Source organism: Anguilla anguilla, chromosome 9 (assembly GCF_013347855.1).
Source record: "Anguilla anguilla isolate fAngAng1 chromosome 9, fAngAng1.pri, whole genome shotgun sequence".
In the NCBI taxonomy this organism is placed as follows: Eukaryota; Metazoa; Chordata; class Actinopteri; order Anguilliformes; family Anguillidae; genus Anguilla; species Anguilla anguilla.
This window is the reverse complement of record NC_049209.1, coordinates 31,025,467-31,151,022: the sequence shown is the minus strand read 5'-3', so window position 1 is coordinate 31,151,022 and position 125,556 is coordinate 31,025,467. Positions and strand designations below refer to the sequence as shown.

At 45.1% G+C, this 125,556-nt stretch overlaps 6 protein-coding genes across 13 annotated transcripts in view; 4 read left to right on the top strand and 2 right to left on the bottom strand.

The window, feature by feature from the left end:
• The first annotated feature begins 15,399 nt into the window (after nucleotides 1–15,399).
• On the top strand, nucleotides 15,400–36,923 carry LOC118235502 (reticulon-3-like). 4 transcript variants are annotated; one of them, XM_035432915.1, is made up of 9 exons: nucleotides 15,400–15,742; nucleotides 20,014–20,061; nucleotides 24,793–27,060; nucleotides 34,036–34,243; nucleotides 34,795–34,933; nucleotides 35,455–35,524; nucleotides 35,903–35,949; nucleotides 36,447–36,505; nucleotides 36,838–36,923. In XM_035432915.1, exons 1-9 carry the CDS (start codon nucleotides 15,637–15,639, stop codon nucleotides 36,884–36,886), a joined length of 2,994 nt encoding a protein of 997 aa, XP_035288806.1. In that variant the 5' UTR covers nucleotides 15,400–15,636; the 3' UTR covers nucleotides 36,887–36,923. The 4 variants fall into 4 exon arrangements, with proteins under 4 accessions (XP_035288806.1, XP_035288807.1, XP_035288808.1 ...); XM_035432916.1 differs by lacking the exon at nucleotides 24,793–27,060 and having other exon boundaries at nucleotides 15,410–15,742; XM_035432917.1 differs by lacking the exons at nucleotides 20,014–20,061; nucleotides 24,793–27,060 and having other exon boundaries at nucleotides 15,414–15,742.
• A 5,182-nt stretch (nucleotides 36,924–42,105) lies between these two features.
• Nucleotides 42,106–48,375, bottom strand: LOC118235285 (uncharacterized protein C11orf95-like). Its single transcript, XM_035432481.1, has 5 exons — nucleotides 47,902–48,375; nucleotides 46,149–46,673; nucleotides 44,600–44,962; nucleotides 43,828–44,205; nucleotides 42,106–42,645 (listed from the first exon to the last, which is right to left on the bottom strand). The coding sequence occupies exons 1-5, from the start codon at nucleotides 48,035–48,037 to the stop codon at nucleotides 42,248–42,250; spliced, it is 1,800 nt and encodes a 599-aa protein (XP_035288372.1). The 5' UTR covers nucleotides 48,038–48,375; the 3' UTR covers nucleotides 42,106–42,247.
• Nucleotides 48,376–57,223: 8,848 nt separating this feature from the next.
• On the top strand, nucleotides 57,224–66,753 carry oatx (organic anion transporter X). Its single transcript, XM_035432582.1, has 10 exons — nucleotides 57,224–57,849; nucleotides 59,075–59,178; nucleotides 60,647–60,801; nucleotides 61,153–61,321; nucleotides 61,455–61,578; nucleotides 61,790–61,905; nucleotides 62,581–62,795; nucleotides 63,292–63,400; nucleotides 64,042–64,248; nucleotides 64,938–66,753. The coding sequence occupies exons 1-10, from the start codon at nucleotides 57,433–57,435 to the stop codon at nucleotides 65,047–65,049; spliced, it is 1,728 nt and encodes a 575-aa protein (XP_035288473.1). The 5' UTR covers nucleotides 57,224–57,432; the 3' UTR covers nucleotides 65,050–66,753.
• A 5,584-nt stretch (nucleotides 66,754–72,337) lies between these two features.
• Nucleotides 72,338–76,685, bottom strand: ecsit (ECSIT signaling integrator). Its single transcript, XM_035433017.1, has 8 exons — nucleotides 76,431–76,685; nucleotides 75,730–75,913; nucleotides 75,033–75,441; nucleotides 74,329–74,552; nucleotides 74,064–74,121; nucleotides 73,822–73,970; nucleotides 73,427–73,532; nucleotides 72,338–73,098 (listed from the first exon to the last, which is right to left on the bottom strand). The coding sequence occupies exons 2-8, from the start codon at nucleotides 75,865–75,867 to the stop codon at nucleotides 72,851–72,853; spliced, it is 1,332 nt and encodes a 443-aa protein (XP_035288908.1). The 5' UTR covers nucleotides 75,868–75,913; nucleotides 76,431–76,685; the 3' UTR covers nucleotides 72,338–72,850.
• Nucleotides 76,686–77,095: 410 nt separating this feature from the next.
• Nucleotides 77,096–119,888, top strand: eml3 (EMAP like 3). 3 transcript variants are annotated; one of them, XM_035433014.1, is made up of 24 exons: nucleotides 77,096–77,410; nucleotides 93,420–93,596; nucleotides 94,559–94,673; nucleotides 95,765–96,271; nucleotides 97,932–98,057; nucleotides 98,760–98,788; nucleotides 100,622–100,657; nucleotides 101,036–101,156; nucleotides 103,469–103,618; nucleotides 104,506–104,575; nucleotides 105,241–105,351; nucleotides 105,768–105,863; nucleotides 107,781–107,915; nucleotides 108,176–108,314; nucleotides 108,694–108,845; nucleotides 113,952–114,077; nucleotides 114,855–114,986; nucleotides 115,155–115,222; nucleotides 115,568–115,656; nucleotides 116,059–116,156; nucleotides 116,589–116,676; nucleotides 117,360–117,458; nucleotides 117,865–117,995; nucleotides 118,163–119,888. In XM_035433014.1, exons 1-24 carry the CDS (start codon nucleotides 77,386–77,388, stop codon nucleotides 118,364–118,366), a joined length of 3,024 nt encoding a protein of 1,007 aa, XP_035288905.1. In that variant the 5' UTR covers nucleotides 77,096–77,385; the 3' UTR covers nucleotides 118,367–119,888. The 3 variants fall into 3 exon arrangements, with proteins under 3 accessions (XP_035288905.1, XP_035288906.1, XP_035288907.1); XM_035433015.1 differs by having other exon boundaries at nucleotides 77,097–77,410; nucleotides 105,250–105,351; XM_035433016.1 differs by lacking the exon at nucleotides 95,765–96,271 and having other exon boundaries at nucleotides 77,103–77,410.
• A 1,245-nt stretch (nucleotides 119,889–121,133) lies between these two features.
• LOC118236547 (metastasis-associated protein MTA2-like) overlaps nucleotides 121,134–125,556 on the top strand; it is a 19,843-nt gene continuing 15,420 nt past the window's right edge. Inside the window, exons 1-3 of one of the 3 annotated variants that reach the window (XM_035435023.1) lie at nucleotides 121,134–121,245; nucleotides 121,469–121,601; nucleotides 123,396–123,463. In XM_035435023.1, the coding sequence (XP_035290914.1) occupies nucleotides 121,574–121,601; nucleotides 123,396–123,463 (96 nt within the window). In that variant the 5' untranslated portion in view covers nucleotides 121,134–121,245; nucleotides 121,469–121,573. Of the gene's footprint in view, nucleotides 121,313–121,468; nucleotides 121,602–123,395; nucleotides 123,464–125,556 lie in introns of all 3 variants that reach the window. The other 2 variants (XM_035435024.1, XM_035435025.1) reach the window with 2 other exon arrangements.

The following is a 125,556-nucleotide window of genomic DNA, read 5'->3' as shown; positions in this document are numbered from 1 at the left end:
CGACACTTGCATTGCAGAGGGAGCACCTCTTTCACATGATGGGATCGCCATCCTGTAATCACATCACAGCGATTCTACCTCTATTCAGAAAACTCGAAAGCTGTGAAGATCTCAAAAAAGGATCCACAATGTTCCGAAAGGAAGCTGCATCTTTAATCAAACAAGCACTTTATCTTTACAGTGGGAGGACGTACCTTCTGTTGATCACTAGCGTGGGGTAAATCTTTCATCTCATAAAAAAACACATTTTCAACGTACAAAAATGCCAAGTTACTCACACGTACAAGACACCGTCTATAACTCATTCATTCAGACCGCAAAAATCCACGCCTGCCATTAAAAGTATTGATATCAAAATGACACCAAGTTGCGGTACTACAAACAATATAGGCTATCTTGCCTCACCGAAACTAAATAAGATGTATTCCAGCAATGCTACCCAATATTTCCTCAATTCTTTCAAGTCACTTGGCCGTTTCGTTTTGCTATATATGTAAAACAGTGGCTGTGACAAAGGGTGCGGTGGCGTAAGTGTAAACGCATCAGAAACGGAGGTGAAATATGGCCAGTGTATGTATTCATGGATTTGACGGCCATCCAACGAGCCTTGATTGACAAAAGAATCAGCAAGCCCGTAGAATTAGAGCTCCCTAGATCGCAACTTGTGTAACCTTCTGTCCTGCTCCGTTGTCTGTTATTTCGTGGAGATGCACGTTTAGTGTTTGTAAGGTTTATAAGGCATTTTGATAGGCTTATCTGCAGGTAGGAATCCTCTTCGCTGTTTTGCTCAGCTAGAACCGGAAAACTTGATAGTGGAGAATAGGAGCAGACGCATATGTCCCAGCAGGCTTTGCATATGAGAAAATAACAACAGTGTGAGAGAAATTAGGAGACATGATGAAATTGCGTAGTTGAAACAATATGTTTTAAGTAGAATGGGCATGTAGGTGAAGGTTGACATGATCACAGACTATAGTGCAAAGAAAATGAAGTGACCATGAGCGAGCTTAGTTTCCTTATCGAATGGTATATATAACAGTCTGTATAAGCTTATAGTTATTAAAGTGGAGCGTTAAGTAATGTATGAGATTCATTGCAGTGATGTGCTTTTTTCATGTTTAGTAGTAGTTATAATTATGAGTGAGTCATGATGTTAAATGTAATGTTTTAATGGGGAGTTGCAGAACGTACAATTGTTTGTATGTGTCATGGTTCTGTGTTTTCCCTCTGTCTTTCCTTGTTGGGCCGCCAGATGGCGGCACTTCTGTTTTGTGTCCTGCTCCCCCTGTTTAATTGTATTATTGTTTTCAATTGTTCAATTATTGTTTTTTGGTTGTCTCGTTTTCCCTTCCCTCTCTGTGGCCTGATTGTTCATTGTGCCCTCCTGTGTCTCGTCAGTGTCATGTCTATTTAAGTTCCCTTCTCCCTGACTCAGGTGCTGGATCCTTGTTGGTTGTTTGTTAGTGCGTGCCTCTGATCGTGTTCCTGCCCCGTGTGTTCCTGCCCATGTTCTGTTTTCAATGTGCTTTTGGACTTTTGTATTTTCTTGTTTCCTGTGTTTTTTGAAGTTTTTCTTTGTGTTTTGTGAGTTGCCCTGCGAGGCTTTTTGTTCCTTTTTTTCCTGGAGTTGTTGGTAAAGTCTTTGTTCATCCTATTTTGGAGTTTTGTGTTTTTTCCCCTCACTCTGCGTTTGGGTCCATTCCCTCGCCCACCCTGACAGTATGTGGCTAGATAGAGAACAGGGCGAGGTAGCATGAATGTAGAAACGTGGCGTTTGCTGGTAAGGTTTTGTAAGGTAGCCAAGTGAAGAAGTATAGTTAGTAGAAATGGCAGAGTGGTGAACTGGTGTAACTTTTTAATAAAAGGAATACATTTGCCGTCATGAAATGCATATGGGTGGCAGTGAGTGAGATTTGGTAAAGCAAATATAAGCGTAAGAAAACGTTAGTGTAAAAGAGGAAATTATCTGCCTGAGGACGAGGCGGGATTCACTCCTTCAACCGGAGGTTTATCAGTCTGTTACTTTGTTAGTGCAGCACCATGACATAGCTATGCAATGCGTGAAATATCAGTAGCAAACCTGTCCGTGGTTTTAAAGAAGAACACAGGCCAGTAAGCACAGAAGAGCTCCCGTTGAATCTACATGGCTTTGCAATATTGTAGCTGGTTAATAACTGGACGGTACGTCATAATGCAGTGTATACGTTCGGTGAACGGCGGGTAGATATGGTGCAAAAGCAATCATTGAGAAGTAGTAGACAATTATTAGTGAGGGAAAAGCAGGTTAACCCTCCTGTTATGTTGCGGGTCAAATTGACCCTTTTTAAAGTTTGAAAATCTAGGAAAAATACTTAAAAGTATTTTTTCAGTATGAAACTTCTTCTACTGGCCTTAATTAGTGTAATCAACATTTGAAATGAAAATGGTTAATTTCATGTATTTGCAAACCCCCCCTGCATGTTTATATCACAGAGATACTGTTCGGGTCCATTTGACCCGACAGTGAAAGTGGAGGCTAAAAGGGGTCAGAAGTGTCAAATTTAGACCATTTCTTTCTTTGCAGATGTGAGACATAAGGTATTTCCTACTCCCTCCCACTATATTTCACCCCAATCACACACGCATGCACACACGCACACACAGACACACACATACATGTTTGTATTGCTATACTTGTGAGGACTTCCCATTGACTTACATTCATTCCGTAACCTCTAACCCTAACCCTAACCCCAACCAATACATGCCTTACCCTAAGTCCTAACCCTAAAACAGCCTCTTGAACTTGTGGGGACCAGCAAAAGGTCCCCACCATGTGTAATTTTCCTCATCCTTCTATCCTTGTGGGGACATTTGGTTCTCACAAAGATAGAAATACATGCCAATACACACACACACACACACACACATTTCACCCCAATCTAACACACGCAAATACACACATACATACAAACACTCTTTCTCCTTATTATCCATTATCCCTACCTCACCTGTAAAGTGTGAGAAAGTGCAGATATGCCGAACTGTTGGTGATCAAGTATAGGGCCCTTCAATTGTCCAAGTTCGTCTTCACAGACACCACAGCCCTAGTGTCTCATGAGCACTCTCCATAAAAATGCCGAAATCAGCACCAGAGAGGACCAGAAACCAAGCATGATCCTAGATTACAATGCCACCGAAGGGGGGTTGGAACAACTTGGAAAAAGTAACGGGGTCCTACAGCACCAAGCGAATGACTGTGCGCTGGCCTTTAGACATTTTTTATAACATAATTGATGTATCGGCCTACAATGCGTTCATCATCTGGACGGAGATTTTTCCTGAGTGGAATGTGTCAAAGCTGTACAAGAGGCGCATCTTCCACGAGAAGCTGGGGAAGGCACTCATGGTACCGCATATACAACGGAGGCAGCACAAGGACCCCAGCCACTGCAGCCACAGTGAGGGAGATCCAGGAGAGGGCTGCACCTAGTACACCAGTGCCTGAGGTAAGTAAGTGTGTTTGTGTGTGTGTGTGTGTGTGCGCTCGCATGCATGTGTGCGTGTCAGGGGATCGGGATCAGCAAAAAGACATAATAATCATCTCCCTCATCTTTCTAGGTTGCTGCTGGGGGAAGAAGGAAGTGGAAAAGGTGCCAAGTCTGCATGACGTCAAGATGAGCACGACATGTGCGACGTGCAAAATTCATTTACACAAAGCATACCGTGACGACTTGTCCCTCATGTGCTGTGTAGATACACAGATACACACGCACACACACACACACGCCTCGTTCATATTGCTCGTCTCTTGTTCATTTTTGTTAATTTCTGGTTCTAAACATTCTAAACATTGCATAAATAAAGATTACTTTCAATAAATGACTCATTTGGCTTGATTTTAAGTGAACGGGGCAATTTGACCCTGAACAGAAGAGGTGTCTCATCTCTATTTAGCAACATCACCCCATGAAAAAAAAAAAATGTTTAAAAATGTAAAACAAATTTAAAATTCAATGTTATATAAAACTAGTGTATTTTATATCTAGGTTTTTCCAATATACAGAAAAAAGAGTTTGAACATGTATTTATTATGAAAAACAAGTGAATTATCCTAATGAAACCATGATCTGTGAGAGGTGAATAACACCATTGCACTAAATTTTGATGGAATTGTTAGTAATTAGGTACCCAAACAATGTCTATTAATAATCAAGGAAATGTCGCATACTAATTATTTGGTATTTTTTTATTTTCATCAAGGGGGTACTTTACGAAACATGATTAAAGAGTTATCGCACTGACGTTCGTAAATACTTTGGGGGAAAACACTCTCGATATCATTGTGGCAAACACGCCTGCCACAGGCCACCGAAGTGGCTTTCTTTAGGGCCCTCCAGCACAGAGACACAGGGAGAAGATGTTCCAACAGTCCAGATTTTATTAACGAGGGTTTGGCAAGATGTTACAGCCAAAGTGAGCAGATATAACCCAGTCATGACCGAAGCTCTCCTGTGTGGGTGGGGATGGCAGATTTAACCTGTGCGCAGTGATTACCTCACTACGCACAGGTGCAGCCACTCCTGTTCCTGGGTCCAATTAGCCTGGCCAATTCTCTCATTCTCAACCAATCATCCAATTGGCCAGGTCTAATTAGCTTGACCCAGGGCAGGTGTGGCTGCTTAAACCAGCCATCCCCACACCACATACCCCCAACGCCAAACTGAGGCCAGGGAGAATCCCTGGCCGAAGCCTACTCCCCCCCCCCCAGCACTCCAACCAAGCACCAAAAAAACCAAAAACACAAAAAAAAAATCCAAGCGCCCTTAACACTTTAAGGGCCCCGGAACAGTCCAGTACAGTCGTGACCCTCCCCCCTCTCGGAGCGCGGGGAGTCCTGGGCTGCTTGGCTGGCTGGTGGGGGTGTCACCGGCTTGGGCTGTTCCAGGGGCTGTGGTGGGGTGGCTGGGCTGGTGGGCTGGCCTTCTTGTGGCGCTGGGGACCAGGAACCCTCGTGGCTGTGGTGGCCGCCAGTCGGCTCCCAACGTGGGGCTTCTCCGGCACAAGAAAGAGGCACAGGAGGGCCAGCCAGGAAGCACACTGGAGGAGGGACAGTGGAGGTGTTCCTGACAGGGCTTCGGGCGGATCCTACAGGCCAAAAACGGGGAGCGGGAGATGACCATGGAGGGGAAGGAAGCGATCCTCAGCTGGGACGCTGGGGAGCTGGACCTGGCCGTGAAGGCAGGTCAGCTACGGGCGGTGCACGAGAGGTGGTCGCGCCGTGAGCTGGACTTGGCCGGGAAGGCGGGTCAGCTACGGGCGGCGCACAAGCAGTGGCCGCACCGTATTACTTCCTTTCTTGTCTTGTTGGTTGTTTTAGTTCGTTGTTTTGGCCTGGTTGGGTTGCCCGGAGCCCGTGAAGGGGAAAGCCTGCACCAGCCTTCCAGCAGAGCCGACTGGCGGCCACCACACCTGCAAGGGTTCCTGGTCCCCAGCGCCACAAGGAAGCCAGCCCACCAGCCCAGCCAGCCCAGCCAGCCCAGCCACCCCACCACAGCCCCTGGAACAGCCCAAGCCGGTGACATCCCCACCAACCAGCTGAGCAGCCCAGGAATCCCCGCGCTCCGAGAGGGAGGAGGGGGGAGGGCTGCCTCATCATCCGGGGGAGGGTCACGGCTGTGTACTGGACTGTTCCGGGGCCCTTAAAGTGTTAAGGGCGCTTGGTTTTTTTTTTCTTCACTTGGTTGGAGTGCTGGGGGGGGAGAGTAGGCTTCGGCCAGGGATTCTCCCTGGCCTCAGTTTGGCGTTGGGGGTATGTGGTGTGGGGATGGCTGGTTTAAGCAGCCACACCTGCCCTGGGTCAAGCTAATTAGACCTGGCCAATTGGATGATTGGTTGAGAATGAGAGAATTGGCCAGGCTAATTGGACCCAGGAACAGGAGTGGCTGCACCTGTGCGTAGTGAGGTAATCACTGCGCACAGGTTAAATCTGCCATCCCCACCCACACAGTGGAGCCTCTCTGTCATGACAGTGGTTTAACATCTGCTCCTCGGCTATAACATCTTGCTGACCCTTGCAAATAAATGTGGACTGTTTTAACATCATCTCCCTGTGTCTCTGTGCTGGAGGGCCCCAAAGAAAGCCACTTCGGTGGCCTGTGGCAGGCGTGTTTGCCACAATCATCAAACTGAATATTCTAGAATTAGCCATCTGTGAAGTGGGCAGTTAAATTAATTAATGAATGAAACTATACGGCAGTGGTTCTCAGCTCGGGCCAGAAAGGGTGTGGGTGCAGGCTTCTGTTCCAACCAAGCAGTTACACACCTGATTCTACTAATCAACCTTTGGAGTCTTTACTAAGGACCTTGATTAGTGGAATCAGGCGTGTAACTGCTTGGTTGGAAGAAAAGTCTGCACCCACACCGGCCCTTTCTGGCCCGAGTTGAGAACTACTGCTATACGGTGTCGCTACCATGCCCATGGGCACTCATTCTGGACTGTTGATTGCCTCAGCAATTAATTGAATAACGAGACATACACAGGCAGACCAAACTAAGGGACACGAGACAGGACAAAAACTATGGCGAGGCGGGAATCGAGGAGGCACAGGCGGGAACAGAGGGGGCACAACCGTGATACAGATGCTTTCATTTCATTCGTGAGTGTATTTTATCCGAATTGTGTAGGCTTAGTCCAAAGTCCATAACATCCAAATTCGCTATAAGTTATGTCTTACATCTTTCATATTCAAGTTAATGATTCTCACTCTTTCAGCGTTGTGCTTATGAGGCACTCAATATAAATAACTTCCTAACCCGAGGGTAGAATTGGCTGTTTGCAGTAACATCAAATTGGAGTTCAGTCTATTCGAACTTCACCATTTTAATAAATGTGCTGACTGGTTGATGACAAAACCACAGAAGGAACTTGAACCTGTGACTCTGTGGCCCAACTTTTCATCCAGCCCAAATGGGTAATTGTGTCGTCCTTTCCGTGAATTGGTACAGGCAACGATTATCTTTGCTTATTTAAATGTTATTTTTTCTGCTACAGGAGGAAGTTACATTTACATTACATTTACATTACATTTATTAGGCAGACACTTTTATCCAAAGCGACGTACAAAAAGTGCATTTCATGGTCATAGACAACTACTAAACACAGGTTCAGTAAGATACCATACTTATTTTGTACAGCTATTTCTAGCCAAGAAGATAGTTTAGTTCACACAGTGAACACTATTCAGACGTAACCTATGCAAAGCCAACTAGGCAGAAGAATAAGCTACAGTATTAGGACAAATACAAATGACCAAAAAGTGCTGGGATGGGGCAACATGTAACAAGTGTCATGAAAAAGGGGGGGGGGGGGTTGGCCTGGTGAGGTTTTTTGTCGATAATGATGGACTCATCTGCACTCTACGGGAGTCCCACAGGGATCTGTACTGGGCCCTCTGCTGTTCTCCTTACACACCAAATCTCTGGGTTCAGTTATTAATTCACATGGCTTCTCCTATCATTGTTTTGCAGATAACACGCAACTCTTCTTTTCTTTCCCCCCCTCGGCCACACAGGTCGATGATAAGATATCTTCCTGCCTGGCTGACATCTCCACCTGGATGGCCAGCCACCATCTGATGCTCAACCTCAACAAAACTGAGCTGCTCTTCTTCCCATGCAAGTCCTTACTACGTGAGCTCTCAATCACGGTTGATGGCACCACAGTGACTGCCTCTCACTCTGCCAAGAGCTTGGGGGTGGTCCTGGATAACCAACTGGACCTCAAGGAGCACATCAAGGCAACATCACGGTCCTGCAGATTCCTTCTGTACAACATCAGAAGGATTCGACCATACCTGACGATGCACTCCACCCAGCTGCTCGTCCAGGCTGCAGTGACCTCTCGCCTTGATTACTGCAACTCTCTCCTTGCAAGCCTGCCAGCTTGTGCCATACAGCCACTACAGATGATTCAGAATGCCGCTGCCCGACTCATCTGCAACCTTCCCAAATTCTCCCACGTCACTCCTCTGCTGCGATCACTCCACTGGCTACCGGTTGCTGCCAGGATCCGGTTCAAAGCCCTGACCCTTGCCTACACTGCAGCCAACAGGACAGCCCCCATCTACTTGCAGGACATGATTCGATCCTATGTCCCTGCTCGACCACTCCGCTCTGCGGCAGCAGGGCGCCTTGTAACCCCTCCCACCCGACCAAAGGGATCACAGAGCTTCTCCACCCTAGCTCCCCAGTGGTGCAACGAACTCCCCGTCCCTCTCCGAATCGCCCCCTCACTACCCATCTTCCGCCGTGGCCTGAAGACTCATCTCTTCAGACTATACCTAGACTAACCACCACCACGCTGTATATTTCACTCTAAACCCCCCCCCCCCCCTCACCCTTTTCATGACACTTGTTACATGTTGCCCCATCCCAGCACTTTTTGGTCATTTGTTTTTGTCCTAATACTGTAGCTTATTCTTCTGCCTAGTTGGCTTTGCAGAGGTTAGGTCTGAATAGTGTTCACTGTGTGAACTAAACTGTGTTATTGGCTAGAAATAGCTGTACAAAATAAGTATGGTATCTTACTGAACCTGTGTTTAGTAGTTGTCTATGACCATGAAATGCACTTTTTGTACGTCGCTTTGGATAAAAGCGTCTGCCAAATAAATGTAATGTAATGTAATGTAATGTCTGCTTGCCTCACCATAGTTCTACCACTAGAGGCCAGCAAAGTTCATGCAACTAATATAGCAGTATGCCCTGTCTCCCTTGTTCTTGTTCCAGCAGTAATGCAGACAGCCACAATAATAATAAAGATAGCCCCACTTCCCAATGTGTACAAACTGAAACACTGGGCCCCTGGGGGGTCCTTGAAGGTACTGTAGGGGGTCCTTGGCCAGCTGCACAAAATTAAGGCCTGAAACCCCCCAATCCACAATCGCAACATGAAAAGATATCAAAGTGCTACAGACACTCACAGTGACCTCCCTATTTGTCAGGCAGGGGTGCCTCTGGTGTTTGGTTATGTCAGTGCCATCATGCTAATCCCCATACAGCCCACTGAAGCCCCATTGTCACTTTCGTCTGCACAGAGCAACAGAATAATCAGAACAGCAATGTGTAATTAATGGCAGCATGCACACAGCGCAGTGAGGACATTGCATTAAAGGACACTGTAGCATAGATACAGTGCAGTACAAAAACAGCACAGTGGGGACCCTGAAACACAGAGGCGCAGAATAGGGAGAGCATACTGCCAGTAGTGTGATAATACACAAGGGAAGTGCACAACTCTATACATGGTGTAAAATGACACACCCTCTGCAGCAGAGAGAGGTAGTGACTGTTTCTGTCATGCAAATATCATTGAGTACAGTCTGAGTGCCAAATATGCTATGCAATATATTTTCAGCCAAGCCTTTTTAAAATATATTTGAAACCATGTACGGGTCTCTTTCTTTGTCTTGCAACATACAGCAATTTAAAATAAATGTCAATTATTTCAAAATATTTGCAAAATTGAAGGGTAGCCCTATGCCTTATTAGTTAGTTGATATTCATATATTGGTAGGTGTTTCCATTATTTTTCCAACCTATATATATGTATATAATGAATTAAAATTTATAATTATTGAAATACTGAAATAACTGAAATAAAGCTGAAATGCTCCAAATATGTACATGAGGCAGTTGAACATTGGGCCTCATTCACCAACCGTTCTTAAGAAGAATTTTCTTCTTAAAACCCACTCACGCAGTTTTCACAAAGACTCTGACATTCACTAATTTTTTCTTATTTGGGATTTGTTCTTAGGTAAGAACAGAATCTACGCACACTCAAGAGCACACTTACGCACATTTGAGTGCTGACATGTCTGTGCAAAATAATTGGCAATTGCATTTTCTTCAATTCTACAGTTGTATAATATTATAGGATTTAAATGACAATAATTATTTTCATTATTTTAAGGTGCATTAGCATTAAGGTGCCAGGTTCTGCCTCAGAGGGTGGTCGCCTCAGCGGGAGTTCATCTGTAAATAAATGATAAAAATCAAACCATTGTAGGGACCTTTTATTTTTGGGGGTTTCAATTATGCAATGTTTGGTCAATACTGCAAAAGCAAATGTTTAAATTTTGAATATAAACTAAGCACTTAGGTAGGCCTAAAGCCGGACACCCACCGCACGCGTAGCGACCGCGAGCGCACTACGCCTGTACTACGCGCGTAACTGAAGCGTAGTTGAAGTACTGTTATTACAACGGCAGCGGGCGACGTCCTCAATAGCCGCGTTTCCACCGCAGGAACTATACCCCGGAACTAGGAACCTTTTGAGGAACTCAGTGCGTTTCCACCGCAGGAACTATGGTCTAAATTTAGTTCTGGGGGCTTTGTTTTACCCCCCAAAAGGTTCCTGCTCGGGGGGTAGTACTTTCCGAAAGTACAGGAACCTTTTGGGTGGAGCTTGCAGCGCTGAACATTTCTGATTGGTTGAGTACTCACTGGATTTTTTTGTGTCTATTTTCAGGCGCCATGTTTGAAAATATGCAGGCGCAAACCAATTTATTTTCATAATAACTTCAAATCAAACTTGTATGTTATGCCGCGCAGTAGCCTACTTTTGGTTATAGCCTGCCAACGTCTTGGAATTATAACGTGTGCTCTTCTGTTCTTTTCTTGCTTTACTATTCGTTTTATAAAATGCTAAGCATTCGTGCTGGGACAGCATATTACGTACTAAAACATTCAAACGGATTAATTCGGTTGCTGAATATTTTCTTCCGGATTTTCTTAGCCCGTTGTAATTGACTCAAAACGTTTGATACAGTTATGTGAGGTATGCGGTAGTTCTGCGTAATTCACATTGGTGATACAGTAAAAGCAAACTGGAAATCACCTTCCGCACTTTTTGTCAGGGTAAAATAACAGGTTAATTCTAGTAATCGTACCTTTAGCTTTTTCAGACTGCCGTAATTTTACTCTGCCATTCTTCAATTCCACAAAAAGACCAGGAAGACTATGGACTAATTTATGGTGCATGGTTCGCATCTGGAGGGCACACTTCGCTGCTCGGCTAGCAGTAACTTCAAAGGAAAACAAACGGTGGCTGTACCACTACTAATTTAAATTTTCACGCAAGTCCGAGTTTTCGTTCTATTCTTGTCATTTTGCGATTAGCCTATATGGAATTGACGATGAGAAAGTAATCAAACAGCAAATTGTTTACAACCTGTGCATGTTTTCTGCTGTTGTTGCCAGTTAGCCTATATTGGAAATGTGAATGCATTCTGTCGCTTCGGATGTCAAGACATGAAAGCGAATGTTCGCATAAAAACATAATGAATGTGTTTGAGAGGATATATAAAACAGTTACAATCTGACTATTGGCCTGTTATATCCTATTTGTTGCATAACGGTCCAAGTTCAACTACCAACGACAGTTTTGCTTGACAGCGGTAAAATATGCCCAAACGGCTGCAGAAGAATATTTCAATTCCATGTGATTAAATCGATAAAAATCAATAAATACAAAAGTAACCATATATAGTCATTGTTGGTAACCCGTTGTAGCCTATATAAGTGGAATAAACCCCTCCGGGCTGTCCCGGTTATTAGAAAATAATGTAGGCTACTTCGGTGGTAGTATGGGGTTACAGAAGAAATCATATGACAGATGGACCGACGACAACGCCGCTTTTTCATACGTCAGTGGGCTAATTTGCCTAATCTTCGCGGGACTTTAGACCCCGGTGGAAACGCAGACAACCATTGGCTGAAGGAACCTTTTAGTTCCTGGTAAAGTAGTTCCTGGGACTGAAAGTTCCGGGTAATTTTGGTGGAAACGCGGCTTATGCGAACCAGATGCGAACGGGTCGCGAACCGGCTGCGAAGCTTGTGCGACACAAGCGAACTGAAAGCAGGCCTTTGCGCGACACAAACGGAACCCGTGTAGACAGGCTACGCGCCGCGCCGTGCTGCTTCGCCGTGCTGCTTACGCGCCGCTTACGCTATGCGTGCGGTGGGTGCCCGGCGTAACACTTTTTAAACACATGGACATGTTGAAGAAGAGAACACCTATTCAGGGGCGTCACTAGGGGGGTGCGGACCGCACCGGGTGACACCATAGACATACATACATAGACGCCGCATTGACTGCTTCGTTAACGTCGCCGTCATATTGGACCAGACAAGACTGGCCTGAAAACAAATAGAAGTAAACGGGGGAGCTGCGGTTTTTCTGGATAAAAAAGCACTATAACGTTTACATTTCTCAACCGATTTCAATGAGTCATTTTTATATTCAAGGGTTTATGATCTACGTGGTGTACAAAAAAAGTTTTATCTCCAGTTACTTAGAATCTCGATAGTTAGGCTATAATCGCTACTAGACGTTCAAAGGAGGAGTGTGTATCAACGTTAGGTTTACATGAACTGAATTACTTACGTGGTGGAAAATAATTAATTGGCATAAGGAATTGCAGTTAATTTTAACCTGGCAAGCTGGCTAGGAAGTAATAAATGCATTGTTAGCTAACTTGAGTAGGATTGTAAGCATAAAATAACCTTGATTGTAAGGCTAGCTTTGTTTGTTACCTACCAATGTTTTCTTGCAAGTCGTGTTTTGATTTTGAACGAATTAAACTGAACATTTTCCTTTTGTGGTAGAAGGGAGATATGTGGTGGCACAATGACTCCACCAGAGGGAGCCAAAGAATCCTCCAGACCAGGAAGTCACCTGGAAGTGGTCACTGTTCACACCTGCATCAGATGATCCTCAGTGCCCTGCCCCCCATCTGTGAAGTGCATTCACAGAAAAGCATGCAGAGTAAATTGTTTTTTGGTGACAATCAACTGCGTATGACTTGTATTTGAACGAGGAACCCTTTGTAGAATTGGGCTGTATTTGAAAGAAGAACCATTTTTGGAATTGTCCGAGCATGACTGAGGACATGGCCTGGATTTGTGGAACACTGGACTGGATTAATGACTCTGAGAAATAGATGCCCTGGGAAATTGCTTAGCGATTTAAATGTAGAGAGGGATCGAAACAAACATCAAGGTAGTCTCCAAAATTGAGTTGGGTTTATTTTATGCAGACATTAATTTATGTCTTATTATAGCACCAGTAAAGCCCTGTGTTTGAACTGAATCCTGGTTGGTGTTCCAGATATTCTTGCAAACGTTCATCGACGCACTGTTGTCTGCCCCTTGTCCTGTCAAACATAGCTTATTTATGGTTACGTTTCTTTTTAAATTGTGAAGTGCACAGCTGCTGTTCTCTCATTTTAAATGCATTGTTGTGCTGGGGTGTAGCGCTGAGTCTTACCGTAGCAGGCTGGCTCAACCCCAGTCCACTCCCCGCTCTCCTGGCACACATGCTCCTTGGAGCCCACCAGAGTCAGACCCTGGTCACAGCGATAGGTCACCTTGTTGTCAATTCCAAAATAAAGCAAATTTAGCTGAGAACAGTGATCAGCTTTTTTTGAGTGAGGGGCAAATAACTGAAAAAGAACTAGAGGGACAGAAAAAGTTAAACTTTTTTTCATTCATGTAATGTAATATATCATTGCAGGCAGCATTTAGTAGACACACTTATCCAGAGTGACCTACATAGCTTTTACATTGCATCCAATTATACAGCTGGATATACACTGAAGCAATGCAGGTTAAGTACCTTGCTCAAAGGTACAAAGGCAGTGTCCTACAGAGCAATCGAACCTGCAACCTTTAGGTTACAAGACCAGCCCCTTACCCATTATACTACACTGCCAAATTTTATTATTCATGACATAATAAAATTAATTAACAAAAATTAACAGCATGTTAAAATTCTGAGATGCCAATTGCGATTGGAAAGAAAACCAGCATACACAGGGGTCCCCTGAGGCTATGTTTGAAAACTACTGGTACACAGTACAGTATTCTGGGTCCATGTCCCATTTTTTCTTGATGTTTGTGTTAGTATATATATTGTATGTAACGGAGGTCAAACCTCTTGTACTTGTAGCTCTATTATTTTATTAGTTCACCTTAATTATTTGTAAGACCAATTTTTTCATGTGGTAGAGGAACCCCCCGCCCTCGACTGTGGGAAAAGTGCTTGCAGCTAAAAAAAATATTTACTTAGGTTTCTGGCAGTTATTTGCATATTCATGAATAACTTCAAACAAACATTATTAAAATAACACTATATACACTAACCACCTCTTTCATTTTATTTGAATACACTTTTCCCACACAGGGTGTGAGGAAAAAACTATTTTCCACAACACACATAGTAACCTGTATTGTACCTTAGTGGACCTGTGTTTTGTAGTTGTTCCATTGACCTTTGGTATGCACTTATTGTACGTCACTTTGGATAAAAGCATCTGCCAAATAAATGTAATGTAATGTAACCTCCAACCCAAACTGAAATTACATCCCTGAGATGTGAGCTCATTCTGGACAAAAAAAAAACTAATGGAGGGAATGACCAACAAAGTCTGATCAATACTGTGTAGGAAAAAAATGTAGGGTACAGTTATGTTCACTTCAGTCAGTGGTAGAATACCTTGCAGTAATCCAAAAAATTTGACAATGGGTTCATTCCAATCGCTTATTTTTTTATTTCCTTCCCTTGTGTCCTTTTCTAGCTCCTAGCTCCACCCATCGGAGGACGCAAGGAAAGGAAGCAAGCAAAGGACATGAGGACAGGAGGAATCATGGAAACATGTATTAGGCAAATGGGTTATCCTTGGTCTTTCAAGCATCAGTGTGAAGCCACATCAATCACAGACATGGCAGATGAGGAGAGGTGGCTCTACAGGTTGATCCACCACCGAAAAATATATTTTTGCAAAGGATGCACTCGCGTTTTCTTGCTCAAGCATCCTTTGGGAGCCTCCGAGTACCATGCTCCTAGCTGCTTCAATGAAAATTTAATTGGTTGGAATGTCCTATGGGCTCATTCCAATCACTTATTTTATCCGTCCAAGTCTCATCGGGCCTTGCCTGACCTGGTTATTGATGGAGGTCCACCATCTTCAATGCTGAACCTCGCTCAGCTGAATGCCAGGATTCAACAACGATGTAAGGGTCAATGCAGTCACCCAAAGATTGCTCAGCCCAGTAAAAACTGCATGCTTTGAACATGTTTGGCATTCTTCGGCATTTTGAACTTATCACGTTCCCTATTAGACTTGTATGCTATGTCCCAACATATTGGTAACAAAAAAACTAAAAAATAATCTCTGGCTAGCAAGCTACTGACAACTAAGGTCCATGCGCACTACGGGCCGTTTTCAGCACATCCTGTTCTTCACACCCTCACCCCGCCTATATACAGCTTATTGGCCTCGCCTGCAGCTCTGGCCTCGCCCACTGAACCTCGCCCCTCCCACCCACCCGGTGTTCAGTCCATGGTTCAGTCGCGCAGGACGGCAGTGACATTTGGCCACTCCCATTCATGTGCACGTCCCTCTCTTCGCTTTGATGGGAGCGCGCCGCGCGTACACCATTTTTAGAGCTTGGTCTGACTCTCTTAAGTTCGGAGTCGCGCTGCAATTTAGGGGACTGTAGGCAAATCTAGAAATAGCGGTTGGCCCAAATAAAAAGCTTTTGAAAGCTACATTACTGTTTTCCCCCTCCATCAGACATTTTCCAGTTTTGAAAATGGCAGATTCGACTCAGTCCTCTCAGATATCTTCGTCACAGGGTTTTGGCGATTCCGCCGCCGGACAGAACTCTGCAGCTTCGGGCAAAGCTTCCAAAATTTCCGGTAAGACTAGAAGGTTGGACTAACGGAATACAGTCCAGACATCCTAGTCAGTTGGCACAGACCAGCTCCATTAAAAAACATTTAAAAATGTTGATTATGCTTGATAATTGACGGTAGCTAGCAATTCTAGCTAGGCAGTTTAGCTGTTTATGTCGTTGGATAGCTCATTTGCTTGGTCTTTTTTTTAATTCATATTTTTTTATATAGAAGTGGCAGAGTTAGCTAGCCAGTTATCTAATTAGCTAGCCAACGTTAGCTGGATTGTATACTGCAATGGAGCGTTTTTTGACGTTAACGTTACTATGGAAATTATTTCATTTCCTTGCTGTTGTTAACGAAACTATTTCACAGCTAATCGAGTTAACGTTAGCTATTGATTTGAAGAAATAAAGTGGGTTAGTCGTGTAATGTTTGCTATATATATTTACTGACCGTGACGTTGTTTCCTGTCCAACGTGCACAGGTGCGCTAAATTCGTACAGTCAGGACCCAACAAAAAATATTGCTTAGCAAGCTAATCTTTAAAGATGTTATACGAAGCCTAATTTTAAAGTGAGGTGTTATTAATGCGATAAGATGACACCGGGCCAAAACAAAGAGGCCAGGTAGTCACTGCGAGTTAAGTAGCTAGTTAAACTATGTGTGTTTGTAACGTTAGTCTAATCCCACGGAGTTGGTAACGTTGCGAGCTGCTAATATTACATCAGTATATCGGAATTATTTTCTATATCGTGCCAATACAACTGATATTTCGGTTCTTCTCTGTAAATGTTGCGGTCATCTGCATTGCAAGGCAACACCAAATGGTGACCGTGGTTTTTTTTTAAGGCGTCGCGGTTTGTTCAGCGTCGTCAAAACTGTCCAGGCACGTTGTAAACAAACCCCACCTAAATAGAAAATTCGGGAACAATTATACCATTTCGTTTGCGGTTTAAAGTGCATCCGTTTTTAAATGCCAAATTTGTCATTTGCAATGCAATTTTAATTGCAGCTGTGCCCAGTGTATTCCGAAAGGGAGAATTGTACCTAGCTACTTATACTTTGCGATTGTGCAATGTATGCTGATACTTTGTAAGTAACCTCATTTGGCGTGACTTTATATAATACATTACTTTGTACCTTAAAGGTATAATTTTTTTCTCCCCCCCCCCCCCCCCCCCAAAAAAAAATAATTGTATATGGAACCGTCTGAACAATTTACCTATTTATATCACGACTGATTGAGCATTCTAAAAATTGAAAGTTTTTCATAGCTTTTCTGTAGTGCCCATAATAAGTAAACTATTTGATCTGAAGATTCTAGAAAGGTCTCTCAGTCTAACAAAGTGGTTGATTGAGGACCATTGGCAGTGTTCAGTCATAATGAAAATAGGCTAATTTATTTATTTATTTATTTATTTATTTATATATATATAAAACCAAGAACTGGCTGACAAAACACCGAAAATGAGCACCTGCTCTGAAATGCATATGCATTGCATATATATATATATATATATATTGCATTTCAGAGCAGGTGCTCATTTTCGGTGTTTTGTCGGCCAGTTCTTGGTTATTGGCGCCAGCCCAGAATTTCACCATTATGCATCCCTACTCATTAAAATTCTTATTCTGGTCTGGTCATTGTACCTCCTAGTAGTTATTAGTCTTCCGCCACCTTGATTCTGTTATTATTCTGTTATTTTCTCAGACCGTCCGGATTCCTACTGTTGGAAACTAAGTCGCCTGTTTTCTCCTGGTTTGAGATAAATTAATGAATACAGGCATTACCAACTGAATTGATACACAGAGGGCAGATGTACCTCCAGTAGCATAGCTCGCTGTCCTCCCAAACCACCTCAAGGCCACAGTCTGTGGTCCCCACCCTCTCTCATATATTAGGCAGCCCTTCATTTCTGCCTGGCTGCAACACCTGTCCTGGTTTTATATAGAATATCAGCAGAAGTGCCTTTGGGTTTTATTCACATTAAATTGCTGCATAATCCTGTAAGGCATGGCAGCCCTTGATGAATTGCTCTTTGCTGTTGATGCATGTTTATTATTAGCATCATTTTAAAAGAGGGGATGATTGTAATGTGTGTTTAAATGGTTTTTCTCCATACCGGTCAAAGTACTTTTTAACAGCAAAAATGGAGGAAGGAAGGTCTTAAGAACATAGGCTGCATTTTAATTCCAATTTATGTTTATTAGTTGAGAGTGAGAAGTCATGGCTATTGTGGCTAGCCTATTTCCTAACAGCGAGAAAGTGTACAGTGCCTCCCACAATACAATATCTCTTGTGTTGGTACATTTTGATTTCACAAAGGGCAGTCTGGACAAAATGTCTGCAGTATGTGTAATACGTAAGGCAGAAAGCTGGCCTGCTAATAGCTAATATGGCGACACACAGGAAGCAATGGCACTGCTTCAGTCTGCAGTAATGTTACATAGGGCTTGGAATGAGTATAGCCTCCCTCTTTTTTCTAGCAAAAATTTGTAAGAAGTTCTAAATGCGCTGAAGAAATGACCGCTGGAGTTTCCCCTTGTTAAATAGCCAGTCTTGTTTGTAATGCAATTAAACACCAATATGCTTGTCCAGATGGGAAAGACAAGCCAAGTCTTCTTTAATCAAATTCACTTTGCTAACATTTGCCAGCTGACTGCTGACATTACCCTGACTCTAAAGCTTTTTTTATTGGGCCTTAATGCACAAATGAGATTTGTAAGTTCAATCTTTTTCGGTTGTCAATACATTAATTTTACAAGCGGTCACATCATATTTCTGTGTTTGAGCAAGGCATACGTTTCTTATTCCTGACGTAAACTGAGGTGAGTCAACACTGTGCTGCATGAGGAGTGATGAAAAAAGCACTTGAGTGTGCAAAATATTAAATTAGATTTTGGATTTAAGACCATATGCTAATTTGCAAATTTGCTCAAAATTGGAATGGGAAACATCAAATTTTGTATTATTATATGCTGTTTAGATTTCAAGGAGAAGGTCAGGTATCGGATTTTTGGTTTTAAAAAAACTAGATGTAGTTCACTTCAAACAGCCTGTCCAACCGAAAGCTATGACTGCCTTCAGGCTATTGCACTGGAGGTGGGGGCTGGAATGATTTGACTTAATTCATGCAGATAGATTGCTTTATTATCTAGCTCGCTATATAGTGTGTAGACATGGATCTCACAGACAGCGACAGAGAGGGATGGTTCATCTAGCTTGCTAGGAGTGGCTAAGAGACTGGTGATACCCAGGCTAAGAAGTCAGTAACATGTCCTAGTCCTACATGGGCTAGTGTTTGCCAGCATTTTCTCACATTTAGGCAATGACATCACTGAGGAAACGGGTTACTGTGTGTAAGCAGTGGAGCTGAGGTACAGTATGCCCAGCAGGCAGCATTTTAGTGTAAAATGTATCTCTGTGCTGGTGCTGGTGAGAACTGTTGCTCTGGCCAGGTCACTGTATCCAGCTGAAGCAGCTGTTTCCCAGGGTGTCGTATCAGGGTTGGCATGACTTTGCACAATGTGCCTAATTTGTCTGGATTTATGCGGTGTCACCAGACTCCAACTGTACACGGCGTTCCCAGGCTCTCTCGCTTTGCAGCCTCCCAGAGACCTTCCGACTCATCGATCACACACGGCGATCTTGAACCGGGACCCCGGGAGAGCTGAAGGACTGTGCTGCTGTGGCTCCTCGGGGTCGAGCTCACTTTGTCTGATGTCATCCTCGGAAGAGAGAAGAGGGCTGCTTTTGAATCACGCCTTGTTTGAACTGTGCTGGCTTACATAACGCACACGATGGGTGAACGTAGCGTGCCAGACACGCATTGTCCAATGGGTAGAGGGCTAGTGAGAGAGCTGCAATGCCCAATAACACGTGGTTGTGTAATCATGTATCTGCAGAGTTTCCTGGCTGACTAGGATAACTGGTTAGAATGAATTTGGTTAGTTAGGGTGGATAGTATGGATTATTCAGGGACTTTATTTAGGTGATTAGTTAGGGGATGCATTTAGTCTGGATAAGGTTATGCAAATTAAGGGGTGTTGGTGCAGATGATGATAACGGGTTGTAGTATGATTAGTAAAGGTAGTTAAGGATGTGTTATGGATAGCATGGGTCATTGTGCTAAGAGCTGTGAGTAGGTTGGTTAGTTTGGGGCACTATTTTGGGTTGCTTGTTGGATTCGATAGGAGCTGTAATTAGGGTGGTCAGCCAAAGCTGTATTTTATAGTTGAGATGGTTGAGGCCTGCCATGGGATTCTCATTTCTCTCTTTTTTATTTTCACAGATTCCTTTCTTTCCTCTTCGCCTGTAACTCTCATTCCGTCTCCTCAAGGCAAGTGTCTGCTTCTCTAACGCTGCTGGCTCTCTGTCTTTCCCCTTCTCTTGCGCTTCTCTGGCTGTTTCTGGCTGTCTGTCCTTTACCTCGCTTTCTCTCTTCTGCTGGGCTGCTGCTTTTATTCACTCCATCCCTCTTTGGTGCTCCCCCACCTCTGAACCCTCAGGCCACAAGGCCAGCAAAATACCTATAACCCCCCCCCCTCCCCCCTTCCCCAGTATTTAAGAGCAGAGGCTCTGTAATGCTGGGGGTTGGTGATATACAGTAATTCTGAAGTAGTAACTACTAAACTAGTAGGGGGGGCGGGGGTGAGATGAAGTGTCACGGCTGTGGCTGCTGACTTCTGGCTTCTGCTGTTGGCTGTGATTGGGCTTTTGCATGACCCCATGTTCTGTTCTCGCTACACAACTCTGTTATATTTGCCCGTCTGTTTCATCTGTTCATGCGTATCACCAGGTCCTAGTGCAGTGCAGTCCTACTGCAGTGGAAGCCAACAAACACACTGTCTGCATTGTCTGAACCTTTTTTGTCTGAATCAGTTTGGGGGGAGCTAGGTGGCTAGAGGAGACCGTTAGTAATTGCCAGCTGCTTTCCCATTGCCGTGATGTCACATGCAACCAGAGAGGGAGCCCTGCAGTTTAATCGCTAATGTAGTTAGCTTAACAAAGATTTCACAGCAGATTGACTATAACTTAGCAATTAGAAACAGCACATTTATTGATGTAAACTTGTATAATAATAATAGTACTTGTATGTGTGGTTCTTTTTAACAGTAACTGTGAGGACAATGATGTGAGATATTGGCCGCCACACAGATGGTAACACATTTCCCATCTGGCATTTCTCAGTTAGGTGGTCTGAGAGTGTCGTAATGGATTCCTCCCAAAAAAATCAGTTGGTTTCTGGGTGTCACTCTGCTTCTTTTTTGCTATTGTAGGTCAGTTTTAGAAGGACATGTCCATATTGCAGTCTTGATTTTGTCCACACCCTCATCACACCATTGGCACCAGCCTGGTGTCCAGATGGTAGTTTTTGGTTTTGTCATGCCACAGAACCATGGTAACTGCACTTAGCAACCATGCTGCATAAAGGCAAGACACAGATGGATCCGAATCCATAATTTCACCTTAGTGATTTATGAAAAATTATGATTTTTCAGTGCATGAGAGGCTGTAGAAAGGTGCAAGTTATGCCGCTGAAGGCAGGCTTCCTGTGGTGATCTCTGGAGGAAAGTAGGAAGTAACAGTACCATAGTTAGGCCTACTCTGCAGATGAAGCATGCTTCCAGAGTACGGCTCTTTGTTGTCCATTTTGTGGGAAAGTCATTGTCGGCATTTTAAGTGAATTCGGCCTGAGACAAAAGACCCCATTGTCCACTGTTCTGAACAAGCGCTTATTGATCAATGCATTGTATTGCCACTAGTGGGAATGTTTTGACTAGATGTCTGCCCTGCTGCACCATGCTGAATACTGTCGGGGCGGAGCGTGGGGTGGCATTTCAGAATCAAGGCTTTCCAGGAGCCATTTCCCACAATGCTTTGTGGTAGAGTGTTTTTCCAAGCTGTTTGCGGGAGCGTCTGTACAGTCAGGGTGGTTGAGATCGTGTTGGCGACGCCGTGAATACGAAGGATCACTGCAGTTGAATTTGACCCTTTTCAGATTTTAGACACTTTAATGAGGCCAGAGGAAGAAAGCTCCATTGTTTGCGGATTTGCGCGGAATGGATTGCCAGTCGTTTTGGAACTGAGTGGCTTATAGAAAGCAAAGTCAAAGGGCCTCAACTGGGCACATGCCAAACATTCCTTTCCCAATCCTTTGATAAGGTGGTTTGGAAATGACAGGAAAGGGACTTTGATTAACTGAGATTAGCTTCCAGTGATTTCCTGAAGGCCAAATGCAAGACCTGCTGCTTCACAGTCTCGGTGGTTCAGGCCTCTACGCTAAAAATTTTTTTTTGAGGAGCACATGTGGTCCTAAGTTGGAAAATTTAGGAACCCATTAATGCATCCCAAATAGTAGATGTGCTAAATAATTTTAGTTAGCGCTCATCAGCGTTCAGGAGTAAATGCTCCTGAAATGGGAGCACTACAGAGGCCTGTGGTTATGAAGCTGCCTGTGTGTAAATTAGACCTATAATCCTGCAAACTGGTGGGTTTCCCTGCCAGTCTGTCTTTGAACCGGACCAGCTGTTCAGTAAATTGAGGTTCTTGTTTGGATAAATTGTTTTGGATCTTGATGCTTCTGAGTGTTGCACTCTCTCTACTGACTTAACTGTGCTGTTTGTTCTTGTGATCAATTGGTCAACAGTTAAAGGGGAGCGAAATGCAATGTATTTTTTATTCAACATTTTACTCAAGAGTAACAGCAATATGTAGCCTAGGCCTACACAAAAGTATCCTTCCTGTCCGAACTCAGTACTTTGTAGGTGGACCTTTGCCAGTAATTGCTACTTCTTTAGAATGTCTTGTGTTTTGATGGATAGAAGTTTTCAGGTCACACCACAGATTTTCATTGGAATTTAAATCTGGGCTTTGGCTGGGCCATTCTTGAGTAAAGACTTTGTTTTTAAGCCATTCATGTGTACTTTTTGCTATGCGCTTTGGGTTTTTGTTGTGTTGGGATATTAATTTTCATCTTAAACGCAGACTTCTTGCAACCCGAAATAGGTCCTTCTTAAGGATTTGCCTGTGTTTGGTTCCATCCTTCTTGCTCTTTATACGAACAAGCTTCTCAGTCCCTCCTGCTGAAAAGCACCCCCATAGCATGATGCTGCCTCCACTATGATTGATGATAAGAGTGCTGTTACCTGCGTGATGGGCTGTGTTTGGTTTGCTTTCAGGCTAATGAGTTCAACTTTTGTCTCATCAAACTACCAAATCTTCTGCCAGAAGGCCTGGTCTGTCACATGGCTTCTGGCAAATTGTTGGCCTTTCTTAGAAGTGGCTTTTATGTAGCCACTCTCCCATAGAGGTCAAAATATGTGACGTGCTGGAGATATTGTTGATTTTTGGACAGTTTCTCCCATTTCTGCCAATGAGCTCTTCAGCTCTGTGTTGTAGCTGGCCTCTTGGTCACTTCCCTGATAATTACCTTCTTGTCTGGGTGCTCAGATTAGCAGGAAGGCTTAATATTGGTCATGCCCGGGTTGTGCTGTGTTTTTTAAAATTTGTATTTTGTCACAGTGGACAGGAAGGGTCAAAGCTTTGCCAATCTTTTAATAATACTCTCCACCTTTTGAGACGTTCGGATGAAGTTGTTAAGAGGAAAAAGGTGGAGAGGGCAGCTCCTTGGTCTTCATGACAACATGACTAATCTGCTCTGCTGTTTCAGTTGTGAGACCTCACAAAGTCAGCAGTGTTTATTTAATCACGAGACTGCAACGCACCATGTTATGTCAGTGTGGAACATTCCAGGCAACATCCTCAGCGTAAGTCTTGCAGAGATGTTGTCATTTTTCCCGCAATCGCGGTGCCCAGTATTGCCTAATTACTCATCAATCTTGCAGCCAGTCATCCCCATTTGTGCCACTACACCGCCTACACAAGGATGCAAGCTTTTTGGGTATCCCAGCTTATTAACCAGACCTAGACATGGACACTTGATGGACAGACAGAATGTCACACCCCATTCAGCCTCTCTCTCAAAACATACACATCTTTTCCTGAGGTGCTTTTGTGAGGTCACTGTGAGTCTGTAAATCTCTCCAGTTGAAAATTTCTGGATGATGTAAAGGTAAAAGAGCTAGTTGATTAGGTGTTACGGTAATTAGAATTTATGAACAAAATTCACGAAGTTACCTTTCAAATTTAATTAGCTAAATGTCTTAACATTGAGGAACATTATTTTGTTTCCTGAAGATAACTAGCTAAGTCCTGCCAAAGTCAGTCTTGGTAGTTGCATGGTTGGTAATTATAGTGGGCGGAGAATGTTTTTAATACATTTTCAGATGAGTTTGTTAAAATATTTTTCAAGGAAAAGAAAGGCTTTGTTGAACAGTGGCTTCAGAGTGCAATTTTGCCATTCATTCAGAACAAGCAAATGCATTCGTTTTTATATGCTTTTTTGCTCTTCCTGAAAATTGGCATCCAAGTCATCAGTGCAATCCAGTGGACAGAGTTTTCTAATTAAGCTGATCTTTAGTTTCATTGGTGTAATATAATTGACACCCTTATTTTGGGGTTTGAAATCACATTAGTTCTGTGTGGCTCTTGAGTTGAGCCAGTTGATTCTGACGGTACATTCACCCAGATCCCCCCTCTCTCTATTTCTCTCTTTTGTTATTGTGAAACACTGCCGCATTCCATGCATGGCTGCTTGGGCTACTCTGACTTTGTGCATGGCTTCACTTTTTCTGCTCTACAGGGAAGGAATTGGATGGCATGTGTTCATTCCTGCTAAATCGGGTGTGTTTGCTCAAGGTTACGATCCTACTTCTGGCTCTGAGGATGCTGGTGATTTTTCTGAACTAATCACCTCCTACCAAGTCTCAATTTCATTGATCTTAAAAAGGCTCAAAGGCCAAATAAATTGGGTTATAATAGAAAGCTTTGCTGATGTTTTTAAATAAAACTTACTCTCTCATAACTTACAATAGTAAAAATACTCATACTACTGTGTGGGGAGCCAGAAGTGTGGACCATTGGCTTATTGTATGTGCGTTGGAGGGAGTGGGTGCACTGATTGTTCTCCCTGCTCCTCCTCTATTTCTTACCACCTGGATTAAATCAGATGAGAGGAGGACAGGGCAGGGTCCCAGCACACCTTCTGAAGGTGCATCCATCTCCCTTCGCTCTTGTGCTCAGCCTGGCTCTTCTCCAGTAGATCTGGGTATCCTTGGTCCCTTAAAAGGTGGACTAATCGAAGGTGGGGACTTGCATCTCAAAGATGAAAATGAGGGGAAAGCGGAAATCCAAAGTATAAATTCCATCCTGAGGGACTCCTCTGTTACATTGTTGAATTTCTCCGGGGACACATTGCCATCCGCTCTCTTTAGCCATGATTCTGCCTTGAGAAAGATCTCCCCAGAGACAGGAAACATCAAAGGACTGGAGGGTCTATCAGACAACCAGGGATCCATTGACACCCTAAGCAGTGATGGGTTCCTTGTTTTTAAGGAGTGCCACTATGGAAGCCCTCTCTCAGATGCACACAACTCCTCCAGGAGCTTCCGTGAGTTTAGATCCCCTGACCAGGACTCCCCTGAGTCTCCGTTTGAGGTTTTGGAAGAATCGGCTCGAGGTAGAGGCCTTGTGAGTGAAATTGTTGACATCACTGACCATTCACAGACTCAAAACCTGCGTCCAGCACCAGACTTGGGACGTGATGTTCCCAATGATGTACTCAAGGGAGGAACAGGACCAAGTGTACCAGGTGCGCTTATGGGCTGTTCAGGCAGACCATCTGAAGTGACCGATTGGAGCAATGGACAAGCAAAGCCACCCACGGTAAAAATCGGGTCTGAATTTCTAACTTCTGCTTCCAAGGTGAATAAGTTAGACCCCTCAGACTGTGGGGTACAGAAGGGCGCATCTGGCTTACGGCCTTGGGAATCTTCTGTCCCACCTCCTCATTTAGAACCCTCGTCTTTCATCCCACCTCATTCCTCTCAGGTGGAAGATGATCCCTGGAAGAGTGACCAGGATGAAGCGGAGATCTTGGACGCGGACAGCTCAGAGGATTCGGACGACACTGTGATCGAGGACACATCTGACCGCCTGAACTTGTCAAAAAATGTTGTTTGCTCCATCTCCTCTCTGCAGCCGAAGGTAGAAGGTCCAACAGAGCCAGATATGCGACCAGTTTCAATGGCTTTAAGTTGCATCAAGGAGACAAATGAGCACAACCTAATTGAGGAAGAGGGTGAGTACGAGATTGTGAAAGAACATGTCAGAGAAGCTTCTTCAAGGCCTGAAGTGGTCCAGATACCAGGATGTGACAAATCTGTGTCAGATCTTGAACCCTCTGAGAGGTTCACCTCTGACTTTAGACATCCCCAGCAGCATTCTGAACCATTGCAAGCTGACTCTGTGACCTCGCATTGGCACCAACGCAGTAAAGGACAGAGTGATACAGCAAATTCAGAAAAGTCCATTTATAGTTCTGTAGCTGTGTCTTCAAAGGAGATTCCATTTGTTCCTTCAAAAGAGCTAGACCTTGACATATCCAGGAAACCCGATGCTAACATTGTTGGTTCTGATTCAGTGAATAAGCGTAGCAGCCACAACCCGCCAAACTACTCCTCACTGACAGAAGAATGGAAACCTGATGAGATGCATGATCTTTCTAAGCCAAAATGTGTTGAGCAGTTTTCTGAGGATCTGTCTAATAAGAGGCCTCCTACTCTCCAGGCTGGTCCACTTGCTGAAAAAATGTCAAGTGTAACCAAAGCACAGCCAGCCAACACTGCAGAGATCCATGCTGCCCCTCCTGGTTTGGATTGGTCTGCAAATCCAAGGGATGAATATACGCCTCAGGCTTTTCCCAAGCCAGCGAAACGTGGTTCTGAAAAGGCAGAGGACTCCCCGGAGACAGCGAGCGACCCTGAGAGCATCGAGCTGGAGTGCTCGGTCTCAGCTGCCACCGATAGCTTTGTGGGATTCATGAGGGAGTGCCTGAATTCGCGCCAGCCCAAGGAGTCTGACGAACGCTACGGATGCCACACAGCCGAGCAAAAACCCCCCCAGTTGGCAGCCCCTTTCTCAGGGTCCCCCCCTGCCGTGCTGCTGAACCTGGAGCAGGAGCGCCTCACCATCTGTGCGTTGAAGGAGCTGGGCAGCAGCCAGGAAGAAGCAGACGACCTGGTACGGACGGCAGCCCCCCAAACAGGCTCCGAGCCCCAAACTGGTCCCATCGCTCCCTTTGCTCCTAAACCTCCCTCCCCTCCTCTTAACACCCCCCCATCGGAGGCCCTGCCGGGCAGAGATGTAGAAGGAGCGGATGCTAATGAGGCGGAGCTTGCAGCACGTTCATTAGAACTCTTACTAACCCACCTTTCAGGTAACATGCCTCTCTCCCAGGCTTTTTGCCTGCTAACCCCACAGTCACCCTGTCATTAGTAGTATCTTAATGCATGTTTAACTGATCAAACTAACATGCACTTTTTATGTTGTCTATTTATACAGAATTTTTTATGAAGTAATTTGCTTATGTAATGGTGGATTGACTTGCTCATACAGCTTTTTGCCCTTTCTGAGAGTGAAACCCAGAGCCATCTGTTTCAGTCTAAACCTCATGACAGCCCATTTTCTTCCCACTGTGTCCCTCCCATGGCTCTGACCCTTTGTCCATCTGTGAGTCAAAAAGCAGCAAAAGTTTGCCTGTAGCCGCACACGTGTGGATTGATGCAAGCTGCAACTGTAATATGTGCATGACTGAATGTGTTCAGACAATTTTGTGTGGAATCTTTCTGGCAAACCACAAATTGAGCTTCAGCATAAGGTTTATCACATGATTGCTGGAGAATTGTGCAGTCTCTCAGATGTTCAGATTAAGGTTTATAAGTGATGAGGTGTACCATAGCAACAAGAACTGAATAAGGGGAGGAGACCGCTCAGTAACACATTTTGGACAATCTTCATTTTGTCACTAACTAAACCAAGGTAACTGATAACTAAAACAAGATAACTGCAGTACTGATAATATAATCATACTTATAGTTGCACCATAACATATTCATGTGAAGAGTTATAATTATGCTATTAGTTGTAGCTGGTAGCTAAATTAACCCTGGCCCAATGTTGGGGAGCACCAAGAACCCTTTTCATGCCAGTGGAACTGTGGAATCAACCCTTGGCTCCCGTTAAATGGTTCCTGCAGGGTTAGGCAGCGATCACAGACGGGCAAAGTTGCATTTGACCCTGGAGGTCTGTCCGTAGTGTTGGATTTCCTCGTCATTGTCCCTGTCCCTCTTGTGTTCACAGAGAAGGACTTCTGCAGGCAGGGTGGTCACTTACAGAAGCAATGTTAACCTCCTTCATTTGTCTTTGTATCACTTCATTATTGTGAAATGAACTTTACACAGCAGGTTAACTGTGAGCTGCTCTATTATCAGTGATGATCTACATAAATAAACTGCAAACTTGAGTTCTGGTTTTTCAGTTTATCATTGTCTGTTAACGTCCTTACGAAGCAGTTTGGCCTCAGGGCCCCCTTCCAGGGTTGGCTGAGCTTTTCCCATAATGCTTTGCTTTGATTGTTCATAGCTGAGCCTGCAGGGCTTGCGGTCAGTCATGCAGCCTGACTCTGCTGCGTTAAGAGGAAGTGATGCGTGAAGCACGTTTAATGGCCTCCTTTTGCCTCAGTGTCCGTCTCAATCTCTGTTCTCAGGGTAAAAGATGAGATGTGCTTCTCTGAGGTGTATACACAGGGTTCCCACTCGTCATGGAAAACACCTGGCAAATGAGAAAATTTACAAAATGTCCTGGAAATATTTGTGAGGTCCTGGAAAATTGTAGGCTAGGCTATAAGTCAAGCTATTAAACAGTATATTTAGAGCTGAGATTCTCTGTCTTTTTTCAGTATTTTTCTCTGCTTTTCTCATTTTTATCAGCTGCTGAGATTACATGGCGGCACAAAGTTTTGAATTGTTATGGTACTTGCCCCCCCCCCCCCCACCCCCCCCCCCCCCTAATGTTATCCTTCTTTTTTTTTCTTGTAATTTCTAAAATTAGCAAAGTAGCCTGGAGGTTCTTGACCTCTGCATTTGCCACGTAGTGACTCGCTGGGTTTGTGGCTTTCTGAGGCTGGTGAGATGTGCTTTTACATAATTGTGTTTCTCCTGTGTCCTGGGGGAATGGGGTTTAGTGACATCAGACAGTTTCTGCCCAGGAGTTTCGTGAGCTCACCAGCACGCACCTCGTGCTCTGCCCTTAGGACCTTAGACTAAGGAAACATCAGGGTACACACACACACACACACACACAAGCACACACTTTGGCACACGGACCAGAGTAATGGTACATGCAGACGTGCATGAAAACACACATGACGCACTCCCCTCTTATCGGCCAATGGGAAATGCAGAACTCGATGAGACAAGTGTGCTGCTGTATGCAGTGGAATGTGGCTAATCAACACTGAATATTTCAGCGCTGAGAAAAATCTGGTTACATCTTTTCTTGCTTAAAAGATGAAATGAACATTGGTGTCTTTTGCATTACCATTATTCCTTTGATACCTATATTAATATTTTCACAGCTGGCTTGGTTCCTGTAAGGAGTCCAAAGGGTTTTATAATGAGCAGTGGGATAGGAAGGTAGGAATGCTTGTACATGCCAGACTTATCATGTTACATCAAAATCTCAGTCACCCAGGCAGATGCACGACCAGCACATCACTGTGTTTACCCCAGAACTTTTTAAAAACCTGGTGGTAGGTTTAAAGTTTGTCAAAACTGGGCACCATGCACATACACATGGAAGAACTTTGCGTTTGTTGAATGGGGGTGAGGTGAAGGTTGAAGTTTATGTGGATTGAATCTGGACTCTCTGTGAGTAAAGCCTTGTTTCCATGGGAACATCATCACGTGACTGTGGATGTTATGCTATGGACTGTGTGCGCCATTACTGTACTCTTTGTGGCATTGGTGTTCAGCAGAGATCCTGCGCCTCAACACAGGATCTCACTGTTCGGTGAGACTGTCACATCTGGAAAAGTATTGGCCGGATTGCCACAAAATTTGGTGTGCTCATTCTTGTTCCCAAGAGGAAGAAACCATCAGGCCAAACGTTCAATTTGTGAGCAAAATATCTTGAATGGTAATGGTCGGATTGCCATGAAATTTGCTGTTCACATTCAAGTAAGGGGAGGTTGTTGTGCCTTGGTGGCGGTCTGCACACTTCTCAGTGCATTCTTTCTAGTTTTATGTCAGTGGTGAAACCTGCAAAGATATTAGTTATAGACATCAGCCTAAATAAGGCAACAATGGAAAAAGGCGCTGTCCACCATGTATGGCTTTTTATTTATTTTAAATGTATTAAGCTATTTTTATTGTTGATTTCTTAGAGGCCACCAGCTCTGCACTAGTGGTGCAGACATAATCATAATCACAAGATTTGCAGGCCTGGCTGGGAGGAGAGCAGCTGCACGGTTAAAGGGTCACAGACTGACGTGGAGCCCGTCTAGGCATCGGCACCAGAGTCCGGCGCAGCCCCATGCCCTGGATTAGCGCTGATTGCGCCATTCTTTCTGCTCCAGCGAGCTAATCGCCTGTGCGTTGTAGGAGGAGGGCCTCTGATTTGCACTTTGTCCCAGTATCGTGTTATCATGTGAGGAGTTGCACCAGGCTAGCCGCCACCCTTTGTGGCACGGTGGACTGCTCGTTTCTGCACCGAGGGGGGCGACGGGGTTTGGGGACGGTGTCTGACCCAAGTAGGGTGCCGCCGTGTGGCCGACTCTGCCAAACACGGCCTGTGTCTGCGCGCGCCACCTGGCTGGCACACGGCAGGAGATTGAGCCAAGTGCAGAGAGGGAAAACTAATGAGGGAGGACTGGCACAGAGGCATACTGGGATAGATCCAGACCCCTGCAGTCATGGGTATGAAACCCCCATATATACCCAGCCCTCCCCCATATCTAGAGCTGGCACACACACACACACGCAGACACACGTTTATTTTCAGAATTTCTCTGACTCTGGCAGTTTTAAAAGGTTACACCCTTGTTTAATGTTCGGCAGTCTGAATACCAAACACAAGTGCAAGCTAAAACTTCTCACTTATCCAACATATAAAATGTATTTATTTAATGTATTTTGTTAATTACTATCAAAGATATCAGTTAGGCCTATCAGTTAAATTGCCAAATTTGTTGATAGGCAGAGCAACCTGTTGGATCAACCTTTATCAAAATGTGCTCACAACCAATGAAGAAATGTATAAAATTACAACAAATTTTCAATGTCTAATCTAAAGATGGGGGTCATGATCTTAGCAAAATTAGTAATGTTACAGGCAAGGACAGGTTACAGTCACAGAAGAAATTAATAGAAGGAAATACCCAAACACAGCTTGTTTTCCCCCAAGTACAAGTAGTCCTAAGAAAGTCAAGATCAAAGTTCAAAAACTGGCCGGTGATAGCCCTCAACATAAAGAAAGGCTCGCATTTTATTTAGGTGAAAGAGGGGGGAGGGACACCCCCTCTCCTCCTGGTCTATGCATATTTAATGAAGGATGATCAGGGAAGGATGGTTGTGTTGATCGGTGAGCTCTGGCAGGGGGGTCGGACAAAGACTGGCTTATCTAGAAGCTATTAAATTTGCCTTATGTTGTTTGAAGCAGGGCTAAACACAATGATATTGTTATTGAAAGATTCATGGTTTTGGCTGCTTTTTAACAAGACCAAACATGAATGTTAGGAGGTAATCTAGCCTGCTATTGAATACCTCTACAAAAATGGTATTTTACTTCTACTTCAACAACAGAGGTAATACTGCTTGTTAAATCCAGCCAGTAGTAATCTCTGCCTTCAGGCAAAATATTCTCCATATAACAAAACCAAATTGCACTGTGTTGGTGTCCGCTTGAAACTGGAACTGCTTCTAAAAAAAAGCTCAGCCACCATTATCTGTATAGACATTTCGATTTTCAAGAAATGATTCCAATTAAATGTCACAGATTGCGTTCAAACTCGGAATCATAAAGGAAACCGTGATCCTTGCGGCCTTTGACCCCCAATTAGTTCGCTGTTCTGCGTTTCCCCAGAAAGCAGAGAACTCCTGAGCACCCTGGGCTTGTGTACAGAGAAGACCTGCAGTGCGACTTTTAATTACCCCAAGGATGCTTCCATTGATGTTTGTGCCGGGTAGAACAAGGATAGAGAGCATTCCTGTGGTTAAACAGAGCAAACTACTCCATCACAATTCACACTGCATGGACTATGGGCACGTTCGCCAGATGAAATCATATTTGTCTCTCGAAGGCAATAATCAAGACTAGATATTCTAAAATATATAATTTCCCTTAAATGTTGGAACTGTTTATGAAAGGGCTGTAATTCCTACACGGTACACTCGGTATGGATGTACATGCCCTCAAATGAGTCTGCATTTTAGCCTCTTATTCATGGTGTCATTTTAAATCCAGTTTGCTGAGTACAGAGCTAAAACAACACAAATTTAAAAGTTGTGCCACTGCCCTTACAGTGAAATACTTACGGACTGCACTGCATATAATGTAGCATTTGTGTCAAGTATTTCAAGTCAAGTACAGCTTTCATGAAGTATTTCTTTACAGCTCAGCATAGCAGCACTCACAGTGATTATTACTGTTTCTGAAAGGAGATGCTTGACTTTTTAGGCCTGATTTTATTATTGGGAAATTGGAGAGGGTCTTTATTCACAAACACCGTTTCATTTGTCAAGGAAAGAAGAATTTAGTGTGGAGTGTTGACGGGTTTTTACAGTTCCAAAGATTAAAAAAATGTGACCGATTTTAGCTGGCTGGATGTACAGCGGCTGTGTTTGAGTCTTAAGCCATGTCAAGCGCCACAGGGAAGGAAAGTTTCCTTAGACTCCGCGGGGCCCCTCTGTACATCCTGTGCAGGGGTCTTGCTGAATGGGCCAGGGCTCTCTTAGGAGAGCCTCTTCCCTCCACGCTCCAGGAGTCTTTTCAAACCTTATTCTACTGCGTTGTGTAACCCACCATACCTGGAGGAGGCCCAATTCTGTGCATGTGCTGTAGAGTCTCTTTCTTTGCAGTGCAGGTGTGCGTGTGTGTGTGTGTGCGAGCATGCGCGCTTGCATGTGTTTGTCTGTGTGTGTGCGAATGTGAGCGTGTGTGGTCAGGTGTGTGTGTGTGTGTGTGTAAGGCTGTCAAAAGTGCCATGAAATTGAGTTTGAATATTAGCTTTTGTAATTAGTTAGAGTTTGAATATATTCTAATATCATTTGCCTATAATTCACAAAAATAAGCTGCTTATTGTCGGGCGCAGTATGCACGTGACGCTTCCTCTAAACTGGCCTACGCGTTATTTTCCACGAGCGGGCAGTAGAATAGAGGACATCGGTGAACTTTCACACTAAGTTACTACATCTGGGGCCTCATTTACAAAACGTATTTTAGATCAACTGTGTGGCGCGTGCGTAGAAAATCACGTCAAAGTAGTGATTAAAAAAATTTCAACATGACTCGATTTGACCGTGGAAATGGTCGTCGCTCTACGTCAGGTCTTCACTTGACTTATGCACGCAAGTTCATTTTATAAATGAGCCCCCTGCAGTTTCTATAGCCTAATGCGCAAATGAATAAAGCACTTTCTCGTGGATGTAATTTGCCACACATCGGCATTTATTAATCATCGGGAAATGATTGTTTATAGGAAATCCCTGTTTATTTCTTAACACAACAACTATTCAAATGGCTAATACCTGTAGCCTAAAACAACATAAATTACTTAATCTGTTTAGTTTGTTTAACTTCTTTCATCATCCAATTTTATCAAAATCTTCAGAACAGAAAGGAAACATAGCCTGCCATGGGAACATTACTTAGCCTAAATTGTTAGCTGACCAGATCTGTTGAACAAAGTGAAAAAAGAGACTGGCTCACGAGGCTAGCTGACCAGTAACGTTAGGTGTCCATGGAGCTGAAAGTATCACCGGAGGTTATTGGCAAGGAAAACCTGGGTCCAGGGCAGAACGTTTTTTGTTGACAGAGGAAGTAACGTTAGCACAGGAAATGAACTTTGCGTGCATGAACATGATTCGCCGCATGAAATTAAAGCCTGCATGTTAATTACAAAACGCGGGATCCAAAACTAATATTCGAATGCTCAAATTTAGGTTCGAACTTTTAAAAAAGAAAGATTTTTGAATAGTTTTCGAACTTCGAATATTTTTTGACAGCCCTAGTGTGCGCGTATGAGGCAGTGTCCATGCTAGCGTCAGTCCCAGAGAGCGTGCGTATGAGGCAGTGTCCATGCTAGCGTCAGTCCCAGAGAGCGCGTGTGTGGAGGTAAAGTCTCCTCTCCCCGCAGTGCGGGAGCTGCTGTACTGGCGGGATCCGCGGAAGTCGGGCGTGGTGTTCGGCACGTCCCTGCTGGTGCTGCTGTCCCTGGCCACCTTCAGCGTGATCAGCGTGGTGTCCTACCTGCTGCTGGCCCTGCTCTGCGTCACCATCACCTTCAGAGTCTACAAGTCCGTCATCCAGGCCGTGCAGAAGTCCAGCGAGGGACACCCCTTCAAGTGAGCGGAACTGGCTGGAAGGGGAGGGGCTGAGACTGAGGGGGAGGGGCTGGGACTGAGGGGGAGGAGTGGTAAATGGTAAATGGACTGCATTTATATAGCGCTTTTATCCAAAGCGCTTTACAATTGATGCCTCTCATTCACCCATTCAAACACACGCTCACACACCAACGGTGAAAGGCTTCCATGCAAGGTACCAGTCAGCTCATTGGGAGCAATTAGGGGTTAGGTGTCTTGTTCAGGGACACTTTGACACGCCCAGGGCGGGGGATCGAACGGGCAACCCTCCAACTGCCAGACAAAAGCTCTTACCTCCTGAGCTATGTCGCCCCCTAGCGGGACGGAGAGAGCCAGCTGGGGGAAGGGGGGGGGGGGGGGGGGGGGGGTGAAGACAGGGGAGGGGGTGGGGACTTGGGGGTCAGATGGGGTCACATTGGGAAGAGGTGGGGACAGAGAGGGAGGGAAGGATGGAACAAATGGAGCTCAAGTCCTATGCTGCACAAAGAATGTCCCCTGTTCAAAGGGTAGCTAAGGCGCAGGTCTTCCCTCAGGGCCCTGATGGAGAAGGACATCAACATCCCACCCGAAACATTCCGCAAGTACACTGATATGGGCCTGTCCCATCTCAACCAGGCCCTCAAGCAGATTAGGCGCCTGTTCCTGGTGGAGGACCTGGTGGATTCTCTAAAGGTCTGTACTCGTACACCTCCCTGCCTGAGTCAGCCCCACTGCAGTGGTGAGAGGGGAGTGTGTGCGTGCGAGTGAGCGAACATTTTTGTGTGAGCATGTGCATGTAGGTGCGCTCGTGTATATATCCACGTCTGGGAGTATGTTGTGTGTGTGTGTGTGCGCGCGCGTGCGCACATGGGGGAGGAAATCATAAATGCACGTGCTTCACAAATGTCCTCGACTTTTTATTTTCTGTGTGAGTGTGTAAGAATAATAGTGCTTATAGGGCTGTAGGCACTATAAGCACTGGCACTAGAAATAGCTGCTGGCAGTATAAAGTGCTCAGATTGAAACAGTGACACTACAACCTGCAGTCAGGTTTATCAGTAGCGCAGTACAGGCACTAATGAACACAGCGCCTCACAGTGGCCATGTGGGCTTACTGCTGCTGACTCATCTCAGCCTAGCCCTTTAGGGTATGATTTTGCCAGGCGAGGCTGGCTGTGCACCAGGTCATTTCTCTGTCTCCGTCTGTCTCTCAGCTGGCCGTGGTCATGTGGCTGTTGACCTATGTGGGGGCCATCTTCAACGGCATCACTCTGCTGATCCTGGGTAAGAGACCTGCCCCCACCCCACACACACATACTGCCCTCCTTAGCCATTCCCTCACACACACACACACACACAACCAATCTCACATACATACACACACACTGCCCTGCTACCTACCCTAACCACCCCCTCACACACTCCTGCCCATCACATGCACACACACCCACATATACTCAAAATTGTCTTTGTAACTACATTTGTACTGAAAACTATACCTTTCATTTTTCTGACTGATGTTCACACTGTTTTTGGTGTAAGTTAGTAACTTCAGTGCTTTTTTTCAGTGTAAGTCTTTATGGACCTATTCGTTACTGTATTCAGATGAAGGTTATGACAGGGCTTTGACATGCTGTCACTGCTGCTCTGATTCCTCCATAGCGGACATTCTGCTCTTCAGCTCTCCACTGGTGTATGAGAAAAACAAGGTGAGTGTTGCGAGTCACACCGTTTCTTCTGTTATGTTCTCACTGGTCCTCTTGGCGCTGTGGAACTCTAGCTCTGGAGCACACAGGCTGGTCAGCACAGCAGTGTTTGAGTGGCTGGGCAGCACAGCGGTGTTTGAGTGGCTGGGCACTTAACTCTCTAACGTGTGAGATCACATGTATGTGATCAGAACGTTCTTAACTGACGCTGATGTAACCATCACTACTGGTAACTGAAAGCAAAGGAGTTCTAGAACACTGACTTGAAAAAAACATTCCAAAAACCCTACTCTTCAAAGGGTTAAAGAGGGCGGAGGGTTCTGTCTCGGTTCAGACACCGATCCTTTACAGAACGCAAATGGACCTCTGAACACGTTCGGTCCCTCCGAGTGTGCTCAGCAGTACGCTGGCACCGTTCAGGCAGGGGCGTTTTACAGATGAAGCGTTCTCTCTGCTGTCTGAGCACATACCCCTGCGTGACTCTGCTCCTCCCCCCGCAGACCCAGATCGATCACTACGTGGGCATCGTGCGCACTCAGGTGGAAGCCACGCTCGCAAAGTAAGGACCTCGCCGTCTCTGTCCGCTATCTGCAGCACAGCTGCGATCCTGCTCTTTAGAACGTACCGGAAGATCTGAAAGGCCCTGCTGTAGCAAGGCTGTGCTTCTGAGGGGGTTGGGGATGGAAAGAAATCTGCAGCAGTAGTAGTGAATTTAAAAATGCTTCCGATTTCAGTAAATGTTGATAAACCGGCTGTTAGGTTGAGGTATGGCAGGTAGACGAACTGTTACACAAAATGAATTCCAGCGTAATGTGATTATGTAAAGTAGTGTAATGGCAGTGATAGTAATACTGTGTAAATATTATAATAAAGTGCTCTTTTCTCTTCTAGGCTACAAGAGAAGCTTCCTGGAGCTGTGAAACGCAGCAAAGCTGAATAAAGGACTCCTCAGTCCCCTACCCTCCCCCACCTCCCCCAAAAACCCCACCGGCACCCCCTTCCCCCAGGCCCACCGAACGTTCCCTAACTGGGCACCCCCCCCCCCCCCCCAGCACTTACCTCTGTACACGTAAGCAGCTATGAAGGATCTGCTGTTCATTAAGCCGCATACCTTACCAGCCGCTCACGCTAGCAAGAGCCATCGATGAACGGTAGCTGTATGCAGGGAACACCAACGCACACACAATCACATATTCACCTTAGCCAAGGGGGCACACACACAATCACATATTCACCGTTAGCCAAGGGGGCACACACACAATCACATATTCACCTTAGCCAAGGGGGCACACACACAATCACATATTCACCGTTAGCCAAGGGGGCACACACACAATCACATATTCACCTTAGCCAAGGGGGCACACACAAGTATACACAGCAAGCCAAGGAGGCACACCAACATGCGCACACACACATATTCACCTTAGCCAAGGGGGCACACCAACATGCGCACACACACATATTCACCTTAGCCAAGGGGGCACACACAAGTATACACAGCAAGCCAAGGAGGCACACCAACATGCGCACACACACATATTCACCTTAGCCAAGAGGGCACACCAACATGCGCACACACACATATTCACCTTAGCCAAGGGGGCACACACAAGTATACACAGCAAGCCAAGGAGGCACACCAACACACACACACGCACGTATTCACAGCAAGCCAAGGAGGCACACCAACACACACACACGCACACGTATTCACAGCGCACCAAGGGGGTACACTAACACACACACATGCACACACACACGTATTCACAGCGCACCAAGGGGGTACACTAACACAGACACACACACATGTATTCAGTGAGCCAAGGGGATACACTAACACGTGCACACACACACACACACACACACACACATGTATTTAGTGAGCCAAGGGGTTACACTAACACACACACACACGTATTCAGTGAGCCAAGGGGTACACTAACACACACACGCACATGTATTCAGTGAACCAAGGGGTTACACTAACACACACACACACGTATTCAGTGAGCCAAGGGGGTACACTAACACGTACACACACACACACACACACACACACGTATTCAGTGAGCCAGGGGGTACACTAACACGTGCACACACACACGTGCACACACACGTGAATGAGGCTGAATCTAAAACCTCATTGGTGTACTGGGTATGGAAACCGCAGAGAAGGCTCTCTTGTTGCTCTCTCAAAAGCAAATGTCTGTAGTCATTGCTCAGAAAAAAAATTTGGGGAGTGCGGGGGGTCACCTTATAGCCCCCAAAAAAAAAAGCTAATTTCCCTTGACTTCCCAAGGCATATGTTGAAAAATTTCATTTGCAAATGTTTGTTGCTGGAACGCGGTACGAAGAACCATAGTTCCCCTCCCTGAAGCACTTCCCTCTCCTTACTGACCCCTGGCTAGCTGCCACGTACCTCGTCTCACCTGCTAGCCCATAGGAACGCTGTTTAGAAAAGCTAAGCTAATGTAGCATTTAGCCAAACTGAGCCTGCAGTTATGCTCTGGTCTAGTTTAGCCAGGCTTCACTGTTTTTGTCTGCTGTGTTCATGTGTGAAGTGTTAATATGCACAGGAGTGCGTCACTGCTTTCCGCTGTAAAAACAGCACGCTGCGTTTCCCCTTCCCTTCCACCTGCTTGTTTTACTTGCACGTCATCCACACGTAAAACCTTGAATATATTTATTATTATAATTATTATTATTATTGAGCTGTCTGCTATGATTCCCCTGTTCTCTCCAGTACTATAAATGGCTAGTTCTCCAGCAGTGCTCACACACAGACTGGGTAGGACTGGATCATTCCGCTTTTGCGACAGGAAACCACAGCTTTGCATACCCTAGATTACATACAGCCACGTGTTGTCTAACTGCTGACTTGAATTGACCGTTCAAAAAGTTTGCTCTTAATATTGGGAACGCGACGATTGGTCCACATCAGTGAGTCAGTGACAGTGCTTAGCAGCTCCTGGGTTAATAAGATTTGGGACAGGCTGTGATGTGTTCACGCATCGGTGCCAAAGGGGAATGAAATGTGCGGCTCGATCGAACGGAGCTGCTTCGTTCTTGTTTGCCACCGACGCGAGAATGCCTCGTCTGTTTCGAGCGTTTCGTATCGACAGTGGGCAGTCTCCCAGCACTGTTCTCTCATATCCCTGCATGATGTGAACCCCAGAGAAGTTTCAAACGGGCCGGTGGAGTGCTCTTCCTCGTGACTCGTGGTACCCGTGGTAACGGCATCCCCCCCAATTACTTTGCGGCCCCTTCGCGTCCTGTTCCCATGGGCCAGACCTTGCTCTACGCCTCAGAGGCAGTTGCGTTATCCACACAGCGGCTGTAGGGGGCAGCAGCGAGAGACCACGGGAGAGAAGCCAGAAGGTCACGTTCTGTGTCCAGTGGGGGGAGTCACCATGAGTACTGACACCGCTATCATACCAACGGGCCAGGTTCTGATCCAAACCCGCCTTATTAAATATCCACAAGCATAAACGGATAGTGCGTGAAATGTGTTAACTGCCCTCGATTAAAGGCATCTGTTAAGCCTTTAAAGAATAGGTGTTTTTTTGTTTGTTTGTTAGTTATTTAAATGGCCGTATTCCAGCTGTGCTGTTCAGATACTCACTGGATGGTGTGTCTGATCGCCCAGTAAAATCGTCTTGGTACGCAAGTCTGTAACTGCTGTGTATTTATCCCTGCAACGTTGCCAGAACATTCCGAGCATAAGTTCCGTACGCAGGGGGTAAAGGGGTGCAGGCATCTGCTCCTTACCGAGCAGGTTTAGGTCTCTCTTCCATCCTCCTCATTGTATGAACGCACACATACACACACACACACACTATACTCACACACACATATACACACGCACGCACACACACACACACACACACACACACAAACAAACACACATGCACAAACATACTGTCTGTGTCTATGTATTCAAACAGACCTTAACAGAAACTCGCATCTATGAACTTTGGTTTCTGCTCCAGCCACCGGAATATTAGATGTTTCTTGGATGTCTTTGCGTTAGTGTTACAAAGGCAAAAATGTCACCCTTTTTTAAAAGAATTTAAAAACTAATTTGTGCTCTACCCCGATGTGAAGTTCAATAATTTGTTCATCATTTTTCTAATGGGGTGGGGCTTATTTTTGATTGGAAGCATTTGTCTAGCTGTTTTTTTTTTTTCTTTCAAGGCAACTAGGTGTACTAAAATATGTGCCGTTTGTGGCGTCTTCAGTACATGTTGGACAGATTTGGAATAAAGTTTTAGAAGAAATGTGGTTCCTGTGCTGATGTGAAAGTGATATTAATAAAAAAGAAATGAAAGGAATGGGTCGCCTTGGTGCCGTCTGTGTTTATGTAAGGGAGAGAGAATGTGACCTCGATATTTTATGTATATTTGTGTTTAGTTTTTTTTTTGTTTTGTTTTCAATTTAATAAAAGCAAGCCTTTTAAAGGCTGTTTGGTGTGAAAATGCAACGGCTGTATTTAATGTAGGCCTGTGGTAGAAACTTGGGGAGAACTTCTGCAGAAGTAAGCTACAAAGGGGCTACAGTGTGTGGGTAGACCCCACGGCCCATGGTCCACTGCCCAATCTGGGCTGTGTCAGTGCGGACTGTGGCTGGCTGATGCTGCCGTTGCCCAGTCAAGCGAGGCCTTCCGTTTGGCCAGGATGACCGTGGCTCACTGCGCACCAGCGACCCCTGCTGGTCGAGTGAGTGAGCACTAGTACGCCTGTGGAGCTGTACATGGAGATTCTTCTTCCAGCACTAAGACACCCAATTCTATCTATCAAGGCCTTGATTAAAGACTGATTCATTATTTAGTTGAACTTGGTGTCTTGGTGCTGGGCTAAAACAAAAATCTGCACACCCACCATCCCTTTTCGGATAAGATTTGACACCCCTTTCCTAGGCCTTATGATCTTATCGAGTCAAATTATCAGAACTTGCACACTTACTGTGATCATAGATTACATTGATAGCACATTGAACCTAGGGAGCGAGCTTGATGAATCCCTTAAAAAACCACATTCATTTCCACATCTCGTTAAAATTTTGCTCTTCATGCCCGTCTACCACACCTCAACTTTATTTTTTTTAAATCTCTGTGCACTCAGAAACAGAAATGTCTACCAGTGAACTCATCTGAACTAAGTAACCGAGGGGCCTGGTGAGTTCTCGCTCACGCAGATTCATGTTGGTGTAATATGGAGATGAGATCATTCAGACAGTGATGCCAACACACAGGCATATATTTACATGTCCCTGAGGCTCCTTTCCCATCCAGTTTGTCCGGAAAAGCAAATGCTGTGGGAACATCTGCCATGTCCACATGACACTCCTTCCTGAGGTTCAGAGTCCAGATCCAGTACTGCAGTACTGACACTGACACAAATACTACAAGCCCTTGGACTGGCTGAGAGGCATCCCATCATGCTGTGTGCCGCAGGATGTCACATGACCCATCCTAGCCTGACTGCATTGCGGTTGTGTCTAGATGGAGTACAGTAGATTTCAGGAAGTTGTGTCCTATCCGAAGAATTCAGTCGTGCCTCAATCTTAACCTTCAAAGGGGAAAGTTTGACCAAATTTGTTAGCCGAACTAAGGATAAATCGTTTGGATAGAAAGTTAGGCAAGTAAAAGATGGGGAAACTAATAATGCTTGTTAGGTAGCTAGCTACTGAATGTTATTAGTTTCCTCATCTTTTATTTAGCTAACCTTCTGTCCAAACAATTTATCTTTAGTTTGGCTAACAAACAAGGTGAAACTTTCTTTGTTTTAATTCTTCCATTGCGGTGAAACTATCGTATAGGACACCACTTCCCGAAATCTCCTTTATCCCTTCTGGACACGAGCTTGCGTTGTCATCTCCAGCACACATTGCCCTCTGTACCGTGAGTCACTGGAGAAGGGTGTCCGCTGAGCCAGTAGAGCCCGGGGCCCAGTTACACAGCAAATATGCTTTCTGAGGCCCAGCCCTCATTAATATGCAGATTAGCATATGTTCAAATATGGAATTCAAATTTCTTTTAGCATACTTGAAAAACACTGCATGTACAGTGGAGTGTAACAAGTGCTGTGTTTTATTCGTTTGGATGTCGATGGCAAGTGCACAACATTACATACTGTACACCCCCCCCCCCCCCCCCCCCCGAACCCCAATCACAGCTCATCACCGGCTTCTAGCCCACACACTGGGAACCACCAAAGCTACAGCAAATAAATATTAATAGTCTGTGGAGCAGCTATAGGTCGGAGCGGCCAGGTCGAGGTGCAGGGGAATAGAACTCCTGTTACTCCTGCTCCTGGGCGCCCCCTGGTGGCGAGTCATGTGTCCTGGGAGGGGAGGCGGGTGGGACCGGCGCCAGGGCGGGGTGGCTAAAGTTCCGCAGGGCCTCCTCGCGCTGGGCGGGGCTGAAGGCCAGGGTCTGGGGGTGCACGTGCTGGATGTGGCGCTTGATGGTGCTGACCTTGAGGGTGGCGAGGGTGGCGCCACACACCACGCACACCAGCCGGCGCCGCTGGCTGTCGTACTCCATCAGGTACTCGGTGCGCCAGCGCTCCTGGTAGTACCGCTGCTGGTCCCGGCCCGGGTGGGGGCTCTGCCGGGCCGGCGCTGGGCCCCTCCCGGGCGCGGTCCCGCCGGGGGCACCTTCCTCCTGCCGAGCCTCTTCATCCTCCTCCTTTACCCCTGCCAGGAACAGCGGAGCCAGGAGCAGGGGGAGATGTTACGCGATGCTCAGGGTTCGAGTCACTCTGTCATCACCGTGTGTCTTTCTGTGTGTGTGTGTGTGTGCGTGTGTGAGAGACTTGGTGTCTGATGTGTCTTAATGCGTGTGTGCATATGAGTGTGTGTGTGAGTTTGTGTTTGATGTATGTTAATGCGCATGTGTATCTGTGGTTGTGTGTGTGTGTTTGTGTGAAAGTGTCAGTGTGTGAGAGAGTTTGTGTTTGGTGTATGTTAATGTGTGTTTGTGTGTGTGTCTTTGTGGGAAAGTGCTGGTGTGCGTGAGAGAGTTTGCGTCTGGTTCGTGTTCATGTGTGTTTGTGAGTGTGTTAGTGTGTTTGTGTGTGTGTGTCTGTGGTTGTGTGTGTGTGTGTGTGTGTGTGTCTGTGGTCGCGTGTGTGTGTGTGTGTGTGTGTGTGTCTGTGGTTGTGTGTGTGTGTGTGTGTGTGTGTCTGTGCATGTGTGTGTGTGTCTGTGGTCGCGTGTGTGTCTGTGGTTGTGTGTGTGTGTGTGTGTGCATGTGTGTGTTTGTGGTTGTGTGTGTGTGTGTGTGTGTGTGTCTGTGGTTGTGGTTGTGTGTGTGTGTGTGTGTCTGTGGTTGTGGTTGTGTGTGTGTGTGTGTGTGTGTCTGTGGTTGTGTGTGTGTGTGTGTGTGTGTGTCTGTGGTCGCGTGTGTGTCTGTGGTTGTGTGTGTGTGTGTGTGTGTGTGTGTGTGTGCATGTGTGTGTCTGTGGTTGTGTGTGTGTGTGTGTGTGTCTGTGGTTGTGGTTGTGTGTGTGTGTGTGTGTCTGTGGTTGTGGTTGTGTGTGTGTGTGTGTGTGTGTGTCTGGTTGTGTGTGTGTGTGTGTGTCTGTGGTTGTGGTTGTGTGTGTGTGTGTGTGTGTGTCTGTGGTTGTGTGTGTGTGTGTGTGTGTGTGTCTGTGGTTGTGTGTGTGTGTGTGTGTGTCTGTGGTTGTGTGTGTGTGTGTGTCTGTGGTTGTGTGTGTGTGTGTGTGTGTGTGTGTCTGTGGTTGTGTGTGTGTGTGTGTGTGTCTGTGCATGTGTGTGTCTGTCTGTGGTCGCGTGTCTGTGTGTGTGTGTGTGTGTCTGTGGTTGTGTGTGGTTGTGTGTGTGTGTGTGTGCATATTCAGAGCAGTGTGGTTGTACCTGGCAGGGCTTTGCGTGGCGTTCCCGTTGTCTCCGCCCCCCCGGTGCGTTTGCTCCAGGCGTCGGCCAGCGCGCGGCGCTCGGGCCGGCTCAGCGTGGCCGTCTCGGGGTGCTGCTGGCGGATGTGCTGGCGGAAGGTTCCGGCGTTGGCCGTGGGCAGGGCCTGGGAGCACACCATGCACACCACCGCCCGCCGCCTCGGGCACCGCGCCACCAGGTAGCCCAGCCGCCAGCGCTTGGGCAGCCTGCCGCAGGGGCTCCGCGACGACGGCGACGGACCTCCGCTCTCTCCGAGCGCCACGGGGCCCGCGCTGGATCTGCCCCCGTCCAGCTGAGACTCGGGTTTGACAGGCGTGTGCTCTCTCAGCGGGCTGCTCTCTGTGAGGGAAGAACAGAAGAGGTCAGGAAGAAATGAGATTACCTTCCCCTCTCTCTCTCACACACACACACAAATATACACGCAAACATGCAGTAACACAAAATCACACAGACCTCTCCACAACATCCTCCCCTCTCTCACTTTTCTTCTCTGTTCTTTCCTCCCTCCCACACACTCTCGCTCCAACTCCCTCACCCTTTCTCTCTGTATCCTTTTCCCTCTCTCTCTCTCTCCCTTCCTCACCCTCTCTCCCCCTCTCCGTCCTCCCCCCCTCTCTCTCCCTTTCTCCCTCCCTCCCCCCCTCCCTCTCCCCCCTCCTTCTCTCTCTCTCCCTCTCTTTCTGTCTCCTTCTCTCCCTCTCCCTCTCCTGCCCCACCCCCCTCTCTCTCTCACCATGTTTCTGGGCCCAGCTGTGCAGGATGGTGTGGCGCTCCTTGGCGCTGTACAGCAGGGAGACGGGGTGCCCGTCCAGGACGTGGCGCTTGATGTGGTCCAGGTGCAGGGAGGGCAGCTGGCCGGCACACACCATGCAGACCAGCCGGCCCTCCTCGGCCCGGTACTCCATCAGGAACTCCTGCCGGAACCAGGCGTGGAGCGAGTCGTCCACGTAGCGCTCCAGCACGCGGGCCGGCAGGTCAGGGGAGGGCTCTCTGGTCTCCGGGGGGGCCGCCGAGGTGGGGGGCGCGGGCGGGGAGGGACATCGGGCGGGGCCACCGTTACCGCAGGGGGTTTCCGACGTCTCGGGTTCGGGCTTAACTGAACGACACCGACAGAAAAAACAAGCGCGATGACGCTGTTGAAACAGCTGCGCTCAGGACGCTAATTACCCTCACAGCTGCAACAATAGGAAGCCTCCAGTGCCACACAAAACATACAACCAGCATCTGAAGAAAGCAGCTACAGCACTAGCATTAGCATTGTAAGATTATCTATGTGCTTTTTTAATAGCTGTCTTCCAAAAACATACATAAACATAACCACCAACCACATATTACTCAAGTTAATAGTAATCCTGGCTATGTTTTCTGAAATCACTTTGCTAAAGACCTTACACTATATGGCCAAAAGTATGGGGACACCTGACATCCAGCATCTCATCCAAAATTATGGGCATTAATAAGGAGTTGGTCTGCCCTTTGCTGCTATAACAACCTCCACTCTACTGGAAAGGCTTGCTTCCATTCAGCCAGAAGAGCATTAGTGAGGTCGGGCATTGATTGGGTGATTAGGCCTGGCTCGCAGTTGGCTTTCCAACTGATCACAAAAGTAGTGGATGGGTTTGAGGTCAGGGCCCTGTGCAGGCCAGTCAAGTTCTTCCACACTGATCTCGACCAAACCATTTCTATATGGACCTCGGTTTGTGGGGGGGGTATTGTCATGCTGAAACAGGAAAGGGTGTTCCCCAGCACAGAATCATCTAGAATGTGATTTTATGTTGTAGCATTAAGATTTGCCTTTACTGGAACTAAGGGGCCTAGCCCAAACCATGAAAAACAGCCCACGAAAAGGAATGTCCAGATACTTTTGGTCATTTAGTGTATATTCAAAACACACTTCTTTACCAGTTCATTATTTTAGTGATTGTCTGTTTCGGATGTGCAACAGACTCAGCTTAGCTCAGGAATATACTGTAATATTAATTTCATGCTGATAACACTATGCTTTAATATTAAATTTATGATAATAACACATTAAAAACCACCTGAACTGACCAAGTTTTATCTGGGATTTTTCTCAGGTCAGTCGGCATTGCTCAACTCCTCCTCGTTCTGATCGTTCTTCCTCCTCCTCATCATGCTGGTTCCTTCAGATCCATCCAAAGGATTGTCTTTATATCACAAAATAAGACTCGTCCTAGCCAATGCCTTGCTATGGCGCAACTAAATGTTCTGCTTGTGCGAAGATGCAAACATTTTATTCTATCCTAAATCCTCCTTCTTACCTGAGGAGAGAGGTAGAGAGTTCAGCTCCCCCTCCTGGCTCTGCGTCCCCCCGGCGGAGGAGCGGGCGGGGCTCGGCGCCCCCTGCAGGCGGAGGTGGGAGTCCCAGCCGACGCGGATAGCCTCCTTGTCAGCGGTGGTCCAGAGCAGGGACTCCGGGTGCTTCTGCTGGATGTGGCGCTTGATGGTGCTCAACTTTAGCGTAGCCAACGAACTGCCGCACACCATGCACAGCATGCGGTGCTGCTGGGCGTCGAAGTCCATGAGAAACTCGGCGCGCCAGTACTCATGGTAATAACGGCGGTGGTCGCGGCCCGGGATCCGGCTGCTGCCCGCGCGCGATGCCCTCTCCACCCGCCGCTTGCCCGACTTGCCCCGGGACGGCCCGGCCACCGGCGACAGGAGGAGTGGGAAGCCCGGCCCCTCGCTCACGCTCCAGTAGGTGGTGCCGGGGGAGAACCCTGGGGCTGCCGCCACGCCCTCGACGCCCTCCTCCACTCCGAAACCATTGGCCACGCTGTCCTCCTCTGGGGGAGAGGACATGGTGTAGGTCAGGCTGTGTCCCAGCGCACATGGTTTGTTTTGGAGTCATACAATGTCATACAATTCATACAATGTCCTCTTCAGTGTTACTAAACAGGACATTTTAATTTATTACATCATTCCAATTTCATTTCCACAGCAGTAAAACACTGTTTCAGTGTGTGTGCAGGGTCATCCAGTAACATTCATGTCTAGTTATTTCATCTTTTGTCTGTCCCATTGCATAATAATTATACTGACCACTGCAGTGGGCACCACACTCGGAAACTCAATGAACACTCACCCCATGGAGCAATGCAAGGCACAGTGGAAATTATAAACAGAATTCACTGCCAGTGTTTTAACGACTCCGCGTCGGCCTACAGTGACCAATGAAATGGATTTACATGGTTGCTTCTCAGGTGGGGCAAAGCCGTTGTGCCGCTGCGCAAAGTTCTTAACCTGAACCATTTCAGTACATAGCTACGTCTGCACTAATGAAAAAATAAAATCGCGACCCACGCATTATATAATCGGAATAGTGAACACCCTAATTCCGGGCGTTTTGCTAATCAAATAAACTGTGTAATAATAATGTAAGAGATTCATGGCTGGTTCCATGGACCGCATACATCTCATGAAAACGCCAGGCTGATATAAAAAGGTAATGTATATTGGCAGTGTTTAACCGTGTGGGTATTCTGACCAGAAGGATTTCGAAAAAAGCGTTATTTATTTTATGGTGCCTAGTGCAACGGTTATCTCCACAGCCACGTCGTAGATAAAGGACAAATCCCTTTTTGCACAGCATCGCTCCCAGTCTAGTTAATTTCCAACAGAAACATTTGCTATGTTGCGGGACAGTCTCCTAAAACGATTCTGCAGAAAAATAAGATTCGATTTTTTTGGACACCTCTCCAGAAAGGATAACGGTTGGAGTTACTGAGCACTAATATTTTTCTCGACAGCAAGGATAATAGTTTTTCGTATGTGCATGAAGACATTTGGTGGTGATGGCTTCAACTACACTGCATTTGGTATCCGCTAGGTGGAGCCTCTAATACGCAGCTGGCGCCCAGCCGGATATTTTGCCTTTGTTTACTCAAGAGCCAGGGAGAATATGGGGCCATACCGTGTGCTAGTAATGACCGTCACACGGATTAACACTGAGGAAGGGCTAGACGGGTGAGAGGGATTGTAGCAATCAGAATCAGGAAAAAACTTAGTTTGTACCTGCTGAGTTGAGACCCCAGTCACTCGGCATTTCCGCCGCTTCCTCCTCGACGCTTAGTACTACTGAGAGAGAATGTGTCTGCTCCTCGCACGGGTGATCCTGGGACTCGGATTTTCTCTTCTCTTGTTCTTCCATTACTGTGTAATATGGTATTAAATAGCACAGATCCTTCCGTATTTGTCAGGTTACCGGAAGCAGGGCTTTTAAAACCACTCAGAAATCCATTTAAAAAGCAAGCACCCATAAACCCTTCGCTGTTTCTATATCCTGAACACCCCTCCCACTGTCTGCCCGACGCCGGAGACAAGTTAACTTTTTACATCGATATAGACTGTTTTAGGTTGGGTTAAGAGCAGCGTCCAAAGCACCATACGTGAAACTATACTATTTACAGTTAGCTAAACTGGGCTCCTGGCGTGATTTGTAGTGCTCGTGTTAGCGTGGGGAGCCGAGCTAGGGGCCCCTGGGGCTCCTCAAGGGGCTCTTGGGTAAATTTAAAGGGACAGTCACACCTTTGGCACACAGACAAGCTTAGCTTGGGGGCCAAATATTTTGAAGCAAATTGTTTAGGGAGTAGGTTATAATAATAATAATATTAATATAATATTATTATTATTAGTAGTAGTAGTAGTAGTAGTAGTAGTAGTAGTAGTAGTAGTAGCAATAGTAGTAGCCTAGTAGTAGTAGTGGTAGATATTTTTGTTTTAGCCTAGTAGTAGTAGTAGGCTAGTATAACAATATCATGAATTTCATAATTAATTGATATCAAACTAGTTATTTTTATTTTTCCCTAATAACAGATTATTGTGTTCTTTCATGTTATACTTCCACAAGGTTTTATTTCACAGGTTTTGAACGAACGGGCAGAATTTAATGCTGCCGCATATTTCGGAGAGACGACGTTACACAGGCTACTACAGAAGCAAACATATTTTATGATAAATTAGAAAAACATTTTTAATTCAAACAAAATACGTGCTTGAAACTGAAAGACAATTAACTGCTTATATAGCCACATTTCAATGCATTCATTTAGCAGCCGTCTTATCCAGGGAGATCTACAGGGCTGGAAGGACATCAGTGTATATGCTACTATGATTAAGATATGCAATAGTGAAGTGGCGACCTTGAAATAGTGAAGTAAATCATATGAATTGGTAATGTACGTTGTTCACTTCTGAAGATTAACTGAAATGTAGCCTATGCTTTTGTCGTGGATATTTCAAACGCTTATATTTCAATAGCGCAATTACAATATAATCGCTTATATAGTTTACAAAATAATTGAATTACTTCTATGAGATGAGTGTTACATTGTGGGAAATTTTCCTGTGCGGAAATGGTTGCTGCACATGCTCAGATGAAAACTGCTTGTCAGAAAACTGGGACGGTGAATGCATCCTAACCGTAGATCCTAACTCTGAGAATCGAAACAGAAACGAAGAAACAGGCGACAAATTTAAAATTAGCTCTCGTGAATTCTGTTTTTTACGTAGAGGACAATTGTTTGCTCGTTAAGCTCTGCTTTTAATGGGAACAAGTGTAATGTTTTGGCCCCCCTTTCATTTACGTGGAGCGTGATAGAGAAAATGGCGTAAAAACGGTGCGTGAGTTCGACTGTAACGTACCGTAGTTGATGACAATATTTGTCTCAAAGTTGTTTGGTTTTTCAAGTCAATTCACCACTGTAATTTGCAATATTGTATTAAAAATATAGAAAAAGTAATTCTAACTGAAAAAATAAGATGACGACATGAATTACAATTTGGGCAATTTAGTTGAACATGATGCCAATTCCACTTCACACCGATGTCTTACTTTCTTACTAGAATTTGTCCATTTCCAGTCCTGGTTAAAACAATGAACCCCTTGGAGCCAGCTTAATTGTTATTTGCATTTTCGATTCATTTATTGCGGGAGAGGATTCATTTACTTCATATTTTTGTAGTCTTCTTAATGTTTCCTACCTACTTCAATATAAGCTCTGGTTTGGGTCCGATAATTAAAATGCTAAATGTTCTGTGCATTTCATATTCTACATTTATTGTGACAATTATTGACTGCCATTTTGAAAGATTTTATTTTCTTTAAAGCAAAGTAAATAATTTGTTCTAAACATCACTGTGGCTGTTGCGGGATACCACTTCTATTTCACTGGTAAAAGCATTTTGAATCACCCTAGATATATTTACACTAGTTTTTCTCTTGCATATTGGGAGGGTATTTCATTAAATAATGTATTATCAAATGTATAATAACGCACAATAAATAAATATGTGTGCTATTCTGAAAAACTGTAAACATGGCTGTGTTCAGGTTACTTGTTAACTGTAATATTTGTTTGGTCATGCTTAAAGCCTCGCTCATGGTAGAATGAACAGGACGTCTGGATTACACATTACTTTTGCAGTTGCTGTAATTCTTTAAGCCATGAGTGGTCATTTTCAGCAGGCATTACATAACTGCAGTAATGCCATGACACAGCGATGTAATATTTTACTCTCATGTTTAAGACCGTCTGAGAGCCTACCATGGTTGTAATTACTTGTACCCAGTGCCTGTAGCCAAAACCATCTGTGTTTCATGCCTTATAGTTAAATGAGTCGTGCTAGAACTGAATGGGGATTATCAATTAGTCATGTTACAGTCACTGCCTTTTAGTGTGCCTACATATGAGAGGGCCTTGTTTGACACAACACAAAAAAACGAGACTGAAAAAATCTGAAATGGTGAAACAGTGAGATTATGCACGTCATCGTACGCGCGTGAGCCGAGCGACCGTCGCGCAGCGAGGCGGTGGACATTCTGCTGTGGTGACCCTGCGAGAAGTGGACACCGCTCCAGTGTGACTGGCTGCGTGGGCGAGGTCATAATTTAATCCCAGATTATAGCGAGGGCCGGTCTTCATCGCCACCGAGGGCTAGTATTTTAACGGGGTGCAGCACCTGGAGGGACCCCTTAACATGATTTTGTGCCAGTGTGTCCAAACAGAATCCAGTCTGAAACTATTAGGGGGCAGGTGTATTCACATCAGTGTGTATATGGTGCTCACGACTGGGATAACCAGAAGGTTGTTGGTTTGATTCCCAAGTAATGTTGTAGGACTGAAGCCAGACTGCTTCGTATCCCCTTTTATGCCATGGAGCCTGAACCAACCTGAGTTCTTACACACCCTTTCCACTTTTGAGCGATAAATTGGGTGTTCTGTGTGCTGGTGAAGGGGTTATGCTCCTTAACCACTAAAAGTTGAGAAAGGGTATAAGATGAATTATCCACTTTTTCATTCTCTGCAAAGTAGCACTATGTTAAATTCAACTTACATTCTGATGCATGGCCTGGTTATGGGATGGAATATGGAGACAGTGATTGACATGCAGTTAATTTTGATTTGATTCAGTAGATCATATACTTTGCTGCCTCTGAAAAAGTGTTAGGAGCTACTTGATTGGACGAAAATTATAAAAACAAACAAAAAAAAAACATATACGCTTGTAAAATCCAGAAAAGCATCTCCTGCATCTCCAGCACAACCCGACTAACACTTTCAGACATCATGCACCATTGACATTGATGGGTTCGGAGGGTTTCTCCTCTGGAAGTAGTGATACCATACAGGATCAGACAACATTAAGGGCATAGGTTGTTTATGTACATAACAGATGTCATTAGGGAACAAAGATAGGATGGACAGGAGTACCCAGTCAAGGCCTCAGAGGTTATTTAAACCAGGCTAGAAGACCAGTGTGGGGTGGGTTGCTGTACTGCAAACTTGTGTTGTGTTTCAGTGACCTTCCTGCTGGCCAGTGTGATTACAATAAAATTTTACTTTCTTCAGTAAAGTGTTTGTTGTCTTGGTGAGTTTCTGCATCATCCTGACTTTGATTCCACAGGAAGAAGTTGGGTCCTAAAAGCATGCAATCTAACATTTCTATTTTGTTATGTCCTCTGCTATCTTTGGGACTGCCCAGCAAAGCTCAAGAGCAGCACATATGTAGTTTGTTTAGCCTGGTTTGTAGTCACCCAGCTTATTGTAGCTTACTGTAACAAACTGTCTCGCTTTGAATTTGCTGAGCATTTAATCAGACTTTATTTTAGAAAATTAACAATGAACTGCCTCTATAATTGAGAAGACTTAGGCTCCTCAGCCACATTATGAAGAACACCACTTGAGAGGCAGAAATAAATACAGTATTGTTATATCTTGCATTTCAATATGATCAGATAAGATTGTAGTAGCCAACATTGGCCTACAGGTGACAGCAACAGAAGTACAACTGTCAGTTGGCAGTATTGGGGAAGAGGGCCAGCAAGTAGGATTGGCAGATGCCCAGTTTTGGACCAGAATGTCTGGCTTTCAAATTGTTTGTAAATTATCCCCCCCACCCCCACCAGTCAGCAAACCAAAACTTTGCTGCATGGCAATCGTACCGGCAGGTGATGATGGAAGGGAGGGGTCTGATTGGGGGTTTCGCTCTGGTGACAGCACGTGTGCAGCAGCAGAGTTGTGTGGATCCCCCACTTCAAAAGGACTCCCCCTATCTACTAGGAAGGGCATAATAACCATTTCCACACACACACATGCACACAAGAGCCCACACACACACATGCACACACGTACACACAAATGCTTTATATTACAGTGTCTTTCTGCTTGAAGACATATTACAATATGTTCATTTAGCAGACGTTCTTGTCCAGAGTGGACTACGATGAATATAAGAATATAAGTACACCCATACGCATGCACATTGACAAACACTGACAGGCCCTTCAGCACTAACATACACACACACACATACACGCACACACACACACACATGCACATGCACATGCACACACACAGCTGGAACACACAAGAGTTAGCTGCGTTACAATCCAGCCTCCAGACCAATGCGGGTCTTTTTTTTAGTGAATGATTTGGTGGATTCATTTTCTGAGCCGTTAACCTGTAATTTGTTGAGCAGATTGCTTTGTTAATCTTAGTAAGGGTAGGTCATGCTCATGCCCCAATTGTCACTGTTTACATATTGGTGAAAGTATACAGGGTTACATGTAGAGCTATGGGCTTGGGTGACTGGAGACGACAGGAGTTAAAATAAGCATGTCAGGAGAAGTGCTTGTTAACGCTCTCCCGTATTGGCAGAGCATCCTGCAACAATAAGATGGGTCTATTAAAAAAAATTCAGCCATTCAGATTTAGAGTAACGGGGAAAAATCTATAATAAATAAAACAATTTGTTGAGATAATACTGTTCAGTAGACATATTATGCAAATATTATACACATGCATATTGATTGCAACTGACATTAAAGTTGGTATTACCTCCTCAGCACAGACATGGTGCCAGATGACAGTAAAGGTTTTGTAACCTTGCCTCACGCTAATGCACATAATGCTTAACAAAGACCCATCAGAGAAATCCACAATCTCCCGCAAACACACACCCTGAAGATCCATTAGCCTGTAGCCCATAAGGTGTCTGCCAGCACTTATCTTAAACCCTAAGCCCCCTGCCTGCTTTTACGACGTCACATTGCCCAAATGTACACATTGCCTAAAAGTGCAATTGCGCATAACCTTAGCCTGCGTTTCTGACCTGTCTGACCTCATGTGAAAAGCGTCAGGCTTTAACGTTTTCTTCTCCTTAACCTTGTGCCAAGACCTCACCACAGGAAGAAGAAAAGGACCCCCATTTACGCCTGGGGTCAGCGCTGAGTTTAATTTGCAGGTATGAATGTGCCAGAGACAGGTGTGCCTGATGGTGATTGATACTGACCTGTCCTGCCCACCGTGGAGACTGCTGGAATCATTCTCATTCAGGTTTCTGGTATTGCAGGTATCACTATAGCCTGAGAATGTCTTGGATGCTTTGTCTGGTAACTGATCCTGCGAAGACAAAGGCCTGCAGCAACAATATTTAGCCACTAGAGGTAAAAGCTTGACTAAAGAGCAAGAGTGACACTATGGTATAGTAAAATGGGTTTTGTTTTCATAGGCTTAATTCAGGCTAGAACAAAAATATTGATCAGTATATTGATTGTGCTTTATCTCTAAAAGTTACATATGACACTTCATAACCCAGAGGACTAACCTGTACACACTGCTTATGGCCAGATTAAAAAGTTTCGGATGGACCAGATGGACCTTTTACCTTTTACCTCCGTCTGTCCCACCCTGATCCAACCCCTTAACGCAAACAAGTTAAATATTAAGTGTGGGATTACGGATGTCCACATACAATAGCAAACATAGCATCTTGCAAACATTTTACGTTGTCCTTTATGAAGGGAAACCTCAGGACAGACAGCACAACATTAGCCTCAGTGATCCAGGGCTTTTTTGGGTGAAATATTCAGCTACATAAATGGTTAAATGACAGCTGCGTTTAATGACATCAGGAAAGATACAGAGTTACCAATGCTCAGGATCTTCTCCCTGCACCTGTGGATCTCAGAGTTACGGGATCTCAGAGATACAGGAACTCAGACATACAGGAACTCAAGGTTACAGGAGCTCAGGTTTACAGGAGCTCAGAGTTACAGGAGTTCAAAGCTTAGGCTCACACCAGCTGGAAAAGTTTAGTTTACTCATTGTGCTTTGCTGTCTGTTAGACACTGATTTCGACAGAGGAGAATATAGCTTTTATTTCCAAACAATATAACAAACTTTGCCACCATGGAAGTTTTTAACCCTCCAGTTCATAATGTAATGTCTTTGAAACACCCAAAAGCTTCATTTTTCAGCATGAAAATTGATGATATAATCATCAATTGTCCTATGAATCCTATGAATGTGTAAAATTGATGATGACCAATTTGGAATTTTTATAAATTGGGCACACCATTTTGGTACAAAGATACTGTTCCAGGTATAATTTGACCAGATGGGAAATAATAGCAATTGAGAATGCAGCAGAGTGCTATAACAGTGTGAAAATCAAAATTTTAACTATCTGCAATACATAGACACACAGAGACACCCAGGCACACACACACACACACACACACACACACTCAGACACACAGAGACACCCAGACACACACACACACACACAGAGACACAGAGACACCCAGACACACACACACACACACACACACACACACACAGACACCCAGACACACACACACACACACACACACAGACACCCAGACACACACACACATACACACACACATACACATGTACACATGCATCCAGACACACACACACACACAAACATACACACACACATACACATGTACACATGCACACAGACACACACACACACACGTACACATGCACACAGAAACACACACACACACATGCACACACGCACACACACATGCACATACATGCACACACACACATACACATGTACACATGCACACAGACACACACACACACACACACATACACATGCACACAGACACACACACACATACATGCACATACATGCACACACACACACACACACACAAACACATGTACACATGCACATAGACACACACACGCATACATGCACATAGACACACACACACATGCACATACACACACACATGCATGCACGCACGCGTACACGCGGGGAAACTCCAACTTCTCAACGTGAAAAAGACAAACTGGCGGGTGGAGCGCTTGCCGTGCCTGTAGAATCCTGGGCCTGAAGTCACAGAGGACGAACGGAATGACTGGCTCCTTCCCGAGGCCGTTGTCCCTTCAGGCAGTACTTGACCAGCGAGTCAGGGGAATATGGCATCAAGATATGGGTGGCATGTGACAACAGAAGATCCACTCGTGCCTGAATACAACACTCAAAGGAAGTGTGAACAACCTCAATGAGTTCACAGGTACATACAGCTGCAAGGCAGTGACAGCCCGTTGCCCTTTGATCAGTTGTGTTCAGCAATATGACTGACGTGTCGGCATACCATACATTTTTGATCTGGACTGAAATTTCCTGTGATAAGGAAAACCTCTTGTGACCCCCACATAGAGGTCAGTGTTGTAAATGAGAATTTGTTCTCAATCACTTTTACCTGGTTGAATAAAGGTTAAATAAATAAATAAAAAGAGAGCGAAGATGGCACTTGCCCAGACTCCCGCTACCCCGCATTCATCGCAAGGCCCATTCAAGTGGAGAAATATGGTCCTGCTCCACCTGAAGTCCAACGTGAGGCCTCAGTAAGGGGAGGCAAGCGGAAGAGGTGCCAAGCCAGCCCTTCCAAACAAAGACTGCGACTTGCAAAAGACTGAAACTTAAATGAAATCTACAAGTCACCATGCCATTCATGAGCAGAATGAATATAACCCATGCAAGTGATCCACAAATATAACAAAGGGGTTAGATGGTTTTTGTCTTCACAGCCAACATATGCTCTCCATTTATTTATGCCATACGCTCTTAATAGTAAAAAGTGAATTGGGAAAAAAAGCAAGCAGCACTAGGCTTTGTTTGACCTCGTTTCTAAATGAATACTGCAGAAGTGACTGCCTATCTGAGCTGTTTGTGGTATTATGATTTTTTTTGGTCATGAATACTGGAGAATGTTAGTAAGTGTTTCAGGGAATCAATAAACTTTGCTGTACATGTCCCGCGTTGCTTCAACTCTAACAGGGTTAATTCAACTCTAACAGGTGGTCCCCATTGCGATAAACTCAATATGCCAAGAAAGTTCAGGAATCAGACAACCTGGTAATAGAAGTCCAAACTTCGCCACTGTTTCTTTTTTAATTACAGAATATCGCAAAATACATGAGGAATAGGTTTGACTGGAAGGCATAAAATCAGCGAGTTTCTGCCACTTGTCCATATCACCCTGCCTCCCGGCGCTCCCGGTTACGTTTAAAATGAGGGATTTAGGAATTTCATCTTATGGGGAGAACTTAAATCATGTCTGGGTTTTCAATAAGCTTGTCGACTGCTGAAAGCAGATAAGAACAATTAATGTTCATACACAATTACTTCGATATTTAAAATAGTCTAAACTTCAAACGTCGGGTGCTTTTTATTGTTAGATTTTTACGAACATATTTTCTATTTAAGAAATTAATGTGGTCTCTAAAGATGTGGCAAATATAACTGATAAATTCGCCCCTGCTCTGTGTACCGTACATCTCTAATTATTACTAACGAAATGTATTGCGGTTAAACCTGTTTTAATTCCAGTATTGGAAAAACAAGGTGACTGGATCGTCTGGTCTTCAAAAGGGGACCTCTACTGGTTATCTCATAACCATTAACCCCCTTTCAATCATTATTTACACCTTTAACAACTTGCACAACGTATAACAGGATGAAAAGGCTCGTACAGGGTGTAAAAAGTATTTAATGGGGCAGTGGAAAATGAACTCCAGCTGTGAGTGACGGATTTGTTGTCATTGCGCACGGCCCGCCGAGCACTTTTTGACTTAGAAACAAAGACTGAAGGGACACTTGGACATCGCGTAATTCCAGAGTCAACAAACTTTGTGCACAGCTGTGGAAAGTTTATTTTCTTTTGCGTTTGCAAACAATTCCTTCAGAGTCCTCGTACTCTTCCCCGGGGACTCCAAGATGGGGTTTACTGATATTCTGGATCAAATTGGTGGCCTTGGACGCTTCCAGATTATTCATGTCACTTTATTGTCGATTCCGGGTCTTCTCATGGCCAGCCAGAATCTGTTGAATAACTTCACAGCCGGTACTCCGGGGCATCACTGTTACGTACCCAACGGGACCTCTCGAGCAATCGACCAGAATATTTCCGTGCTGGAGGTGGGCAACCGGGAGATACTCCGGGCTTATATCCCAATGGATGGAGGCTCCAAGCTGTCAAAGTGTACCAGATTCAAAACGGCGCAGTGGTATCTTATAATGGCCAATATGAGCGCCATTAATACGCACGTCAATTTCACAGAAACGGAAACGGAGTCGTGCCAAGACGGTTGGACCTATGACAGGACTGAATTTGAGGCCACCATTGTCTCGGAGGTAAGTGACCATTCTCTTGCAGTTGTCTGCGCCAATTGTCAGTGCCGCGGATGTCAACCGAAATGGGGACGAAAAACCTACAGGTGCACTCATTCCAGAACAGACATCCAACATAACGAGGGGCATTGAATATATGTTTCAGTCTTATGTTCATGGGTACCGTTTCTACAAAGCACGGCGCGAAATTATTTCGTTTCTGAAGATAGGCTTAAATTCCACTGAAAAAATGGTTTATTGGATAAACCTAAATTGTTAGTTAAATTTGTTACACCTATGCATATACTGAAAAAAAATTGTTTATGTTTATCCATTGAAACATTTTTTCAGGGTAGCACATCAATGAACTACCTGTAGTTGACATCAACGGTACACAACACGATAGTAATTACAAGAATTTGCCCAATAGCTTCAAAGGATTATAGTTGAGTAATAGCAATGTATAGACCAGAAAACCATAGCTTTGGGATGATTGCACTAGTTGTCAAATTCATGTAAAGTGAAAATGCAAGTAATGGCATTGAAGCTCTGGGATGAGATAATGCCAATCCGTGCCTGAAATTAAGTTACAACACCGGCCCTCCTTACACTCAAGGTACCCCCGAATTAAGACCATAATCTAATCATTGCGCTCGTGATGCACCAAACAGAAACAAACGCGTAAAGGATGGCGTCCAAAATAAATAACGAATCAGGTGTCAGGGCTTTTTGTTTTGCGGGGTGGGGAAATGCAAGTCTGATGTCTCAGTATAACTATATCCTAACCTTCTGGTAAAATAAAGACACGTTAATGATAGAGTTTGAATGGAGACAAATGAAAAATCAGTCAACTCTAACATCTGCCGAAGGCAAATTAATTTAGAATTATGATTATAATGATTAAAGATATTGGTTCAATTTAACTATTTAACCATTATAACTTTTACACAATTTTTTTTTTGATAATTTGTACTTGCAAAAATAATATAATTTCTAAGCATTCAATATATTACGTGTGTTATTTATTTCATATAGTATTTTTCGCTCATCTTTATCAGTACTCTTGGCAGACACCGTGAACATATTGTTCCCATTGTAGGTTCAGCTGTGGAAAAATTGAATGTTCTGTGTCTCTAAAGACTTAATCAAAATGAAAACCTTTGCTCTAATGTGCTTCTGTAGAGCCAAAGTGAATTGTAAGGGAAGTTGAGCCTGAACTGACAGGTTCCTGGTGCTCTGTGCTTCACAGTGGGACTTGGTGTGTGCCCTGCGCCCTCTCAAGCAGATGACCCAGACCATTTACATGGGGGGCGTCCTCACCGGAGCCATCATTTTTGGGGGACTGTCGGACAAGTGAGTCTCCCTCCTTCTTTTTCCCCAACACTGACACCATCTACACTCTAGTGGAGCGGAGCGGGGCTGACCTGGCATTAGCTTGGATGACCACCATCCCTTCAGGCAGATCTTCCGATCTAAGTTTTAAAGAGACCCTTATATTGTGGTATATACATTTTTTATTAAAAGAATAGCCATACCTACTGACAATATGGGAGAACAGTTTTTAGTCTGTCAAGTGAGAAATTATAATGAAAACGCTCTGTAGATTCCTACATGCATTTTCCCCCCATGAAACTTAAAACCTTGTAGAATGGGACCAGTATATTAGGCACCTGTTCATAAAACAACTGGCATATTATGTCCACCCTACACAACCTGATCAAGAGTCTGTGACTTTGCTGCCCTGGAACAGCAGCACAAGTATGACCCCAAATCAGACTCTCCTCTCCAAATGTATAAAACACATTAGCATCCTGAACCTGTATGTACTGATCTGTGAGAACAGTTATATTGGTACTGGATTAACATTCTCCAAATGCCAGAGACTGTATTTCCAGTACTTAAAATTAATCTCTCTGTGGTTTCCTTCTTTATTTACTACTCACAGGCCGACTTAGTGAAACATATTTGTGTTGCTTCTTAGCAGCAAAGGCAAATGAAATGCGTGTAATGAAATGCAGGACTAAGACTCCTTCTTCACCGGTCGCTTTCAGTCTTTCTTTTTTCCACCCTTTCTGTCTCACTGCTCGCAACCACCTCCCCCCCCACACCCTTTCTCTCTCTGACTCTCTTCTTTGTTCCCGCGTCTCTCTCCCTTCTTTATGTTGAGTATATGTTTAACACCACTTCCCGACCAGCGTGCAGAATCACATGTTCAATGTAAAATATTTTCTGCATGCACAAGTGCAATTTTAGATGAAAGGGGATGTAGGTATGGCACCATTAATCGGTAAAAACCTTATTTGTGGAAAATTAAATCAGTTTAGTTTTTAAAAAGTCAACGTTTTTAGCATACATACTGAAACTGGGGGTGCTAAGCGTGCAGCTACACCTGCCTGAACCAGCGGGGGGGGGGGGGGGGGGTGGCTAAGTTGCAAAATCAAGTAACCGGCTTTTCATGAGGGTATAGTGCACTCATGCATTCACCTTTAAGCTAATTGCTAAAGGCTACTGCCAAACTCCTGCAGGCTGGCTTAGGTCATAAATCTAATCAAATAGTAGCTGAGCTGCACTGGATCCATGGATTTAATATCTTGCCTGAGGATGGAGATTGCAATACTGACTGGACTTAACAATTATTGCCTCCAACCATCACCTCTATTGTTAAAAGCAGGAGTAAATTTACATGTTGTAGCGGGATTCAACAGCAGAGAGGAAATACCTCCTAACATGTTCATGTTTGGTCTTGTTAGAAAGAGGCTGAGACCATGAATGCTGTTTTGACAACTGCTTGATGACAGTGGTGCCTCGTGCGGTCCTGCAGGTTTGGTCGCCGGGCACTGTTGATCTGGTCCTACTTCCAGCTGGCCACCCTGGGGACCTGCACGGCCTTCTCCAACTCCTACCTGACCTACTGCATCTTGCGCTTCCTGACGGGCATGGCCGTGTCTGGTGTGATCCTCAACACAGTCTCCCTCAGTGAGTCTCCGCCCATGCCTTAAAGTCACATGATCTGGCCAGGCCTGGCTCGTCACACGCAGTCAGAAACGCTTTCCCTGTGCCGACCAAGCTCACAAGGCCTGGAACACACGCCCGGCCAGAGATGCAGCTACCAGCTGCTTGAAACCGTTTGTCAGGAATCTTTAGTCTTTTGAAATGTTGTAATAATATGCGATGCGAGGAATATTTCCGGGCTCCAATGCCCCACAGTTTGATTCAGGTGGTATCGGTGTGGGTGGGAGAGGAGGTGAACCTGTTTCAGTCGTGGGTGTGGCCTGGATGTCTGCTGTAATGCGCGTAGGCGGGACTTACGTGATTCTGTGCCCACAGAGGTGGAGTGGATCCCCACCAAGACCCGCACGATTGTGGGCACCTTGTCCTCCTTCTTCTTCACCTTTGGACAGATGGTCCTGGCGGGCGTGGCCTACTGCCTCCGGGACTGGCGCAAGCTGCAGGTGGCCGTCTGCGCTCCCTACTTCATCTTCTTCCTGTACAGCTGGTGAGGATGTGATACGCGGACTCCTATTGGCTGGCTACGCAGTCGCTGAGCAAAGCCGCCCCCCCCCCCCCCCCCTTGCATACCAGGGCGGCTCATACTGTCCCTGTCTCCGCCTCTCTCTCTCTCTCTCCAGGTGGTTCTCAGAGTCTGCCCGTTGGCTGATGCTTAACCGCAGGCCGGAGGATGCGCTCAAACACATCCACCGCGTGGCCCGCATCAACGGCAAGCCGGAGATGGCGGAGAAGATCACCCTGGAGGTGAGAGAGGGAAGGGAGCGAGGGACGGATGGATTTGGGGATAGGTTAAAGCTGGACTGAGAATCGGTGTGCGCAAGCAAAGGCTCAGCTAACTGTCCTGCTTTAGGAGGGACAGACAAACAGAACGGCAGATACGCAGATTCATCTACCTTGTATGTGACGTGCAGTTTAATTACTGTGTGTGTGTGTGTGTGTGTGCATGTGCATGCAGGTCCTGAGCTCCAGCATGCAGAAAGAGGTTCAATGCAGTAAGTCCATCTACACCATGTATGACTTACTGCGCACCCCAGTGATGAGGAAAATCTCCATTTGTCTCATGTTCGTTTGGTGAGGCTTCCATCTCTCCATTTCACGCTCTCTATTTCTCTGTCTCACACACACAAACACACACACTCTCTCTCTCTCTCTCTCTCTCTCTCTCTCAACGTCTGGCCATGTGCTGTTAACTGTGACCACTGATTGACAGAGCTGACCTTGGTTGTTCATACACATTCATATTTCAACACCAGCAGTCAATCATTCATGATGTAGAACAGATGATATATGTAAATGACTGTCAACACACCATCAAGGAATAACAGGAAGGACTGTGGGAATCTGTCATTTACACCCAGGCCTCATTGTTCCTGAATTAATTTTCCTTTCCATAGTCCAAATATTCAAGCCCACTAACAGAGTGCAACAGAGTTTTTCTATAAGTTATAATTAATGGTCATTGCCACTACAATACACCTTATCGGTTGAGTACACTGTAAAAAATAGTGAAAAGACTGGCAGAAGTGTTGCCAATGAAAAATCATTTAATGAAGAAAAAAACTGTAAATCCTGCTATTTTATGGGATGGATGTTACACAATGAGTTATTGCCATTATTCTACATGACTTTGACAGTGGTTTGAAAGAAGAAAAAAACAGTGAAATCCTTGTATATACAGAATATATGTTTTCTTCTCAAACGCCATGTTTTGAGCACATTCGTTACGGTATCTTCTACCCGAACCAGGTTCTCCACTAGCTTCGCTTACTACGGCCTGGCCATGGACCTGCAGAAGTTTGGCGTCAGCATCTACCTGATCCAGGTGATCTTCGGGGCTGTGGACATCCCTGCCAAACTGCTGGCCATGGGCTCCCTCAGCTTTCTGGGGAGGCGCATCTCCCAGGCGGCCTGTCTGATCCTGTCCGCGGCCGTCATTTTCGCCAACATCTTCGTTCCCTCAGGTCAGACCACAGCCTCAGCATTTTCACTGCAGAACCAGGCCTTTAGGCTTACAGTGCCGTGCAGTATGTCACTGGTTTTGCTATGTGGGTTTTCTTTATCGTGGGGGCCTTGTGTTTTTTTTTTGTTTCTTTTTGTTGCTAAAACAGGATTCGTCCTTATCCTTCACATGCAGTCAGTTCTGAGTCAAATCTAAAGATGGTATGTTGATTGAATCTGGGCTTGGCATCATTCTCTGACTGTGTTTGCTGGAGGTAGGCATGAAGTAATGACAAGTACTACTGATACACTGCCCATTCAGTCATTTCAGGAAATATGATTGAGTGTTACCTCAGAGTGCTAAGGGGTTGAATTTAAGAGCTGGAGACTCTGGCCTCCCTCACCCTCCTGGGTCAGTGCATCACCAAGGCAACCTGTCTGATCTACCACTGTCATCTTCGCCAGCATCTTCACGCCCAATGGTTTGACCGTTGAACATCTGTTTGACCCCATGTACAGACATGCAGAACTTACGGACCACCCTGGCTGTTTTGGGTAAAGGGCTTACCTCCGCCTCCTTCACCTGTGTCTACCTGTTCACAGGAGAGCTGTACCCCACCGTAATCAGGTACCCCTTCTCCTGCACGCACTGCTGTAATTAGCGGGAACACTCGGAGACTCTGTTTGTGGTGTGCCTTAAAGACAGCTGCAGCCATCCTGGTTAGGGATACAAACACATCTAGTCTGGAAACGTGGCTGCACAGCTAATATGTGAATATGTAAATAAGTAACCACTTCAGTTTGGATGCCCTCTGTAACCTCAGTACCAGTATCCCAACCCCCAATCCCCCCACCCCACTTTCTCTCTCACCTCTCTGGGCCTCACCTGATCTGCACAAACTTGGGTACAGTGAAGTGAAGAAACTAATGTGATTCTAATGTTGAAAACACTGGTTGTGGCTGTACTGAAGCATGATCATGTGTTCCTTAAGTTAAACAACATATATTGACATTATAAAGAATGAAAATGTATGTGATTTTGAAGAAAGTGGCTAGTCTTCTGTTTTGTAGTGGTTGCTATCCTTCTGTTCTTTTTTGTTTCTTTAGTTCTTGTTTTATGCCTTCGTCATTATTTTCTAAAATGATACTTTTTTTTCAAATGTAGAACGAAGAGCTTTTACAAGTCTGTGTTGCGCCCTCTCACTCTAACTCTCTTGCTCTCTCACTCTCTCTCTTTTGCTCTCTCTCCCCCCCCCCCCCCCTCTGCAGGCAGACAGGCATGGGGTTTACTTCCACTATGGCGAGGGTGGGGTCCATGGCAGCACCCGCTGTGTTGATCCTGGACGATTACCTGCCCACCCTGCCCAGCATTGTGTACGGGGGCTCGGCCGTGGTGGCCGGCATCTTCGCCTTCTTCCTCCCAGAAACCCTCAACGTTCCCCTGCCGGAGACCATCGAGGATGTGGAGGAGAAATGGTAAGAGTACATTCCACACATCGGAATATGTTAGAGAAGCATTCTCTAAAACAGATCAGAAGGGAAGTGGGGAAAATCAAGTTACATTGCACTCATACTTGAAATTTGGGTGTAAATACATTTGAGAGGATTGTAGGTGTGTGCAGTTTGATGTATCAGGATGTGATGAGAGTTATACTGAAATGGGATGTGATGAGAGTTCTACTGAAATGGGATGTGATGAAGAGTTCTACTGAAACGGGATGTGATGAGAGTTCTACTGAAATGGGATGTGATGAGAGTTCTACTAAAATGGGATGCGATGAGAGCTCTGCTGAAACTGGATGTGATGAGAGTTCTGCTAAAACGGGATGTGATGAGAGTTCTATTGAAATGAGATGTGATGAGGGTTCTACTGAAACGGGATGTGATGTCAGTTCTACTGAAATGGGATGTGATGAGAGTTCTACTGAAATGGGATGTGATGAGAGTTCTATTGAAACAAGATGTTATGAAAGTTCTATTGAAATGGGATGTGATGAGGGTTCTACTGAAACGAGATGTGATGTCAGTTCTACTGAAACAGGATGTGATGAGAGTTCTGCTGAAATCGGATGTGATAAGAGTTCTACTGAAACGGGATGTGATAAGAGTTCTACTGAAATGGGATGCGATGAGAGTTGTACTATAATGGGTCTGTTTTCTCACAGGGGGAGACAGAAGGGAACGTCGCAGAACATGAAGGAAGTGGTAGCATTGCAGGACATGAAGGAGGGCGTGGAGTACGAGGACGGAAAAACTATCGGCCTGAACGCCCTCTAATAAACTACACACTCCCATGCACTGACTGACCAGTAAAACACTCACTGTACTCACTTTTCAAACTGACTTGAACACTGGTTTCAGCATGTAGGCCTCTAATTAGTGTAGACCAACACATTATACTGACCAAATAATGATTCAACAGGGCAGAACACGTATGCCACACTTCTAATGGGAAGTGCATGAAAATGGCTTGTGTTCCTTGTGTCCACCACAGGGTGGCGCCACATATCTGAGAGCAGAGATGAGACCTTTTTCTTGCCTCCTGTGTAGAGCACAGAGGTTTGCTGTAGAATTAACCCTCTGTTCATTGAAATGACAGAAATCTTCAGTAATGATGTTTATAGCAGTTCAGAGGCCACCGTTTTAAGTTCAGGGGAGTTAAGGAAAAATTATAGATAATACATGATAATTATGTCTATATATAATTATATTATAATTATAAATATTATATATAATAATATTTATGTGTGCTCCCTTTGATATTGAGATGTATGATATTATTAGTACTGTAAGTATTGAGCATGCATTATAACTGGACTTGCGACAAGGATCTTTCTCCATCTAGGGTTCTATTTTGTTTTTCTCAATCATTTTGTTTATGAATGATATCACTGTAGTGCTTAATTTAAAAAGAATCGTGCCACCAGAATAAATTCAGCCCACCTGAACTTTATCATACCATCTTGAAATAATGCCCCCCCCCCCATGTCATTCACAGCCCTCCCTCAAATCCTCTCAGTGATGCAGCTGCTATGATAACTGTTCCCATGCTTACACTGTGATGTGTGTCTATGCCTGTTGTACTACAGACTTGGAATGATAATGTATGTATCTCTTTAAGCTTTTTCTTAACACCAGAAATTCAGAAAAAGTAAACCTTTAAAACTGAGATTTGTTTAGGATGATTAATGAAATATATAGACAATTATAACAGAAGTTAGACTATGACCTAAATATTTTTCCGTTAATTTCCCTGGCTTGTATTCCTTAGAGTGTTTATATCTTACTTGAGGTTGCTGTCCCCTTGAACTCTGACATCACACTGTGGTGGAAGAACCCTATAGTAAGAACAACAGATGTTGTCTCAGTGACATGCAGTCCACTACGATTGCAATGTAAAGCTTTAAGCCACAAGTCCAGCGACCTTCTTAATGCATCATGCAGTATTTTAAAATGACTGCATCTCTGTAGCGGTTAACACTGACAATGTGAACAAGAAGTTGATATCTACTCAAAACAAGTGCACTTTTTTGTTTTAAGGTAGGATGTTTTATAGATATGTGTAAAAAGTGAATAAATAGTTATAAAGCATAGCAGAAGAATCTGCAGATAAATTTTTATACAGACATTAGTATTACCATTTCATGGACTTTTAACTTTAACTTAAAGTTAGTAATGAAGACAAAATGACACTGTTGTAATGGAACGTCAACCCCTGGCCAATCAGACTGTTATATGGTAAATATTTATTAATTTTCATTTTAAAATGATGTAATATGTTTCCTGTTGTATTGCGGCAATTTTATTATTGGTTTTAGAAAGAGGATATTTAAATATTTAGTTTTAGCCAACATTGTGTTGACAGTTTATCTCTAAAAGCTAAAGCTAATTTCATGAAGCAAAGCTTTTTTACAAACAGTTTTTCTGCTCAGATTTTGTCCATGGCCTGTATTTTTGGGCATATTAAAAATTCAGTAAATAGACACAATTGTCCTTTTTGTTACTTTGCATGTGCAAATATGTTACTAAATTCTATATGTCAACTGCATTTTGCTTGTGTTTTAGCACTATAGAACAGTTTTTTTAAATTACATGCCAAGTGCTAATTGTTTGAAAGCTCATTACACCACTTAAATGTAAACATTTGACATTTTAAATGAACAATGCCAGACACATCTGAGGTAGCACTGCAGCTGAACCGCACAGACACACACACACACACACACACTCCTCCCATAGACTTGTCTGTGAACCAACTCCCTTCCATATTACAAATCAGTTAGCATGCTACATGATGCCTAGGGCTAAGTGAAAGGCAACTTATAGTAAACAGTTAGCAACCTGGAGGCTGGTGGGTAACTAGGAGGTGTCTATGGAACAGTAAACCAAGGACCCCTTGCTGACTTAAACCCAACCTATGCAGGCAGAACATGGTCTTACTAATGGGCCGACTGCTTGTTTTTGAACAAGCAGCGCTACCTCTGGGGTAGAGATGAAACAGAGATGGTGTGATCTACGACAGATGCAGTACATCTGCAGACCTTAGGCACAGATAAGCAGCCAGACTGGGGAAGCTGGTCTGGTGAGAAATTATTCTTCCCCCCAAACTTCCAATCCATCAAACTCCACATTCCAGAATAAGTTTTTAGGGTTAGGGTTCTCCATCTCACGGTAGGCCCCCTTCCCCCCATTCACTCTATAGTACTTTGAGGCTCATACTTGTTTTAAGTGCTACAACAATGCATCCATTACCAAATCTTTTTTTGTATTATTATTACTGCTATTACCATATTGTTAAATCACCTTTTTTTCTTGTGCTTTCTGTCTATGAAATGCCTGTTGAGTGCTGGAAGCATAAAATAAGGCTTTACACCTTTTGCTTAATAACATTCCTCTATCCAGACAGACTCAGGTAATTATCATTACGCAGCTATTTATACAGCTGTACATGTACTGAAAGCACTAAAGGTGATGAAGTGAAGTACAGTGCTTACTGAAAGGAAAGAACTGCTGAACCTGCAACCTGGGCACACATGTCCCTTAATAGCAAAAACTGTGCGGAATATTAGAATGACTGACAGGGAAGTACAACTCTCAAAGCAGATGCTTCCACACCTTGGATCATAACATAAGATAACACAAGATAACAAGATAACATAACATAACATAGCATAACATAATGATGAGAACAGGCCATTCGGCCCAACAATGCTTGCCATTTTCCTGACTGAATTAGTGTTCTGATTACCTGCAGACTAGATAGTATCTGACACCGTGTCAAGCCTTGTCTTGAAAATCCCTGGAGTTTCTGCCTCTACTACATGAGCTGGCAGGCTATTCCACACATTGACTACTCTCTGCGTGAAAAAATTCTTCCTAATGCCTTCCTAATCATGCTGTATTCAGGGCATCTGCACAGAGAGCTTGGTCGGTTCATAAACCACAAGGTGAGGATTCAGAACACAGGTCCAGTGGCAGAGTCAAAGCTGAACCCATGCAAGCAATGGCGTGACTCCACAGTTTCCATTACACTACCTGAAGGCTTTCTGATCGCAAATGCATTCAAACTAAGTATATTGAAATTTGAATAATCTTGGGGGCAAATACCATTTAGAAACTCAACATCCCCACAGTTTAAAGCAATCTGTACCTGTTTCCAATGACCTTGACATGCTTTGTTTCTGTCCTGAACTGACTCTAGTAATTTTAATAGGAAACAGCCAGACATGCACTATTTTACACAGGTAAATTGTCCTTTTTAGTTTACAGCTGTCCACTTCTAAATCATCCTCTATAATCCACTTGAGACTTGCACATTTGAGCCTCTGCAAGTCTACAGTATGTGCAGAAGTGTACAGTACTGTGCGAAATTTTAACCTGGTGACTGTGCTGGGTTTGGTCAGGACTGGGCACTTTGGCTTGGTTCCCAGATGGAAAGCTGTTAGACCCTTGAGTTTAATTACTTGAACTGTTTAATTGAAAGCACACCTGTGTAAATGTATCATTTTGCGAAGTAAAATTAGAGCTATGTAAGTTGCCCTGGTTACAGGGCTAAGCAAATATACAGCACAGTTGTAGTCAGTGGGAGGCGATGAGCAACTCTGTCTGCCTTGTAACTTCCCTGGCCATATAGATTTCAATATTTGGCACGCAGACTCACTAGAGAACGTCATTTTGATCACTGTGGACAGTCAGATGTCCATTTTGGTAGGCACCTGGAATATTTCGTTTTTGTTTGAATATGATTCCAAACCACAAGCCAAAGACATTTTGTCAGAGCTAAAAAAAACAAAGAAAAAAAAAAAGATTCCTGAGCATTGTCAACCTCTAGGAGTTTCTGCAGTAAAACAGTGAGGTCAGTCTGTCCAGGATATCACACACATGCTCCAACTCGTGTTTCCATGAGAGGTAACCGAATTGGCTCATATGGAAAAACAGTGCTGTAAGCGGAGTAGAGCCAGGTGCATGCCACCTGGAGAGTGGTGACTTCCTGATGCTGTTCAGGCAGTGGATGGTTCTATTAAAAGAGAGAAAAGAAGAGGCCATACCCTCCTTCCTTTCTTGTAGCCCCTTAGTGTTTTTATTTAAACCGAATAAAGAGAGCAATATTCTCAGCTTCTTTAAAGATGCAAAAGAATGAGTGGTGCCAGGCAGGAATGGTTCTGTCTCTGCTGCCAGCCTAGGCAAGATCACAGGGGGATGGGGGGATGGGGGGTGTGTAGGGGGGGTGGCTGCGATGATGCCTACAATTGCCTATTTCCAGAACCAGCCCTGATCTAGCCAACATCGTGGCAGGCCTGGGCCGTATACAAAACATCTCACTTGCTTACTATTGAGTGCACACAAGTACAACTTGTATACTCAGTAGAACCCAAATAAGCAGTTTTGGAGACTGCCTTGGTCTTGAAAGCCCAAGGGTCTCTACCACTATATGGCTGTAGCTACATTAAGGACTCAGTGATAACTTATAATACTGCCAGTGTGATATTACATTACATTACAGGCATTTGGCAGACGCTCTTATCCAGAGCGACGTACAACAAAGTGTATAACCATAACCAGGAACAAGTATGACGAAACCCCTAGAGAGAAGTACCGGTCCAAGTTCAGGGAACAACCGCATAGTTCAACTTGGACCCTGAAGGTTAAACTCATTAACACTAAACAACGAGAACGGCAACAATGCAATCTATGGAAAAAATACAACCAGTAGTTAAGACAGTTAATGCGCCTAAGTCACCTACGAAACAGCTGCCTAGTTACAACCCTAAGCTTACAGTCATTTACAGGGGGGTAGGGAGGGATGGGGAGAGGTGCAGCCTGAAGAGGTGAGTCTTCAGTCGTCGTTTGAAATGGGTCAGTGTCTCAGCTGTTCTGACCTCCACAGGGAGGTCATTCCACCATCGTGGGGCCAGAACAGACAGGAGACGTGTTCTGGAAGTGCAGGTGCGAAGAGGGGGAGGTGCTAGGCGTCCTGAGGTAGCAGAACGGAGGGATCTGGCTGGCATGTAGGGTTTGAATATCTTGTGGAAGTATGCTGGGGCTGATCCCTTGACTGCCTGGTATGCTAGGACCAATGTTTTAAATTTGATGCGAGCTATAACAGGCAGCCAGTGGAGGGTAGTGAGCAGGGGAGTGACGTGGGAGTGTCTGGGGAGGTTGAAGACCAGACGAGCCGCAACATTCTGAATGAGTTGCAGGGGTCTGGTGGCAGATGCCGGTAGTCCAGCCAGAAGAGAGTTGCAGTAGTCCAGGCGGGATAGAACCATTGCTTGGACCAGGAGCTGGGTTGAGTAGGTGGTGAGAAAGGGGCGGATTCTGCGGATGTTATACAGGAAAAATCTGCATGCCCGGCTTACTGCTGCGATGTTCTTGGAGAGGGACAGCCTGTTGTCCATCACCACTCCGAGATTCTTGGCACAGGGTGATGATGTCACTAAGGTGTCCCCTAGGGAAATGGAAAAGTCGAGGAGGGGAGAGGATAGAGCAGGAATAAAGATTAGCTCCGTCTTTCCCGGGTTGAGCTTCAGGTGGTGATTGTCCATCCAGCTCTGTATGTCCCTCAGGCAAGCGGAGATGCGGGCAGGGACCTGTGTGTCCGATGGGGAGAAGGAGAGAAAGAGTTGCGTGTCGTCGGCATAGGAGTGATAGGACAAGCCATGGGCAGATATTACAGGGCCAAGGGATCTGGTGTACAAGGAGAAGAGAAGGGGACCGAGGACTGAGCCCTGGGGAACTCTGGTGGCGAGGGGACGGGGTGGTAATACCTTACCCAGGCAACCTGGAAGGAACGGTCAGAGAGGTAAGACTCAATCCAGTCAAGGACTGTGCCGCAGATCCCTGTTGCTGCCAGGGAGGACAGGAGGATAGAGTGCTCCACAGTGTCAAATGCAGCGGAGAGGTCTAGAAGAATCAGGACAGAGGAGAGGGAGGCTGCTCGTGCGGCATGGAGTGACTCACTGACCGAGAGGAGTGCAGTCTCGGTCGAGTGGCCAGGCCTGAAGCCAGACTAGTGGGGATCAAGCAGGTTGTTGTGAGAGATATTCACCTTGAACCCATTTTGACCTATGCCCCTGTGCTCTGCTATGAACTATCATTTGAAGAATTTAAGGTAATACTTTACATTAAGTTTCAGCTTACACACGTGTTGTTAAATTATACCTGATTTGGTAACAAGAGGTTATTACTGAGTAACTCCAATGTAGGCAACATTGAACAACAGTGATTAGTCATTATTAGTCGTAATTTAACTACACAGGTATAGCAGCAATTTATTGTAAAGTGTTACCAAATTTATTAATTCCTTTAGTACTTAAAAATATGACCTAATCTCCTTCCACTACCCTGGTAAAACAAACAGAATAATTCCACTTAAGCCACCACTCTACACGCCAGCACGTACACGCACATGCATGCCATCCAGTTCCATTGAAATTCCTGTTTTGCTTCAACACAGATATATATGTATCATACTGGATTATCATTATTTGTTATTACAGTGGCAAATCTAACAAGGTAGTATAAAAACTGCCACCAGAATATCACACACACTGTTACACAGTTCCCTTCAGAGTTATTGCTACCCTCAAACAATATGAGCACAAAACAATGGATAAAATGAACTTTATCTTTATTCTTAAAAGCTTATTATGATACCATTGCTCACAGAAACACAAATCTTTAACACAAAAATAGTTATTATTCAGAAAAACATTTTGTTGCACAATTTTACCTCACTTAAAGGTGAATTTCTCTCATACTCTCATTTTATTCTAATTCAGGATCCTGGATGCCTGGAATTGTTTCTTTCCATATATAGTTTACATTTACATTCTTTTTTTCTTTGAAAAAAACTACTATATTTGGGGGAAAATATATATATTTGGTAAGAATAAGAATGTAATAACTTTGAACAAATTATACAACAGCTGCTACTGATGTTAATAAAAATCAGGTAAAACAGGAATAGCACCAAAAAACATTACATAATAGCAGGTTGCATCTCTTTGATGAGTGTGGCCTCGTACTCAAGAGTGAAAACAAACAAGCAGTTCAAACCATCTGGTCAGGTCTTTTTAGAATTTATTTATTGTATTTTTTGTATCATAATTAAATATATATTCATGGCTTCTAGAGTCAGACAGCATCATTAAAAATGACATGCATCATCTGTTACATCATCTATAAGAGCTTTAATATCAGAGCTTTCATTTAAAGCAACAATAATCGTATTTTTTTTTTGCTCCTTGTGATTTCAGAACTTGTTGAAACTGTAACGGTAAAATGAAATAACTGTTAAATCAGTCACAAAAGAACAGCACTAACAATCCTTCCTGGGACGAACCAGAACATACTTCCCCATATGGAAATAACTCTATGCTCCCCATCGGTATGTTTAACTGCCCTTCATTATAACACAGCCAATGAAAGGGTGACTTACTGCTTCTCTTGTTAGCTAATCCCTGCATCAGAAATACGATCGATGTAGATGTACCACACATGCAATGAATCAGCGAGTGGGAGCATTTGCAGTCCGGAAGCATTTGGCTGTTACAGCGGTGCGGCTCTGTAAGCAGGCTCACTGCTTCATGCGCTGGCTGCGCAGAGGTTCCGCTTCCTCGGCAGGCCCTGGTTCGGCTTCTGTCTCTGACGCTGGTTCCGCCTCGGCAGCGCTCTGGAGCTCGCCTGGTCCAGACTCCAGTCTGAACAGGGTGGCGGTCCTACCCAGGACAGGGTTGGTCTCCTGCAGGGCCGAGATCCACTTGGCCAGAGTGACCTGGTCCCCCTGACCGGCCATGCACATGGCGAAAACGGGGCCTTCCACCACTGTGTGCACCCACACACATATACACAGACACACACACGCACGCACACACACACAAACAAAATAGCATTTAATCAAAGACCAACGATTTTCTTGATCTCTTTACATATTATTCCTGTGAGGTCTCTAAGATTTTAAGACAGAGAGCCCAATACAACAAGCACCCCCATGAAAGACCACAAATTTAAGGGGAGAGCCGCAAAACGGGAAACTGTATAGTGAAATTTTCCCCAAAGAAGCTGAATTTACTGGTACAGTAAGACTCCTATTGGACTCCGCTGGTAAACCAAATGGCATTTATTGCCACTATGGCAATGGACTAGACTTCACCTTCATCTACGTCAAAGCTGTCATCGTCCTCCAGGTCCCGGTCCAAGTCCACGTCCAGCTCTAGCGGGTAGAAGAAGCACCGCTCGGGATCGATGGGCTCCTCCGTCTGCAGGCAGAACAGGGAGGAGGGTCAGAGAGTGATTCTGGAGCCCTACAGCTCCAAACTGACAGCTTCAACCCTGCGTGAATGCTCAATCACTCTTCATTATTTTATAACTACTGTGTTTCTGTCCCCTAGAGGAGCCCCAAAAATAACAGCCTAAATATGGTGGAGCCTGAAAATGCACACAAAATCATATTCAAATATAGACTGTGGCCTAAAAAACTGTGAAAAGCTGAATTAGGACCAGGGTCATCTTCAACAATGCCTGCTCAAAAACGAGCCAGGACCTCACCCTCTCCTCGGGCGGTAGTGGGTCAGCCCGCAGCACATAGTAGTAGACGCAAGTCTTTCTGAGCCACAAGGGAAACGGACCCTCCACAAACACAGGTCGGCTGGTGTTGTGCTTGGCCAGCAGGGAGCGCTGGTCAGGACTCTGTACACCTGTCAGAGAAAGACCGGGTGTGAGTGCTTCACTTCAATCAACTGAGGGAAACTGCTGCTCCTGAAAGGAGTAGGGACTTTTTTTTGCTGTACCTATGATATACGGCTGCGACACCTCTTCCCCGCTCTCAGTGATGTCTGTATAAGGCAACTGCACAGGAGAAAAAACAATGAAATTTTTAAAAAGGAAACCAACTGGATGAGCAGAACCCATTATACCCATTTCCCATTTTCTGCCCCATTCTGCTGCAGAGCTGGAATCAGGATAGCCAGGGGAAGGCACTGGGCCAGACCGGTTTCAGCTCGACGGAGAGGTAAAGGAAGTGCTCCAATTGGGTGGAAATTACCCCATGCCCACCTGATGCACGGTAACCTTGGCGTCCAGGTCAGCCGCTATGCGGCTCAGGCTGATGCGGGCGAGGTCTATGGGGTCCTGGGGGAGCTCGTGAGGGACAGGATAGGGGTTCATGTTCTTGAACCGGGGGAACCAGTACATGAGCCGCTGGTACTTTCGCATGGGGTGACTCTTCTCCCCAAAGATCTGCACCAGAAGCACCTTGGTTTCCACATTGGGCAGGACTCCTGAAGATGAGAAAAATGAAATGATATTCGTACAAAGCTTTTTGTGAGGGTGGCCGACTCTACAGCAATAGACGAATCCCCCCACAACCTGCACGGGACCTTCTAAGCTGTGAGCCCTTACATACTTGTTACCTGCTCTGCTTTCTCTGTCTGACTAAAAGCAAAAAATACTAAATACAAAAAGAAAAAAAGGAACAGTCATACTGGGCTTCCTAACTTCCTTTACCCAAATTCAAATGATGAGGGTGGGATTTGGAATGCTCTGACCAAAGGGATGGAGGTGTAGGAGTGCAATGCACAGAGCTGGCATGCAGAAGGCTGTTGGCTTTATTCCCAGTTGCCATCTGTCAGGACCTAACTTACTCTCCTTCAGCTCCTAAATTATTCTCCTTTCGAGTAATTTAAGAGCTGCTCATGCAGTTTTGCCTCAACATTCCAGTGCACACACTTGTGTCACATTAAGAAAGCCGCTGGACACACCATAATTTTCCATCTGCTCCAGCAGCTGCACACCACACTCCTGCTGCCGCGGGTAGTGATTGTACATCCGCTGGATAAAGTTCCGCGGCACAAAAACTTCCTTGGGAAAAACGTCCAGGAGCTTGTTGTAGACCGCAAGGTCACGCTCCACTCCAAATTCCAGCATCTTCTTCAGAGCGGCGTAGATGAACTCCACGTGCCCACGTCGTCGGATGTCCTGCTTGACAAAGACGTCCAGCACACGGTTGAATGTGGCTTTGGTCCTCGACTCCTGGGCCACACGCTCAAACAGGTCGTCATGGGTGACCAGAGATTTGCCCCCCTCGTGTTCAGATTTTTCCTCATAGTCCTTAGCGATGGCTCGGTTCTTCTGAAGTGCACCACTGCCATGGAAACTCCTTAATGAGTGCTGGGAACATAAAAGGTGTTTTACTGGACATGTCTTAACATTACAGTTGAATATAGCACTTACTGGCTGCACTGTGACTGAAAGCTGATCAGGACAAGATCTGCTAGGTGTCTGCAATGCAAGGTAGTGTTCAGGTTACAGGGCAGAGATCAGGGCATTCCAAAAGCAGCACAACGTTTACATTTATACGAGCACTTTGCTGATTGCAAGTTTGGCCCCATAGTTCAATTAACACAAGTGTGACTGTCATCTCTGGATTTATGTAAATGCAGTAAAACCCGCCCTCACCTGGACAGAACACCCGTGCAGGAATGGGGAGTGAGTATGAGAAGACGTAAATGGCGCTGCAGCCGGAACAATGGCCCTTAGACACACTGTCAGGGCCCTAAAATTCTGTATCCGTAAAAGACGGGGAGCGCAGTTCATGGTCGATGCATCACGGTCCTTCCGCTGTCTGGTATTCTGCGGCTTGCTAGTTACATGCAACATTACGCACAATTTGTTATTGTAAACAGGATTTGGTACGACCTTCATGGGAATACTGCTGCACACTCAAACAGACTAAATGACATATAAATATGACTCTGTAAATTACACCACAAGCCATCGAGTTCATATATTGATCTGGCTATCTGCGTTACACTCAACCAAAAACAAACCATTCATAGCTTGTTTAAATAATATAATGAAGTGTCGATGAATCTCATTAATCAAGCTAGTCCAGTGATGTATACGTATGTATGTCTTCCATTACAAATACCACTGCATCACTATGGGCTAATCTACATTACAACTATTCATATTAGGGAACAAAAACACGTATTTATCGATAACGTCAGACAGACAGCTAAGTTACAGTGAGGCATAATTCTCGCTAATATTAACTAGCTAAATTGCTTAAATAGCTTGAGCACAATATAGATAATTATAGCCAATAAAAAAACTGTCACTAAATATTTTTAAAAATTGTGCTTTATCAAATGACTTACGCTATATGGTCACAAGCTGGATCTACGTTAGCTAGAGCACCCGGTCTCCTTCAGAAACATGGGTATCGCCATTACTTCACCGGTACTACTTCCTGGTGCAGGCAGCCACGACTTCCCCAAAGAAATTCGAAAATGAAAACGTAGTTCCGCCTGCCCGCCAAAATAAATCGCACAAATGTTGCTGGTGTATCAGCAATTCGTGATGTTACCACACGATGGCATTTGACCATGATGGAAAAAGCCAACATAACTTCAATTTTACACGCACGCATAACAAGCAGCTTAAATGCATATCTTCCATGGAAAAACTCGTGTTGTTTCCCCGAAAATGTTTTTACAATCAATTCCGCCCACGAATGCCAAAACTGGATTTTCAAGCTGCGGTAGTAAAATAAACGTATACATGGTGCGTCAAATGTTGTTCCCTAGTGAAAACAAATATGTCAAAAAAGTGTAAAACAAAAGATGCAAAGGTAACAGAAACTAAGTGAACTTCTAATAGCTAAGAAAGTAGTTACGCGTTGACGAAAACAGTATTTAATGTAACGTTATCTGCTGTGTCTAATGCGTAGGTGGCTGTTGACTATCTGCTCAACAAACTTCAGCCAAATGTGTTTCCCACCTCTGCGCCGAGCATTTCCTGGATCTGGGTCTCTGAGTGCATTTTGAAAGCGAATCAATTTTTTGCATGTGTACTGCGATGAGTGTCAGCTATTTAACTAACCTGCTCGCTAGATATCTTTGCAACTACTCATAAGAAATTAAGAAGTTGGACTTGAGGGTAATATACTGACCGATGTCTAAGAGAATAGGGTTACTGCAGCGCCTGCTGTCAACGGATATTGGTTATGACTGAAAACACCACATTTTAGACGGTGAAACTCGACGTAAAAAATAAGCGCTGAAACTTTTAAATAATAATCGGAGGAAGCTACACACCACGGAGCCTCCAGATATGGATGGGTTGGAAAATAGCTTAGGTAAGTTCATTCAATCCTGCACTTTAAAAACAATATAGTGGCTCATTTATTAAATTAGAGGTCTAATTTCTATCAATGGCTACATGACTATCGCGCTGGCTCGTAATTTCAAAATGCATGTGGGCGTACTTGCTACCGATACTGCTGATGTCGTAGCTAGCTAGACGTTTTGCTGTACTGCAAATGTGAACATTTGTACAGTAGCCTAGCTCTTATGATTTATGTGTTTTGTATGCACATTCGTTAGTCACACTTTTGGATGCTATTTACAGTGTTGTTGTTTCAGAAGAGAGTTAGAACATTTCAGAGTTTTCTAGGACATTTCCAGACTCATATGTCTTTTATAACTGTTTGTACGCTTGTGCAATCGACGTTATACCAATCCTACAGTATTTAATTACAGGGACACTTCTTTTCACAATAGGGCCACTTTCCCCAGTAAAAGTGAACAATTTGCGTAAGAATGGGGTTGCAAGTTTGATACTAATTTATAGCTAAATGTAATGACAAATTCTGAACTGCATTAACGTTATAATATGCGACACATCGAATTACATGCACAGTTCTTTTTGCGCTTAACAGTGATTTTAAAGAATATCCAATGACTCCCGTGCTGAGAGGGAAGCCACCTGTTGCTATGGCACTTCGATCAGTCTCAGTGTTTCTATTTGTGACGTTAAAACCTGTTCAGCAGTGTGTGGCTATCTTATCTTCTCTTATCATTGTGGACGATCCCATATTTTATGAGGTAAATACGATTGTTTGCTATAACATAAAATGCATATTTATTGCAATTTTTTATAATTTGATAAACATCGTATTATAGGCAAAGATAACAACGATTTACTGGCTACGGCAGTCCCAGTTAAAAGTGTGTCCCAACAAAACCAAGATTTGAATTCGATTAGACATCTAGCGATCTAGAGTCAAGCTTGCTGCCAGCTGTTGCACACGCTCCCCCCCCCCCCCCCATATGCATTGTCTGGAAAGAGGAAGTGCACAACATTTCGGGCGGTAGTTTGTCTCTAAACTTTTCAGGAGCCAGGGTTGTGCACTTGGTAAAACGCTTGGGATCTATAGTGGGATCACAATGCTTTACCCCACCTGGTATTTTCTAGTTTAATGGTTTGTGAACGCTACACTGCACATAATAATAATAATAATAATAATAATAATAATAATAATAATAATAATGCCGCCGGGTCACAAGCAAAGGCAGTTTATCTTTCCCTGTCATCCCTGTCCTGTCAAAATGGAAACAAACACAAGTAGCTTAACTTGAAGTGGTTTGTCAGCAAATGTATTGTACACATTATGACGTAGCTCTTCAATGTAAAGCTGTCCAGATTCACGTTGCTTTTTCCAGACAAATACTAACATATAGCCTATTTAAACACTTGAACATGATCCCCGCTCCCCCTCCCCTAAACTTGGAGGAATGCGCAATTGTGCTCGTAGGGCCGTCTAAATGCTGCTGAACCTTCAGAAGATTTAAATGGCTCAGACTGCAGTAGTTTAAAACTCATAGTCCGATGCTCCATTCCACATAGAAGCATACGTTGTACAGCGGCTGTGCAGTTATTGCCCTCCAACACGCGGTTGGCGCATGGAAGCTGCTAAGGGGAGACTCCTGCCTGACCGAAGCCCTTCTTTTCTGCGCAGTTGTTAAACGTTGTCATACTGCAAATATCTCCTTTTTAAACATCACTACAATTATATGAAAATCAGGAACCGGGGCGTCTGGCTTACAGGTTGCTTTGTTTAGTACAAACGGAATATGTGACAGAAAGACTGGTTTACACCTCTATGAATTACCTACAAGCATTGTGTCTGCATTTCAGAAGATAAACTTTTATGCATAGAACCCCTATGTATCTCCTGTTACGCTAAAGTTCACCGCCAAGTGTTTATCAGCCTGCAGGTGTGTTGTCTCTTATAAAGCTGTTTATGAGAATACTTTGCTTTTGAGAATACAGTGGCTTTGCGAAGGTAGTTCCCAGGAGTGCAGTAGCTCCAGTCAAACGCACAGCTTCCAGTTGCCAGCATGCTCAATGATTCATTCTTATTTTTGGAATCACATGTTTAAGAATTTATGACAGTAGTGTTAATTTGGGAAAAGTATTCAGCATAACTTCTTGTGTTGACAGTCCAATATGTCTGCAGAGCTTCGCAGGTCTCTGTGACTGAAGCCGCCGTTGCATAAGTGCACGGCTCTCTTTGCAGTTGTGTCCCTGTACGCGCAGACCTGCGCGGTAGTCTCTGTGATCGCATCCCTCTTGCTCTCTCCACAATAGTGAAAAGAAAGGTCAGTCTATCCTTGTGTTTGTTCCCTTAGAAGCAGGAAGGTGAGCACAATGGGGCTGTGTTGGTACATGTCAGTATTGTTAATCAGCTTCAAAGCCCTGGCAGAATGGCTTTGACGGCTAGATAATGCAGTGAAGACAGGGGAAGCTTTTTAGGCACTCATTTGTCTGTAAGTGAAAGGGATATTTTTTCCCGGAATTCTCTGAATATTTCAGACTCACAATGCACAGCCAACTGTACAAATAAAGGTGCTACCTGGACCCTATTTTCCAGGGCAGATCTTAACTGTTTCCAGTTTAAACAGCCGGATATTTGCTGAAGCGCTTCAAGTTAAGCACTGTGCTCGAGTACACAGCGGGTGTGCTTTACCTGGGATTCAGACACCCGCTGTTCACAAGCCCAGTTCACTGCCCGCTGCGCTACACTGTTTTACACTGGTTCTGTAGCTGTGATAGCATGTGTCTTAGAGCATGGGTGTATTGTCTTTGTTTTTTCTTGACCCAATGGGCTGTTTGTTGTTGCGGCAGACTGGCTCCAGCAGACCTTTACCCAACTGTTAAGTGCGGCATCAGTCAAAGCCCTGTATAATTACACCTCTGGTGCACGATGCAGTTTTTTTATGCAACTGCAAATCCGTGGGTAATGACACCACCAGTTCGTGTTGCAGGATCACACCACTGTAAGTGTTCTTACACCACTTTAACAGTGTGAAAATCTGGATACCGCTCAAACCCAATGCATACTTCATGTGTCTTGTTTATTCTGGTTTGCAAATGAAAAAGGCTGTACTTTCTGTGATTGTATCTCCATGTGTTTCCACATTTATTTAAAGCATGAGCTTTATCTGCTTGCATCAGGGAGAGAGAGAGAGAGAGAGGTGGGGAAAGAGAGTCTGCATTCTGCAGAATCTCACCCTGAACACCAAATGAAGAAAAAGTACAGGCCAGAGAAGACAGCCTGTAGTCACTCACACTTTGACCACACATCCGAGACAGAAGCACACGTTCTTACTGGGTCTGACAGATAAGCCGCTTTTCCACCATAGGGCCGAACCGTTACCAGGGCCACTCCGTGTCGTTCCACGCTGCTCAGTACTCGTGGGAATGGTTACCGTTTCTGTTTCCACCGTTGGGCTGCTAAAACCAGGACTAGGAAGTATCTAGTGAGGTCAGCAAGTGACGCGGTGGATCAGCGACGGCGTCCCGTTGTGAATGTAATATGCGCCAGTTGTTGTCGTCACGTTATGTTTCATTGGCTGACGAAACGGACGAGGATTCTGTGTATTTTGGTCTGTTCTTGGTTTTTCTTTTTAGCGTATCCTCCACTGACCATCACTGTTGCATGCATTCAAAAAACTATTAACTACTAACGCTTACATTACAGTGTGAAATATCCACATTATATAGGCTAATACCACTAACCTATTTAAAGACACTCAATCCAAAAATAACGTGTATGACTGAAATATTTTGAGCAGTAATACTTACATAGCAATGATGAAATTTTATCTGTGTTCAGACAGAGAAAGTAAATCAACAAGTTCAATCCGCTTCTGTTTTGCTCCAGAAAACTATGTCAGATAGGTCTATCAATATATGGCTGAGCTATGCCCAGAAGTCCTCAATAACAATAGGCTAGTATTTTTAACAACGTTTCGTTAAGTGCAGCGTATTAATGCGAAAGTGAATGCGATGATAAGAAAATTTTCGGTCACGCTGACCTATAAAACGCTATTCCAAAAGCAAAATTAGACACGTTATACATCGTTAGAAAGCTAATACTCTCAACTACTGAATAAATGAATTGTCAATCAAGCCAGACTGTACTAAAAACAGTGACAATGCCGTAAACACCATTGGAACCGTTCCTCTCCGTGCTCAGAACCGTTCGGCCCTGCAGTGGAAAAGGGGCTATAGATGATGTTCTCATACGTTTTTAATTTTTGTCCTGTTGAGAGCTTACAGCAGTGTAAATCCCAATCAAATACTGATGGTGTACGTACACAGGGCTTATGGAAGGGGTGGAAACATTGGGATCTGCACCACCGTAAGCTCTGTGTACCTGAGGTACGTGATACAGGTTTACACTGCTGTAAGCTCTGTGTACCAGAGGTACGTGATACAGGTTTACACTGCTGTAAGCTCTGTGTACCTGAGGTACGTGATGCAGGTTTACACTGCTGTAAGCTCTGTGTACCAGAGGTACGTGATACAGGTTTACACTGCTGTAAGCTCTGTGTACCTGAGGTACGTGATACAGGTTTACACTGCTGTAAGCTCTGTGTACTTGAGGTACGTGATACAGGTTTACACTGCTGTAAGCTCTGTGTACTTGAGGTACGTGATACAGGTTTACACTGCTGTAAGCTCTGTGTACCAGAGGTATGTGATACAGGTTTACATTCCTGTAAACTCTATATTTATAGCGGTGGTTTGGTAATTCTGTACAGTGACGTCTCCATGAGTTGGCTCTGTACAGGATGTGGTGGCGAGGTGACGAGCGTGCGATTGCACGCAGGGACTGGCGACGCATTCCGAGCCGCTGCACAGGAAAGGGGGCGTGAGCCAGGTGGGCAGACAGGCCACAGGAGCAGCGGGTACGCCAAACATGGCTGCCTGTCACAGCGCCCCCGCTGGCGAACACCTTCTCAGACACCCTGAATTTTCATCCTGTCGGGTTCTGGTACTGTCAGGATGCACACATTCCGCGTCACGCGAATCCAGCATCGTCTCACTGCAGCTTTGAAAGGAATTTCTGCAGCCACGGATAAGCAATCGAATTTAACGTTTAATTCTCTCGGTTCCCTCGAGAGACACCCACTGCAAGATTAAACTGGGTGAGGGTTTGCTGGAATTTCAATGGCAGCCAACACTGTAATGTCCCTGTAGTGTCCCTACTGGACACATATGTACTCTGTGGGAGTTTAATTAGCCTAATCCTGGACATCTTACTGTGAACCCAGCCTACTGCATATTATGCCTAATGTTACTATCACAATATTATTTCCAGAGCAGAAGCCCTTATCGGGGCTAGTACACACAGAACTGTACTGTATTGTTTTTGATCAAAGCTCAGTTTGTGTTGGACTGAATCCCATGTAGAACTTTTTCTGTAATGATGCACAGTGGTCTGTGTTTGGAAGTAGTGGTGACTGGGGTCGAGGTAGAGGCCCATTTACAGAGAAGTTCTGTTACATCTCAGAGAAAAAAAGTTTAATTTGTGGAAAAATCAACACTTTTGAGTGAGTGATTGCTACAGAGAGGAATATTCATAGCAGTACAATAAAGATAGTTTATCAGTTTAGAGAAGAAGTACACCGTGAGTCATGCAGCTGAATTCACAGTATAGGAAGCACAAAGACTTCCTCGGGGCCAGAAATAAGTGCAGACTGCTGTGCTTGTGGAATGAAAGCGATAATCAAAAGGTGATAATTTCTCTGTTTTTATAACTGTGTAATGGAGACATTTGTGTCTATTCAGTGGAATGTCCTCTGTTGTTTGCAAGTGACGTTTTATCAGTGAGCCTTCCCATGAATCTGTTGTGCAGATATTAGCATACAAATGGCCACATTTACTGTAGTTTAACGCCCTTTTCACCATTGCACGAATAAAAAAGAAAAGTTTATAATAACATTGGTTATGTAAATTCAGTGGATTATGAACAGTTGGAATATTGACAGTATTTGTCAGTGATGGTCTGACGGTGTGTGAATCTGGATAATGCTCAAATTCAACCCTAATGCATGACCTCACAGGTCTGTGTGAAAAAGGCTGTACTGCCTACTGTGTGTGATTGTATCTCAATGTGTCTCCATATGGCTTCGTTGCAATGAGCTTGCCTGCGCTTGAGTCAGAGAGAGAGGGGGAAAGTGATTCTGCTTTCTACAGTATCTCACTGTTAAGAAAAGGTACTCTCACTGCAACCACCACACATCCGAGACAGAGTTGCACATTCTTATCTGCTGTGGCAGATACAGGCTAAAGATTTCAGAGGATCACAGTTATTCCAAATGTGACTGTCCCTTCCATAAAATGAGAATGAAGCATAGGCCTTTAATGTGTAAGATCACAAATATGTGATTGGAATGTTCTTACCTGAACATTCTAATGCTGATGTAACAATCACTACTGTAATTAAATGCAATGGAGTTGTTGAACACTGACTTATAATTTTGAAAAAAACAACAAACCTAATCTTCAAAGGGTTAGAGAGGACTGGAATATTGTAGCAACACAGTACATGACCAACTGCCAGAGCCAGTAGCGCACTTGAGAAGAACAATGATGTCTAAAGCACAGATTATTATGTCATAATTATTACAGAATGGTAATTAATGTCATCTGTTGTAACTGTTACTACAATAAGATTAGTAATCACTGTTCTTTATTGTTATTCTTTTTTTATTCACATCTCAGTAATAATCATTGTCGTATATTTCTTTAACTTCCATCAAATTGTCTTATATATAATTTGTAATACTACACCATTGATGCTTGTCACAGCTGATGCACTTTGACAATATGCACTGCCAAGCATAATATTAATAAATCAATTTTAATTGACTATAAAAGTGAAGGAGAGAGAGTGAATAGTGAGGAAAAGGAGGAAAGAGAGTGAAGAGAAGTCAGAGATTTAGTGAGAGATTGGGAGTGAGTGAGAGAAATGGAAAAAGATTAAGTTGAGAGTTCATTCCAGCTTCCACTGAAACCGCAGGCACGTCGTCCAGCTGGCATTCTGCTTCCTGTGTGAAACAGGAAAAAAAGGAAGTGAAAACTGCCACCGCTCTCGTGTGCATACATTGCTAAACCCCCACCTCACACGTCAGTGAATCTCGGCAGTGTTTGTCGCCAATCAGCGGCCACCTGTGTCAGTAACCCGTTGTGTGTGACAGTGAAAGCCTGCCCTGTGTGACAGTAAACCTCAGCCTCGTACGGCAACGGCAAGTCCTGTCACGTCAGTAAACCTTACTGTCCAGAGAGATCATGTGATCTCTTCTCCTGCAAGTTGAGTCCCTTTTTAGAAAGATAATAATGAAATTAGCTAACCTGATTACAGTGTTTGTTTCGCAATGTGACTTAAAGTTGTGGAAACTGAATGTATTCCTGTAAAACAAAAGGTTATTTGTTGGTTAGGCTGAGAGTGTTTGCGGAGCGTGAGTTCACACTTTTGGCTGGGAGATGTTTACACATTTGTGCCTGAGTGCAGTGGTTAAGTTCTGCATATCTGTTTTCAGGCTCCCTGCTGACATTTTGAAGGGGGCGAGGCCACACTAAAATGTTCTTCTACTGCCAGTGCAAAGCGAACAGGAAATCCACATAAAACCCCAGACATATTCTGTTACATCTGGAAACAAATGGGACAAGGCTCGGAATACATTTTCGAACAAACATCATAATGTTGTAATGAAAATAGACTTGAACGTTTCATGTACACAGCGATGATGTGCACAGATGTTCAACACCGATCCATGCAATCACACAAAACTGAATTGCACCTCTAATGCATAGTTCTGAGCTCCACAGCCTAGACTGGGTGTGTATTTGTTTTTGACGAAGGATCACAAGAGTTTGCCTTCTATAGGGGTGCACTCAAGGCCTTCCACAATGGAAATGTCCCTATGATGTGGCAAAATGTGTAGCCAAGTGGTGAACCTCTGTACTGTGGAGGCAGGCTGAGATGGTTGTTCTACACGCAGAATCAGCATGCAAAGTCAATCAGGCTGCGGCTTTCTTGAGAATGCGCTGGCAAGCCGACCGCCCCAAAAATAGCGAAGAGGCTCGCTTTGCGCCGCGGAGGCTAATTTCATAGTTCTTTTCACAGACTTGGCAGCGATTGGTTGGTGCTGCGGGAATGCATCCTGACTCTCGCGCTTAGATTCGCCGCGCTCCTGGGGGCGCATAAAACCATAGTGCGTGTTTTCTCGTGTAAGTCTTCATGGGAAAAATCTCCGGATGCGGCAGGGCGAAGCGACTTCGTTTTCGGAGAGCTTTTAAAGTTTGTCGGCCTACTCGGAGAGACGGGTCTTCGCTGGCGGTGGCGCGCCCTAGACGCTGTTTGGGTCGAAAAGAGAGGGACATGAGAAAGCAGCGCTCTGTTTCGGACTGTGGCGTCCTCCACCTCCGCCCCCCTCCTCACCCCGGCGCCCCTCCCTGCTGCCTGGCTCTGCGCGATCGCGCAGCCTGTCGTCTCGTAACCGGTTCCTCTTGTTGCAGGGCGCAGTGCATCAAGCCTGGTTAGATGATGGAAATGTTCTGCTTGGGGGTGCGTTGGGGAAATGTCTGACACGTTTTCGCCCCACCGCCACAACTCTGTGAAGCAGTCATCACTTAAGTCCCTCTGTAAGACTCAATAAAACACACAAAACACTGTTTAGATGAGAACAAGCTGTTCAGCCAGTCTCAGCTCTTTATTTTGCCTACAGCAAAAGAGTATTGGAATTCATTGGCAGGCATGGGATGGCATCTTGGCACGCACCAAAGAGCTTATTGTTTTTAGCGCACACGGGACAGTATACATAATCAGCCCCCTTGCCCTGGGGCTAGACGGCTCTGGTGAGCTCTCAGCCTGGACTGGCTGCTTTTGAGTTACAGCAGAGTGAGATTGGCGGTTGGTGCTTTGAGGCTTCAGTATTCTCTGCACGAGTATATGGACGGCAGTCATAGTAGCAACGTGACAATAAGGACTTGATGTAACAGTAAGCAGATTGAAAATACAAAAGCATTTTCACAAATGCTGGAAAGCAGTGATGGGAGAGACAGACTTTAAGAACTCCAGAATGTGCAGCCCTACAGTTAGCAGTCAATCACTGGAATATTTGAACCAATCAGAATACAGCACCCAAAAATTGGTTAAAACGAGTGAGGCAAAAACAAAATGCAGCAGCTCCGCCCATTTTTGGTGTCTCTCCGGACTCTCCTGGAAACTATACCTGAGTGAAAAATGTAAAAAATTCTGTAAACCAGGCCTCTCTTTTGTTTTTGTGCTGTTGTGGTATGCATTCTTACCTTTAGGAGGTAGGTTCTTGAGTGCTAAGTGGTCTCATTGCTCTCTAAAAAGGTGCCTTTTATTTCATTTTGCTCTTGAAAAAGGAATAGCAGAAACATCTAAAAACATGTTTTTAGAGGCAGGTCGGTTCTACGGTTTAACCCTTTTAAAATTGGCCTACATCAAATGCTTTTTTGAGGACCATTTTGGAGTATATTCAACCTTCTTTGGCATAGATTGTTGTCACAAAATATTTTAACTGAACCCCAGAAATTTGCAAATTGGTTTACATGAACTTGATTACCCTCACCTGGGGCAAATTCAGTAACTCGTCTGTTTACAAATTTATTTCATATTTTGCACTGAATGCCTGGTATGATGATGCAACATGTGATGTAATCTTGTCCTGTAAGTTGCCTCTGAATAATGGTGCCAACCAAAAAAAAGAGAAAAACATAATGTGATGCAATTGTGGTTAACGGCTGTGTTCAAGGGTACAGCTACAGCGCCCCACCCAAGTATATGAACCCAAGTCCTTCTGGCAACGTGTCCAGTTGCTGCACTTCCATGCCTCGCTGTTCCCTGAGGGCTTGACTCATTTGTTCAGGCACTAACGCTGTGCGGCCCATGCCTAAAGCCAGTTCCAGAGAATTCCATCTCCGGCCCTATAGTACTGCATGCCCTGGCAAACATTGTGCCCCAAAGATGAGGCTTTCCTAACAGCGTCTGAATTCAATTGGAACTGAGTTTGTGGAATTGATTGCAATCTGTTCTGCACAGTCACCATTGCATCAGCTGAGGTGCGGAGACGATGCCTCTCGTCCAGGTGCTAATCATGACACGACACCTCCCATTTTGGTGTTAAGCTCCCTGTCACGGTTCTAAACTTACTGACGCCTCCCATATAGGTGATAACTAAGCCCAGCTCTACTGGTTGTGGCTGGGACGTAGAGTGTGACTGCCGGCTGTTTAAAACTGTGGTTTTGTTGGAGGAGACTGTGTGAAGGGCATCAGCCAGAGAACTGTAAAATACAAATGAAAGTTTGCCCTTTTGACCCCATCCCATGATGCAGTGTTATCAGTACATGCAGCTGGAGCAAGGCAGATGGTGGGAGAAAGTAGTTCAGCCTCTTTTGTTGTTCCATATTAGACTGTGTTGGGATTTTGTGTGTGTGATTGTGTGGACATGCATGTCTGCACATAGTGTGTGTCTGTGTCTATGTATGTATGTGCAAGCATGTCAGTATGTGAGTGTGTTCATATATGGTGTGTGTTTGTGACTGCAGTAAAACTGCAGGTGGTGTGTGTGAGTTTCAGGATACAGGTAATTATGGGGACTTTATGGGGATCCCTGCTATGCTGCTTGTGTGTGTCTTGGTTGGTTTCCATTTCACCCTGCAGGTTTGGAACTTCGCATTTTACACACCGCTGATCTGGACATGAAGCACCAACTCAGTACCAGTCAACTTCAATATGAGTGAGAAGGGACATTCCTCTGCAGTTCAAACAAATGCCTGTTCTAATCTAATCAGCAAGTCTAACCCCCTCAAAACACAAATATGTACACACACCCTTGTGCAAGCATACACTTACACAAACACACGCACAGATACACACACACACACACACGTTTGTATTGCTATACTTCCCATTGACTTACGTTCATTCCGTAACCGCTAACCCTAACCCTAACCCCAACCACTACATGCCTAACCTTAACCCTAACCTTAACCTAATTGTAACACTAACCCTAACCCTAACCCTAACCCTAAGTCCTAACCCTAAAACAGCCTCTTGAACTAACTTGTGGGGACAAGTCTCCACCTTGCATAGTTTTCCTCATCTTTCTATCCTTGTGGGGACATGTGGTTCTCACAAATATAGTAAAACATGCCCACTTACACACACACACACACACACACACACACAGTACAGCTCATATCTACTGTACAGTACAAGTTGGCTCATTACTCTGAGGGGTAGTCAGGGGGACGTGGGCTTTCCTGATGCAGAATCATGCAGGTTTTACCCGTCATACCTCTCAGTTCTCTGTCTGCATGGCAGTCATGTGGTGTGTTGTGAGGTGGTCATTAAGGACAGTACCAGCAGCCTTGGGCGGTGCTGTAGGGCAGCAATCATGGATCTAGGCCTGGGATCAGAAGGTAGCAGGCACAAGTACCACAAGCTGGGCTCTGCCATTGCACCATTGACCTTAACTGCTTCAATAAAAATGTCCAGATGTACAAGTCCAGAGTTTTACTGGAAGAAAGTATTTGCCAACAAAATGTGCAATAGCAGAAATCCCTTAAGGGCTTTTAAGGAAGTCATGATCGTTGCAATTTATACCTTTTTAAAAAAAAACCATCCGTTTGCTATAGTTTCATCATTGATTCACGTGTGAGCTGTTGAGGTTTGGTGTGCATTACATTTATTTGACGCTTTTATCCAAAGCATTGTACAAAGTGCATACCAAAGATCATAGGAACAAATACAAAATACATGTCCGATACAATACTCATTTCAGACAGTTATTGATAGCCAAGAAAACAAAGTCCAGTTCACACAGTGAACATTACTCTAACCTAACCTATGCTAAGTCAAACTAGGGGGCATTACAAGCTACAACAACAGGACAATGATACAAAGTACAATAAGTGCTGGAATGGAGGTACATGTAAATTGAGTGGCCAAAATTGGATTCCTATACAGAAACAAGTCTGGCTTCATATTTGAAAACTGCAAAAACATTGTGCAAGCTACGATTTCTTGACTATGGGGGTATATTATATGTGCATGCCACAGCCACAGTGGTAAAACCCCTGGACACAGTCTGTCATAGTGCATTATGTTTATTTACAGGTGATGGGTTTCCTGCTCATCGCTGCCTTCTTTAGCATGCAGTATTCTGGCAATCACATGTTCTAAGGAGGAAGCAGCACAGCATTTTATTTATATACTGCACAAAGCCTTCTTCGCAAATCTCCCTTTATATCTCACCACATTTTTATCTCTTAGAAACACAAATCATAACTAAGATCTGATTAGGCTAGAAACACCACGATTCACAACTGAATTTGGAAGAGTTGTTTTTAAAGTACACATGCCACACGTGGGATAAATTTCAGAAGTCACTAGAAACCTTGGTGTTCTTTAGGCATTTTAAGGCCTTGGTGGCTAACTTGGTCATTGAAGAAAGTGTGTGCAGTTATCTGATATATTTTTTACTGTGTATTGTGTGTATGTGTGTGTGCTTGTGATTGTTCATGTGCATTAACTTTTTTCAGTGTATGGATTGCTATGTATTATTTTACCATATGTATACTCTGTTCAGACATTTTACACGTATAAGGTCAGTTGGTCCTCATTTAAATTGTTCCTGCAGACTCTTAGTGCAGCTCCTGCAGACTCTTAGTGCAGTTCTTGCAAACTCTTAGTGTAGCTCCTGCAGACTCTTACTGCAGCTCCTGCAGACTCATACTGCAGCTCTTGCAAACTCTTAGTGCAGCTCCTGCAGACTCATACTGCAGCTCCTGCAGACTCTTAGTGCAGCTCCTGCAGACTCTTAATGCAGCTCCTGCAGACTCATACTGCAGCTCCTGCAGACTCTTACTGCAGCTCCTGCAGACTCTTAGTGCAGCTCCTGCAGACTCTTAGTGCAGCTCCTGCAGACTCTTAATGCAGCTCCTGCAGACTCTAATGCAGCTCCTGCAGACTCTTAGTGCAGCTCCTGCAGACTCTAATGCAGCTCCTGCAGACTCTTACTGCAGCTCCTGCAGACTCATACTGCAGCTCCTGCAGACTCTTAGTGCAGCTCCTGCAGACTCTAATGCAGCTCCTGCAGACTCTTAGTGCAGCTCCTGCAGACTCTAATGCAGCTTCTGCAGACTCTTAGTGCAGCTCCTGCAGACTCTTACTGCAGCTCCTGCAGACTCATACTGCAGGTCTTGCAAACTCTTAGTGCAGCTCCTGCAGACTCATACTGCAGCTCCTGCAGACTCTTAGTGCAGCTCCTGCAGACTCTTAATGCAGCTCCTGCAGACTCTTAGTGCAGCTCCTGCAGACTCTAATGCAGCTCCTGCAGACTCTTAGTGCAGCTCCTGCAGACTCTAACGCAGCTCCTGCAGACTCTTAGTGCAGCTCCTGCAGACTCTAATGCAGCTCCTGCAGACTCTTACTGCAGCTCCTGCAGACTCATACTGCAGCTCCTGCAGACTCTTAGTGCAGCTCCTGCAGACTCTTACTGCAGCTCCTGCAGACTCTTAGTGCAGCTCCTGCAGACTCTAATGCAGCTTCTGCAGACTCTTAGTGCAGCTCCTGCAGACTCTTACTGCAGCTCCTGCAGACTCATACTGCAGCTCTTACAAACTCTTAGTGCAGCTCCTGCAGACTCATACTGCAGCTCCTGCAGACTCTTAGTGCAGCTCCTGCAGACTCTTAATGCAGCTCCTGCAGACTCTAATGCAGCTCCTGCAGACTCTTAGTGCAGCTCCTGCAGACTCTAACGCAGCTCCTGCAGACTCTTAGTGCAGCTCCTGCAGATTCATGCTGCAGCTCCTGCAGACTCTTAGTGCATCTCCTGCAGACTCTAATGCAGCTCCTGCAGACTCATACTGCAGCTCCTGCAGACTCTTAGTGCAGCTCCTGCAGACTCTTAGTGCAGCTCCTGCAGACTGTAATGCAGCTCCTGCAGACACTAATGCAGCTCCTGCAGACTCTTAGTGCAGCTCCTGCAGACTCTAACGCAGCTCCTGCAGACTCTTAGTGCAGCTCCTGCAGACTCATACTGCAGCTCCTGCAGACTCTTATTGCATCTCCTGCAGACTCTAATGCAGCTCCTGCAGACTCTTACTGCAGCTCCTGCAGACTCTTACTGCAGCTCCTGTAGACTCTTATGCAGCTCCTGCAGACTCTTACTGCAGCTGCTGCAGACTTTGGCCCATGGTTTAAAGTGCAGAGGGTGTGGGGATGCAGTGGTTCAGGCTGAATTAATGCGACCGCAGTGCATGCGGGCCCCAGACGGAACACCCAGAGCTGGCCCCCAGTGTGGGGCAAGTTCTAAGCTGGAAATGGGATCTGGTTTGCGGGAACTGTAACAGGACCTGCTGTTTGATTCAGTCCCGGTCTCAAATTACTGCCCCACTGTCCCACAGGAATGTTGTCTGATGTGCTGTCTTGATACCGGGAATGAACAGAGGAACCGGCCAATGGGAGTTTAGAGTGGCCAGGAGGAAGCCGCATAGGCGTGGGAGCCTTCTGCCTGTCCTCTCCCTGAAGACTAGAGGCTTACTTTAACAAGTGGCAGAGCTAAAGGCCAGTGGAACACAGTGGAAGTCAATGATCCATTGCGTTTGAGTGTCGATTACACAGAATGACAAACTGCTTCGTCTCATTCCCAGATGGGAAACACGACTTCCTGTTTATATTGTTTGACTTCCTTTTGATTCTGGTCAGCTTTCTGTTAGCACTGGGTGACAGTGGGGAAAGCCGAACTCGGAAAATCGCGAATGGTTACACGGTGCAATTTTTCGGGTTTTAAGCGTGTACATGTTTAAACGACAAGGTTTGTGGGGAGGGGTTATCAAATCACAGAAAAGGCCATATGATGGGTAGTGCAGAGCGGATGACTTCAAATGCGTTGAGAGGATAGCGAGGCTGCTTCACGGTTCGGCGCAGTCACTGTCGAGTGTACTTACTGGTTTTGCATCGTGCCAGTGCTGTTGGCTTTTCTGTTCTCTGTGAAGCATTTAGAGATATGGCAGTTTGATTTCGCAAGCAGACACCTACGCTATCACTTGAGAGCTGATAATATTTTCAATGTCCATATGGCAACCGCACTCAGTTTTCAAAACCGACACCAGATCAACACTAATACTTTTAAACCTGAGCCTACGACAATCACAGTGAGGGCAGAACACTGTAAAGGGAAATGGTTATCAATTATTTTAATGTTTAGACTTTTAAAATATGTTTAGAGATTTTCCTAAACTTTTAGAATTTTTGTTAAAGTTTATGGAAGAAACATTTAGAAGTCACACCCCTGGTTGACAGTCAATGTGGTGTTGAGTGGCCAAGCTGTAATTGACATGCATTTTTTTGTATTTATTATATTGTTTATCATTACGGAAGAGTTTTTGCATTTTTTCGGGCCATGTGATAAGAGAGTGTTCTATACACTGAAATATGTGTTTCACCCTGGCATGCAGCTACATTTTTTAATTGTAAGTTTAAAATTTGTCGTCCATTGTGACCTGAAATACATTTGCCATTGTTTTGTTGCACAGTGTCCATGTCTACACCTGAATCCGATCTATGGGTTGAAATTGGATTTTTTCTTTTCTGTTTGTTCTCTGTTTTTGTTCATATTGGCTCCGTATGGCCAGCAGAAAGTTGTCAGACCTGCATATATTAATGCTTTTCCTGCAGTGCTCACAATTGCATTTTGAGAATATGCAAGGATTCTGCCTGTGATGGATTGGCAACCTGTCCAGGGTGTATTTCTGACTTTTTCCCAATGCATGCTGGCATAGGTTTCAGTCCACCCCCCCAGGAATAAGTGGGTTCGATAATATATAGATGGATGAATGGATGGATACCAGGATTCAGATTTCCTGTCAGAACGTTACCGCGATTCCAGGTCCGACCTCTCCGATCGTTCTCCACGTTTTCCAGCTTTGGGTTTGAATTTGACTCTGCCCCCCCCCCCCCCCCCCACCTCACACAGACGACGCCTCGGCGGACGGCAGCGCGGAGTTCCCCGACCGGGTGTCGCTGATGGACCTGCGTCTGCAGGCGCAGGAGGACGAGATCACCCTGCTGAAGTCGTCCCTGGCCGACGCCCTACGCAGGCTGCGCCTCCACGACGAGCAGATCCCTCTGCTCAAGCAGCACCTCATCGCCGGTCAGTGCCGCGCCAGGGGGCGGAGCCAGAGCCCCGTTTACTGCTAGTAAAGTTAGCGTGCAGCTCATGAGCACTGTCTGACAGATGGGTCTACAGATGCGTCCTCTTCTGCCACACACATCTCTAACAGTGGTGTGGCTGTAGGTGGTTGTATTCTAAACCCCAACACTGTACAATTATTCATTATAAATATGTAATTAGTGATTGTATAGTGTTGTTATTCACAATACCAACACTATACAATTATAAATATTATTTTATATTTAAACAATTATAAGTATAAAAGAGTCCACCAGTCCTTGAAATTCCAAACTTGGGACATACAGTAGAAGGTAAAAGTAAAATACATCCATTCAAATCTGTACCTTTCTATTGGCTTTACATGATTCTTTAAATTTGCAACTTGCTGATACAATGTATATAATAATTTTTCACACAAAAATACTGTGTGAATGAAAACAATGTATGAAATTAGATTTTGGGTAGCCTTTCCCTTTAATAATTTGTGTCTGTTTTTGAATTAATTTATTTATTCTTTATTTAACATTGTCAGTGACATGTTGAGTTTAGGTCCCTGATTTGTAAAGGTGCCGAGGTACAATAAAACCAAAAAATAATTTTTATTATAGAAGAGAATAAATAATTACGAGCATCAATTGAAACAGTTACAAAAGTTCCAAATTAACAAGGTTCAAGATCGAAGATCTAAAATCTCCCAGTGTTACAAGGAATTCAGTTTCAGTGTTTTTTGCAATTTCAGGTATGAGGGGGACAGAATTTAAAAGTTTTAGGGAAAGCTCTATTGTTTGTCTGTGTCTGTGTCCATCTGTCTGGTTGCCTGCCTGCCTGTCTGTTTGTGTCCATGTCTGTCTGTCTGTCTGTCTGTCTGTCTTCTGTCTCTGCATTCATGTCTCTGTTCTTTTTATAATCTTGTCCGTCTGTCTGTCTGTTCCACCCCTCAGTGAACCCAGCCGCGGCCCGTGCACTCAACCATGTCTGCTGCTCAGATGGCTTCTCCAGAACCCGCAAGTTCTCCAGCAACTCTGTGACTGACAGCCCCCGTTTCTCGGCAACCAGGTACCGCCCAGAGAAGGCAGGGGAGGAGTCAGTATGATAACTTTATCTGTGATTGGACAGTGGGTGGAGCCGTCATCTGCAGTGACTCACTAATTTGCACTAGTCATAGTGCTTTTTGGCATGGAGAGCAACGTCTAATGACTAGTTTATATGAGTGCAGTGATTGACAGCGCGCCAGTTGTGGGTGTCACTTTTCCTTTGCTAACAGTAACTTTCTGACCCAACAGGAAAGAACTGATATATATTACATGTGCATACGTGTCAATACTATGCTACCCACTGCAGCCCACTAAAAACTGTGTCTCAGCCATAGAATTTAACTGGGATTTATTTGTATAACAGTCCTATATATAATGTCATGGTGCTTTGAATAGAATCTTAAAAGAATGAAGTATGTAAAAATAGTGTATTATTACACTATAAACATGTTTGTGATTAACTTCTAAGTATTCTCAGCTATTCTACAGCAAATTCTCGGTACTTGTGAATTTTCCTGCAATTGGCTCACCGGCTGAAACTTTCCAGTGACCGCACACCAAGGATTCAAAAGCCTCACCTTGCTTGCCTTGAATAAGATCCGACAGCATGACTGACGCCAATCGTGCTCCGAACAGAGATAATTTACGTACAGAGACCAAGCTTTGAAAAGCAGTGGGTGATCTGTCCAATCAGTTGGTGAGCTTTAGGCGGTTCCCTATTTATAATGTACAAGCAGGTAGCGATGTTTTGAAGCAGTGATCCTTCCATACAGTTATTGGTGGTTGGCACGTATTTGTCTTGGTTGAGCTGATGGTTTTCTCCAGATGTACATACACCTCACTGAATGAGGCAGGCCTGACTAAACGCAAGGTCAGGGATGCATAGCCTCCACACCGTGGGGACTGTGCTCTTTCAAGGGCTCGAGTCCTTAAACTGGAGCAGGTTTGGGAACAGCGAGCGGCAGGAGGAGGTAATGTTGAGCTCTCATCAGAAAGGGAGAAACCAGGTGGTGATTCTCTGAAACTTTGCCTTGTGCCTCAAGATTTCTTTTTCTTCTCTCGCTATGTCCCCGTTGCTCTCCACTCCCCCCCCCCGCCATACGCTCCCTCTAGCCAAGCGGCCCCTCCTGGTGAGGACGGGCTTACGAGGGGCGAGGGGACCCCGTCTGGGCCTCTCAGTCAGAAGGGGGGAAGTTGCACTCAGAGCAGGGCCACCCAGACGGAGTGGGCCCCGGCCGCTCAGCCGCTGGGGAAGGAGAAGGTGCCGCTGGCCCAGACCCGGGCGATGCTGAGCCTGTCGCTGGAGGACGCGCTCCACGCGGACGCCCCGGCTCAGGAGGAGGCCCCCGAGAAGCTCGGAGGGGTGCAGGAGGGAGAGGAGGGGGCGGAGGGGGAGCCCAGCTTCACCGCTCTGGTGGAAGAGCCCATCCAGCCCAGCTGCGTCAAGGCGCTGTCGCGGGCCGCGTCCCACCAGGAGAGCTCGCCCCAGCCCGGGAGGGACTCCCCCGAAGTGCAGAGCGAGGCCAGGGCGGGGCCATCCCCGACGCCCGGAGCCGCCGGCTCCGCCTCCCCCAGCCCCCGCACCCTCTCCTCCATCCTGGAAGGGGAGAAGACCCTACTGTGCGTCCTACCGAATGTTCCGTCCCTCTTGCTGCACCTCCTCTATCCCCTCAAAAGCACCTCATCTACCGCCTACTCAACCTCCTCTACCAGCTACCACACCTCCTCTACCTGCTCAGCTGCGCCTCCTGTGATTTATAAAGCACCTCCGTCCCCTCTACCGCTCTTCCTCTGTCTCCCAACTGTCCCCTTCTCTACCACATTTTTCTGGCTTTCTCCTACCCCCTCTTCCTCCTCCGGCACCTCTAGTAACCCCCTACCCTGTGAGCCCCATCCTTGTGTGATTACAAGGTCTGGGTCACCTCCCTCTCTCCTCTCCTGATGACATCGCAGCGCATGCATGCGGAGAAGGCGGGGCCGTCCTCCCTTACGTGCGTGGCTGCACCTGAGGCGTGTTCTGTGCTGTGTAATACGTGGGTGGTGCCGCTTTGACGTTCCAGCCTCCGCTGTGTGCAATAACCACACATCACTCGCTTTAGTAAAACAGAGCGTGACATTTTTACTCTGTTTATGTAGAGATGACTGCTTTGGGTGTCATCGCTTAGAATGATATAAATGCCAAGGAGAGAATTAGGAAAGGCAGATACCTGGGTGAGATTACGAGAACTCAGTTTAGAAAAGCTGAATGGATTGGAACGTTTAGCTTTGGGCTGTTATTTTAAGCACAGCCATTGCTGATTGACTGTGTGTTTTTTTAACTGTGTGCCATGTCAACATGCCCATTCCCTGGCAAGAAAAAAGCCCTTTGACATACTACAAATCATACGCCTACGGATGTCCTGCTCCATAAAGCATTACTGTGATCGAAACTCACCCCAACCAAGCTGTTATCACTGGAATGAGTGGTGAGAGATGGATGCTATTGCGAAATCAAGCTACGTCACTACGAGGCCCAGGGCTCTAACTTCCGGTCCAGACTGCTGTGGTGTTCACATGGCCTTCATCATGCATGGAACTATTAACATCTACTTTGGTGAATTCAGCACTGAGTCCTTCTCTCTTTAAGTCTTCGGTTTGATTCTGAACTCCGAGAATAACCGTGAAATCATGTCCTTTAATCTTCACTAACCTGCACCAATCACGTGCCTCTGAATCTCTGCTGCCTCGGCGGGTTGGTGATCTAATCTGACTGTTCCTTTTGCTGAAGAGGGTTCCACTCTTCTGCTCTTTGGAACGTGGAATGTCCTGCTCTGCATGTTGAACCTACACTAATCATTCCTTTGATTATATTTGTACAGAATTATTGTGTTATATTGTGTGTATGTGGGTATATGTGTGTGTGTGTGTGTGTGATATGAGGTGTGTATGTGATGTGAGGTGTATGTGTGTGTATATGTGTGAGATATGATATAAGGTGAGTATGTGTATGTGTGTGTGTGTTTGTCTGTGTATGATATAATGTGAGGTTTGTGTGTATGATGTGAGGTATGGGATGTGCATGAGTGTTATATGATGTGAAGTGTGTGTTTGTGTGCGTACGTGCGTGTGGGTCTATGTGTGTGTGGGTATGTGATGATGTGAGGTGTGTGTTTGTCTGTGTGTATGTGTGTACAGTATGCGTGTATGTGTGTGATGTAAGGTATGGGTTGTGCATGATGTGTGTGATATGATGTGAGGTGTGTATGTGTGTGTGCTAATAATGTGATTCTCCTGTGGTCAGGGTCAGGAGGACCAACTCCTGTGATAAGCTGTTGAAAGACGCCCAGGACAAGCCTCTGAAACAAAAGCTGGGAAGGAAGGCAGCATCCTCTGCCAACCTGCTCACCCGCTCCACCAGCCTGGAGAAGTAAGATCACCCGCTCCCATACTGCTCACCCATACTGCTCACCCACTCCCATACTGCTCACCCATACTGCTCAACCACCCCCATACTGCTCACCCTCTAACATACTACTCACTCTCTACCCTGCTGCTCACCCTCTACCCTACTGCTCCCCCTCTACCATACTGCTCACTCTCTACTCTACTGCTCACCCTCTACCATACTGCCCACCCTCTACCATGCTGCTCATCCTCTACCATACTGCCCACCCTCTACCCTACTTCTTCTCTCCCATACTGCTCCCCCTCTACCATACTGCTCACTCTCTACTCTACTGCTCACCCTCTACCATACTGCCCACCCTCTACCCTACAGCTCCTCTACCATACTGCTCACCCTCTCTCATACTGCTCCCCCTCTACACTACTGCTCTCTCTTTTGCTTTTGCAGTTGCACTGCATTAATTCAGGAGTCTCTAAAAATGTTTTGTGTTGATTAATCTTGGCCCAGTTGTAATATATGCCTTCAAAGCAGATGTTTTGCTTTGAAGAATAACACAACTGATTTTTGACATAATTGGCATCCATTCACAAACTGTTTAAAGAGAGAATTGTGACAATCTGGGCTTTGGCCTGCGCCTTGCCCAGTCAGTGAAATCAAAGAAAGCTTTCTTCCCTGCTCACGTGTTGTACTTGTGTTAATGGCTGTGATTTAATGTTTCCACAGCCGAGCCAAGGACCAAATCTCCAGCCCAGGTAATGTGCCCTGCCTTCTCTGTTTGTAAAGGTTGCGGTTTGCTAGCACGCCTGTTGGTTCAGATAGATTAGGAGGTTCAGAATAGCAAAATACCTGCTGTCCACTCAGCAAAAGCTTGGCCGGCTTTCTTCCTCTTTATTTGAGGGCAACTTTATCTCTGTATCTTTTGAGTGGAGTGCTTGCAAGTGTGTGCATGAGCTGAATAAATATTTATCTGTGAGGAAAATGTGTCCACCACCAGACACAAGTTCTCTGATACACGTTTTGCCAGTGAAAGTTTTTTTTTTGTGACACTTCTACCCAGAGTGACTTTTGTTTTAATGAAGTCAGTGACACTGACTTTATTAAAACACTATTTATACAGCTTACATTCTTTGCACATATAATCCATTCATAGAGCTGGTTATTTGAAGAAGCAATTCAGGTTAAGTACCTTGTTTAAGTGCCCCATGTGTGAATCAGGCTTACAATGTTGTACTTGCAAGCCCATTTCCCTAACCATCGCGCTACGCTTTTGCTATTTTAATATGGCGTGCCTTTTGTTGGCGTTCATTTTAAGTGTGATATTTCTTTGGAGTAACATGAGAAACGGCTAGCACATTTCAGATTTGAACTCCTGGAAAATCCGTTATAAGCAGCGATGAGCTTCTCAGTCCCCAGGTTTGATAGCTGAAGCACGTGCGTGACTCTTTTTTTGAGGACGATTTTGTTGCGAAACGTGAGCGCTGACGGAACGTTCACGCGGTCCTCGCCGCGGTGCGAAGCGATGGGCCGTTTTATGAGACCGCATAACTGCGATGTTTAACGGCGCGGTTCCGCTCGCTACAGCCCCCGCTCTCTCCGGTGGCTGCGTCCCGTTGACGGATGGCTCTGTTTTTTGAGAGGGCCTGGCCGCCCCTCGCCTTCCCAAAGCCAGCGCTTCTCCGCTGCTGGCTCCCGCGGCTCATTCCCTGCCGGTGAGCTCATCGCTGCGTGAGCCGTGTCATTGTCCCGCCATGTGGAGAGACCCCAGGCTGAATGCTCCTTTTGTCCCGAGGATAATGTGCCCGTCTGTCTCTGCATTTCTCCCCCGTGCCCAGCGGCTGCCAGTCCGACTGCTTCCAAACCCCCTGCGTTCTCGCCCGTTTGTGTTTTTCGCATTGCCTGAGCGTAGTCATGGGCAAGACTCTCAGGCTTTCAGAAGACGGATCGGGCTTTTTTTCACCCCTGAAGTATTAATTTGCAAAAATTTGACCTCGTGGGTGGGGTAGCAGCTGTTTGAAAGATGTTAAACCGCAGCATATTTTGATCTGTTTGACAACCTCAGCCCCCTCACATATTCAGTCAGAGGTAATTTCACAGTTCATTTCATTCATTTCCATTCACTCACCGCAGCCCTGGCCAGTCGAGTCCTGGCCTGAGTAGAGGGAGGATTAGTAACATCTCATCAATTGACTCATCGTCCTGGATCAAGCTGCTCTGCCGCACCGTCAGCCCAGTTAACCAATCAATCAAATTTACTGGCATTGACATAGGAAATGCCAAGAACACATTATAGAAAATGAGTGCAGAGCTTTAACAACGGAACATGCATGCAAAGCAGTTTAATTATACAGCAAATTGAAACTGAGGAGAAGAAAAATTGTGCAAATTAAAATAAAAGCACTGTGATTTTATTGAGAACCATGAGGCTTAATGTATGTTTCAGCTATGCTAATTTGAAGGCAGAAATGATATTATACAATAACAAAGGATACTCTTGAATACCTACCATGATTAAAATGTGGGAGATTCCTACTTTAGGGAATTGAAATACTTTGGTTGTGAGTAATTCTTTTGTGTTTTGTTCACAGGATCTACAGGTTCCAGGAGAGGAACTTATGGACAGGGTGAGCTCTTTGTTTTCTGATTTCCGGTGTTGTTATGAACTGCATGCATACTTCTGATCCCACCTTCGTTTCTGTGGGAAAGCAGTACTGTTTATTCTGTCTGTGGACACACTAGTGTGACAGTCGGTGCTTTAAGGGGCAGCCAGAAAAGACAAACAAAACATAGAAAAAATAGGACTGATGTAAATATTGGCCCAAATTATCTCACAAATACTTTCTATATATATTCAGATATATCTTTCCAGCCCTGCTAAAATGTAATCCTATTGGCCACATACTTCGCTTTCTTGCAGTGAGTGGATTGGCAGGAGTGGATATGCTAGGGCAAGACGTCAGGAGGGGATGTCCGTATAACACTGCTTTCCATTGGCTCCACAGGCCATTCCATAAAGATGTTCATTCGAGGCCGGCCAATCACCATGTATATCCCCTCCAACATCCAGAACTATGAGGACCTAAAGATGGAACTGCCATCTGAAAAGCTGGAGCTTGATTGGGTGTATCCTTTTATGCCCCTCCCCCTCACCTGACCCCCCCCCCCCCCCACAAAATCTGATTTGCACACATGATTTATAGAGATGTTATCCAGTTTATTTCAGCGGATCCCAAAGTCATATACAGTGGGGGTTAGGGAGGGGATTTTCACCTTAGCCACCACCAGTGTATAGCCAGCCTCCACAAGGGAGAGGTGCAGTTGCCATTTCTGTGGCAGAACACTCACCATACACACTGACTGATGTGGAAAGGGAGGAAAGTTTTGTTGAGTTAATCAAACAAGGGAACTTCAGATGAGGACAAGATCACATGCTGTCAGTTTCCTCATTTTATTAGAGCCATGGGATTATCACTGAGTCATCTGCAAGAAAGCGTGATCTTCAGCACAGTTTGGTTTTTTGCTCGGTCTGGAGGGAAAACTGCCCTCTGTTGGCCCACCGACACCATTGCAAGCAGAAACATGGTTTTACCCTGTCATTACAGTTGTGACCAAGCCCTGCTCTGGTTAGCTTCAGCCATAAAACAAGCGTGAATCCGCAATAGCTGCGACCGCACACACGCATGCATCCATGTGTGCATGCATCCATGCACACGCCCTCACACAAACACGTGACCTCTTCTTTGGCTCATGACCAACCTTTCCACAAAATCTTGTGCAAATCTGTGAATCCAGTTGAGAGTTATGCACCTTTTTGTGATAGGCCACGCCCATCACCACGCCCCCTCTTGGTCAATCGGCTACTCAGCTGTACCTTCTGGTCATGACCAACCTCCATGCCAAATTTCAGCCTCCTGGGGCGAAAACTGTGGCCACTACGGGGTGAGACACTTTTGTGGACCAACCGACCAACCGACAGACAGAGCTATAGTGTTGTGGTCGCAGCTAAAAAGCAGTTTTTAGGAACCAGGTTGTTGAAGTTTTCTTGAAGTTGAATGTTCTTTTAGGAGGGGTGGAGGAGAGTGTATAACTGTCATCTGATACTATTGGGGTGTGGGTGTGTGGGTGAATTCACTGGCTCAGAAGGAAAGACTGGAACTCAAAACCCGGAGTGTTATTTTTTTTTAAACTAAAATACAAATTTCGAAATTAATGTAAATTCTGAGAAATTATGGATTTATATAAATTCTTAGATTTGTTTGTGTTCTGAGTCTGTCTACTGTCTTTTCATCTAACAATATCTGTGGTCATTTTGTAATCATTTTTGATCATGCTGCTGAAGAAAACATTCTTTATGTATTTATTATTCATCTGGATGACCGCTGGCAAAGTTTATTATTCCTCATAATGAGCCTGAGGGAGATGAAAAAAATATATAAATGCAGACTGCTGTGATCAAAGTGGTTTATTTTGTGAGTCTTGATGAGCTTTTGGACTCAATTGTATAAACTGGGTGAAGGGAGGGGGGGGGCAGGTGAAGACATGCAGAAGATTGTCGCTGAACATAGTGAAAGGGTACTTTCAGCGAGGCCCGTTTTCTCTCATTTTAAGCAGAATTAGTGTGTTTCTCAGTGACGTGGTTTTTAGTGAAAGAGGACTTGTGTGCAGGAGTGCAGTTCCTTTGGGCTGTGTGCTCGCTCTCGGGCTGCCCTTGTTTATTTATTCAGAGAGGAAATGTGGTGCTTTTCGACCAGAGTCTCGTTTAACTCAACACCCTCTTCCTTTGGCAAAACATCACCTGATTCCAACGCCCACTAACACGCACGCCTTGCGTGTGCGTGTGTGTTTGTTTGTGTGTGTGCGTGCGTGTGTATGTGTGAGTGTGTGCATGTGTGGGCATGTTTGTGTGTGTGTGTGTGTTTGTGTGTGTGTGCATGGGTGTGTATGTGTGTGTGTGTGTGCATGTACTTGTGCGTGTGCGCGTGTGTGTACGTATTCATGTGTGTTTGTGTGTGTGTGTGTTTGTGTGTGTGTATGTTTGTGTGCGTGCATGTGAATGTTTTAGGAATCTTGTGTTTAGAAGCACAATGACTCAGACAGTCAGGTTCAGATCATTCTTACACTTTGTTTGAGTCTGGAATTTTTTGTGGTTGTTTTATTTACTGGGAGTAAGGACTGTGGTAACTCAGCTCTCTGACATGTTTATCTGATACCTTTCTCTGGACTGAAAAGTCTCCCTCATACCAGAGACTGAGCAGGAAAAAACATCTATTTCTTATCGATATTTTTTGTTTCTTGGAAGATTAGATATTTAAAACATGAAGCACGTCCGTCGTATAAAAAGAACATACTTTCATTTTGGAAGAAGTCTCGATGAAAGGATCCCTTACTTCAGCGAAACAACAAGCGAATGCTGTCGCCTTGACTCTTCTGCATAGCTATGGTTACCGGGGACGGGACTGCCGGGCCAACCTGTACCTGCTGCCCACGGGGGAGGCGGTGTTCTTCATCGCCTGCGTGGTGGTCCTGTACGACATCAACAAGCGCACGCAGCGCCACTACCTCAAGCACACCGACTGCGTGCGCTGGTCAGTACACCACGCGTCCATTCCCCAGCACGGACGTTGTTGGTCCTGTGGGGCTAAAGCAGGGGTTTTCAAACTCAGTCCTGGGGGACCCCTCTATATGCTGGTTTTCATTCTATGATTACAACTACCATTACAACCCAAGAATTTTGTGTTAATGCAATGCAGGTTTGGCTTGTTATCATTTGCAAAACAATTTTGGAGCCTATTGATTCGCCTCTTTAATTTTCATTTTGTCAGTTCATTTTTTTTTACCCCTCTTTATGTAATGTAATACAGCACAGTGTGAATATGGGACTCTTCCTGGCATGCATGGCTATTTCTGATTTAATGTGGCTTAAGAGGGTAAATAATCCCTCAAACCATGAAAAGTGTCATAAAGAAGAATGAACAGCTCGTTAAAATTTTGGGATTGCAATTGTGGTTGGAATGAAAACTAGCATACTCAGGGATCCTCCAGGACCGAGTGAAAACCAGTGGCTTGAAGTATAGGGGTGGTGTATTGTGTTTTAGGAGCCAGGATTTGAACCAAACATATGCAGGTATGAATCCTTGACAGGGACTCTGCTGTTGTTCCCTTGCTTACATTACTTTGCCTGAACTGGTTCTGCAAACATCTGGTATTATAAGTCCACAATGCTCCAAAATATAACCTATGCAATTAAAGATGTGGCGTCTACTAAGAAAATCAACGATGTTGGAGTAATAGTGATGCGTATGTGATTTTCTGTGCGTGTATGTGTGTTTGTGTGTGTATGGGTGTGTTTCTGTGTATGTGTATGTGATTTTCTGTGTGTGCATACATATACGTGTGTGTATGTGTGTTCGTGCATGCAAACGTGTGTGTATCTAACTCCTCTGTCTCTGTCTCTCTCTGTTTGCCCCTCCAGTTTGGCCATTCACCCAGACAGGGTGCGTGTGGCATCGGGACAGTCGGCCGGAGTGGACAAAGATGGCAAGGTGGGTAAGGGCCCGGAGCCGTTTCACTGCACTGCTGCTCCAGGCACTCCAGGGTGCCCTAGGTCTGTGCTCTTCACATCCTCACAGGTGAAGTACACATAAACCTGGCAGTGTCTGGAGTGACTGCTGAAACGCTTAATTACTGGAAGATATAAAATTCTGTCGAGAGAGTGCCTCTGAGAGTGCAGGTGAGATAACGAAGTACAAGAGGACCGAGCTGTGAAGCTGTTCAGCTGAGAAGTGGAGAGCTGAAAAGCTTTCTTGTGTTTGCTTTGTTTTGTCTTTGTCTTTGTATTTTGGTATTTGCGCCTGAAACCCATGAGGGGAAACAGTGAAGATTTGCGTGTGTGTGTTTGTTTAGTGAACTTGCTCTCTCTCAGTGTGTGGGTCCTGGTCTTACCTTCTTTCTGTGGGTAGTGAACACCTTAAACCCTGGGCTGATTCAGCACTGCAACCTGGATAGTGTACCCGCTCAGCCTGCTCACCACAAAAAATGCATATTAAAGTGTTACCTTTACCTGTTATCACAACATTACTCCATAAAGTTTTGTGTGTACGTGTGTGTGTGTGTTGTGTTGTATGTGTGTGTGTGTGTATTGTGTATGTGTGTGTGTATGTGCGCATGTGTCTGTGTGTGTGTGTGTGTGCGTGCGCATTTGTTTCAGGCTTCGCAGGCTTTTGTACATATTTGGGACTCCTGCACCCTGGTGACCCTGCAGCAGATTGGGCTGGGCAGCTTCGAGAGAGGGGTGGGCTCTGTGGCCTTCTCACACGCGGTGAGTCCCTGCCCCCCCCCTCCCCAAACTGAGTCCCTATAGCCTCAGCATCTGCACTAGGTCCCCACCCCAAACCATCCCACCCACACCTCAACACTGACCCTCCGCATAATTATATAGTAGATATTTTTTTAAAAATTTTATCTCTTAAAAATCAAGCCCAAGGTATGTCACGCATTTAAAATGTGCCAATAAACTCTTTGTTTTCCTATAGCAAATGTTTTTTTATTTGCTTTTTGCTACATGTTGAAATTTAATTTACAGATGCTTTTCTCTCACTGTCTCCCTGTCTCTCAAACATGCACATTCTCAAATTTGTTTTTACCCACTTTCTCCCTCTTTCCCTCTATTTCTGTCCCTTACTCTTTCTTCCCTGTCTGTTTCTCTCTCCGCCTCTCCCTCTCTCCCAACACCAGGACTCTGGAGCGTTCCTGTGTGTGATAGACGACTCTAACGAACACATGATGTCTGTGTGGGACTGTGCCAAGGGGACTAAACATGCAGAGATTAAGGTATCTGCACTGCGATTCTGGATAAAAAAGCGTCTCACTATATCTCTCTGTATATCACTCTGTAGTTCCTGTCCTGCAGAGTGGTGTGTGGTCACCACACATCAGCACTGAATCTCAACTAATCCCTGCTGGAAATTCCAGTTCCCAGTCTAAGATGGAATCTCGCTGGAAGCAGCTTCTGCTCCAGCTGGATGTCATCTGGAATTTGGTGACGGTCTGTTGTCTGTACCAGGCTGGCCCACCAGCTGGACGTGGCCTTGCCAGCATGGTTGCCATCTACAACCGTGTTGTTGCCAGCTTGACTGTCTCTGAACCAGCATCAAACCAGCTGGACCAGCTTCAATCCATGGTTGAAATCAAGCTGGAATTTCCACCAGGGATACACGGTGGAGTAAAAGGGAAAAGATATATAGAAATATGATCCAGATGGCTCTGGTGGACAAGCACTCAAATAAACTGGATCCAGTGAACTGGAAGCTTCAGTGCTGGGATTTAATTTGCCCCTTTTAAAAGCGAGATTGTCTCTTCTCCCAGCATTCGACAGACCTTATTACTGCGGTCGGCCCTACTCATTGCCCTCAGTGTGGCGTAACTGCAGCCGGTGGGACCGAAAAAATCAGCACTTTGCAGAACATCAGTTTTGCATTAAGTGTAGGAGGCCCCTGTCAATCTGGATGTGAGAAACGCGAATGAAATAAAGGAAGAAGCGTGTGACACACCCCCGTCCCCGTCAGGCCTGGCTCCCAAAAATTCTCAACTTCCCTGAGAGCGATTTATGCAGCGTTTTCATGGCAACTGTGTAAATATTTAGGCAGAGTATTTGTGTGCTGGTGTGTGCCTGAGGGGGGCTAGGGGGTGGGGGTGGGAGGATGATGTAATATTTTTCTCAGAAACACATTTTCAGTGTTTTGTAGCGCTTTGCTCTCAAGTTTCTGAATGGCTTTTGCATAAACTTCCTGAAGGCTTGCAGCAGTCCAGACCCTTTTGTAGAATCCGAGGCATTCTCTGCAACTGCAGTGCATTCTGGGAATGACAGCAATTGCTAGGAGGGAGGTCATGCACTACCACACAGATGTTGTGTTTAATAAGCACAAGGGCTCTGTTCTGTCACACCCACGCACATAATTACAAACTTTAAGGTTTTATTGACATGGCCGTCTTCAGATACGGCACCCAGTGTCAGTGTCACAGTGTCAGCTTGCGGTATAGCACAATAGAACAGTCCCAGTGTTCTACAGTTCTGTAGAACTATATAGCACCATAGCACAATCCCAGGGTTTAATAGTTATATTGAACTACAGCACCATAGAACAACTCTGTTGCTCTACAGTTCTGTAGAACTATAGCACCATAGAACAATACCAGTGGTGACACTGACCAGTGTGTGAAATGCATCACAGTGTGAGGTTCTTTGTGATTGATTGTGTTAATTGTCAGTATGTTTGTGCGTTGTGGTCCGTGTGGCTTTGTGTTCTTGTCTGTGATTTGTGTCCACATGCATGTGTGAATGCCTATCTGTTCAAACATGTGATGGTTTTACCTTTTTAGGCTGATCTGTGCAGCGATTCCGAAACATTTGTGGGGCTGTGATTTAAAGATCTCCCTGCAAAATTAATGTGTGAAGACAAACCGCTGCTCTTAGAGAGAATAGCCATAGTTTACCCACCCTGCGTGTTGTTGTTTATTTATATAGTAGTGTACTGTACTGTAGTGTGCAAGCAGCTAGTGGTGAGATGTATGCAGGGTAGCTGTGTGAGTGTAAGTGCAATGTGCTAAATGTGTTTTTAAAGGGCTTTTGTATATGCTTTTTGTACCTGTTTTTACAGTATGTGTATGTATACAAGGCATAACTGCCTGTGTCCTTTGTTTGTTTTTATTGGGCTCATGCGTGATCTTTTGTTTTGATTGGTTGGCCAGAGCACCAATGAGGCCGTGTTTGCTGTGGAGTTCAACCCCAACGACAGCAACAACATCATCACCTCCGGAAAATCCCACGTGTACTTCTGGACCCTGAGCGGGGGCGCATTGAGCAAGAAGCAGGGCATCTTCGGCGTGAGTTTCGGGGGGGTCGGGGGTCTAGCCGTGTGCCTAGCCACTAGTTTCACTTTCATTCAGTGCTGTAAAATGCATATCAGGAGCGAAAATCCACCTTAAAGGGCAGCTTGTTTGTTGTATGATAGGAGAGTTCTGTGGTTTTGCACTGGACCAGGAAAATGATGTAACGAGATTACTTGTAAATCATTTTGTAATTATTGTCAAGGCAGAATGATAATAAAGGTGATGAATTTGCACTTGTACCCCCCCCCCCCCAGAAATACAAGAAGCCCAAATTTATCCAGTGCTTCGTGTTCAGCGGGACAGGCGATGTCCTGACCGGAGATTCAGAGGGGAACATCCTGACCTGGGGGAAATCGGCTGCTGATGTGAAAACTTTGGGAAAAGGAGCTAAAGGTAGAGGGTCCTGTTTCTGGTTTATCATGCTCTGCTAGGGTAGGGTAGCACTGTAATAATCAAAGCTCTTATTTTCCTCGCTTATATATGTGCAGTTGCATCATGGGATTTGTTCCCAGAATTCACTCTGCAGTTTTTCTGCGCTGTGTGGCCTTTGTTATTCTAGAATCCACTGCTGATATATTTTTGCTTTTATACATGAAGAGTGAACTCAGATTGCTCATTTTTAAGTGCTGACTGTTACACAATCTATGACTGCAATCTCAAACTGTGTCTCGGTCTACAAGAGGCTCTTGAACAGAGTTTTGCCTCCTCTTTCTCTCTCTTCCTCCCTCCCTCTCCCCTCTCCCTCTCTCCTTCTCCCTCTCCACCCTTGCAGAAACCTACCAGATCATGCGGCAGACTCGGGCGCACGAGGGCAGTGTCTTTACGCTGTGTGTCCTCCAGGGCGGCGGTATTCTCAGCGGAGGGGGAAAAGACCGCAGGGTCATCCGCTGGAGCGTGGATCTGGCACCAGAGAGAGAGTGTGAGGTACGGTCGGCGCTTGTGTGTTTGTGTGTATGTGTGCGAGTATATTTCTGTGTGTATTTGTGTGTGTTTGTATGTGGATATGTGTACGAGTGTGTGCACATGTATGTATTATGGTGGGTTGGCCGGCTGTACTGCCAGCAGGGTGTTGTGGTGCGTCTAGTGCAGTCTGCTACGCGAGCCATTGCATGTAGGGATGCCTGCAATCTCCCTCCTACAGCTTCTGCTGCTGGCCACCCCTGCCGGGACGCAGTGAAGCAGTGTGTAAGTCTTCTGTGGTCAGTACATAGCCTCTCCCTCACCAAGACTCTTACTATGCCTCCTCGTGGCAGCCCATGGTAACTGGGATTTCACGACCCCAGGCTGAATCAGTAGGGGATCTCGGAGCTGCAGTGGTCCCTAGAGGTGTTACGCCAACCACTGTCTCACTGCCACGTGGGTAAACCATTGGGTGGTACAATGGCTAGGGGAGTAAACCCTGAGCTCAGATCTGCAGTTGGGGATAGGCACAGGCGGAGTCCAACAGACCGGACCACCGGCAGTCCCCTGCAGCTCCAGCCAGACGAAGGTCGTCATGAGCTCCTCATGCCACCGGAAGTATGCCTGGCGGAGTGAAGATGGTGGGAGTGAGGACTACGCACCCGCACCCTCACCTTAATCCTTTCCCTGCGCAAGCCCCTTGCCCCACCCCTTCCACCCCAAAGCCCTGTGGCGATATGGAATAGCGGCAGGTACAGGCCAAGGATGTGGCTGGGAGTGCCTAGCCAAACCATGCACACAGGCGGAAATTGAGTGATGGTCGCTGAGATTGCGGGATGGAGCAGCGTGTCTCCTCAGCAGCTTCCATTGCGTCTGAGCAGCCCCACACTGCTCACCCCTGGCGGGGAAGGACCTAAAAAAGGTGGTCCAAAAATGGTCTGCTCCCCCAACATGTCCGCACGCTTTTGGATATGGCTGAAACACCTGACAGGCCCCACCGTAGAACAGCACTTGTGGCCCTTGAGCTTGCGAAGTATAACATTGACATCGCAGCACTCAGCGAGACCAGGCTACATGGAGAGGACTCCCTGACAGAAGTTGGTGCGGGGTACACCTTCTTCTGGAAAGGGGTCCCTGAAGGCACACGCCGCCTCCATGGAGTTGGCTTCGCTGTGAAGACCCATCTGCTGCAGCGCATCCCAGAATCCCCCACTGGCATCAACAAACTTCAATGCTAGAGTGGGCACAGATCATCTCGTATGGAGTAAAGTCCTTGGCCAGCATGGAGTGGGGAAAATGAACAGCAATGGGCTCCGGCTCCTCTCCCTCTGTGCGGAACATCGCCTGGTCATTACCAATACCACCTTCCAGATGAAGAACAGGCTCAAAACCACCTGGTAACACCCCCGCTCAAAACACTGGCACCTCCTGGATTACACCATTGTCCGTCAAAAGGACAGACAGGATGTTCTTATCACCCGAGTCATGCGCGGGGCTGAATGTTGGACTGATCATCTTATGGTCAGATCCAAACTCCTCATAGATATTCAACCTCGCCGCCTATGGACAGCCCCAAACAGAAAACTCAACTGCATAGCACTGAACAACCCCACCACCACAGGCAACCTCCGACGGCTCCTTGCAAGGAACCTTGATCAAGTTCCAGAGGAATCCACTGATTGGTCAGCTCTGCGCACAGCTATCCACGGTGCAGCCTCGGAAGCGCTTGGTCTGCCAAGGAAACATCACCAGGACTGGTTTGATAACAACTCTGCCGAAATACAATCACTCCTGCAAACAAAACATGAAGCCCACAAAGCTCTCCTGTCCAACCCTGGATCCTCCACCCTGAAAGCCACTTTTGCTGAGGCAAGAGCTGCGACCCAGCGTGCTCTCCAGATCATGGAAGACACCTGGTGGGTGCAGAAGGCACAAGAAATCCAAAACTTTGCAGACTGCAATAACACCTAGGGCTTCTATGATGCCACCAAAGCCTTATATGGCTCCAGGAAGCAAAGTAATGCCCCTGTCCGATCAGCAGATGGGGACACTCTTCTCAAGGACCGTCATGAGATCATTGGTCGCTGGGCGGATCACTTTGAGACCCTTCTCAACCACACCAACCCTGTTGATCTTCACATCCTCAATAAACTTCCAGATCTTCCACCAATCCTGCATCTCGACACTCCGCCACAGTTCTTTGAAACCCGCCAAGCCATCAGGGGCTTGAAGAACAACAGAAGTGCAGGACCTGATGGCATCCCGGCTGAGCTCTTCAAACATGGGGGGTACCTCCTCACACGCCGCCTACACCTCCTGATCACAAACATCTGGAAGTCAGAGATCCTCCTGCAGGACTGGAAGGATGCTAACATTGTGGTCATTTACAAACAGAAGAGGGACAGAGCAGTTTGTGGGAACAGCCTGGGAATCTCTCTCCTCTCCACTGCAGGGAAAGTGCTGGCAAAAATCATGCTCAACAGACTGGTGGAACACATTTCGGAAAGTGCTCTCCCAGAAACACAAAGTGGTTTCCGGAAGTCTAGATCCACTACCGACATGATCTTTGTCTTACGGCAGCTACTTGAGAAGAGCAGAGAGCAGCGCAAAGACCTGTACATAGCCTTCATCGACCTCAGCAAAGCCTTTATTATCATAAACCGTGAGATGCTCTGGAAACAGCTCTCCAAACTTGGGTTACCACCGAAGTTTCTCTCCATCCTGCAGCAACTGCATGATGGCATGCAAGCCAGAGTCCTCATGGGAGGACTCCAGTCAGAGTCCTTCAAGGTCGACCTTGGGGTGAAGCAAGGCTGTGTCTTGGCACCGGTCTTGTTCAATCTCCTCCTCTCAGCTATCACCCACCTTGACGGAAGTCTATTTAACATCCGACGGCTCCAGGCCTGTACAAAGACAAAGACCTACCAAATCTGTGAGCTTCAATACGCAGATGACTGCACTGTCTTGGCACATAGCCCAGAGTCCATGCAGCATGCCCTAAACACAATTTCTGGCCTATACCAGTCCTTTGGTCTCCAGGTTAACATTCGAAAAACTGAAGTTATGGCACAATTCACTATCCAACCTCCTTCACCCCCCAGCTTCCAAATCAATGGTGTTCCACTCAAAGTAGTGGGCCAGTTCACCTATCTTGGCTCCACACTTTCCTCAGACTGCTCCCTTGACACTGAAATAAACAGCCGCATCAACAAAGCCTCATCAGCCTTTGGGCGCCTCCGCAGAAGGGTTTTTGAAAACAAAAACCTGAAGGTCAGCACCAATGTTGCCATATATAATGTGGTATGTGCCTCCACTCTGCTCTATGGGGCAGAAACGTGGACCCCATACAGACGGCACATCACAAACTTGGAGGCCTTCCACATCCGATGCCTTCAAAAGATCCTCGGCCTGTCTTGGGAAGATCGAATCCCCCATACTGAGATTCTTTCCATGACCAACTCCATCTGCATGGAAGCAGCAGTGGCTAAAAAACATCTTCGCTGGATAGGGCATACTATCCGCATGCCTGGCCACCGCCTACCCCACCAAGCGGACAAAAGAGGTGCTATAAGGACTACACCAAAGACCTCCTGAAGCGCTGCAACATAAACCCCATCCAAATAGAACCTCTGGCACTCGATAGATCGGCATGGCAGGGCACCTCTGCCAGGGTGACTGAACAAATACATTACACCATCCAACAGAGGAGGGCCGAAAGACGTGCCCAACGACATCAGAGGGCTGCCGGCATTACCCCAACATCTGGGCTCCCTTGCCCCACCTGTGGACGAGTGTGTGGCTCACGCATTGGCCTCCAAAGCCACCTGAAGTGGCACCAGCGTTAACGACGCTGAACCCCCCCCCCCCCTCGGAGCAAGCGTCATCATCGGACACTAAGAGAGAGTATTATATGGCTACAGTCACCATTTTTTCCTAAGAGATTTTCTCACCTGCATTTCAGTCATCCCACAGTGGGTCAGATGAGCCTTGTTTAATTACAGGTGTTACACAATTACCACCTTACACTTCCCCAGGAATTTGTGCTGATATGTCAGCTACTACTTAAAAATGATTGAAAGCAATGTTCCCTCTGTGTCACATGCAGCATACAGTGTAGTATTACATTATTATTAGTAGCATATCTTTATAGTGTTGTGATATATAAGCATATGTGGGAAGTATCCTACACACAGAAAAAGTTATAATGTGACTTGTACCCCTGAACCCTGATTGCATAACTCCCTGAGATCTGTCAGCGGAGTAGTATTTGGTGTGATCTTCATCTCCAGCTCTGCAAATATGGAATAGATATGGAGATTCTGGGAATTACCAACAATCTAATATAATTTTAAGTGGCTCAGGTGGGAGTTTTGTTGGTCAGTCTGAACCTTACTCCATTATTGGGTTCTTTAGAACTTTAGAACACCTGTAGTGGACCTTACTGCTTGGCCTAGGTTTAAAACCCTCTTAATAGCTCCCACGAGTTTGTCAATATTGGAATAACCATGTGGGCAGTGCAGGTTAAATGGGTTGCGTTGGACATCAAGCCCTTGAGGGAGTCCTAGTGCACTTTCTGTATGCGATTAGCATTATGCACTAGGAATGCAGTCACTCCAGTGGCTTGCATCAGCTGACCTGACCAGTTACTTTCTTTCCGTGTGTCAGCAGCCTACGGCACATACCTCTGCCTGGGGCGTTTCGCGGGGGGAGTCGCCCCATCATTGATTACATGTGGAGTGAAAAAAAGCATGTTATCCAGTTTTTCTAGTGTAATGTTTGCACTTCGAAACTTTGTGAAAAGTGCATGCAGAAAGTGCACTAGGACTTTGGAGGACACCTACTGTTCAATGCTCTTTCGTCCCCTGCAGACAAATGAGTCCCACTTACTGTTGGTCTCTGTACAACAAAAACGTAGTTGATGGTTTTTGGTTGCAGATGTCAATCTATAGTTATTTTGTTGTGTGTATGGATAAATTAGAAGCTGTTGAATATATTCAGTCTATCTGTGTGCAGTACCAAGTGGCTACTTGTGCATATGCTTTTGGAAAAGAAAGCATATGTATGAGGATGTATGCTTGGGAGTATTTCAGTGTTGTGTGAATACTGAGAGATCACGCTGTAACTTTTCAGATCCCAGAACAGTTTGGTGCGGTGCGTACCATTGCAGATGTGGACGGGGAGGAGTTGTTAGTTGGTACGACCCGGAACGCAATTCTGAGGGGCACCTTCTCAGATGGCTTTGTGGCCATTGTGCAGGTATGTAACAACCCACCATTTTGGCTCCGCGTGCAGCCTGGTTCGCAGGGAAGAGACTTGCTCACATCATTGGCAGAAATGTTCACGTCCACTCATTATAACCTCCCTGCTGTTTTGTCCCCTCGTTAAAAATCACTGCCATCCTAACCCAGAGGAAACAGCTCATTCAGGTGAATTAAAGCCAGAAGGGTCAAATGGTGGGCAATTAAATGAGGTCATTAATTACTGCTGTTAATGTAAAAGGTGATCTCAGTGAGTTACTTTTTCCATGATATACTGGTACATTGAATGAATGAACATACTGTGTGCAGTCGGGGTGTATCTATGTACAGTGGGGGTGTATCTGTGTGCAGTGGGGGTGTATCTGTGTGCAGTGGGGGTGTGTCTGTGTGCAGTGGGGGTGTATCTGTGCAGTGGGGGTGTATCTGTGTGCAGTGGGGGTGTGTCTGTGTGCAGTGGGGGTGTGTCTGTGTGCAGTGGGGGTGTATCTGTGTGCAGTGGGGATGTATCTGTGTGCAGTGGGGGTGTGTCTGTGTGCAGTGGGGGTGTATCTGTGTGCAGTGGGGGTGTATCTGTGTGCAGTGGGGATGTATCTGTGTGCAATGGGGGTGTATCTATGTGCAGTGGGGGTGTGTCTGTGTGCAGTGGGGGTGCATCTGTGTGCAGTGGAAGTGGATCTGTGTGCAGTGGGAGTGTATCTGTGTGCAGTGAAAGTGCATTTGTGTACAGTGAATGTGTCTGTGCAGTGGAGGTGAGTTCATAGAGGTCTGTCTGCAGGGTCATATGGATGAGATGTGGGGGCTGGCCACACACCCCTCCCAGAACATCTTTCTCACCTGTGGCCATGACAGACAGGTGTGCCTTTGGAACACCGAGGACCATCGACTGGACTGGACCACCACACTGGAGGTGAGATTGTATTGGAAAAAAAACACATGCACATATGCACACGTGCCCGCACACACGCATACGCATGCACGCACACACACACACACACACGTGCAGACACACATGCACACACGTACACACGTACACCCTCTCACTGTTCTAACCATCTAATCTATGTGTGTACTGTAGGAGTCTGGGCTGTGTGCAGATTTCTGTCCTAACGGCAATGTGGTTTCTGTGGGGCTCAACACAGGAAGGTAAGGAGCTGTCGGTCTTCCCCCCTGTGATTCCACACACTCAGGCATTAGAGAACAGCACTGAGAACAGCATGAGAACAGCATTTCTTGTCATTTATTTAAACAACTGTAATCAAACAAATGTCATATATATGCATATATTCCATTCCATTATGTTTTTCAGATTTCTGTTGTATTTTTTATATGAAGACTACTCTCTCTTTAGTGGATTTTGCTGTGCATAAGTTTGCTGACTAGATCAGTGATTTGATCTGTAAAATCTTGTCGTGAGACGTGTAGACAGGAATTGTAGAGTCAGAACCGAGCTCCCCTCCCATTATTATGTGTGACCCCGCCCCCTGACAGGTGGGTGGTCCTGGACTTGCAGACCAGAGAGGTCGTTTCGGATTATACCGATGGGAACGAGCAGCTGTCCGTCATGCGATACTCCCCAGGTGAGTGGTCATGGCTCTGAGCAGATGTTTCTTCGTCCCTACATTCTGCCTCTCGCAGTTACCTGCTGGTAGCGAGCGGGTTTGATGCAGTCTTGTGTCGCTGGGCTAGTGATGGATGTTCTGTCTTCAGCAATACTATTCACAACAAGAGAACAAACGTGAAAGCTGTGAGCTGCAGCAATGACAGGTCCCCTCTCTGTCTGTCACCATCTATGCCTTCCCTCTGTCAGAATGCAGTAAGAGAAACTGTAAAAGGAAGGCACACTTGTACACAGACTGCCTGTTCACCTTTCAAAAGAAACATACAAAAACACACAGAGCTGAACGTCTTGTCAGTGTTTGGTCAGTATCTGTGGCTTAAAAGACTGTGGTGCCTTTCTTAACCATCGTTTCCTGTCTCAGATGGAAGCTTCTTAGCGGTGGGTTCCCATGACAACTTCATCTACATCTACAATGTCACAGAGAACGGACGCCGCTACGCGCGCTTCGGAAAGTGCACTGTAAGCAGAGCATTCTGGGATAGCAGACACATGAATCAGTATACTGCCATTCATTTCTTCGTATGGCAAAAGGAAAACTGAGGCACTCTTTTTTTATATACAGATAAAATTGTTTTCATTCATTTAGAATATTCATGATAGAGATTATTAAAGGTCGACTACCAATTAGCTTCAGCTAAACAAGCCTTTGTGAGAATATGATCTGACTGTCAGCCAGGCAGGCAGTTTTTAGGTTCAGTTAAATTAAGACTAAGCCATTTTAGGTGAGAATCAATTTTGGTCAAATCAGATGCAAATACCTGACTGAATGTATTTTACAGGACTCTAGATAGTACCACGTACCAGTTAGCAAATATCAAATGTTTATAGCTAGTATTTGCCTTTGGACTGTGGTGACTGTAGATGTCTGCTGTGCTTGATGTCTCTCTTTAGGGTCACTCCAGCTTCATTACGCACTTGGACTGGTCTAAGGACGGGAAATACATCATGTCCAACTCTGGGGACTATGAGATACTCTACTGTGAGTGCATTTATGTGCATGGTTATTATAGGTATTCTAAACAAGGCTGTACTGTGCCTTCATGACACCAAGACACAATTTTGGAAGGAAAAAAAGCAAATATAATCAAGTATTCAACAATATCATTTAAAAAAATTAATTATCATTAAAAAGTTTTACAGAGTGTTACAGAGCTGATGCCCAATCACATTACAGAGGTGATGCTCAGTGCTGTTATGGAGGTGATGCTCAGTGCTGTTATCGTGGGGATGCTCAGTGCTGTTACAGAGGTGATGCTCAGTGCTGTTACAGAGGTGATGCTCAGTGCTGTTACATAGGTGATGCTCTGTGCTGTTACCATGGTGATGTTCAATGCTGTTACACAGGTGATGCTCAGTACAGTTACAGAGGTGATGCTCAGTGCTGTTACCGTGGTGATGCTCAGAGCTGTGACAGAGGTGATGCTCAGTGCTGTTACCATGGTGATGCTCAGTGCTGTTACACAGGTGATGCTCAGTGCAGTTACAGAGGTGATGCTCAGTGCTGTTACCGTGGTGATGCTCAGTGCTGTTACAGAGCTGATGATTAGTGCTGTTACAGAGGTGATGCTCAGTGCTGTTACAGAGGTGATGCTCTGTGCTGTTACAGAGGTGATGCTCAGAGCTGTTACAGAGTTGATGCGCAGTTATGTTCTGATGGCGCAGGGGATGTGGCCGGTGGTTGTAAACTGCTGCGGAATCGCTTCGAGAGTAAAGACCGGGAGTGGGCGTCATACACCTGCGTGCTGGGCTTCCACGTGATGGGTGAGAGGCAGAGACGCCCGAGTGTCTTCCTGCACACTTCCACAATGAGTCTTCCACACTGTGTGCACATGCACACAATCACACATACATAAACACACACACCTGTTTTCTCTCACACACAGGTACATGTAATACCTTCACCCTCACACACACAGGCACTTGTTCACATGTGGGCACACATACGCACACACACACACACACTCACACACAATTTATCTCTCTCTCCCACAGAAACACACTCATATACGTCTTCTCTCTCACACACACATACCTTTTCTCTCTCTCTCTCTCTCTCTCTCTCTGTCTCTCAGTCAAACACACAAACATGCACATACACATACACACAGTATATTTCTTCCACTGGCTCACTACCAGTGAAGATTAAACAGAGATATTTCCCTTTCAGGGGTGTGGCTGGAGGGCTCAGACGGCACGGACATCAACGCCCTGTGTCGCTCGCACAGTGAAAGAGTGGTGGCGGTGGCCGACGACTTCTGCAAAGTGCACCTGTTCCAGTACCCTTGCCCAAAACCCAAGGTAGGCACACGTGTTCCTGCTCGCTCATGTGCCGTGTCCAGCCTTTTTAAATATGTCACCTATTTGCTTCTGTGTCCAGCCATTGGTTTGCATGTGGGTTGGCTGATTTATTGATTGATTGATTGATTGACTGATTGAATATCCTCTGCCCTCTCTTTCTCTTCCAGGCCCCAAGCCACAAGTATGAGGGCCACGGCAGTCATGTGACCAACGTGCGCTTCACTCACAACGACAGCCATCTCATCTCCATGGGGGGCAAGGACACCTGTGTGCTGCAGTGGAAGGTCACGCGAGGGGGCGTCGGGGGGACCCTGGATCGAAGCAGCTCCGTGTCCTCCGCTTCCATCAGTTCCCAGGAGGCTGCGGCCTAGAGACAGGAGGAACGTGTGTGTTTGTGTTCATGTGCACGCACACGTGTGTGTGTGTGTGTGTGTCTGTTGGCATGTGTGTCTGTAAATTTGTGAGAGTGTGTTCATGTGTGTATGTGTTTGCGTGTGTGAGTGTATGTTTGCGTGTGCATGCAGTGCAGAAGGCAGACTGAGAGGCAGGAGAAGTTCAGCGCAAGAGACTGACTGAGCAGAAAAATTACAGAATTCAAGTTGTGGTGCTGGAAGAACTCTGGGGAAGGATGAGGTTGGCATGACAATGGGAAGGAGGGAAGAAATTAGATAAAGATAAGAGTGCTGATTTAGCTGGAGGGGGCAAGGAAGAGTGGAAGCAGAGAGATGTGTGGGAGAAACCGTATGGAGAAAATGGAGCGGCCGGACGTCATCACGACATGAGAGAGAGAGAGAGAGAGAGAGAGACAGAGAGAGAGAGAGAGAGACAGAGAGAGAGAGAGAGAGAATAGGCAAAGGAAAGGAAACGGTCCTTGAGTGGGTGAGTAAGTATCACTTTGGTTTAGCGTTGTGCAGAATATCAACTCCACTGAAGGCTCTTCCGACGATGTACCCGCCAAGAGGGCGCTGTTCTAATGCCCAACCGTGGCCCGTCTCTGCTGTCTGGGACGCAGCGTGGACCCTGAGACGCGGTGTTGACCCGCACACCACGCCGTGTGTGCACTACCAGGCCTCGGCATGTCAGCGCTCGCCTTCAGAAACATCTGGGCTTATTCCTGCATTTCAGTTTCCACGGCTCATCCCTCAGACATGCAATCAACAGCGTGAAGAAAAATCCGGCCAAGACAGAGTTCACCATCTTTGGCTCGGTAGACCAGCTGTGCAGTGGCCACGTGTCACGCACTATCAGCCTGTAACCATTAGGAACATTTGAATAGTCACAAACGTAGGAAAATGGCAATGGAAATAGACTTTACTGGAAAACCCATTACCTGTGCAGCATGGACCATAAGTAAAGGTCAGAGACCAATTCTGGAGACATTTCTGAATTTTTAGTGTTCTATTTGAGTTTCGCTTTATTTTTCCAATTCTCCTTATAACTGTTATTGTCCAAAAAGGTTGTCCAGCCTAACCCATCTCGAATGCTATATTTGTACTGTAACTGAGCCGTCTGATAAGGCTGATGAGACACTCTACCATGCATTGCCATTGGCGTGGAGTACTTGCATGCTTTTTTTGTACCTTATTAGATAAAAACCGCCGAATAATTTGCTGTCGCATCTGAACATTTACTTGACGTTAGCGTTTTAATTCTTCATGCCAAGAATTTGTGTCCAAGTGCCTATTTCTTGTGCTTTTCTGTGAAAATTTTTATCCATCACATAGATAAAAGGCAAACCAGATATGTCACGTGGAGCATTGTCATTGTCTAAAGGACCAAACATCCTTTGTACATACTTTTGCATTTATACTGACAACGTTCGTTCACTATAAAACTAATGTTTGAAATATGAGCCTTTTTGTGTCAATAAACAATTCAACCTGGAAAAAATAACATGTGCTTCTATTAGTTTTGCATCCAAATGTGAATTCCACAAAATTCTTTGAATTGAACCTAAAAGGCAGGACTGAGGACATAAAAAAAAAACTTTGGCTGAAAACGTACAGGGATCACACAATTGCCCAGTCATTTAGCTTAGATCTTCTAGAAATATTTTTTTTAATTCAAAAGAATGATTCGGTGTCTTGTACAAATGGCCCTCGTTTGTACTGACAACTACAGTATTAAACGTACTGTCATATGCACATATGAAGTGGGTTTGGCAAAAACTGTAATTACGGCTACAAAGATCAGTAGAGGGCAATGTTGGACAAAGTATTCTATGGTTTGCTTTTACAGAGGGAATTTAGCCCAATTTAGGCTTTTAAATACAAAGGAGGGTAAATCCTCATCAATTATTAAAACTTATCAGGTTTTTGTATTTTTAATACATTAATGACGACACATAAATACCTTATGGGAAGCTACTTAGGAGTAGGAAAAAATAAAAATGAAATTGTGTAGTCAAATAAAGCCAATGTTAACTACCAGCACTGGCACACAGTTGGATACACCTAATGTGAGACTATTAGTCACTATTAGTCATTGACCAAAGACCATAGAATTAAAATAGCCCAGCACTTAGCCATGTACAGTATTCTTTGTCATAGAGCAAATCACACTAAAGGTCAGCTTGTATTATTTTGTGAGGCTATTGCCATTGGCCAATGTTGGCGTAATGTTTTGGGAACTTCAGATTTTAATCCTAATATTGGCCCACTGATTAAAATGATGATCTCCTGCATTGTAAGTCGCCATTGATAAGTACTTCTGCTAAGTGAATTAAATGTGATTAAAATTTTAACATAACTATTGAACAATGTAGATCTGATAAATATGGTTTCAGATCATTAATATTAATATTTCTTTAGCTCTCACTCCATGGCTTTTGTCCATTCATTGTGTTTCTACAAGCAGCTTCATTGGGCATTTAATGCCATGTCTGTATTAAAGAAGGACAGAGTACTCCAATTTTCTCAAAATGTTTTTTTCCTAAAAGTAGGCTCAATAGTATTTGCTAATAAATAAAATTAATTGCAAACTATACAACAAATACATAGCATACACAATTTAATTTTAGATATTCTTATTATAACAAATGAACGATGCAACTAATAGGAAATTGGTCTCATCATGTCGAGGTCACTTCAGTGTATTCATAAAGTTACCGGAGATTGCCGAGTGACGTTTGTGCTTCGAAGTATCCGAAGATGACGTTGTAGTGTGTGTGCGTATGTATGTGTTGTATGAGAAAGAGGGGCGGGGGAAAGGGGGCTCGTTCGGCGAGTTGGCGTGTGTGCGACGAGTGGAGGTGAGGAAGAGGAGGATGGTGCTGAGAGCAGAGGATGAGAGGAAGAGTGAAGTGATAATCAGACTGGGTAGCGAGGGCGGTGTGCGATTGTATTTTGTGGGTGATCTAAAGAAAGAGGGAGATCTGTTCCAGTTGAAACGTTACGATTACACATTTTAACCCCCAGAAAACACTGGAACAGAAATTTTAAACTTTTCCCCGCCGCGGTTCTGCTTCTGTTCAGGGTGCTCCGGCTTTGTTTCGCCTGGTGGGATACGCAGCAGTTGATCGGCGTTTTTTATGCAAGCGGGGAATCCCTTTGCTGCTGTGTTCATAAGAGAACCAGAGAATGGCGGCTAACATGTATAGAGTTGGAGGTAAGTAAATTGCTTTAATTACTACTTATGCGGCTGGTAATTCTAACATTAGCTAACGTTAACTTTTTTGTCTCGTTTATTCTTCTAAAAGGCTGGACGATGGCTATCTATCAAGCAAGATCAGTTTGCATAAAATCCTGAGTAGGGTTTTACAAACGTTAGCAAGTGCATTTAGCTGGAATTTTTTTGTAAGCTCGCAAAGTTCGTAGGACAGCTAGCTAACTTTTATATTTGAATCACTGAATCAGTATAGTCTAGGCTACATATGTAACGTTCGTCGGACGCCGCTCTTTTTAAACATGTAGCAACATTGTTTACGGCAAAGAATTATCATTTTAAAATATGGCCACAGTAGAAGACGCGCGCACGCTCACACGCTAATTATGAAATTTCCCTAACGTGATATGCTAGAGCACGGTGTAGATGGGTCATTTATTGTTGTACATTGGCCAGATAAAATTGTAACCTTTCTTATTTAGGGCCTGTGGGACCAAACCCGTGGCAAGCTTCAAAACACCTGATACTGTACGTAGCTGTGTTATAGGCTACTGTAAGGAAGTTTATTGTGGACGTAGTTGTCTGCAACGCCTGGCTTTGTCCGCCGCGCACACTCCAAACATGCCTGTGAAGGGGTGCATATGAATCCAGTCGACGTGTGTGGTGTGATGACGTATGTCTTCCATTGATGTTCCATTCATTTCAAATCGCGATCAAACGAGGCAATACCGATTTTGAGAATCTTAAGACACAAGAGCGGTCACTCTAAATGCGCTAGGGTTTAGAAATGACTAGGCTACAGTGTCGGTGTCACATCACACAGCCTCCGCGGTGTTGCTAAACACGTAATACGAACATCATTTCACATTTCTTTGGCAGACTGTTTTTATAAAGTCGTTTACAGGGCAATCGATGGATCGACAATAAAAGCGACAGCATGGACAGAAAACGGCTATTAATCCACTGATTTTAGTGGTCACACAGTATGAGCATTAAGCTCACAGCCTCTTGTTTCACAAATTATTCTCTAAATGAATTTGCTAAAACCATCTGCTTTCTGTTGGGGCAGGGTTTTTATAATCGAAACAACCAGTTTATATAGCTTAATGTTATATTAATTATTATTTTCATCATCCTAAATTTGATACAGGTCAGAGATCCTGTACATTAATTACACCTTTCTGCACGCGCTTGTCATGAGGCTTTTCTCATTAATGATCTGCTGTGGATTAGTGTCCTACTGCTGGATATGGTAACTGTGGGCTTCCTCATTTCAGTGGGTATAAAAACACTATCACATGCTATACAAGTATACATGCTCTGAATTTCTACATGAGGAAAGCCTTTTCAAAATTCTGTTCACTCTAAACAGCTGTTGTTACTGATTGATGCTTTACTCAGTTATATCAGATTTGGTTTTTAAAACTATTAAAACTCACATCCTCATGTGTGTCGGGATACGTTTTGTATCGTGACCACCTTATTGGGGTACACATTGTAACGTAATCCTCTTATCGGGATACGTATTGCATTGTGTACACATAGCGGTAATGTGGACTGTTTCTTGCTGCTCGGTATGTAGCTCTTAGATGTGGGTTCCCATCAGACTTTCTTATGTCAACGTTCTTGGTCACGTGTTTGTAAATATTTGCAGAGAATAATCATTCCCATCAGGGGGGTTGTATGTATGTGTGGAGCATCAGTGTGTCCTCTGTTGTCACTCACTCGGTAGTGCACTGATCCTGTCTTTTTTAAACTTCCTTTTCTCCTCTTCCTGTCCCTCATCTCTCTTTGCAGATTATGTGTACTTTGAGAACTCCTCCAGCAACCCGTACCTGATCCGCCGCATCGAGGAGCTCAGCAAGGTGAGAGAGCTCCCCCCCCCCGGCTACATAATACAATAACAAACATGCTAATAATACATTTTATTTGCAAAGCGCCTTTCATGCGTTGGGTTAAAAGTAATTTCCAACTAAAAGAACAGTAATAACACCAACAATAAGACAAAGGAAAAAGTAATAATATAAAGGAAAAGTAATAATACAAACACGTGTTGTATTTTTGGAGGCTGCTGGGTGTCTCTTCTTGTTAAAGCACTGTCCTTGTGTGTGGATTGGCCCAATGGTCTAGTATGAGATTTGGACTGTGCCGGCGTTGACTGTGGCCAGCAGCCCTGTGGGACATACATGATTTTTTTTTTTCCAGTCGAACGTCCCTTTCTCTGTAAATTCGCTAGTTAGTACACTCAGTATGTACCTTGTGAGCTGACAGTGACCATTCTAGCCAATAAAACGTGAGCTTGACGTTCTTAACTTTAATGCTGATTTTAGATTTAGGTTAATATTAGCCTTCAATCACTCCCTTTCACGGCACTCCAGTGTCACGTGACACAGAGAGCTAACGCCTTAACTAGTGTTACCTGAAGACAAACGTTTATGATCAATTTATTAACGTTACCTAAGTAACTAGCTAAATCGGTAACGTTAGCTAGCGTTATCGAAAGCTAAAACAAAAAATCGTTGACAATGTTTCGTCAGGTGCAGCAACTTTTACTGCTACCACAGAGTGAATTCGTAAGTGAATGCGATGACGAGAGAACTTTCGGTTACACTGACCTATAAATGCTATTCCAAAAGCAAAATTAGACATGTTATACATAGTTAGAAAGTATACTCTCACCTACTGAATAAATGAATTGTCAATCAAGCCAGACTGTACTTAAAAGGGCAACAAAGCCGTAAACAACACGTGTGGTATTACACACAGCTATTTTGGAAGGTACCCAGGCGTCACAAATGCGCGTATATTTCACAAACGGATTGTCCAAGACAATATATGACCACTCAGTCTTAAAAGGGACATCTCTACGCGTAAAACCAATGGTAAGTTTATATATTTATTCAAGATTTAGTCCCAGATATTGACCGTAGAATGACATGGTATCATTTTTGAAAACTTTGTCTCGCTTATTTCGTTATTCAGTGAGCAACGTTTTCACTGCTGTATTGACATATCTTAGGGCTATTGTCATAGAAAACTTTTCAATGTTGTGATGTGAACACACAACACAGCGTTAGATATTGTTAGCTAACGCACATAGATGTCTATAGATATATACGTGTATCTATAAGCTAACGCTGGTCACTCACCAAGACACCTGCCCAGTTCTCCGCTGGTTCTCCTCCTTTGGCGTTTTTAGATGCGGAAGTAAAATTCTATCACAAAAGCCGCGTTTCCACCAAAAGTACCCGGAACTTTTAGTCCCAGGAACTGCTTTTCAAGGAACTAAAAGGTTCCTTCAGCCCATTGTTGTCTGCGTTTCCACCGTGGTCTAAAGTCCCGCGAAGATTAGGCAAATTAGCCCACTTACGTATGAAAAAGCAACGTTGTCGTCGGTCCATCTGTCCTATGATTTCTTCTGTAACCCCATACTACCACCGAAGTAGCCTACGTTATTTTCTAATAACCGGGACAACCCGGAGGGGTTTATTCCACTTATATACAACGGGTTACCAACAATGACTATGTATGGTTACTTTTGTATTTATTGATTTTTATCGATTTAATCACCTGAAATTGAAATATTCTTCCGTGGCCGTTTGGGCATATTTTACCGTTGTCAAGCAGAACTGTCGTTGGTAGTTGGACTTGGACCGTTGTTATGCAACAAATAGGATATAACAGGCCAATAGTCAGATTGTAACTGTTTTATATATCCTCTCAAACACATTCATTATGTTTTTATGCGAACATTCACTTTCATGTCTTGACATCCGAGGCGACAGAATGCATTCATGCAAACGACTCCAGAAGTCACTGTAGTGTATATATAAGTATATATTTTTATGAAAATCTAGTTCCTACATCATTTTCCTACACATTGATTCACTGGGGTCTCCAACCTGCAATATGCTCTTTAAGCGTGAGAGTTTAACTAAGCACGGAGGCAGCGCGAAAC

Bases quoted from the DNA above. Each gene is read 5' to 3' on its own strand.
- eml3 (XM_035433014.1), top strand. From the start codon at position 77,386: ATGGATGGGTTGGAAAATAGCTTAG. The intron at 105,864-107,780 runs GTATCTGCACTG...TTGGTTGGCCAG, and splicing joins CTAAACATGCAGAGATTAAG to AGCACCAATGAGGCCGTGTT. The intron at 117,459-117,864 runs GTGAGAGGCAGA...TTTCCCTTTCAG, and splicing joins GCTGGGCTTCCACGTGATGG to GGGTGTGGCTGGAGGGCTCA.
- oatx (XM_035432582.1), top strand. From the start codon at position 57,433: ATGGGGTTTACTGATATTCTGGATCAAATTGGTGGCCTTGGACGCTTC. The intron at 59,179-60,646 runs GTGAGTCTCCCT...GCGGTCCTGCAG, and splicing joins TTTGGGGGACTGTCGGACAA to GTTTGGTCGCCGGGCACTGT. The intron at 61,579-61,789 runs GTGAGAGAGGGA...ATGTGCATGCAG, and splicing joins CGGAGAAGATCACCCTGGAG to GTCCTGAGCTCCAGCATGCA.
- LOC118235502 (XM_035432915.1), top strand. From the start codon at position 15,637: ATGGCAGATTCGACTCAGTCCTCTCAGATATCTTCGTCACAGGGTTTT. The intron at 27,061-34,035 runs GTAACATGCCTC...CTCTCCCCGCAG, and splicing joins CTTACTAACCCACCTTTCAG to TGCGGGAGCTGCTGTACTGG. The intron at 35,525-35,902 runs GTAAGAGACCTG...ATTCCTCCATAG, and splicing joins CATCACTCTGCTGATCCTGG to CGGACATTCTGCTCTTCAGC.
- ecsit (XM_035433017.1), bottom strand. From the start codon at position 75,867: ATGAACTGCGCTCCCCGTCTTTTACGGATACAGAATTTTAGGGCCCTG. The intron at 74,553-75,032 runs GTGTGTCCAGCG...TCTCATCTTCAG, and splicing joins GGAGCAGATGGAAAATTATG to GAGTCCTGCCCAATGTGGAA. The intron at 73,099-73,426 runs GTGAAGTCTAGT...GGGTGCACACAG, and splicing joins CAGCTTTGACGTAGATGAAG to TGGTGGAAGGCCCCGTTTTC.
- LOC118235285 (XM_035432481.1), bottom strand. From the start codon at position 48,037: ATGGAAGAACAAGAGAAGAGAAAATCCGAGTCCCAGGATCACCCGTGC. The intron at 46,674-47,901 runs GTACAAACTAAG...CCTCTCCCCCAG, and splicing joins CTGGGGTCTCAACTCAGCAG to AGGAGGACAGCGTGGCCAAT. The intron at 44,963-46,148 runs GTAAGAAGGAGG...GGTGTCGTTCAG, and splicing joins CTCTCTACCTCTCTCCTCAG to TTAAGCCCGAACCCGAGACG.